The sequence below is a fragment of the Notolepis coatsorum genome (assembly GCF_963971535.1).
Source record: "Notolepis coatsorum genome assembly, chromosome: 16".
NCBI classification, from domain to species: Eukaryota; Metazoa; Chordata; class Actinopteri; order Aulopiformes; family Paralepididae; genus Notolepis; species Notolepis coatsorum.
This window is the reverse complement of record NC_140180.1, coordinates 62,645,693-62,789,871: the sequence shown is the minus strand read 5'-3', so window position 1 is coordinate 62,789,871 and position 144,179 is coordinate 62,645,693. Positions and strand designations below refer to the sequence as shown.

At 44.5% G+C, this 144,179-nt stretch overlaps 2 protein-coding genes across 3 annotated transcripts; one reads left to right on the top strand and one right to left on the bottom strand.

Annotated features, from left to right (window-relative positions):
• Positions 1-51,574: 51,574 nt before the first annotated feature.
• On the top strand, positions 51,575-115,921 carry tm9sf5 (transmembrane 9 superfamily protein member 5). 2 transcript variants are annotated; one of them, XM_084332275.1, is made up of 18 exons: positions 51,575-51,868; positions 57,700-57,767; positions 57,883-57,976; positions 58,729-58,856; positions 69,248-69,377; positions 77,068-77,195; positions 82,809-82,923; positions 85,889-85,968; positions 86,310-86,415; positions 86,759-86,809; positions 88,339-88,471; positions 89,245-89,364; positions 91,721-91,778; positions 91,965-92,124; positions 93,721-93,872; positions 107,973-108,084; positions 112,373-112,544; positions 115,398-115,921. In XM_084332275.1, exons 1-18 carry the CDS (start codon positions 51,734-51,736, stop codon positions 115,463-115,465), a joined length of 2,010 nt encoding a protein of 669 aa, XP_084188401.1. In that variant the 5' UTR covers positions 51,575-51,733; the 3' UTR covers positions 115,466-115,921. The 2 variants fall into 2 exon arrangements, with proteins under 2 accessions (XP_084188401.1, XP_084188402.1); XM_084332276.1 differs by lacking the exon at positions 86,759-86,809.
• Positions 115,922-120,439: 4,518 nt separating this feature from the next.
• On the bottom strand, positions 120,440-121,750 carry gpr101 (G protein-coupled receptor 101; the record flags this gene model as incomplete). Its single annotated transcript, XM_084331854.1, has 1 exon — positions 120,440-121,750. One exon carries the CDS (start codon positions 121,748-121,750, stop codon positions 120,440-120,442), a length of 1,311 nt encoding a protein of 436 aa, XP_084187980.1.
• Between the last annotated feature and the right edge of the window lie 22,429 nt (positions 121,751-144,179).

The window sequence follows — 144,179 nt, the reverse complement described above, 5'->3', positions numbered from 1 at the left end:
GAATCTTTGGGGACATGAACTTCACAAAACTGTTGTGTTACCTTGACGATCTCCTGGTCTTCGCGTCGTCAGAAGATGAGGCCCTGTCTAGGCTCCACACCGTGTTTCAGAGGTTGAGGGAGAACAACTTGAAACTGGCTCCCAAGAAGTGTCACCTGCTGCAGCAGGAGGTTAGGTTCTTGGGCCATGTGGTCGGTGGTGGGGGCGTGTCTGTTGATCCCTCCAAGGTGGAGGTTATCTCCAACATGACAGTACAAGATCTCATGGAGGTTGATGGGTGCACACCCTCTGTCCGTAGGATCAAGTCTTTTCTCGGGATGGTATTCTATTACCAGCATTTCCTCCCAAACTGCTCTGCTGTTGCGAAGCCATTGTTCGCCCTTACGGCTGGACAAAAGAGGAAGGGGAGGTCCCCTAAGGACAAGAAACCACCTGGCAGCTTTCGTAGGCTCACCCCTGCCGACTGGACAGCGGTCTGTGGGGAAGCTTTCGACAGGCTGAAAACAATGTTACTGGAGTGTGTCGTGCTCGCCCACCCAGATTTTGAGGAGCCTTTTGTCCTCTCAGTTGATGCGTCATTGGACGGACTTGGCGCTGTGCTGTCGCAGGTACCTCGAGGTGAGTCTAAGGCCAGGCCTGTCACTTTTGCAAGCAAGACCCTCAGTGCTTCACAGCGTAAGTATCCAGCGTATAGACTGGAGTTCATGGCCTTGAAATGGAGCATATGCGAGAAATTCAGCCATTGGCTGAAGGGTCAGAGATTCACAGTTTGGACAGACAATAACCCGTTTGTAGTGGCCGCTTGTCGCTCCCCAGTGAATTGACAAGCGTCCACGGTGCACCCGCTATTACTGGCTCCTACTCAGTCCCAAAGTTGTGATGTTGAATGAATTGAATGTCCAAAGTTGCCGCCGGTTCGGTTTACAGGTTTATTGTTGTCCAAAGGTGAATGATGGTGAATGAAGGGTTAAATCAGAACAGTTGTCAAGTGCTCAGATGAAACAGTGAAACAGCAGTGAAACAGCAGTGAAACAGCAGTGAAACAAGTAGAAAATTGTATCCTAACACAGGTGCACACGATTCCATTGATCACCTTGGCTATTTATAGGGCTGTAATGGGTGGTGAGCCCTCTAGTGTCCAAACATAAATAAGACAGTTTAAAACAGTGCATTGATCTAATATATAATATATAGATAATAATAATAATACTAATAATAATAATCTATAACAAGAACACTCATTGGCCTTTACACCGGCCCCTAATTGTGTCTACACAATTACAAAACAAAACATGGTCGGTGAGTGTTCATTATAGCCTGCAATCCTCAATAATAATCAATCCCAAATCATAGTTCTAAACACGAAGAAGCTTGACTGGGGCTCTGGTTTCCGCTTGTTGTCCCTGAGCATGGGAAGAACAAATTAATTAGTAATTCGAATAACAGTCAAGGAAACTCAATGATATTCAAATTTTTTTTGTTTTTGTTTTAACAAACAGAGCCATATAGCTCCGATAGGCTTATAGCCAATGTATATTCAAAGTTCAACAGAGCCCTATGGCTCTGATAGGCATACAGCCAATGTCCACTGGTTGTGAGACTCCATCGGGGTCGTCAGGACTTTCTGCGGTAAGTCGGTCGGGAGGTTTCAGCCATTCTTCCCTGCAGGTTTCCTTTACGCCGTCGTCTTTTGTAGTTTCTCCTTTTGGAAACTGGCATATCCAAAAGTGTTTGGCCATCACCGGCCCCGGTAACACCATGGGCTTCCATGGGCTTCACTTGACAAGCTTCTTCAGGCAGTTGCTCCTCCACCGGCTCGTCATCTCCTCCAACACTCCCGTCCTCAGCAGGTCCTTGCAGAGCAGAGCCACGTCTCGGGAGATGCACCTCCATGCTGCCGTCCCTCTCCTCCTCATGACGGTGCCGCCCGGTCAGCCCTCCTGGACTGGCTGAGACTGCTGCTGTCCTGCTTCTGAGAGCTCTCGTTTTAAACACTGGAGGTTCAGTAGTGGCCCTGTTGTGTGCATCTTCCTTATGTGCATCTTCCTCCTCCTCTGCCTCACTCTCTGAGGAGCTGCAGCCGCACACATCTGGTTTCCCAGTACATTCCTCATCTGTGGAGTCATCTGATTCCTCTCTCTCATCATCCTCCTCATCCTCGTCTTCATCAGGTGCACATGTAGCAGAGTCAATGGTTGGTTTTGGTGGTGCTGTTTCAGGTTCTTCCTGCATCTCCCCCACAGCTGCCACACTGTACCTCTCCCTCTCGGTGTCTGACACAGTAATTTCCTCTGTCACTGCTTCTTCCTCTCTGCCTTCGTCGTCACCGTCCTCCTCTTTGTTGACGTCATCGATGCCGTCCTCTTCTTCCTCATCGACGCCGTCCTCCTCACCACCATCATCTGGTTCATTCGGAGGAAGTCTTTGGGTAGGACCCATCAGGTCGCCCTCCACCATCCACTCCTTGGAGGGAAAATGAGGCGCGCTCGCTTTGTCGTCCTCTTCTTCCTCATCATCGACGTCATCCTCTTTGTCTTTATTCTGAGGAACCCTCTGGGAAGGATCCAGCAGGTGGTTCTTAATCATCCACTCGCTGGAGGGGACATGAATGGGGGTCGACTCATCCTCCTCATCATCATCATCATCTTCCTCCTCAATCAGGCCATGTTTCCTCAACCACTCCCTGGAGGGAACATGAAAGGGAATCGAATAGTCATCCTCTTCCTCATTATTGTCCTCTTCCTTATTATCCTCACCTTCATCATCGACGTCATCATCGACGCCGTCCTTTATCATCCACTCCCTGGAGGGGACATAAATGGGGATCGACTCGTCATCGTCGTCCCCATCTTCATCGTCGTCCTCACCTTTGGACTCCGACCCCAACTTTGGCTTAAAGGGGAGTTTAAGTATTTTGTACCTGCACTCCTTGGAGGTGAAATCATCACAGTGATTAATACACACATTTTCAGCGTTATTAATATGATATTCATCTGCCAATTCCTTGCTGCGCCTCTCAGTCAAGATTTGATTATACTGTTGATTTTGTTCCTCTAAACTTGACAATGTTCTTATTTTTGCAGCTATGGCTTCGATGTTAGTTTGCAGCTCAAGCTCCTCTTGTAAGGCCCTTATAGCTGCTTGCTGCTTCTCAAGCTCTTGCCTTTTCTTTAAATTGGCAAGGGCAGTCTCATATTCCAAATCTCTTTGTTTCCCAAGCTCTTGCTTTTTCTTTAAATTGGCAATGCGTAGGTTTAAGCGTGCCTTTTCAGCCTCTATTAGCATACATTTGCGGGTTTGCCTCTTGCTCATCCTGGCTTCAGATATTGTTATTATCCTTTTTATTTTTTATTTATCCTTATTGTAGTTTGAATGTTGCATTCACTTGGTGTGTGGCGTCAGAGCCTTCAAAGAGGGTTTAAGTTTCTTCCTGTTTATGAATGCAGTAATGTAGCTTTAGTTTGCCGCACATATACAATGTCCAAGAGAACCACTGCTGTATCGGAATTAAATCAGTCCATTGCGCCATTTAGTTTCCACACGTCGAGAGTGACTGACAACATTAATTGCAATGGTTCTCCAAATATTACGGCGTCCAATACGTCCATAATCCACAGCATCACCATTAATCAATTTGTCAGTCTACGTTATAATACTCAACAGCGTAACAAGTAGCGAGTCACGTTTTCATAAATACACCAGAGTCCAAACAATTCCACTACACAGTAGGCAGTTACAGCTCCTTCACAAATCCTTTATCCAGATCTTCATTAGGTAATCCCCACAGAAGTTTCCAATCTTCTTACCTCTTCCATTCGTGAGGAAAGTTGTCCTATACTTTACTCACGTCCTTTTTTCGTGAGGAGTTTTCCAGCTTTGTACTCACTTTACTCACGTCCTTCTTCCATTAGGTAATTTTCTACTTTGTAGTGGCCGCTTGTCGCTCCCCAGTGAATTGACAAGCGTCCACGGTGCACCCGCTATTACTGGCTCCTACTCGGTCCCAAAGTTGTGATGTTGAATGAATTGAATGTCCAAAGTTGCCGCCGGTTCGGTTTACAGGTTTATTGTTGTCCAAAGGTGAATGATGGTGAATGAAGGGTTAAATCAGAACAGTTGTCAAGTGCTCAGATGAAACAGTGAAACAGCAGTGAAACAGCAGTGAAACAGGTAGAAAATTGTATCCTAACACAGGTGCACACGATTCCATTGATCACCTTGGCTATTTATAGGGCTGTAATGGGTGGTGAGCCCTCTAGTGTCCAAACATAAATAAGACAGTTTAAAACAGTGCATTGATCTAATATATAATATATAGATAATAATAATAATACTAATAATAATAATCTATAACAAGAACACTCATTGGCCTTTACACCGTTGACTTATCTGCTTACGAAGCCAAAGCTCGACGCATGTGAGATTCGCTGGGTGTCTAAACTTGCGTCTTTTGACTTTGATCTCAAACACCTGCCAGGGAAGAAGAATGTGGTGGCGGACGCTTTGAGTCGTGACCCGTTCGCTAAGCATGTTAGTCAGAGGTTATTGAGGGAGCCGTACCCGGCTCTTGTGCAGGAAGCGGGGGCAGTTGAGGGGGACTCTGTGCAAGATGTTTTTAGGACCAGTTGTCTGTCCCAGACGGTGAGTAGCTCACTACTCGGGATGGCTTGTGGGACAGAGGAGATCAGAGCCCTTTGTCAGTCTAAATGTGATTGGATTGGGGCTGCTGAGTCCAGAGCGCTGGGTTTGGTTCAGAACATCCAACATCTGTCCGAGGGTCAGGATGTTTTACCGATGTTTTCAGTTGAGGAGCTCCGGTTGAGTCAGGAACGGGACACTTGCATCTCTAGGGTGCTACCCTTTGTCGCTGTTCGGAAGCGACCATCTAGACGGGAGAGGCACGGCGCTGACCAGAAGGTTCTCAGACTGTTGAAACAGTGGGACAAATTGGAGGTCCATGATGGTGTCCTGTACCGCGTGACGAGGGACCAAGTGTCCAAGCAGAGGAGTCTGAAGGACAAGGCATTGTCTGGCATCCATGATCTGGCGGGTCATCAGGGCCAGGATCGCACTCTCTCTTGCCAGGCAACGTTTTTATTGGCCAGATATGGAGAGGGATGTCAGAGCATATGTCAAGTGTTGTCAAAGATGTGTGTATGGGAAGTCCCCGGAGCCTGCTGCTCGTGCGCCCCTTGAAAGTATCAAGAGCTCCGCGCCGATGCAGTTAGTGTGTATGGATTTCTGGTCCGCTGAGGACAGCAATCAGCGGTCAGTGGACGTGTTGGTGGTGACTGACCATTTCACCAAGTTGGCGCACGCGTTCCCATGCGCTAATCAGACGGCGAAACAAGTTGCCAGGAAGCTCTGGGACAACGTGTTTTGTGTGTACAGGTTCCCTGAGAGAATACACGCAGATCAAGGTGCCAATTTTGAGAGCAATTTGATTGCTGAGCTCCTCAGGTTGGCGGGAGTGGCCAAATCCCACACAACGGCCTATCACCCCATGGGTAACGGTGGGACAGAGCGCTTTAATCGCACTCTGGGGAACATGCTCCGCTCTCTCCCGCTTCGGAAGAAGCACCAGTGGCCGCAGCAGGTCCAGACACTCACGTTTGCGTACAATGCCACTGTTCATGAGACTACGGGTTACGCGCCTTTCTTTTTGATGTTTGGCCGCGTCCCTAGACTACCAGTGGATGTCATGTTCAGGCAGGTCCTGAATGACCCTGGAGTTGTAGATTACGATTCCTATGCTGGCTCCCTGCTTTCGTGTCTGAAGAGTGCCATGGAGATCGCTCAGAAGCACTCCACCGTTGAGCAACAGCACCAGACCTGACAGTACAACAAGCGTGTCAAGGGTACTTACCTGTCTGTGGGGGATCGGGTTCTGGTAGCAAATCAGGGAGAGCGGGGAAAACGGAAGTTGGCTGACAAATGGGAGGATGGAGTGTATACAGTTGTTGGTGTCAACCCCAGTATCCATGTCTATAAGATTCAGGATGTAGGGGGGCGCACAAGGGTAGTGCACAGGAACCATTTGCTGGAGGTCAACTTCTTGCCTTTTCCTGAGCTAGAGCAGGGGGAGGACGCCAGTGAGATTGGTCAGGCGTTTGATGACGGAGAGTCCGATGAGGGGGACTGTGATAGTAGTGACGGTATGGATCCTGTATCTGGAGTTTGGTCTGAGGGCGGTGTTGCACATGACCTGACCGACTCTGTGGAGGTAGAGGGGCCTGTGGTCTCGTCACTTACAGACTCTTTTGACTCTGTGTTGGCTGTGACAGATGGGTTAGGTCAGGTTAGCCCAGTAGCCAGTCCTGCAGGGGCCACTGCTCAATGTACACCTGACACACAGGCACAGCACACAGAGGTTTCTCACTCACCTGACATAGTTGTCATAGCTCACACCGATTCAGAGGCTTCTCACTCACCTGACATAGTTGTCACAGCTCACACTGATTCAGATGTAGGGGCTTCGCACGCACCTGACATGGGTGTTGCGGTTCCCACTGATTTACACTCTCACGTAGGGAGTGATGGTCGGGTTAGGACACGTACAGGGAGAGTAGTGAGATCAGTGAACAGGTTGATAGAATCTATGGTTCAGATGCCATTTCTGAGAGGGGTGACGGGTTGAGTTGTGGTGGAGGTTAGGGTTCACCAAAGCCAGTTTTTTTCTTTTGTATTGCTGGGTTGAGTAGGTGTCTATCAGACAGCTTTGAGGGCCATGAGTTGTGTGGCGTATCAGGCATCATATTGATCTAAGGGAATTTTGAGATCTGATCAATTTTTTTATTCTCTGAACCTCTTTTGGGGGTGACTTTTGAGTCGAATGGGGGACTAGGTCCTTTTTCTCTGGTGCCAGGTCTAGGTTAGTGGTAGACTACCTATATATTTTTTTTCTCTTTTTATTTCTCTCTTGCTCTGCTGACACAGGATGTTGGTGAAATTTCAGGAGGGGTGAATGTAACAAGTGTCAATTGAACATTGTTTATTATTACTATTAAGGTTTGAAATGTCACCAAATCCTGTTTACAAATGTCTACAAGTGGTTACTATTGTTTATTATTTTATTAAGGATTGAAATGTTACCAAATCCTGTTTACAATTGTTTACAAGTGGTTATTATTATTTATTATTTCTGTATACCAAAGACACTTTTATATGAACAGTCACTTTAAGAGTTCACGGTCAAGAGCTGTGCTTCCGGTTCAGTAGGCCAGTTCATTGTATAGCGAGTACCTTTCTAGTCACTTCGCGCGAGGCGCTCAATCTGAGAGGTACGTTTTTGACTCCCATGTTGTAAATATTCAGATAATGAATTCTATGTTAGTAATTGAGTAATGTTGACTCAGTATTGTTGTTACAAATGTTTGGGTCAATTCTATGCACAATTGAATGCTTTGTCGGTGAAATTTGCCGTCAAATGCAGTTAGTCATTATTATTATTTGTCGACAGATTGACTGTCGGGGACTGGAACGAATGTAATGCCTTCTTTTGTGGTATTTTTGCCATTCATTGTGTACAGGTATGTGTTATTCTCAATTGTTTCTTTTATGTATTCACTTTGCACACTTTATACCTTTTATATTCAATGCAATTCATGCTATGCTAAGTATTGTGTTGAAACGTGGCTAGGCCACGTTCATGTAGTGACGTCACTAGTCACTTCGCGCGAGGCGCTCAATCTGAGAGATTGACTGTCGGGGACTGGAACGAATGTAATGCCTTCTTTTGTGGTATTTTTGCCATTCATTGTGTACAGGTGCAGCAGAAATAAATGTGCCAAAGTAGAATCGTCTCCTCCTTTCCTTGGCGTATGAAGTCCCCAGAACACAATGCAGGGACCACGTGGGTTAGCCAGACCTACACACAGACCATCCGTTACATATATATTGGGGGAGATGACCGCATCTAACGGTGCCAGGTCAGAGAGGTCGAACTGTGCAGGAGACGGTGGTGGAAGCAGGAGACGGTGGTTCGGAGGCAGTGTGAGCAGCACACTGCCAGCGAGCGGGGTGTTGACATTCCGATCAAGAACATCAACAAGATAACGGCGGCCACAGGAGACAGAGAGCAGAGTTATGGGGGGGTTTGACAGTAATGAAACGTTTTAATGTGTTTAAAGGTTAAAGCTGTTGTCATGGCAGCGGCACATGACAACCAGAAGAGGGGCGGGCCGTCGTTGCTATGACGGAGGTCCTATAAATCTAACAGTGTTTCCGGGTGTAAGGCAGACTGAGACTAAGAACGACTGAGAAACAAACCATCAGTGACTTGGAAGCGATTCCCCCTTCCCCTCCCCTCGCAGGGAGAGGAGGGGAGGACTGACGTGGCACGACCACAACGACAGGCTTCTGGAATAACCACCAGGATGCGAGGATCCCCGAGCGGGGTTAAAGGAGAGATCATTAGAAATAGACTTTTCAAGGACAATACAATGTGATACCATCTGAGCTGAGACTTTCTGGAATAAACAACGCTTTTCCTTGTAAGGTAGTACGCTGTCAAGTGTCGAATTCTTATGCTGCGGATTGCACTAAGGGGGAATGATAAGGATTGTACAGCCAATATATGAGACGTCGGAGAGATAAAATTACACAACGCAGAGTCAGTGGATGGAAATGAGAACACAAGCCGAACAGACGTAGATGTGATACTGGCTGATTGATCAGAATCTAACAGTTGGTGCCGTGACCCGGATTTGCAAAAGATAAGAACAACGGAAACAGACTTTTAAATGCGGTGACGAGTGAACAACAGCCATCATGGACTCGAGCCAAGCCGGCAAGCGAGGCCAGCCAACCATGGGAGAGAGTCGTTTCGAGCGGTCATGAGGAGCGAGCAAACAGTGGCTGGAGAAAGAATGTGAGTTCACTTGCACGCACGTGGTTGTTTGATCTTTTAAGCCAAATAAAAACAAACAATAGTGCATCCGTAAACACGCCAGCTGTAATAATATGATGAAGACAAACAGAGATATGAATGAGTGATCTGGCGGGAGGGAGTGATGTGTATTACAGAGAGAGGCAGAGCTGCACAGTTTTGTTTTGGGAGAGTCGCAGCGGCAGGGAGGTGTTATCTGAGAGGGAACCAAAACAGCCATAGATGACGAAAGAAAGCAAAATAGGGCAGAAGGAGCCATAAATGCGAGATGAGGAGAGGGGGGGGGGACGCTGAAATCAGACGACATTTTTTTATGGCGGGACTGTTGTCATGACAGGAGGAAAGCCGAAAGGAGATTTAACAGTGTGTATTATGTCCGATCAGGCAAGAGTATTAGTCTGAGATAGCGTCCCCTGATATGGATAGGAAAGAGAGAAAAACAGCGATGTTTGTAGGCCTTGGAAGGAAGGGCAGCGGTCGTTTGTTTGAGAGAGTAGCCATTTGCACCGAGACAATATAGCCGTGAGCTCCACGAGGAGATAAGAACAGGAACAAGAACCAGAGAGCCACGTCAGCTAGAGGACTCTAGACTGAGTTTGGCCGCCATCTAGGGGGGGCAGTGGGATAATGCAGGCACATTTTTGAATATAGGTCTCTATTACCATCTAGTGGCAGAGTGGGTGAGTGACTCCAGAGTGAGTACAAAAGGGTGCTATTATTATAGTAATACAGTATTAACTCTTTAATTAAATTAAACTCTTCTAACTGGAATCACTAGTATTACTAGTGATTCCAGTTAGAAGAGTTTAATTTAATTAAAGAGTTTAATTTGTTCAAATTACCAACTGTTTGTGTGTATACACGGTGGTGTATGTGAGAACTTTGTAAAGGAACTCAAAGGGTAGAATAGAACAACAGACCGCTCCAGAGCAACGGACCGCTCCGTGTAGAATAGAGCGACGCACAGCTCCAGAGCAACGGACTGCTCCGTGTTTAGGGTAGAGTAACGCACAGCTCCAGGGCGACGGAACTGCCCCGTGTTAGGGTAGAGCAACGTACAGCTCCAGGGCGACGGAACTGCCCCTTGTAGGGTAGAGCAATGGACAGCTCCAGGGCGACGAGACTGCCCCATGTAGGCTAGAGCAACGGACAGCTCCAGGGCGACGAAACTGCCCCGTTTAGGAGAGAGCGACGGACAGCTCTGTGGTTGTTAAGAGCGACGGACTGCTCTGTTGTATGTTAGAGCGATGCTCTGTTGTATGTTATTATTATAATAATAATATAGATATACAGGTTAATTAAATAGAGTTTAATTATACAATGGATTAGATAAGAACTTCGGGATGAGGTGCAGTTTAATTAAATAGGTTAATTATGAAATAAGAGGGAGTTTAATCTCCAGTTGCACCTTCTCACACCTGATAAATAGACAGAGTCTTCAGAAGACACAGTCACCAGACAGAACTGGCGCGCGCTGGGGGCCAATCGTGGGACGAAGAGATAGGGCGACGGAAGTGGGAATCGGTTAGCTGCTGGTGTCACGACGGAGGACGACGAACAGGGAACCGCCCTGTAGGACAGATATGGGTGTTGAGAAGGTGGTAGACTAATAGATAACAATAGCGCCATGGGCTGTAGGACACTCACACCGTCCAACAGTCTGAAAGGGCGTGGCCATGGCAGGGGCTTGCAGAGGAAAAATATATAGAGAACTGGAGATGACAGTGGGGAACGAGCTGCAGGCCCAAAGCCATGGTAGACTAATAGAAAACACAAGGGTCGAGTTTACAGAAAACTGCTGGCGTGGTGTTTCTGCTTTCAGAGTCTGGAGATGACCGACAGCGGTGGAGACGACCCTCATCCAAGATGACCGACAGGGGGCGGAGACGGCCAACGGGGCGGAGTCCAGCGGTCGCAGGCGGTGTTGCCCAGGGGAGAACGAGGCGGACATCGGAGGGGGCTTCCCTGCGGAGACGCTGTTTCGAGGCGGTTTGAAACAACAGAGCGTGTATTGAATGAATCATGGACAAACAGGGACTTCCTTTCAGAGTCAATCAGGAGATCGAGAGACAAGACAACAGCGAGAAGTCCTATGTTCATTGGTAATAATTTACAGAAGTAAGAGATAGGTTGAAAACCTTATTGAGGAGTAATATATAGATATATGAGAGCTCGGGACCACAAAGAAAAGAGGGTTTTTCTAGCAGAAGAGACAATTCCCAGAGGGGAAGATGGACATTTCAATGGGTGGGGGAAAAAAACAATAAAACAACGAGATAGAATTATTGGGAGCAGACAACGGGGCCCTAATTGTTATGAGTCGTTGGATGTTGTTGGTTTTGGTGGTCTGTTTCGGTTCCCTTTGTGCACGAAGGGGGGCGCAAACAGACATCAGACAGCAAGATCACTGGGTTGACCGTGGGCCGTCTTCATTTCTTGTGCACGAGAGATGAGGTTGGTTTGCTTCAACCACAGTCTATTTTTGATGTTATTAATTAAAAAACCAAATAATGATTTATGATTCTGAACGGTTGATAAGAATCAAGGGGGGAATGAAAGAAATCAGTGGTTTTTCAATGTATGTGATGTATATATTGGGGGAGATGACCGCATCTAACGGTGCCAGGTCAGAGAGGTCGAACTGTGCATGGTTTAGGTGACGGTGGTGGAAGCAGGAGAGGGTGGTTCGGAGGCAGTGTGAGCAGCACACTGCCAGCGAGCGGGGTGTTGACATTCCGATCAAGAACATCAACAAGATAACGGCGGTCACAGGAGACAGAGAGCAGAGTTATGGGGGGGGGTTTGACAGTAATGAAACGTTTTAATGTGTTTAAAGGTTAAAGCTGTTGTCATGGCAGCGGCACATGACAACCAGAAGAGGGGCGGGCCATTGCTATGACGGAGGTCCTATAAATCTAACAGTGTTTCCGGGTGTAAGGCAGACTGAGACTAAGAACGACTGAGAAACGAACCATCAGAGACTTGGAAGCGATTCCCCCTTCCCCTGCCCTCGCGGGGAGAGGAGGGGAGGACTGACGTGGTATGACCACAACGACAGGCTTCTGGAATAACCACCAGGCCGCGAGGATCCCCGAGCGGGGTTAAAGGAGAGATCATTAGAAATAGACTTTTCAAGGACAATACAATGTGATACCATCTGAGCTGAGGCTTTCTGTTTATGGAATAAACAACGCTTTTCCTTGTAAGGTAGTACGCTGTCAAGTGTCGAATTCTTATGGAGGTGGTGAACACTTATGCTGCGGATTGCACTAACGGGGAATGATAAGGATTGTACAGCCAGTATATGAGACGTCGGATAGATAAAATTACACAACGCAGAGTCAGTGGATGGAAATGAGAACACAAGCCGAACAGACGTAGACGTGATACTGGCTGATTGATCAGAATCTAACAATATGTTGTTAACTTTAAAAGTTATGCTGTTTTCTTTTTCTTATTTTTAAGGTTTTGGTTCAGGATAGGTGTAATAAAGGGTTAAAAATAAACCCCATGGGACATTATTCCAACCTGTTACCTGTCAGAATCTTAAAATAGACACTTCAAGGATTAATAAAAAACAGGCAGTGAAATAAAATCCACCCTATGCAGGTGGACCTATGTTTCCATTCTAGACTATAGTGGCTGTTCTGTATAGTTTAATATAAGCATAATACTGCTCTTCTAATTTAAGGCTCACAATGCCCTGTAACCATGAAATAGTATAGGCATATTATACATTTCCTGAATCCTTATGGTCCTGAGTGTTGTAGATTTAGTATTTTGTGTCCCTGTTGCTCCTAGATGACACAAGGCTAAAAGATAGTATATCATTTAGGTGAAAATCGTGTAAAAATGTGTGTTGTTGACTGCTCAAAGAGCTCCAGTGACCTCTATTTTGGTCAGAAAGATTCACATCTTAGCTTGAATGAAAGATTACATAGTCCCCTTTAAAATGATACCAAACACAATATTGTGAAACATTGACAGATGTCCTCTACGTGAGTCTAAAGCAGGATATGCACCAGCATCTGAAATGCGATTTCCTGAGGGGGTGGGTATACTTCATGACTTGATAATTATGATAAAGCTACCACTCTGGAAGGGCTATCATACAAAAATATCATCTACAGACATAGATATTTGAAAAAATTATATGTAAGTTTATTCACCCTGAGTGGCACCGATATCTGGTCTGGCCCATGGACTACCTGCCAGCTGAGGAGCTCTGATGACCTGTGCTGTTGTCTGCACGCCTACTGTATATAAAAGTGACAAATCCAACTGAAATGGTGCTGATGCCGCATGCATCGCTGATGAAAGATATCCTGAATGGCTGTGAATCTGTTGCCAGTGATGTACTGTGCCTCATCCACTTCTCTCTGTGGTGATTTGCGTCTGTGTGCATAACAGTTCCTGTACCAGGCCGTGATGCAGCCCATCAGCAAGTTCTCGATGGTGCACCTGTAGAAGCTTTGGAGGATGCTGACATTAATGCCAAACCTCCTCAGTCTCCTCAGGAAATAGTGCCGCTGGTGAGCCTTCTTGATGTGCACACAGAGGAACTTGAAGCTCTCAACCTCACCAATGTAGATGAGGAGGTGTCCGCCTCCCTGCTGTCTCCTGTAAGTCCACGATAATCTCTTTAGTTTTACTGACATTGAGAGAGAGGTTGTTGTCCTGGCACCAGTTGGTAAGTGTCCTCACCTCTTCTCTGTAGGCCGTCTGATCGTTGTCTGTGATGAGGCCCAGGATGGTTGTGTCATCAACGAGCTTAAAGGCCCACTTGCATGTTGTATTTTTGTTCAATAAACAATGTGACTAGGCCAACGGTGACTTTCATGAAGAGGGGGGGGGGGGGGGAATTATCGAAATTGACCCAGTTTTAGCGTTTTTATCAAACATTTTGTCGACCCAACCACAACCACCATGCACGTGGATATTTTAATCCATGGTTCATAACGTGCGTGTGTCATCTTAATGATGACGTCACACCAGGTAAGGGGCAGCAGGGGGCGCTGAGAATCACAGGCAGGTAGTGGCAGGAAGCAGAGCCTTCTTGTTACTACTGTTACGATACCTCCACCAGGCCAGGAGAGGGCGCTCTCCACCTGAGAGAGGCGAGTCATATGTAGAGGCTGTAGAAGGAGACGGAAGGATATGCATTGTATGCTAGTAGCTGGACTTGATGCGAGTGTTCAATAAAGTACTCAACTGAATACCATCAGTGTCATACTTGATAGCGAACACCAAACATGGTGTCAGAAGCCAGAACCATGCCAAGAGGACAAGTAAGACAAGGATAAAGATGAAAAAAAGAAATTAAAAATACGTCGAACGATAACCTAACCAGTAGCCGCACGAACAGCTAACTTGCTAAGGTAACGACACGGACAGCTAAGTGGCTAACATGACGACGTACAACATCCCAGTTCCAGAACCAATGGACATGAAAGGAGACGTCTACAATAACTGGACGTTTTTTCGCGCACAATGTGAAAACTATGAAATAGCCACGGGACGAGATAAAAAGGAAATGAAGATACGAGTGGCTACTCTACTAACTATTATGGGTAAAGAATGCCATCAGCTACAACGACACCTGCACATGCAAGATGAAGACAGGGCTGACGTAGTGAAAATACTACAGGCATTACAGGCACATTTTGAACCAAACAGGAATGTAATATATGAACGATTTCTGTTTAATGACTGTAAACAAAGCCAATGTGAAACGTCAGACCAATATGTAGCCAAATTGAGGAAGCTAGCAGACACATGTGAATTTAATGCACTAAAAGAAGAGCTCATTCGAGACAGGATAGTCATGGGCACCAAAGATTCCAGTGCACAAGCACGAATGCTGAGAGAACCAAAACTCACACTAATGAAAGCAATAGACACATGTAGATCCAGTGAACAGACACAAATCCAAATTAAGAAAATAGGAGGAGAACAGGAGGCTGTACATTACGCTTCCCGGGGACGCAGCTTTGAATCAAGCTATACCTCACAAGGACGTCAGTCAGAACCACGTACCCAGAAGACGTATAGGCAACCCAATACTTACAGTGACACCAAACACAGACCACAAAAAGACTCTCTCTGCCACTACTGTGGATCAATGCATGAGAAGGCCAAATGCCCAGCATATGGGGTCACCTGTAAAGCATGTGGCAAACGGAATCACTTTGCCCGAGTGTGTAAGAAGGACCAACACAAACCTCAACTACACATGATAGACAAAGAGGGAGACTCGGATGAACAATCAGAGGAAATGTGGTATATCTCTCAAGTGAACTCACTGGAAAACGCTACAAACAAATGGTTCATTAATCTCAAACTAACAGCACAGACGGATAAACCATTGAGTTATGATCCCAGCGAGACTCTGAAGTGTCAGCTTGACACAGGGTCTACAGTCAATGTAATGGGCTTCACTGACCTACAACGCATCCTACAGGACGGGAACCCGAACCTACTACACAGCGAAGCCACACTGAAGCTATATGATGGCACACTGATAAAGCCCAGAGGAGAATATGAACTCAAAGCGGATCACAAAGGGACGATATACAACCTCAGATTTCAGATAATGGATACAGAGCAGACCCCACTGCTCTCAGCGGAAACCTGCATGAGACTGAACCTGATCAATGTGAATCATAAACATGTAATTCACAGTGTTGACATCCAGAGCCAGCCGAACACAGATAATCCCCAGACAGCAGAAGAGATTATTTCTAAATATGAAGATGTCTTTGAGGGGCTTGGCTGTCTACCAGGAGAGTTACACCTGGAAATAGACCCCAAAGTGCAGCCAGTACAACAACTGCCACGACGGACGCCTATTCCAATAAGAGAGAGGGTAATCAAAGCCATAAGAGCAATGGAACAGGGAGCCATCATAACCAAGGTCACAGAGCCGACGCCATGGATCAGCAACATGGTGGTCACAGAGAAGAAGGACAAACTACGCATATGCCTTGACCCAGGTGCACTAAACAAGGCTTTGTTGAGGTCACATTACCAGATGCCCACGGTAGAAGAAGTGTTACCAGACATAGCAAATGCAAAAATATTTTCAGTGCTGGACGCCAAAGATGGATACTGGCAGGTGAAGTTAGATGAAGCAAGCAGTCATCTAACCACATTCTGGACTCCCGAAGGACGATACAGATGGCTGAGGATGCCTTTTGGTATAAAACCAGCAGCAGAAGAATATCAAAGGAGGCAGCATGAAATATTGGTGGGCCTAAAGGGGGTGAGTGTGATAGCAGATGACATTTTGGTGTACGGATGTGGAAACACCAATGAAGAAGCGATGGCTGACCACGACGGAAATCTCAGAGCCCTGCTGCAGAGAGCCAGAGAGTCCAACTTGAAACTCAACAAGAAGAAACTCAGGCTGAAGCTTCCCAGCGTGACATACATGGGTCATCGTCTCACGGCTAGGGATGCCCCCCGGACCCCGGTTTTGAACGGGAACCGGTACTATATTAGAAAATACCGGAGTATTTATAAGCTCCGACGTCCTCGGTACTGCTATTGATACTCTAGAGAAATTATTATTATTATTATTATTATTATTATTATTTAAAAGTTGCGAACGATCCTCTCTCTGTCTCTGCACGAGAAGCGAGCCGCAGCCAGCGAGTCAATTATTACACACACTCCTCGCAAGTCGCTCGCTAGTGCTACACATAGACATACGGGTACTACATACGGGTACTCCTTAATGAAAGTGCTAGCGCTGCACACAGACAGCAGCTCTGCATGCACTGAGTCGTGATCATGGCGGATAGAGCGAAGCGTTCTAAAGTATGGATATACTTTACAAGGGTCAATGCCGACAATGCACGTTGCCACAAGTGCAACAAAACATTTGCCAGTAAGGGTGGCAATACGAGCAACCTATCAAAACATTTGTTGGCAAAACATGATATTAGCGTGCAGAAATGCGCCGTATTCGACTGCCTTGCGCGCAGTGGTCCATCTGCATCCACGTCCACTGCAGCCGGTAAGCAAAGATACGGAGTTTCCTAGGCTAATAACGAATTATTACAAATAGGCGAATAAACAAAATAATTGTTTAGCTACAAATACTACAATCTAAAAACTTTTTATAGATCGTCAAGCTGAGGCGTCAGCCACCAATGTGTCCCAGGCCAGTGAGCCCAGGGCCACCACACATCCTCCCTCTACCTCCCTCCACCACCCAAAGTCCTTTCTCCCTAGCAGCTAGAGGAAGGATGACAGAGGATAGGGTGAACGAGTGTCACAGTTCTGTTAGCCTTTTGCATTTGTTGTTTATTATAAAAAGTCTATAATTCAGAGTCAGACACATTTAAAACATTGTTGCTGCTGTTGCTGAAGAAATTATATTCATTTATTATATTTATTTATAAAGTTATATAAAAGAACATTGCTGCTGCTGTTGCTGAAGAAATTATATTTATTTATAATACTTATTTATAAAGTATTAAGTTGTATAAATAATAAAGCAATGTCGATTCTGTTCTTAATTAATTGTCTTTTTTTTTTGCAAAAAAAATTATCAAAAAGAACCGATAAGAGTATCGATAAAGTACCGAACCGTTAAGCAGTATCGATAAGAGTAGTAGTATCGATAAAATCCTAACGATACCCATCCCTACTCACGGCAGAAGGTTTATGTCCAGATCCGGAGAAAATCACTGCCATCCAGAACATGCAGACGCCGACAGATGTCAAGTCACTCCAACGGCTGTTGGGGTTTATTAACTATCTGTCAAGGTTCCTACCTAGTCTATCAGACGTATGCGAACCACTGCGACGACTGACCGATAAAGACATAGAATGGACATGGTTACCGAAACATGACGCAGCACTAGAGAACATAAAACACTTGGTCACACACCACCCAGTACTCAAATACTACGATCTCAAGGAAGAGGTCACCCTCCAGTGTGACGCCAGCGAGACAGGCCTAGGAGCAGTCCACCTACAACATGGACAACCTGTAGCATTCACCTCCAGGACGCTGACGCCCACAGAACAAAGGTATGCACAGATAGAGAAGGAATGCCTAGCCATTGTGTTCGCGTGCGACAAGTTCGACCAGTACATACATGGCAGAGACTATATCACAATACACACTGATCACAAACCACTGGAAATTATCTTTAAAAAGTCTTTACTTTCAGCACCCAAGAGGCTACAGAGGATGCTGCTCAGACTACAGAGATACCAACTACAGGTGATATACAAACAAGGCAAAGACCTACATGTGGCCGACTTCCTATCCAGGGCGCCACTACCCAACACGGTGCACACAGAGATGCAGACACCAACCACGATCTACGCCATGGGCCTCACTACGAAGGAAATAGAACACGTAGAGCACGCAAGTAACATCAACATCTACACACAGACGCTGAAAACCATCAGAACTCAGTCAGCACAAGACCCAGTGTTTCAAACACTACAAGCGAGAGTCATCAAGGGATGGCCAGAGTACAAACAGGACGTAGGCCACTTACTACATCCATTCTGGACCTACAAAGAGGAACTCATGGTCGAAAATGGACTTATTTTTAAAGGGGACAGAGTACTCATTCCTACAGTGTTACACCCCATGTTCTTATCAAAGATTCACACAGGCCACTCAGGCGTAGAAGCCAGCCTCAGGAAAGCCAGAGAGACCGTCTTCTGGCCAGGCATAACGAACGACGTAAAGAACTTTGTCAATGACTGCTCCACATGCAACGCAGTCCAACGAAGACAACAAAGGGAAACACTGATTCAACAACCAATCCCTCACATCCCATGGTCAAAGGTGGGAATGGACTTGCTCACAGTCAACAAGTCCACATACCTCATCATGGTGGATTACTACTCAGATTACTGGGAACTAGACGAGCTGGCAGACTACACATCATCTACCGTTATGGAATGCTGCAAAAAGCACTTCAGCAGACATGGAATCCCTCACATTGTGTTCACGGACAATGGGCCTCCGTTTTCAGGAATAGACTTTCAATGTTTTGCGCAGGAATGGGATTTCAGCCACAAGACATCATCACCCTACCACAGTCAGAGCAACGGCAAAGCAGAGGCGGCAGTGAAAATAGCAAAGACTCTGCTGAAGAAGACCATCCTGGATGGAGAAGACCCATGGAAAGCCATCCTGGCATGGAGGAACACTCCAACAGAGGGTCTAGGGAGCTCTCCAGTGCAGAGACTCATGTCCAGGAGGACACGGACACTCCTGCCCACCAGGGACACGCAGATGAAGCCCACCGTGGTGAGGAATGTCATTGAACGGAAGCAAGCCAAAACAGTGACAATGAAACGCCAATATGACACACAAGCACGGGACATGCCTGTGATCATCCAAGGACAAACTGTGAGAGTCCTGCTTCACCCCAAAGACCCAGACAGTAGATGGTCACTCGGAACATGCATCGATCAACACAGTGACCGCTCTTACATCGTTCTGGTAAAGGGAAGGAAATACCGCCGGAACCGAAAGGACATCCGGCCAGTGACAGAAAAGATCCCTATATCCCCTGGGGAAGAACTAATCGACGGGGATACAGAGACTGATACAGACACACCAGAGAATAGAGAACCACAGGTCGCAAGGGGGGAGTCAGAATATCACCAAGACACCCAAACCCCAAAACACACTAGAACCAGATCCAACATTCAGAGACCTGTGAGATACTCAAAAGACTATGTAACATAAAGAGAGAACAAAGACAAGAGGCGAGAGCGTTGAACAATGTTATTACAATGTTAAGAGTTTTCATCAAAATGTGAGTGATGTATAAGTTCAAGGTTAAGGGCATATGAAGTTATCATAACCCAGTAGTACACTTTGGAGTTAAGCTAAGTGACACAGATGTGGGTAGTCTAAAAGACACATTTATGCTTTCAATTTGTTATGTAAAGAGAGATGTTACGATACCTCCACCAGGCCAGGAGAGGGCGCTCTCCACCTGAGAGAGGCGAGTCATATGTAGAGGCTGTAGAAGGAGACGGAAGGATATGCATTGTATGCTAGTAGCTGGACTTGATGCGAGTGTTCAATAAAGTACTCAACTGAATACCATCAGTGTCATACTTGATAGCGAACACCAAACAACTACTAGCCGAGGATCTAGTATCTGTTTCACCTAACACTAGTGCTCTGTGATCATAGCCATTTACCACTATTTGTAAAAGCCACAACCACGTTACCATATTTGTAATAATGTAAATCATTGTGTCGTTGTACATATTGTGTATATAATGTTAGTAGCTAAGTTAGCTAGCTTGGTAGCCAGCATTCTCGAAACTCCTAATGTAGCTAAGGGGCTACACAACCCTGACTGTATTTAAATGTTAGATTAGACCACTACTAAAGATATTAATTAGCCAGACATTAAAGGTACACAAAATGGCGGACACTCCATTAACTGCGAGGGGACAGTGATACAAGTTCAATAATCACTTTAATATTAATAGCAAACCATACATAGCATATGAACACAGATCTCCGGTTACTACTATACTATAATATCAATGCCACAATGTCCGAGGTGAGTATAATTCCTATACTACGGGTACCCAACCGTTGGAGCTCTGAATGGAGTGAGAAGAAGCGAGCAGCACGGGCAGGGGTGCAGTGCTGGGCATACGCGGTCAAACGACGTTTGGGCTTCGTCACTGAGGCCGAAGTGCGCGCATCCTATTATTATGCAAAGTCTAGGTGGTAAGTGCCGGCGCGACGACACAAAAATGACTCGTCGCCGGCACTTATCACCTAGACTTTGCATAATAATAGGATACCGACAACCAAATACAAGCCCTGTAGGTGGGGGGTTGCTTGATCTCTCGACTGGAAGGATGAGACAAGGTGTATCATCTGTTCTGTGCGCAACCGAGGGAACATGTATGCGCGTGCACTTCGCCCATATTACGACTGCACCCCAGAGCACGGGGAAAGCAAGATGGCGGGTGGAGACGGTAATTCTCTGGAGCTCGACATTGTACATGGGTACCATAGTGGTGTAGTGTATCTTGTAGACCAGACCCATTGCAAGTTGCTGTACTCTGTCGTCTACTCTAAGCCATCCTAGGTTGTCAAATCCTAGGAGTGCCTGCTCGGCATTGAGAGCTGGATGGGGAGTAACTTCCTCCAGTTATATGCAAAAAAAACGGAGGTGCTGATCATAGCAGCTGAAAAGACTGCAGCTAGAGTGGCCACTCACTTGGGGTCCCTTAAAGACAACATACGTCCCCACCTGAGAAACCTGGGTGTTGTCTTCGACCAGGCCATGAACCTAGACAAACATGTCAAAACACTCATGTCGGAAATTAACGTCAGACTTTAGGGGGGGGGACTGTACATTGGAGGTGGTTGGGTGGGGGGGTTGGGTAGGAGTGGGGGGGGGGGGTTGGGTAGGAGGGGTGGGTGGGGGACACTGTACAACTGTACAAACAAAACTGTACATTGGAATATTGACAAGACCATACTTGGTAATTTACTGTACATTGGAGGGGGTTGTGTTCGGACATTTACAGGGGCCAGTTTCGAATTGCAGTCTCCCTTAGGTGTTTTTTGAGAGTGTTTTTGAAAGTGGGTAGTGATTCACATTCCTTTACAGCTTTGGGTAGGGCGTTCCACATTGATGTGGCATAATTGCGAAACGTGTTTAGTCCCTTGTTTGAGCCGAATCTGGGTTTAACATGATTTGTGGAGCTCCCTCTGGTGTTGTGATCGTGGTATTCACTGACCTTTGGGAAGTATTTTGACATGTACATGGGTACCTTGGTCGTGTAGTGTATCTTGTAGACCAGGCCCATTGCAAGTTGCTGTACTCTGTCGTCTACTCTAAGCCATCCTAGGTTGTCAAAGTGGGCAGGGGTGAGGTGGGTTCTAGGAGTAAGGTCAAGCAGTAGTCTGACCAGTTTGTTTTGAGATGTTTGTAATTTTGTTTTTAGCGCCTTTGAAGTGCTTTGGTACCATGAGGTGCAAGCATAGTCGTAGTACCCTTGAATGAGTGCTCCTGCCAGAGTCTTCAGGGTATTCTTGTTTACCAGTGAGGAGATCCGGTACAAGAATCGAGTTCATTGGTTGACTTTTTTTATTACATTGGATGCCATTTTGTCACAGGAAAGATTTGCCTCTAGGATGGAACCCAGGTAGGTAATATCTTCTTTCCACTGTAACTGAGAAGCCGTCGGTCTTGCTGAGTTTGTTATTTGAACCGAAGAGAATGGACTCTGTTTTGCGCATGTGTTCTGAGCTGAGGGTTTTTTCAACCTGTAACTTGTTCTTGTCAGAGACCAGCAGGGCTGAGTCGTCCGCAAACAGGAACAAGTTGCAGTCACAAGCTGACGACATGTCATTTGCATAAATTAGGAACAGTAGCGGACAGTAGGTACATCGAGAATCAGGCATGAGACCCATTAGATTCAATCGTCTGGGAGTTAGATAAGTCCTGTGAACATAATTTAGGTGTATTTGTTGATGGTCTGGATTGCGAGAAGATAGACAAATATTTTACCAAATCCCAATCAAAATCAATATCAAGGTACGTCCCTTCTCCAAATCACGTCCAGGGGGAGGTCCTTATGAGAGGACACAAGTAAATGATGATAGAAAGCAGAGACAAACCCCTCGATGTACCCTTGTCATAAAATAAGACTATATATATTATATTTCTGTAACTCTGCGTAGAGTTGTGGGGGAGGGGGGAGGTGAAGGGGTGTGTAACAATAGGATTGTTCTATTTAAGTGCTGTTGCACGTAGGACTCTTTTAGAGGTGACACAGAGGGTTCACTTAGGGTGGAACCAAGCTTATGTTGTAACCATAACAACTGTGAATAAAGTACAAGTAAGCAAGTCTGCTTTAACCCTTAATTGTGTACAGTTGGGACACAGACAGAACACATTGAAACATGGTGACAGCTGGGTACAGATCGGGAAAGTAATTTGCGCGGTAGCTGGAGAAGTAAAGAGTTGAGCTGGCGAGCTGTGGCTAACACGGACTTCGGGGAGAAAACTCTTACTAGCTATTGGCGATGGAAGGGCTAAATGCGCTGAGACCTCCTGGTCTACTACTTTTGGACTCCAGCAACTTGGCGAAGGCATGGAAAAGTTGGAAGGAGGAGTTCACATTGTATACAGACCTTACCATGCCCGACGCCGAAGAGACAACAAAAGTCAAGCTATTTAAATATCTCGTCGGAGAAAAGGGCAGAGAACTATGGTCAACTCTGCCGAGTCCGTCGGCGAAGACAACAGTGACAACTATCATCAAGCAGTTTGACGAGTACTGCAATCCAAAGGTAAATGAAACAGTGGAAAGATACAGATTCTTTATCAGGAACCAAGGATTGGATGAAAACGTGGACAGCTATGTAACAGACTTAAGAATGCTTGCTAGTAGTTGCAACTTTGAGGACATTAGAGATTCCCTGATCAGAGATCGAATTGTATGTGGTACAAATAGCTCAGAACGGAGAGAGAGACTGCTCAGGGAGGATAGGCTGACTCTGGAAACATGCCTAAAAATATGTAGAGCGTATGAGCTGTCAAGGTCTAATAGCAGGACACTGCAACAAGGGCAGGCAGTGGAAGAGGTACATGCGCTAAAACAGTCAGAAGAGTGGAAAAAAGACAGCGAGGTTGTTAGGGATTTGCCTATCCCTCGTGAATTCTTAATTGATTTGCCAGTGGACCAGTCGGCCAAAAGACGAAGCGGAAGACAGAGTATTTCTCAAACGGAGCTTTTATTCATCAGAGGAGAAGACAGTTACCCCGCGCGGGCACATCACCAGAAGAAGGAGGAGAAGGAGGCAGAATGTAACTGAGGGGTACAATTCCCTGACTGTATTGATAAGTATGGTATCATTAAACCACTACCGCTTTATGTACTTTAACTACTGGCCATACAGTACACGATATCTAAATATGATGAACACTTTCCACAATGAAATCGGTTCCAGTCAAAGGTAATAATCAAATATTTAATGGAGCAAAAGGTACATAGAATATTTATCTTACATTTATCATTTGAATGCACTTGTAAGGCAAATGAGTACTCGTAGGCAAATCAACACTGAATGTCCAATCTCTGGTTACGCAGGAAGCAAGTATACAACCTGGCTCTTAGGGAATTATATCTATGGTACACTTAATGATATAGCGGGATATTCTGGAGGGGGTCCTCCCGGTTGTAAGCCGGTAGGGGGGGTAGGAGAGCCGTCGGTAGTAGACCGTCTGGTCAACGATATCTATGGAGACTTCAAGTACAGAAGACAGTGCAATAGACTCTTGATCCGTAGATGAATACACCTTGGTTCTCTTGTAGGCTGTAGCTCCACAATGAAGAAGAAGCTAGGCGACCTCAGTCTCTCTGAGCGCCGACTCAACTTGACTCCTCTCTGGGGTAAATCCAACACTCACAGGCGTCGGCGATTATCCGCTCCACAAATCACAGTACCAAAGCAAATATATATTCCAGCCGCATAGGGCTCAGCAGTCGTCGGGTAGGTAATCCAGTGTACATGTCCCTCGGTCCTCGCCTAGATCTCCTCGGATGAAAGCGCCATGTGGTCGGCCCAACCTGGATAAGACTCTAGATAACACGAGGAAGCGTTGGAGATGCTGGTCACTTTAGAACTCTAACCGCACGATGCACCATACACGATAGACTATTATTACTTGATAGAAATACGTCGCACTCGACGGTACAGTGCCAAACTCTGACAATTCAGTTATTAATTCGCACAAGGTCTCAATGCTATTCTAAGGCCAAACAGGCCATACTTCACCGCACGTCGTATCGTGGGTGAGGCTTCACGTTCTGTTACTAAGTTGGGAAGAAGGGTAAGGGACTTCTACATTTACTTGCGCCATATTTATATGCACGGTGAACAAATAGTGCCACTCTCATTTCGGTAGCCGTATCCCTGAGCGGAGCCGGGGCTAGTACGGACATGTCTCGTCGGTACCTTTGAACTTGACGCCAGGGGCTGGTCCCCTGGCGCCTGGTCCTTTGTCCAATAAGAGAATGAACTATTATGGGCTATAGTAGGCTAAAGGGATATTCCGTGCATATGTACAAGGAATATACAAGGGATATCAAACGACATACAAATACTATTCAATATATATCCATAAATAAATATATATATTCGGTTTAATCTGATCCTTCGTAACACAGAATGTCCATATTACATGTCATTTTATACACTCTTGAGAAAGGGGAGGGGGGTGTGTGTGTATGTCTCTGTGTGTGTATGTATGGGTGTTTGTGTGGTGTGTGCTTGTGTGTGTGTGTGTGTGTGTGCTTGGTCAGAAGAAGGGGGGCTAATTGGTTCCAGATGTACTCAGGGAGCCCCTATTCTCGAGAATAACATCTCCATAACTCAAAGGGGCGTGACAGCTTGTGCGCGTGTGTACGTGAGTGTGTGTGCGTGTGCACGTGAGTGTGTGTGCGTGTGCGCGTGCATGTGTGTGTGTGTGTGCACGTGAGATGTACAGGGGGCCCTGTGTAGAAGGAGCCTTCAGCCAGAGGTCATCAGGTCACGCCACATGCAGGGGGAGAGAGACACAGAGAGCAGGGTGCAGCCTAAGCACAGATATACGATATTACCAGGCATCAATGAACTAAATCTATCAAGGTTGACTGCATGTTTTGTGGGAAAACACATGAGAGGAACAAGAAGAAATGCCCAGCTTTTGGGAAAAAGTGTAAAAAGTGTGAGAGAGAAAATCGCTTTGCGGCTAAATGCAAGTCAAAACAGGAGAGCAGCAAGAAAACTAGGAAAGTGCATGCAGTAGCAGAACAGCACAGTGATAGTGATTCTTATGAGGAAGACCTCTGCTGCATAACAGAAGTAAATAGAGAGGATGAAAATGTTAATCAGTTAAAAGACAGCCACAGGCAGGGCCAACAGCTTTTTGCAGGGATGATGTTGGGGGAAACGCTAGTTAACTTCCAAATAGACTGTGGGGCCACCTGTAATGTCATCCCTATACATTTGTTAAACCCTGACACACAGCTAGAACACACTGAGAAAGTGCTGGTGATGTACAATAAGACTAGGGTGATTCCTCTGGGTACATGTAAGGTTAGGATCAGAAACCCCAGAAACAACAAGCGTTACAGGCTAGAGTTTCAGGTGGTAGACCAGAGTAGCAGAATCCCTTTACTGGGCAGGAAAGACAGTGAGGCTATGAAGTTGATAAAGGTACAGTATGAAAATATCCTAGCTATAGACAGCATAGTGAGGAAAGAGCAGAGTCCAGTGACAGGGGGAGAAAGTGACAGACAGTCGCCAGACAGTCACATGACAAGGGACAGAATAAATGCTGAGTTTGGGGATGTGTTCACCGGAGATGGATGCATGGAGGGGGAGTATAAAATAGAGATAGATGACAGAGTGCCGCCAGTGAAACTGCCAAAGCGCAGAGTGCCTGTAGCGATGATCATACCGATACAGGAGGAACTCAAGGATCTGGAGAGAAGAAGGATTATCACACCAGTGGAACGCAGCACTGACTGGATCAGCAGCATGATCTCATTAAGGAAGCCGAATGGGAAACTAAGGCTGTGCATAGACCCGAAACCTCTGAATCGGGCACTAAAGAGAAGTCACTATCCACTCCCGACTATAGATGACATCCTGCCGGAGATGTCAAAGGCAAAAGTATTCACAGTCTGCGACGTGAAGCACGGTTTCTGGCACGTCAAGCTAGAAGAGGAGTCAAGCTACCTGACCACATTCGCCACTCCATTTGGTCGCTACCGTTGGCTCCGGATGCCGATGGGAATAAGCCCAGCACCGGAAGTGTTCCAAAGAAAGCTCATGCAGGCCCTAGAGGGCCTACCAGGAGTCTACGTCATAGCAGATGATATGTTAATCACAGGGGAAGGAGCAACGCAGGAGGAGGCAGAAAAGGACCACGACAAGAAACTCCGAGGCTTTCTAACCAGATGCAGGGAGCGCAACATCAAGCTGAACGCGGATAAGTTCAAGCTTCGACAAAAAGAGGTGCCCTACATCTGCTCACGGCTAAGGGGCTGAGAATTGACCCGGAGAAAGTACGGGCGGTCAGAGAGATGCCGAAGCCAACAGATGTAAAAGGAGTACAAAGACTGGTTGGGATGGTCAACTACCTGGCGAAGTTCTTTGACCACCTGTCAGATGACTGCGAGATTCTTAGACAACTCACACGGAAGGAAAACATGTGGGAATGGGCAGATGTCCAAGAGGAAGCGTTTCAAAGGCTGAAAGACAAGATAGCCAAAGCACCAGTCCTACAGTATTACAACAGAGAAGAGGAGTTGACGCTACAATGTGATGCGTCCGACACAGGACTGGGGGCCGCCCTGACACAGAAAGGTAAGCCTGTAGCATTTAGTAGTAGGGCGCTCACGCCAACTGAAAAGGGCTATGCCCAAATAGAGAGAGTGTTTAGCCATAGTGTTTGGTATGGAAAAGTTCCATCAATATACATACAGTATGGTAGACCGGTGACCGTGCAAAGCGACCACAAGCCTCTAGAAAATATCCACTGCAAGCCACTGCTTAGTGCACCGAAGACAGGCCCGGACAGGCCATCGGGAGCACCGGGAGTTTTCCTGGTGGCCTGGCCTGCACAGATAAAAAAAAAAAATTATATAAAAAAAAAAAATTATAATTTTTTTTTTAATAGAATTTTTTTTTTTAAATCTGTCTCTCGTCTTTCGTTTTTTTTTTTATATAATTTTTATTTTTTAATCTGTCTTTCGTCTTTCGTCTTGTTTACATCAGGGTCCCCCATTTTCAATTCATCGTAACATATATGACATACAGATAGACAGTACTGCTACATCTATACATTTATGACATACCAGATTTGCAAATACAGTACTGTTTGTGATACGAAAAGAGTCCAGAAAAGAAGTATATACATTTGACGTAGAAACTGTACATTGGAAGAGGTTGGGTAGGTGGGGGGGGGGTACTGTACATTGGAGGTGGGTGGGGGGGGAGGTTGGGTAGGAGGGGTGGGTGGGGGACACTGTACAACTGTACAAGCAACACTGTACATTGGGATATTGACAAGACCATACTTGGTCATTTTTACTGTACATTGGAGGGGGTTGTGAGGGACTCGGGAGAGATACAGTAGAGCGAAAGTCAATTAACGTTGATGTCAAGATGGACAGTGGAATAAAGAGAAAGGGTGGAGGAGAGAGGGATAAAACAAAGAAAAAGAAAGGCCCTTACAGGAGAGAGTGGTTAACTGTATTATAATAGTAAATAGAAAAATATGTTGTGCTCTTGCTTTTTTCTTTTTGAAGGTGGAGAGAGTAGCATTGCTAGTGCCACAACAGTTTTATTTGAGGTACATAACAGTACATTGTACTAAGCAATTGTTGGCTCATTAGTTTGTGATTCACCAGAATTCACCAGAATGCAGGAAATTAAGTCTTTGTAACAAAAAAAATCCTGGTGGGGGACCCCCAGACCCCCCGCTTAAAAAGTGGCCTGATTGGGGCTATATTTCGCGCTATATCTCCCGGTATGAATTATTTCCCCAGTCCGGCCCTGACCGAAGAGATTACAAAGGATGCTACTCAGACTGCAGCACTATGATATTAGTGTGACATATGTACCAGGAAGGGATATGTTGCTTGCAGACACGTTGAGTAGAGCATACTTACCAGAGAGCACTAAGGGAGACAGTGAGACAGAGGTAGAGACGGTAAACATGGTTAGCTATTTACCCATCTCAGCAGAGAGGCAGAGCGCTATCAGAGCTGCAACAAAGGATGACCTAAAGTTACAGAGTGTGGCAAATAGAATACTGTCAGGGTGGCCCAAGAGGAAAAGAGACTTGCCAAGTGACATCAGGCACTACTATTCGTTCCAGGAGGAAATGAGTTTCCAGGACGGCATCGTTTTCCGAGGAGAAAGAGCCGTGATACCAGATGCACTCAGGGGCATAGACGCCTGCGCATAAGAGCACGCGATGCAGCTGCTCTATGACTATTGAACATGGGGGGGCAAACATCTGATTTTGCTCCCCCACTTTTTGATCATATGAAAAATATGATATACCCCCCCCTCCCATATATAAATCGAACCATAACTACGTAATTTCAATCAAATTAATAATACGCAATGACACTTAATAGCAAGTTTTTAAGTTTCCAAAGATTGTGTGACCCCCCACTTTAATGGTTTGATCCAGTGCCCACGGGCCACGGTTCGTCGGCATGACGTATACGACATGTTGGGGGAGGCGGCTTTTTCGAAAGCCCTTGAAAAATTCAGGCTGGATATTGGATAACATTGTGACTCGTGAGGATTATTCTTCGGCGTTTACATCAAAATGGAGCAAATCATCACGTAAGTCGAACACTGTGACTGTATACTAAATGCGCAAACAGATTGAAACTGAATATTTCTCGTATGGTGAGCCTCTGCGCTGCACCGAGTGAATCCAGAGATACAGGATGGTGCGCAGGCGCTGTGATCACCCAATGGCGGAAATAATGCCGCTTTGAGCAGTTTATAAAAAAATATTAAAAATATTTATTAGCAACGCCGAGCTTTCAAACCATCCCGTATCTCTGTGCGAACCCCTCGTGCAACTGTGAGCACCTTTGTAATGTCTCTGTGATACTTGTATAACGAACGGTTCGGCCAGAACCAGTCCTTCATGGTAAATCTAGGTTGGTTTCCCATTGAGGAGCAAGTGACTGTGGATTCACTCTGTGCAGCACAGTCACGAAAGAGGACCCTGATGTAAACAAGACAAACGTCTTTCTCTGGTCTGCATCCCCTTAACAATTGTGTGTATTGAGCCGTACTGTATTGTACCCATTCTGCAATCTGTTAAATAAAGTTTTCATTCATTCAGCCGCCGCGCTCACTGGGGCTATTGATAGCGTCAATTAGTTGTTGTTGTTGTTGTTGGTGCTGCGGATGTGAACGGGGCTGGAGGGGCTTTGGGAGGATGGGAAAGTTATTATTATTATTATTATTATAATAGTAATTGGCTATCATACGTGCCTAGCTAGCGTTAGCTAAAAGAGCCCTCGCAGTGAAGTTATTATTATTATAGCTATCATACTGCAATATAAACTGAGTTTTATAGTGAAAAGAGCAGCTTTATTTTGGTCAAGATTGAAGGCTCTATATTGCAGGAAATTGTACATACAGGTGTTCATTAAATGTAAAAAAAAAAAAAAAAAAAAAAAGAATAAAAAATAAAATTGCACCCCCACTTTCAACTATAACTAGGCGGCCATGCTCAGGGGTGACATCACGTACAGGATCCACTCCTCGCATCTGGGAGTAGAAGGATGTCTGAGGCGAGCGAGGGAGTGTGTATACTGGCATGGGATGAACGAGGAGCTAAAGACCTTCATCGCTAAATGTGGTATATGCAGGTCAGTGGACCTAAGGCAACAGAGGGAGACACTACACCCACATGACATGGCCAGCAGACCCTGGGCCAAGGTAGGGACAGACCTTTTCTCGTTCCACAACAAAGACTACCTGATCACTGTAGACTACTTCTCTAACTTTTGGGAGGTTGACTATCTGTCTGACACTAAGAGCAACACAGTAATCAGAAAACTCATGGCCCACTTTGCCAGGCAAGGGATACCTGATGTCGTTATGTCTGATAACGGGCCACAGTATGCATCACAAGAGTTTCAACACTTCAGTCAGAAGTGGGGTTTTGAACACAGGACATCTTCGCCGGGATACCCACAGAGTAACGGGAAGGCGGAGTCGGCGGTAAAGACAGCCAAGGGCCTGATGCTGAAGGCTGCAGCGGCGAGAGAGGATCCGTACCTGGCTATGTTGGACCATCGTAACACACCGAGCCAGGGCCTCAACACAAGTCCAGCACAGAGACTCCTAAGCAGGAGGACCAGAACCCTGCTTCCTACAAAAGACACTCTGCTGGAGCCAGAGGTAACGGACAATGACCAGGGACTGAAACGCAACAGACAGAGACAGGAAAAATACTACAATCGCACAGCAAAGGACATGGACACTCTGAAAAGAGGAGACAGTGTGAGAGTACAGCCTGGTGACACACACAGGACTTGGAGAGTGGCAAAGGTGATCCAACCAGTGAGCCACAGATCATATGAGGTGGAGTTAGAGTCGGGAGGTGTTCCGAGAAGAAATCGTCGCCACCTCAGACACGATCACACCACTATAGACACACCAGGTACAATCACACCTGCGTCACCACCAGTGACTGAGAAGGCCGGCCCGCCAGTCAACCCGGTAGGGAGCCAAGGTACGGTCACTACCAGGTCTGGTCGACAGGTTGTCAGGCCTCAATACCTGAAGGACTATACTTCGTGATTAGAGAATGGACTGGAGAGAGAGAAAAAAAGGGGGAAAAAACGAGTGAAATGGGTTATGTGTGCACAATCATGTTTTGAGCGGTTGAGTGTGGAGGGGTACTAATGAGTCATTTACACAGTGTTGTTGTTTGGATCTGGTGTAAGTAAGTAGAACACAGGTTAAGTAGCTGTAAGTTAAATATCGAGATCGTGTATATATCTGTACTTGGAAAAAGAAAAAGAAAGATGTAACAATAGGATTGTTCTATTTAAGTGCTGTTGCACGTAGGACTCTTTTAGAGGTGACACCGAGGGTTCACTTAGGGTGGAACGAAGCTTATGTTGTAACCATAACAACTGTGAATAAAGTACAAGTAAGCAAGTCTGCTTTAACCCTTCATTGTGTACAGTCGAGACACAGACAGAACACATTGAAACAGGGTGGTCCCCCCCCCCCCCCCCCCCCCTTCGTAGATTAAAAAAATTAAATCAGTTGTGCAAATCAATTTTGGTGAGTTGTTTCTATACAATTCACTTATAACAAGTCATAACGCCGCGCAAGTCTCGGAACGAGAGAGAGAGAGAGAGAGAGAGAGAGAGAGAGAGAGAGAGAGAGAGAGAGAGAGAGAGAGAGAGAGAGAGAGAGAGAGAGAGATATCGCGCTATTTATTATAATGTATAAAACAACAGCCTAGAGGCTTTTAAATACGAGGTCATAGACAGATATTTCACAGACACCAAGCAATGCTGTTGCATTTCATGGCAATCACACAGACCATCGTTCACAGTTTCACACCAAACATGGAGGGGAGGGTGCTATTGAGCACACCTGACAACATGGCTGTTGTTATGCAAAGACAGCTGTGGTCAGTGCACACAGAAATGCGACTCGTCCCGCCTCGCCGGGTGCTCACCTGGCTACCTTTCTTTGCATGACAATGGCTCAGTCAGGTCGTCAGAGACCTGAGCTCAGAGATGGAACAAGCAGCCGTTTTCCGTGTGGTCTTAGTGCCGCATCGCGTCACGTTTATTATCGTGTAACATTGTTTTGGACGGTAAAAACGTGCAGGGGACAATAACTGCCTTCTGAAAACATGCAGGGGACATGTCTCCTGTGCCCCCCCCCCCCATAATTACGCCCCTGCTCTGTGGACTGTGGCCTGGATTTCTTCTCCTGATCATTGGGGAGCTGTCCTGCTGTGCTGGCTGATGTCTGTTTCCACCTGCCATGTCCTGCTCTGCTGCTGTAGCTGAGGTCTGCTTTCACCTGCTCTGCTGTGCTGCTGTAGCTGAGGTCTGCTTCCACCTGCTCTGCTGTGCTGCTGTAGCTGAGGTCTGCTTCCACTTGCTCTGCTGTGCTGCTGTAGCTGAGGTCTGCTTCCACCTGCTCTGCTGTAGCTGAGGTCTGCTTCCACCTGCTTTACTGTACGGCTGTAGCTGAGGTCTGCTTCCACCTGCTCTACTGTACGGCTGTAGCTGAGGCCTGCTTCCACCTGCCCTGCCCTACGCTGCTGTGCTGCTGTAGCTGAGGCCTGCTTCCACCTGCTTTACTGTACGGCTGTAGCTGAGGTCTGCTTCCACCTGCTCTACTGTACGGCTGTAGCTGAGGCCTGCTTCCACCTGCCCTGCCCTACGCTGCTGTGCTGCTGTAGCTGAGGTCTGCTTCCACCTGCTTTACTGTACGGCTGTAGCTGAGGTCTGCTTCCACCTGTTCTACTGTACGGCTGTAGCTGAGGCCTGCTTCCACTTGCCCTGCCCTACGCTGCTGTGCTGCTGTAGCTGAGGCCTGCTTCCATCTGCCCTGCCCTACTCTGCTGCTCTGCTGTAGATTGACTCTTACTAGTCATGCTGCTTGCGAGTATGACTTACTACCATAGTGTCTTTGTTCATCGTCACGTCACTTCCGACTGAGAGAACATTGTGCGCGTTTGGCTGCCGCTTCTCATCAGAGTTTGTTTGTTTTTGTTTGTGTCTACATGTTGAAGTCCATGTACTGTGTCTGTCCGTGTACTATAATTCAATGTCTGTAAAGTGCTTTGAGATACCTTATGTAAGGCGCTATATAAAATAAATGTATTATTATTATTATATTGATCCTTGTGGAACACCTTTTATAATTGATGAAACTAAAAGATAAACGGTTTGTTCATGTTTCAGGTCCCACCAGATGTACTAAATGTTAGGCTTCCTATTCTTGGTCTTCATCATTCTGCTTATCACCTCCGCTGAGGCCACAATCCTGCTTTGCTACTTCCACCTTTGTGCAGAGGTAGGACCAGGTTCTTATAATAATGACGTCCACACATTAGCTTTTATTTATAGCAAACATTTTGCATCTTGCATAGTCCTTTAAAAAAAAATTATTATCTTTTCCCCCCTCCTTTTTCCTCCGTTTTTCTCCCATCCCAATGTTAGTCGTTATGCCAATTCCCAATCCCCTTCCTGGTCGCTGCTCACCTACCCCCTACAGTCGGTCTGGGAGAGTGGAGGCTATCACATGCTTCCTCCGACACATGTGTAGCCAATCAACCGCTTATTTTCACCTGGCAGCGCGGACTCTCACTGAGAGGGTGTAACGTGTGGAAGGATCACACTACCCCCCTTAGATCCTTTTCCTCACTGAGCAGGCGCCCTGACCGAACTGTAGGAGTCGCTGTTTTACAATGACCAGGACCCACCCACCGGCTTTCCCACCCTCTAACACTGCCAATTGTGTTAGTACGACGGCCGGCCAAGCCGGAAGCAACGCAGAGAGCTGGGCTCGATACCAGTATATCCTGCGTTGGTGGCGAGCGCCTTGCCCACTGCGCCACCCGGCCGCCCCGCATATAGTCCTTTTAAGTAATTGGCCATTTGTCTAGTGTCGTGGAAATATTATCATGTTATTATAGATCTGCGTTGAGATATCATTTTATCTTTGTACAGCTTGACTGGTTCAATATGACCAGCTAGTATAATGAGCTCAGACACTGGCAGACACTACTGTCCCTTTAATGTGGGGAGAGGATGACTTTTGACCTAATCTTTTTCTCTCCTAGCAAGGTTGTTTAGCATTCCAGTTAAGAACATAACAAACAACACCGCCTAGCCAAGGATGGTTCTCCTTTGGGCAGACTTTGTTTACCTGGCTGGGTGTCTAGTGGACATCATTTCAATTGTGTATTAATGTACGTCTGACCAGAGCTCTTTGTCATTTTATGGTCAGACGCTTGTGTGTGAACATTGTTGTCTCTGATTGTAAACTGTCCTTTTCTGATGTGGCCACAGAGGAAATAATTAAACTATGCTTTCTATTTTTTAATAACTCGACTCAGAATGATTTATACAATGGCTCATCTTTTGTCCTTTAATATTTTCCATAACAAATGGCGACGAGAGATGTTTTTTTTTTTAAACTGATGGGTGTTGAGGTCGGCCGCCAAACGGACTCTGCAGAGAAGGTGAATCCTGGGATTCCAGGGGAGAGCTGCCCTGTCTCGACCTCCTCCATGCACTGGGAGGGGAGAGTACCGCTGCGCCGTCCGCTTGGTTGCTGCCTCTGGCATGGACCTTATCCTTGTGGACGCGTGTGAGGGACACTCTGTGAGCTGTTGAAATTATGATTTCTGTTTAAAGCATGTTTGTTTTTTTAAATAAAAAATTAGAGGTCTAAACTAGAATGAGGATTAGAGCTATTTGTTTTGTGTATTACTATGTGCTCTGCAGTGGTTATTTTTTCATTGTATTTGTGTATTATTGTTGTGTGCTTGGTAGACTGGCAATGGTTTTTTCTATAGTTTCTCAATCTTGGTACGTCCTGAAAGTATTAGGCGAGGATTAGACTTGTGCCCTATAGACGGGGTGCAGGGGTTACCACGAGTATAATAAAGATGTTTTGAGTTCAAGTCTGCATCCCGAAGAAGAGGGGTGGGTTTTTTTTGGGCTTCAAAATTATATATATAGCGCTAGTTTCGCTCTGCAGGCTTTGAGGCATTCCTTTTCACAAAGGAGCAGGATGAGGGACTGTGCTGTGGAATTGTACAATCGCTTTGGAATTAGCAGAGGGAGACAGCTGTGTTAAGGGTGATCCTGAGAGAGGATTTTTTTTTTTGGGTTTTTTTAAAAGGTCCTTTGGAACGCTGTGAATGGGTGATCCTGCCGAAAAAGGAACAAGAGACAGTATGTTTCACAGGGGTTGATTATTTTAATTATCTTACCTGGTCAATCTCGAGTGTTTTCTAAGGAAAACTAGGGTATGAGGGTACTTCATGGGGTTCATGGACAAGGAAGGCACTGCTCTAAGGGTTAATTCCATTTTTTTTCTGTACTAAGGGTTTTTTTTTCTCACAAGGAGGCGGGAATGAGGGACTATGCGTTGGGAGAATTTACCTGTGTTTTTCAGACCTACCGTCATTTGCCATTCAGTCTCTATTTTACCTGTTCAGTACTCATATGGTTAGTAGCTGCTAGCAACAGTGATCATCTAACTTCATGTGACCTGCAGTCATCATTGTGACCTGTTTGCCGACGAGACTCTAAGAGACAGCTGTTTTTTGTTGTTGTGACTTAGGAAACGACGCTGCTCGTTGGAGCTGAGTTGAAGGTATAGAATGACCTGACTTCAGGCCAGGAGTCGACCCTTTCTACCATTTTAGTGTGTAAACAGAAAAGGGGTAAATATGAGAAAAAGAGTTCTGTCTATTGTTATTAGTGTGTAAACAGATAAGGGGAAAATATGAGAAAAAGGTTTTTTTATTACACTATATTACTCACTACAGCATATTTTTCTTTTTCTTTCTCTCTCTCTCTCTCTCTCTCTTTCTCTCTCTCTCTTTTGTGGTTTCTCGGTTGACAGGGAGTGTCTTCTTCCGTCTCCTGCTGGTCCAAATGCCCGCCGCTGCCCGAGAAGAGGGGAAGCTTTAACTGCGGATGCTGGACGCAGCTAGGACACTGCCAACAGCTGACCACTGAGGAGGCTGAGGCCCACTGCTGCTCCAGAACCAGGAGGCAGGTGCTGGCCCAGCTGACCAGCTGTCCACTGAGGAGGCTGAGGCCCACTGCTCTAGAACAAGGGGGCAGGTGCTGGCCCAGCTGACCTCCTACCAGCTTGCTCCACTCTGCAGCTACCAGCTAACACCATCAGACACTGCCAACAGCTGACCCATCACTGGCTGAAGATAAAGAACTAAGAGACAGTTAGACCTGCCAGCCTGCCTGTTTCATCAGTGGAACGAACCGAGGACCTGAGTGAGGGAGCCAGCAGACGATGGTGTTGGGATCGGAGGGAGGAGGAGAGAGAGACCCTATCCACTCCGAGATTCTTCAAATGATTAGGAGGCAAGTTTGAACCGCACACTACAGACATTACATTACAGTATCATCTCAAAAATATTAGGTAGATGTTTTTGCAAATTGTATTGAGGTTGTTGGAATGTTTGTTTTGTGTTGGTCTATGGGTGAGATTTTGTCTCATTTGTGGTAGATTCTGGAACATAGATCTCATGATCAAATTAATGTGTAGAAACACTTGGCCCTCAAACAATAGTTCATAGATTGTGTGTGTGTTTACAGAGACTGATTGACATTGTGGCCACACAGAGGTCGATTTACATATAAAGTGAGTGGTACAGGAATCCGAGGGCCATCTGCTAGGCCAAGGAAGAGTTTAAGACAATGGGCTCTGTAGATCGGAACAAAGGACCAAAAGGTCACGTAAACATGTTATCTCGCTGGAGTCTCCTGTGACACACACACACACACACACACACACACACACACACACACACACACACACACACACACACACACACACACACACACACACACACACACACACACACACACACACACACACAGACACACACAGACACACACACACAGACACACACACACACACACACACACACATAGACACACACACACACACATTCACACAATCTGATCACACAAACACACACACATACACACACAACTTAGTTTTAGATGTAAAATATAATTAGAAGTGTTTACATTGGGATAATAATTCTGAAGTCATACTAAAACTGTATAAAATATTGATGTAAGCTAACAGAATGATTAGACTTGGTAGCAATTTATTGAAAGTCAGCCGACTTTGTGGTAAAGAAGATTAGTTTCACTTAAGGTGAAACTAGTCCTAAAAATAACAGAATGTGTACAAGTAATGTGTTTAAGTATGATATATCTGTGTTTATGTAATCAATATATCTTGAGGTTCATCAATCAAAGTATTAAAAATACAGGGAAACTATTCTCTGGGTTTAAACTAAGAAGAGGGTTGGCCTATTAAGCCAAACCCCTATTTTCAAATTCAAGCTTAGCAGGCCTGGGATTGGAGGAAAGAATTTGATGATGTCATTTCTGATGACATCACAAGAGACTGCAGGTCTTGGCTATAAGATCTGGATGTGGTGAGGGGGAGAGGACTCTGGAAAACCCAACCGACACGAGAACACCTCGAACCAACCATCTCATCCACAGTCAAGGCAGCAGGTCGGCAGAAGAACAAAGGAACTTTTTGGAGGGAAAACGGACTGCTTTGTTATCAGCAGAGAACAAAGACCATCAACAATTTATCAACTATCATTCTCTTTACTGTTATATTAGTCTGGTTGTGTTCAATTACGGCATAGTGTTTTTGATCACAACTATAGCATTCTTATTGTAATTTGTATACAACTCTTAACTTTGATTAAACAGCTGTTGTTAACTACCTTTTCCTCCTAATTCCTTCTGCCTGCACCGCTGAGAAGATAGAAGTAATTCCCAAAGCTTTAGAGATATTGAAACAACGCAGAGTACTAAGCACCCGGTTCTGAACAGAGCAGAACCGTAACAGCTTGGGAATCCACTTCATTTGGTGTCGTCACCCGTGAACAGCGGCGGCCCAGGACGTGAATCATTTTTTTTCCTTCACTCATCGACCTCTTCAGCGGACAACGGGGACACAGCGGCGGGACCTTCGTTCCTTGGGACAGAGGTGAGTGTTGTAGGAGAATGGGCGGTTCTGTTCGAACTACAAGGGGTTGGGATAAGCTATTGCTTCAGGTAGAATTATGTGAAGTAATTACAAGACCTCATATTGTTGTGATATGATGATGTATTAGGATTCACGCCTATCTAGTTGCGGGACAGGTTATAAGCGTCGTATTGCGACTGACTGCAGGTTTTTCTGGCCAGGGAACCACGGTGGTCTTTGGCGTACGATAGGGTGGCGCTTCCTGAGTAAATACTAGAACCCTAAAAGGTATTCTCGGGAAATGGGGCGCGGTAATGAGTGATAATTTGAGTGTTCTGAATGGAAAGAGAGCTGTGTCCGATGAGCATTATGACCCTGCTTATAGTCACAGATACGCGGGACGTGGGGCCGTGAGGGACTGGACGGTATGGGCATAAATGCGTCGGGCTCAATGTACAGTATGTAGTGAGCTCTGTTACTATTGAGAACATGCAAATCAGGTGTGGTAAGCTTGAGTGGGAACCTTCGTGACCGGGGAAATGGCGTGTGAAGTTACAGGGGTATAGATACGTGGTTTTTGATAGAAGCGGGGTGTGTTCGTGCTTGAAGGGCCCAATAGGGATGGTTTACTGTCTATTCGCGTGATAGTCTGGACGTGTCCTGCAGGAACCATCCGGCCGAATTAAACGAAGGTGCGTGTTCGTGGTTAGAGCCGTGCCAAGAAGACTCTGTGGTCTTGTTTGACTTCAAGCAGAACAGGCATGTTAGTTAACTGCGTTACGCTGTAACAATGAATAAGTGCTTAATAAAACAATTCGGTCGAGATGACTGATAAGTACTTAGTGGGAATTTAACAAAAGCTATGGTAAGCTTAAACATGCAGTATGAAAGTGTGTGCGATTACGTTTGGTCTAGTGTTTATTAGTCGCGCTGCTGTGCGACGTTCGAGAGACGATAATGTGCGTGAATGCTGATTTTGTATTTTTTATTTGTAGTTAGGAAGCGTGTATGAATGAATGGTTGGCGAATGGCTATGGTTAGGAATGATTGGTGGGACGTGTGAGAGTATAGTTGTGTTATTATGTAATTTAAGTCACCGGTTAGCCGTGGGGAAATGTAATGAAAACGCCGGTTTTTCGGGGCCCGTGGAACGCAGCAGCAGTTAGCTGCTGTATTAGCCTCTGAGGCGACCGGAGGATGCGGCGGACAAATAGACATAGGTTCAAATGTATAAGGTCGATCGATAGTGTCTTGAGATTACGGGGATGTGTTAGGCACTTAAAAGTTTTCATATTCGTGGCGGATAAAATAGTTGTATAATGTTTTAGGTGAATGGGATAGTATGTTGCGGGGACCCGACCCGGAAGTCGTTCTGAGCTTGCCGGTGGTGACGACAGGGGGTCAAACTAGTGTTTTGCGGCGGCCTAAAGGCTGTTATGTTTTTGTATTTCTATTTAGATCACTACACTGGCGTTTTGAGGGGATTGGGGTTCTGTTGTGGGGAATGTGGTGTTATATTAACATTGCGAGGAGACGGCCCGCGCGGCGAAACGGGTCGATGGGTCGTTGGGGAACGTTGTTATGGGATCATGGGTGAAGCTGAGCTAATGCTACCTAGCCGCGCTAACGGCTAAAGCGGTCGCCGGTTGTGACGTCATAAGGGTGCGCGGCCTGCGACGTGGCTAACGAAGCTAAGCTAACTGTGCTGACGTCATGGCATGACGGGGTTCTCGGGATGTCTCGCGAGGGGGCGTCCATTTTAGTAGGGGCGCCGGCGTCCATCTTGGGAGGGGCACCAAGCGTCCATTGTTAAGGGGAAGGTGGAGTTTATTTGGGAATACGGTAGGGGGCAGAAGAGGACAGGATGAGTATTTTTTGGGTTCTGCTCACAGAACGTTTTCATTAGGGGGTTAGTGTGCTGGTAAAGTGAGGTTGGATTGCTGTGTTTTAATCTGGTGGTGGATTGTGGGGCCTTGACCCCCCCTCCCCCTCACTCTCTCTCTCTCACCCCCTCCCTCTCTTTCTCTTTCGCCCCCCCCCCCCCCCCCTCCCTTTCTTTCCTTCTCTCACCCCTCTCCCCCCTCTCTCACTCTCTTTCCTTCTCTCACCCACCCCCCTCTCCCTCTCTCTCTTTCCTTCTCTCACCCCCCCCTTCTCTCTCTCTCTCACCCCCTCTCTTTCTCTTTAACCCCCCCTCTCTTTCTTTCCCTCTCTCACCTCCCCTCCCTCTCTCTCTCTTTCTCTTTCACCCCCCCTCTCTTTCTTTCCTTCTCTCACCCTCCTCCCTCCCTCTCCCTTTCGCCTCCCCCCTCTCTCCCTCTCCCTCTCCCTCTCACCTCCCCTCCCTCTCTCTTTCTTTCCTTCTTTCACCCTCCTCCCTCCCTCTCCCTTTCGCCTCCCCCCTCTCTCCCTCTCCCTCTCCCTCTCACCTTCCCTCCCTCTCTCTCTCTTTCACCCCCCCCCTCTCTTTCTTTCCTTCTCTCACCCTCCTCCCTCCCTCTCCCTTTCGCCTCCCCCCTCTCTCCCTCTCCCTCTCACCTCCCCTCCCTCTCTCTCTCTTTCTCTTTCGCCCCCCCCCTCTCTTTCTTTCCTTCTCTCACCCTCCTCCCTCCCTCTCCCTTTCGCCCCCCCCCCTCTCTCCCTCTCCCTCTCCCTCTCACCTCCCCTCCCTCTCTCTCTCTTTCTCTTTCACCCCCCCCTCTCTTTCTTTCCCTCTCACCTCTCCTCCCTCCCTTTCACCCCCCCCCTCTCTTTCTTTCCCTCTCACCTCTCCTCCCTCCCTCTCCCTTTCGCCTCCCCCCTCTCTCCCTCTCCCTCTCACCTCCCCTCCCTCTCTCTCTCTCTCTCTTACCCCCCCCCCCTCTCACTCCCTCCCCCTCACTCCCCTCATGGGTATGGACACAGACTATGTTATGATGTGGTGTGGAATGGACGAGGGCTCTTGTTCCCACACCGCCTCTCTTCCATATATTTTTTTCCCCCCTCGGCCCCCCCGAAACGCTCTCTCTTTCTCTCCTAGTTTGGGCCTGTATATAGATATGTTGTTTTTGTATGGGTTTCAAACGCGGTGTAGTGCTAGGGTTATGGTTTATTGCTGTTTACTGTAGGGTTCAAAGGCAGTTGGTTGAGTTTGGGACTTATTTAGTGTATGTTGTTGTTCCATATTCAGTTTTATTGTTATTTTTAGGGAATTTCTAGTGCTGGTAGTGGTATTGGCTGGCGTTAGGGCTACGCTTTGGTCGACAGGGCGCTCGTACTTCTTTCCTTGTATTTGGACGAGCTCCGGCTGGGAAGGCGGGGGCTCCGTGTCAGTATTTTTTGTGTGTGGCGTTCATGTTGGTGGGCCGTAAGTCGGAGCATATTTACTCTGCTCGGCTGCGCCTGCGATGGGGGTGTGGGTAGACAGTTCGTCGTAGCTCACTGTCTGCCTCCACGCTTTGACGGGGATGCGCTATGTGTGCGACTCGTCGATGCTCGCTACCACACTGCGCACATTTTTCATTTTAACGGGGGTACGGGGACTGCTAGACGTCGTGGCGGGGGTGGGCTCGCTGTCTGCCACCGTGCATTAACGGGGATGCGCTATGCGTGCACTCGTCGAAGGCTCGCTGCCACACTACGTGCATTGGGTTATATTGTGTATGGGTTTTTGGGTGACTGTGGTTACGGTGGTTGAATGGTGTCGGAGGTGCTGTATGTGTGTGGCGGTGGTTGTGAGTGGAATGAGTTTTGGATATCCTTGAGTAGGGAGCCCGGGGTGTCACGCTCCAGGATTGCAAGCTGGAGGGGGACGCCGTGGGCTACAAGTTAGGTTGACCAGTGGGATGTCATTGGTCGGCAGGGATTTCAATGTGGGGATGGTGTCGGCGCCTGTGGTTATGAACGGGTTGTGTGACACTGTTCTAAATGCACGGGGACTTCAGTGACATAAGACGCTGAAAATTGATTTCTGTTCTCGTGAGAAGCGCGTTTTTAACACCTAAGGGGTTAGGTGTTACGGGGGAAATATAGTAACTGTGTGAGAGATTATGAATGGAAAATATGTATGTTACTGATATGTATAATGTAATATGAGCGGAATACATACTAGGCTTTCACGGACAGAAATAAATAGAGTTACACATACACATAGTCATTTGCAAAGAACAATTAGAGTAAAAGTGAGATTATTCACCTAGATTACCATGTCCAATACAGATGTTTAGAAATGATAGGCTGTAAATATCAAATTTCTGATTGACCAACAGAAGGAGGAGGCTGATGCAAAATAAGTTCCCCGGAGTTGTATTAAGGAGGATCATGACAACAGGATTGAGAGTTCTGGTTTTCCAATGGAGACAACTGAAAAACGATTAAGGCTGTGTTGTTGATAATTCAAACGAAAATTGCACAAATGCTCTCAAGTGATTTTAGTATAGGAGATGCCCGACATTCCATGCTTAAAGATAAATGATGGATTGTTAACGGGAAATGCCACTGATAATTAAGTGTATGCTTTTTCTTCTCTCTTCACAGCTGCTCCAGGGCGGACAGGCCAGTGCTGACAATTTCGAACTCCAGACAGGGAAATCAAAGGGACTGTTGAAAGTCGGGGTATAGTATCACACAGCGAGTTATCAATTCCTGTTTGCACCAATATACCAGTGTGAGTGAAATTAACTCAAGTTTGGTAAAAATAGTTTGAATACAGAGAAACTTGCTTTCTAAACGGTGGAATCTGAGTATATGAGAGTACGTGTGAATGAGTAATATAGAGCGGATTCACTAACTTTGATAGGAGCAATTAAAAGAAAAAATAAGATAACAAAAACAAGAGTTGACAATTAGTCTATTTCATTTACCCATAAGAATAAAAAATAGAAGTAATATAAAAATGGCCAACGGTGGTCAGGCCAATGGTAGGAGAAAGCCGAGAACCTCTGCAGACATTTCCCAGATAGATTTTACCAGTGATGATATTTTGATTGACTGGAATGTGATCGACTCCCCGCTGGTGTCCAGTGTGACGGAGGGACTGGAAATAATGTCTTTAACCCCGTCACAGGGAGTCGTTGCAGCGAGCGACCCAGAGACAACTGTATTACCCGAGTCGATCCACGCTGAAGTGTCCGTTGCAGGTGACTGCCAGTTAACCAAGAGACAAAGAAAGCAACAGAGGAGAGCGATGTTGTTGCAGCAGTCCCAGGGAGTTGACGCTGGCCGTACGGAGACCGACAACAGGTATGGGATACTACATGAACAGTTTCTACAGCCCACCTGTGTCTCGTGCCCAGGTTTTCTCCACCCCCACCATCAGTACCAAACTGAGGGATGTGGCCCGATGACTAGGAGTCAGTCAGCAAGGGCCAGGGTGGAGGAAGAGGGGAAGACGTGCCTCCCTCTAGAACAACAGCTAGCCGAGGCTAGACAGGTAGTGGAATACCTCCAAGGCCTAATCCAGTCCACACAGCCCGGAGGGGAGACAGGTTCCAATGGAGAACCAGATGGCCAGAGACGGGCCCAGTTGGGACCACAAGGGGGTCCTGCGTCAGAACAACAACAAAGGTCGAGAGGGGCAATCGGGTGGCAACCACGAGGAAGAGGTGGAGGCAGAGGCAGGAATCCGAATGGCTACGCGGTGCGGCGGATGGAGTGTGGGACGTGTGGGACTCTCGGACACCTTTCTCGGGACTGTGCAGAGTGGGACCATCTATCCACAACAGGAGGCCCTCGATGGGGGAACAGAGGAGGTGGGCGTGGGCAAAACCAAGGTCTGTATCAAGTACAGTGTCCACAGCCCGCAAGCTCCCCCTGTCCAGGACCCCCGCAGCACCAAAGCCAAGATGAGAGGCGGAGCCCAGCAATGGGGAGTCAAGCCGCCAGCACTGAGATGGGGGAAAAGGCGGCGCCCTATAGACAACAGGGCGTGTTTGTACAGAAACAGGTGGCGGGCCCCTCCCAACAACCCTCTCAAGGAACTGTGACTGAACCAAATAGGTACGTGGCTTTCTCCTCCGAACAGGCTCCAGGGAACCATGGCGATGATGGCATACCGCCAGGACATGTTCTGGGCCCGATGACCCCAGGGTCGTCCGGTCACAGGCGGCTGACCCACCGGGTCCCACAACCCGGGGGAGACAGCCAGTGTTGTTGGATCTGTGGCGTGAAAGGTCATTTTCAAAGGTCATGTCTGCAGAGGCCACCGGCAGAATAAAAATATATACAACTGATTAGGGTACAGATGGAATAGGTTGAATAAAAAAATATATGCTCCGGGTTAGAATAAAAATAGAATAAAAATAAATAAATAGAGGGGTTAGGTGATTAGATTATGAATGGAAGTTACTAAAAACGGATGTATGAGCGCTGACAAATGCATGAACTAATCAGACTAACAAGAAAATCTAATTATGTTAAACAGTTAATATTGACACGGCGGAAGCGAGTGGTCAGTAAATTATCCATGCTTGGTCAATATTCAGATTGGTCAAAGGGTGGAGTGCATGATTAGGAGATTAAAAAGACCCATAGTGGTTTATAGTATTGATAGATTATTAACAGTTATGAGCAATAGATATAGGTGTTTATTTACTTTTATTTTTACTTCTCTATTCATTTGATTTCCCTTTTTTGTTTCTTAGTTAATACAGGGGTGCATAAGCCTCTAGATGATAGGTTAAAAATTAGTTGAAAAGAAAAAAGAAAAAGCTCACAAGTTTGGATTATTTTTTCATTTATTTGGTTTGGCAAGGTTTTTTCTTTGTATGTTTTGTTTTCTGTTTCCTTTCTTTCTATATATTTTTTCTTAGGGTACCTGGCAAGCTGGGAGTGATCTCGACACATCGGGACTGGGTAGTATATGTCTGTAAAATGGACTGGGAACAAAGTGAAGGGACATGAGCTAGTTCATGGATTTTTGTTCTCCGCCCATTGAATACCCGGTTTTAGGGGCTGGGGGTGTGTCGTGATTGGTGAAAGTGTTGGGAAGCATGATTCTCTGTACATTAATGAAGCTCAATAGGTTTGGTCGCTATTGGCCAAATTAGTCTTTGTGTAGAGTGTGAACATGTGCAATTGATGATTGGCTTGTGGGGGACTCCGTGGGCTTGATGAAGGCTGGCGGAGAGTGTGGAAGATGTGTGTTTAAGGCGGACTGTGATTTGTTGCCATACACACAGGATTACTGGGAGAGTGGATGTGTCAGTGCTGACCGTCCGGTCCGGGGTGCAGCTGTCCAAAGGACGAAGGTAACGATGTTTGAATGTGTATTCCACATCGAAGGGTGGTAGGAGTATACTGTTTTGACAGCATAATATAATGAGAGCCATGTGAATTTTTCAGAATTTTGAAAATTAATGATCTAGAAGCCAAATATATAGATAAATGATTTGGAAAAGAAAGTTGTCAAAGCTCAGACCAGTAAAGAGAGTCTGAGGGAGGAAAAGTATGGATTCTCAATCAATTGTTGTGGTAGAAGTGACCTGCACTGTCCCCCGAAGCGATATATATTCACTGCAGGATACGCATGGGAGATTGGGGAGTCAGCAGTCATCAGAGTGTGGTACAAGGAAGACAAGGACTCCATCGGTACTGTTGATCCAGGACACTGGCTAGTGTCTACCTAGCGGTTCCATGGGGAACCACAACACTGCGGAGAACCAGGAGACGCCTACCTCTCGGGCCGGGAGAGTTTCGGCCAACGCAGTGACCGAGTCTTGAGGCTTCAGAGGGAAACGACAGGCAACCAACGAGGAGACAGGCGGCTAGGCCTCAGCAACAACTCTGGCTGTCAACAGACGCAAGGCCTCAACCATTGACCAGGGGGTCAACAAGCGAAAGGGTGGAGCTGCTATCGCCCCTATAAACGACCAGGCGGAGGGGGAGAGAAGCGAACCTCTTCCACTAATCCAAAGGTCAACGGGGGTCGAGCAGCCAGCGACGACCTCCCCACCGCTGTGACAGCAATAGAAAAATACAGCAGGGGGTTCTACCCCCTAATAGAGGTCAACACGAGTCAAGAGGTTCTCGACAGAAGATGGGGTGGGATAGGAAAGGCAATTTGCTTTCTAAATTCCACCTCCCAGAATGGGGGGTCGCACCATTCAGCAGTCGTGAACTGCACCAGCTCTGAGCAATAAAGAGGAGGCCGGGTCAAATCTAGAAAACATGGACCCCCCTCCTCACTGCTCCAAGTCAGAATTTGACAACTCACAGTTGAAACCAATGGAAATTGATCTTGGTACGAGAACAGGTTGTTAAAGACTGTACACGGGATCACAAAAACTGAAACTGCTAATTTGAATTTTAGGATCTGAGTGTGGCAAACCATATGTATTTTATCCTAGTATGATTTAAAATGTCTTAAGTATTATCTAGATAGTAGTGTGTAGAAATTGATATCTATGTTTGACATATTAAGGATAGATAAACTATCCGAGTGTTGAAATGTGGTAGATTCTGGAACATAGATCTCATGATCAAATTAATGTGTAGAAACACTTGGCCCTCAAACAATAGTTCATAGATTGTGTGTGTGTTTACAGAGACTGATTGACATTGTGGCCACACAGAGGTCGATTTACATATAAAGTGAGTGGTACAGGAATCCGAGGGCCATCTGCTAGGCCAAGGAAGAGTTTAAGACAATGGGCTCTGTAGATCGGAACAAAGGACCAAAAGGTCACGTAAACATGTTATCTCGCTGGAGTCTCCTGTGACACACACACACACACACACACACACACACACACACACACACACACACACACAGACACACACAGACACACACACACAGACACACACACACACACACACACACACACACATAGACACACACACACACACATTCACACAATCTGATCACACAAACACACACACATACACACACAACTTAGTTTTAGATGTAAAATATAATTAGAAGTGTTTACATTGGGATAATAATTCTGAAGTCATACTAAAACTGTATAAAATATTGATGTAAGCTAACAGAATGATTAGACTTGGTAGCAATTTATTGAAAGTCAGCCGACTTTGTGGTAAAGAAGATTAGTTTCACTTAAGGTGAAACTAGTCCTAAAAATAACAGAATGTGTACAAGTAATGTGTTTAAGTATGATATATCTGTGTTTATGTAATCAATATATCTTGAGGTTCATCAATCAAAGTATTAAAAATACAGGGAAACTATTCTCTGGGTTTAAACTAAGAAGAGGGTTGGCCTATTAAGCCAAACCCCTATTTTCAAATTCAAGCTTAGCAGGCCTGGGATTGGAGGAAAGAATTTGATGATGTCATTTCTGATGACATCACAAGAGACTGCAGGTCTTGGCTATAAGATCTGGATGTGGTGAGGGGGAGAGGACTCTGGAAAACCCAACCGACACGAGAACACCTCGAACCAACCATCTCATCCACAGTCAAGGCAGCAGGTCGGCAGAAGAACAAAGGAACTTTTTGGAGGGAAAACGGACTGCTTTGTTATCAGCAGAGAACAAAGACCATCAACAATTTATCAACTATCATTCTCTTTACTGTTATATTAGTCTGGTTGTGTTCAATTACGGCATAGTGTTTTTGATCACAACTATAGCATTCTTATTGTAATTTGTATACAACTCTTAACTTTGATTAAACAGCTGTTGTTAACTACCTTTTCCTCCTAATTCCTTCTGCCTGCACCGCTGAGAAGATAGAAGTAATTCCCAAAGCTTTAGAGATATTGAAACAACGCAGAGTACTAAGCACCCGGTTCTGAACAGAGCAGAACCGTAACAGCTTGGGAATCCACTTCACATTCTTTTTAAAGTGTTTTTCCTGCAGTTGTCTCATAAGAGAACATTTATTAATGTGTAGTCATTCAAACTCAATTTGGTTCAACCAGGAAACGTCCATACTATTGAGATGTGAATCCTGATACAGTCTAATTGTTAAGCAAACCTTAAAAATTCTTAATACAGTAGGTAATTTAAAAAAAAGAAAAAATAATTTCTCTCTCACCCTGGCGTTTGCAAGGGAACGCTCCATTCCAAGCTGATTCCAAACACTGTCTCATAGCAGATAAACTGTGTAGTCAAGTGTTTTCAAGGTTGTTTTGTTTTTGCTATCTCTCTGCTCTGAGGTAGTGTAGCAGCCTTGAGCCTTTTGTTATTGTTCTGCAAGATACTCTCCTGGGTTTTGTTGTGATTCTTTCCAGCTTGGTGATTGGAGAAATCTGTATTCTGCATCTCGACCGCGCAGAGCCTGGACGCGTGAATATTAAAGGCAACCAACTTGTGTTCAGCTTTTCTCTGATTGGCCACGACCCCACGCCGCTAGCCCGCCCCCTTTTGCCGCGAGCACAAGCGCAGGAACCTTCAAGTTCCCTGGTGCAAAATAAATCTGGTAGTTGGTTTATGACGTTAATTAATAATAAACACTGTTAGGACTCTTAAAGGGGAACTATTTTACTATTTCTTTCACTATTTGGGCACTTTTACACAATTCCTGTGAGTCTATGGAACACCTCTGTAATATATATATTTTTTTTATTCATTGTTTTGTATTTCTAATCAAGTCCTCAAAAACAGCATTTTTCTACCTCAAGATTTCGAGCTGTTTTGAGCCTGGGACGCAGGGCGGCTCCTAAACCACTGCGGAGCGTCGTCTTCGCCTGAACATTAACATGCAGCAGTGACTATATGATATCACATATAGGCACATTTTCAAACGACTCAGTTCAGTGAGGGTGAATATTGTGAGAGGAGAATTGGAAGAATGCGCCAATATGAGAATTTTGAGACATAGATCATATTAATATAAGTTCACATAGCTAGGAAACAATGCTAAACACTCAAAAAGGCCATTTATAAGATAGTTCCCCTTTAATAATAAACACTGTTAGGACTATCTGACTCTTAATAATAAACACTTGTTAGGACTATCTGACTCTTACTAATAAACACTGTTATAGGACTATAAACACTGTGCGGACTATCTGACTCTTAATAATAAACACGCAGCCGCTGCTGCTGCTGGAGCTGAACCGAGTCAAGCCGCGGGCGGCACACGGAAGCCGGGGACAAACCACTGCGTCGCCCCGCTGGCGCTTCAGCAGCCTCCACGGGCGAAATAACATATACCGTTACAGCGTACAGTTCCACACTGATGTACAGTGACACCCAGCAGAGTTTCTAGTTACAGTAGTGACGCGTGAATCGATAGTCCTAACAGCGTGAATATTAAAGGCAACCAACTTGTGTTCAGCTTTTCGTTCAGCGTTTCTTGCGGCAAGAGAGACAAGAGAGACAAGAGAGACGCTGCAGTCGCGGCAGAGAGCCGCGCATGCGCATGAGGCTCCCCCAGGTGCTCTTGAGAGGAGGAGGTCCTTGTGTTTGAGACAGCCATATTAGACACATAGCCATAATTTAAGATATAGTTTATGCATTCGCAAAATATGAGAGCGCTTGTCATTGAAGGGCTTCCTACAACGGAGGAACGGCCGCTGCTGCTGCTGGAGCTGAACCGAGTCAAGCCGCGGGCGGCACACGGAAGCCGGGGAAAAAACAACCGCGTCGCCCCGTTGGCTCTTCAGCAAGGAGCCTCCACAGCTCCAGTTAACCTAATTTATACCGTAATGAATCATTAAAAAATATACCGTTAACTGGAATATGTTGTTTCTTTACACATATGTTGGATTATGTAATTGGGTTTTCATGACAAAACAATAAAAATCGCTACTTTACATCAGGGTGAACGCTGAACCGAGTCAAGCCGCGGGCGGCGCACGGAAGCCGGTGAATGAACAACCGCGTCGCCCCGCTGGCTCTTCAGCAAGGAGCCTCCACAGCTCCAGTTAACCTAATTTATACCGCAATGAATCATTAAAAAATATACCGTTAACTGGAATATGTTGTTTCTTTACACATATGTTGGATTATGTAATTGGGTTGTCATGACAAAACAATAAAAATCGCTACTTTACATCAGGGTGAACGTTGTTACACTGCCACCACCCACTTCAATGACAGAGCTCTCATATTTGCGAATGCATAAACTATATCTTAAATTATGGCTATGTGTCTAATATGGCTGTCGCGAAGTCATTGATAAGCGACAGCCATATTAGACACATAGCCATAATTTAAGACATAGTTTATGCATTCGCAAAATATGAGAGCTCTGTCATTGAAGGGCTTCGTTCTACAACGGAGGAACGGCCGCTGCTGCTGGAGCTGGACCGAGTAGAGCCGGCGGCGGTGCACGGAAGCCGGCGACAAACCACCGCATCGCCCCGCTGACGTTAAAAACGCGAAATAACGTTACTGATGTACAGTGACACCCAGAGTTTCTAGTTACAGTAGTGACGCGTGACTCGAGATAGTCCTAACACTGTAACAGTGTTTATTATTAAGAGTCAGATAGTCCTAACAGTGTTTATAGTCCTAACACAGTGTTTATTAGTAAGAGTCAGATAGTCCTAACACTAGTGTTTATTATTAAGAGTCAGATAGTCGTAACAGTGTTTATTATTGCGAGTCCTAACAGTGTTTATTATTTCATAACTGTATGGGCTTTGTTTATACATGTACAGTGACGAGTGAATCTACCGTTGGTTGTTAAAAACGCGAAACATAATAATCAGTCAGCAGCGCTCCACTGCTACCGCAGCCCAACACAACAGTGTTTATTATTTCATAACTGTATGGGCTTTGTTTATACATGTACAGTGACGAGTGAATCTACCGTTGGTTGTTAAAAACGCGAAACATAATAATCAGTCAGCAGCGCTCCACTGCTACCGCAGCCCAACACAACAGTGTTTATTATTTCATAACTGTATGGGCTTTGTTTATACATGTACAGTGACGAGTGAATCTACCGTTGGTTGTTAAAAACGCGAAACATAATAATCAGTCAGCAGCGCTCCACTGCTACCGCAGCCCAACACAACAGTGTTTATTATTTCATAACTGTATGGGCTTTGTTTATACATGTACAGTGACGAGTGAATCTACCGTTGGTTGTTAAAAACGCGAAACATAATAATCAGTCAGCAGCGCTCCACTGCTACCGCAGCCCAACACAAGTGCGTTGGAACAGCAGCCCAATACTACACAAGTTGGTTGCCCGCGCTGCCGCGCTTGCTCTTTGGATTTCATTTGGGACGTGGGACGGCTGCGCTTGCCTGCGCGTGGGGGCGGGGGGGGGGCGCGGCCAATCAGAGAAAAGCCGAACACAAGTTGGTTGCCTTTAATATTCACGCGTCCAGCCTGGCTCTGCGGCTCTGCAGATACCCCCTACTCGGGTCAGAGGGGATTGGCCTGCATTCTAGGGTTTGGTCAGTAGGGCTGCGCCATCCTAGGAAAAAAAATAAACTTGCTTCCGGGAATCATTGGTGCTCCACCGGTCTCTCTGGTGTGTCACGTGTGTGACGAGCAGCCAGTCAGCAGCAGCAGCGTATCAAGTGGAACAACCGGAGGAACTGGCTGGTTGGCAAGCTAGCGAAGCCCGTAGAAACCCTTCTTTTACCCGTGTGTATAAGAGGAAACTGCTATTCGACTGCGGAGCAGAGACTTACTGCCAACCACGACAAAATGAAGAGACGGATATACTCGTATTTTGTTGTGGTTTTCTTATTCATTGGATTCAGGTCGTGTTGTGCTTTTTACCTTCCGGGTTTAGCCCCGGTGAGTTTCTGTGAGGAAGGAGGCGGCGGTGATGACTGCCAGGTAAGATAACTAACGTTTAATGTCAAACACTGAGCCACGTTGATAGGCGTCTTGTGGGTTATTATGTTCTTTGTACAGCTATCGCGGAATCGTCGTATGGTTTTTGAACTTCCTAATGTGAATAACGCCGTCTCCTTAAGCCAGGCCTCGACTAATGGCTGGGTCGCGAGCACTTAATGCGAATATGTCTACCTACATACAGTACGTTTATTGTCACCGTCGTTTAATAACGTTACCGATTGTCTGCTCGTCCTCAATCTGGCTTCAAGTAGCTATAATGGGGTATTTTGTATAGAGACATGAACCTAATGCCATGGGGTTCCACCTACCCAACTTCCTCCAATGTAAAGTTTCTACGTCAAATGTATATACTGTAGTGACTACAGTATTGGTTCGTGTTCATCTTCTGACTATGTTGTGTAGTGGGAGGGAACTAATGATCTGGCACCGGGCGCCAGAGGGGACATCTATTTAGGTTGCACGGGTTGTTATTCATTCATGGCTGTGCTGGGATTCATGTACTGGTGTTCTTGTTGACTGACGTGGCTTTGTACATTAAACAAGCATTACGTTACCTCCGTTTATTCCTCTTTCCTCCGGGCACTACACTGGTGACCCTGACGTGGATTATTGTTACGGCGGATTGTGTACAATAATCAGCGACGAACATTCTTTCAAAATGTCCGGACGAGGAAGACGTTCTGGCCATCGGCAGCCATCACCGTCCCCTGTCAGGGAAGCGCAGGGTGCGCGCGCGCCCACGATCAAACTACCTGAGTTCTGGGAGGCGGCTCCGGCTGCATGGTTTGCTATTGTGGAGGCAAACTTCAACAAGAGCAACGTGGATGACGACGACGACCGGTACAACCACACGGTGGCAGTGTTGGGCAGCTCCACCGCAGCTCGAGTGGTGGGTTTTTTGTCTGATCCCCCGGCGACGAACAAATATGAGCGCCTCAAGACCCTACTGCTAGATACATTTGAACTGTCCGCTGCAGAGAGGGTGCGCCGCTTATTTTCTATGTCGGAATTGGGAGACGAGAGACCTTCTGCCCGCATGGAGAGGATGCTGAATCTGCTGGGGAGAGAAGACCCCATGATCCTCTTTACGGAGCTGTTCATGCGCACGCTGCCGGCACAAGTGAGGATGGCACTGGCCAACACCGACATCGTGGGCCCCCGCGCCCTGGCCAGGGAGGCGGACCGTTTCGTTTTGGCCATGCCTCAGCGGTCCACCGACCTGCTCGCTCCCGCGACCGCCCCGCCACCGGACCGTCGCAGGAGAGCGAGGGATGACGCCAGGCCTTCTGGTCAGCACGGTAACGCAGCGGGCCATTGCTTCTTCCATGCCACGTTTGGCGCCAAGGCCAGACGGTGCCGCTCACCCTGCACCTTCGGACCTACGGGAAACGGCGGGGCCGGCGCTCAGTAGTGGCCCTGAGCGCTGGCGTAACCAACAGGCTGCTCTTCATCCGAGACACCGCCTCTGGTCGCAGTTTCCTTTGCGACACGGGTGCCCAGTGGAGCATCATTCCGGCAGAGAGGTCGGATGTGGCAAAAGAAGAGCGCGGTCCGCAGTTGGCGGGCGCGGACGGCACGCCCATCCGCTCTTACGGCACAAGGGCGGTGGACGTATGCTTCGGAGGACAATGTTTTTCGTGGGATTTTGTCGTTGCGGCTGTCACGTTCCCCCTCCTTGGCGCGGATTTTCTGTGCGCCCACAACCTGCTGGTGGACGTGGGGAACAAGCGCCTGGTCAACTCGCAGACTTTCGCTTCCTTTGCATGTACGCAGGGGGAGGCCATCTACGGCGGGTGGTCCAATACACTCGCCGAAAGTGACCAGTACCTTCGGCTGCTCGCTGAGTTCCCCGACCTGGGCAAGCCCACTTTTTCCTCGCCCACGGTGAAACACGGGGTGGAGCACCACATTGAGACCAGTGGGCCGCCCCTCTACGCCAGGGCCAGACGCCTCAACCCGGAGAAGCTGGCCGTCGCCAGGGCGGAGTTTGCGCACATGGAGCGGGTGGGCATCGTTCGGCGCTCAAACAGCCCTTGGGCGTCTCCCCTGCACATCGTTCCTAAGTCAGACGGTGGGTGGCGCCCATGTGGGGACTACCGCCGCCTCAACGACGCGTCCAAGCCTGACCGCTACCCGGTCCCGCATGTCCAGGACTTTGCGGCGAACCTGGCAGGCAATCGCTTTTTCTCGAAAGTGGACCTGGTACGGGGGTACCATCAGGTGCCGGTGCACCCCGAGGACGTCCCCAAGACGGCCGTCGTCACGCCCTTTGGGCTTTTCGAGTTCTTGCGAATGCCGTTCGGCCTGAAGAACGCGGCGCAGACCTTCCAACGCCTCATGCACTCGGTGCTCCGGGACCTGCCATTCCTCTTCGTCTACTTGGACGACATCCTCGTAGCGAGCGCCACTGAGGAGGAGCACCTGTCCCACCTCCGAACCCTGTTCTCACGGCTCAGCCAGCACGGGCTGATCATCAACCCGGCGAAGTGTGAGTTCGGGCGGGGCGCCATCGACTTCCTCGGGCACCGGGTCTCCGCAGAGGGGGTGACCCCCCTCCCCTCGAAGGTGGAAGCTGTCGCCGCGTTTCCGCGCCCCCGCACAGTCAGCGAGCTCAAGGGGTTCATCGGGATGGTGACTTTTTATTATCGTTTCCTCCGCCACATCGCTCACATCCTGCGGCCTCTGTACGACGCCCAGAAGGGCAAGACGATGAAGCAGCCGGTGGACTGGACGGCGGAGCGGGTCAAGGCTTTTCAAGACACCAAGGAGGCCCTGGCCCGTGCGGCCATGTTGGCCCACCCCTCGCCCTCGGCGCCCACCGCTCTCACCACGGACGCCTCTGATTTTGCTGTGGGAGCGGTGTACGAGCAGTGGGTTGGGGACGCCTGGCAGCCGCTTGCCTTCTTCAGCCGCCAGCTGTCGCCCAGGGAACAGAGGTACAGCACGTTCGACAGGGAGCTCCTCGGGCTGTGGCTTGCTGTCAGGCACTTCCGTTTCATGCTGGAGGGACGCGAGTTTACGGCCTACGTGGACCATAAGCCGCTCACGCACGCCATGTCCAAGGCGGCGGAGCCGTGGTCCGACCGCCAGCAGCGCCAGCTCGCCTACGTGTCCGAGTTCACCACGGACATCCAGCACGTTGCTGGGAAGTCCAACCAGGTGGCAGATTGTCTCTCCAGAGCGGTGGTCGGTGCGGTGCAGCTGGGTTTGGACTACGTCAGCATGGCTGCGGACCAGGCCGCCGATCCTGCCGTCCAAGCTCTCAGGTCGTCGGACACTGGACTGCGCCTGGAGGAGGTGGTGTTCGGTGACGCGGGGGCTACGCTCTTGTGCGACGTCTCCATGGGTCATCCACGGCCGGTGGTCCCCGCCAACTGGAGGCGCCCTGTCTTCGAGGCCATACACAGCTTGTCTCACCCTGGCAGGAAGCCGTCCTCGCGACTGGTGTCGGAGAAATTTGTGTGGCAGGGGCTCAAGAGGGATGTGAGAGCCTGGGTCGACACGTGCACCGCCTGCCAGCGCGCCAAGGTGCATCGGCACATCAAGGCCCCCCTGGAACAGTTCTCTGTGCCCGAGCGGCGGTTCGACCATGTCAACGTGGACCTGGTGGGACCGTTGCCCCCCTCGCACGGATACAACTACCTTTTTACCATGGTGGACAGGACGACTCGCTGGCCGGAGGCGGTCCCACTCTCCTCAACGACGGCCCCCGACCTGGCCCGGGCATTCATCTCGGTGTGGGTCTCCCGCTACGGCACCCCGGCTGATCTCTCCTCTGACCGTGGCTCACAGTTCACTTCGGAACTGTGGGCGGCGGTGGCGGAGAGTCTGGGGGTCAAGCTCCACCGTACGACCGCCTACCATCCGCAGGCAAATGGGCTCTGCGAGCGTTTTCATCGCTCCATGAAGGCCGCCCTTCGAGCCAGCCTCACGGACGGCGACTGGCTGGACAAGCTCCCGTGGGTCATGCTGGGGCTCAGGACGGCGCCAAAGGAGGACCTCCAGTCGTCGTCGGCCGAGCTGGTTTTTGGACAACCGCTACGGGTCCCCGGTGACTTTATTCCCAGGTCGACAGAGCCCTGGTCTGCCGCTGCTCAGCGCGCCTCGCTGCTGGACAGCGCCAGGACTTTCGTCCCGGTCCCGACTACGCAGCATGGGGTCCCTACGTCGAGGGTGCCCCCGGAGCTGCACTCGGCGAGGTTCGTGTTCATCCGTCACGATGGCCACAGGACTCCGCTACGCCCTCCTTACGACGGACCCTTCCGCGTCATCGAGGCCAGGGCCAAGAACTTTGTGGTCGACGTGGGGGGTAGGCCTGAGTGTGTTTCCGTGGATCGCCTCAAGCCGGCACACTTGGACCTTGAACTGCCCCTGGACTTGGCCCTGCCGCCGCGCAGGGGCCGGCCCCCGGTCCTGCCTCCCCTGCCACGCCGGGGCCATTCCCCCCTGCGACCCCTCGGACCCCCCGCCGCTCGTGAGCGTCTGGTCACTGACCCCCATCCTGCTCGGCAGGAGGATGTGACGGACGTTGTCACACCCCCTCCCGCACCTCCTGACGTTACCTACAGTCGTAGGGGCCGGGCCATACGCCCTCCTCACCGTGAGGATTTCGTATATTGAGGTGAACACTGGGGGGGCTGGTGTAGTGACTACAGTATTGGTTCGTGTTCATCTTCTGACTATGTTGTGTAGTGGGAGGGAACTAATGATCTGGCACCGGGCGCCAGAGGGGACATCTATTTAGGTTGCACGGGTTGTTATTCATTCATGGCTGTGCTGGGATTCATGTACTGGTGTTCTTGTTGACTGACGTGGCTTTGTACATTAAACAAGCATTACGTTACCTCCGTTTATTCCTCTTTCCTCCGGGCACTACAATACACTCAAAATTTCTGGACACTTTTTGTATCACAAACAGTACTGTATTTGCAAATCTGGTATGTCATAAATGTATAGATGTAGCAGTACTGTCTATCTGTATGTTGTGTATGTCATATATGTTATGATGAATTGAAAATGGGGGACCCTGATGTAAACAAGACGAAAGTCTTTCTCTGGTCTGCATCCCCTTAACAATTGTATGTATTGAACTGTTCTGCAATCTGTTAATAAACTTTTTTAATCAATCAATCAGAGTTAGCCTCTGTGTGCTAACGGTACGCAGATCATGTCAGTGTGAGTAGACACAGTGACTTCAGTTTGACATTAATCCTGGAGCTATTCAGTCGTGGGGCAGGTAGGAAGCAACACAGAAACTCAACCATGTTGTTCAACATGTATTTGTAACATTACACAGAGTGAGCTCTAATTTCTGGTTAGCGTTCTAAGAAGGGAAAAAATCTCAACAAACATTTAGATTAACCAATATATACAGTCACGTTACCGTATAATAACACGACTATTGCTACTACTAATAATAACGTTATTAACCTGCTGGCCAATGCGAAAAGATTCTTCACCCAGAAGACCATGGTATACCACACCACTTGTATAACCTATCCTCAATATGGAGAGTACAGAGAGCAGCAATAAACAAACAAAAACGCATACAATTTATGTAGAAGATGTTTTTGATGCAATGTGGATGTTTTTGATGCAAACAATTATGCAGGTGGACACTACAGAGCATTTAATTTGTTTCCTGGAGTTGATCTCCTTGCCATCTTGATGCTGCCCATCCGGTTAAAACTCTTATTCAATGTACGAGGCTTTTGGTTGCAAACTACCAGCCAGGCCACCAAGGCAGCTACTGTTGTTTACCAGGTGAAGACTGATACACAATGATACCCATTTTTTAATTTTTTTTACAGACCCTCATCCAGTTGTTTGTAAATCGCTTGGACTCAGTGGAATCAGTGTTGCCATATGAGTATGATGTGTAAGTAACATTAACCTCTTGACGTCTATTGCATATCTCGCCTGAATACATTTAGTCACTGTCAACCTGATTAACATTTTGTGTAGACCTAATTGTTGTCAATTTGTTGTTAAAGCTTCGACTTTTGCAAAGATGCCCAAGAGAAGAGGCCCTCTGAAAACCTTGGACAGGTGCTGTTTGGTGAAAGAATTGAGACTTCGCCGTACAAGGTAAGAATGCCACTGTCAGTATGTCCTATCTAAGCTGAAGATTTCAATTTCATTGATCGCTGGGATAATGGGGTGGCTCAGGAGGTAGAGCAGTCGCCTGGTACTTGGAAGGTTCCCAGTTCAATTCCGGCTCCTTCTGGCAGTGTGTCGAAGTGTGCTTGAGCAAGACACTTAATAATAATAATAACTTTATTTGTATAGCACTTTTCATACAGAGGTTGCAGTTCACTTAACCCCTAACTGATGGGTGAACGTGAGGTATAGCAGCTCTATATACTGTAAATGCAGTCCATTTACCATAATCTCTTTCCGATTTTGTTCATTCATTAAGTTAAATTTTTATTTAACCAAGTAAGACCTATGTTTAGATGAGGTTTAAAACCTCTCCCAGAGAGGGGTAGCAGCACATATAGAGGAAGACAACAAACAAAACCTCTTTCACAATCCAGTCAGAGAGAGAGAGAGACCACACACACAAGAATGACAACAGCACACAGGAGAGAAAGATGGACAGACAGAGAAACGGAGACCAGGCAGAAACTCAGTCAAAGCATCAATTTACATTTTCCCCAGCCCTACCTACAGCTTAATGCATCAACATTTACATTTTCCCCAGCTCTACCTACAGCTTAATGCATCAACATTTACATTTTCCCCAGCCCTACCTACAGCTTAATGCATTGACATTTACCCCAGCCCTACCTACAGCTTAATGCCACGTGGCGCTTGCTCTCTTCTTCCTTTTCTTCTAGTTCAACTTCAAAGAGAACGTGAAGTGTAAGCCAGTTTGCACAAAGTCCTACAAGAAGGGCACTCAGGAGGATGCTACCAAACTGGATTTCCTCAAGAGAGGAATGCAGCTGAACTACCAACACCACTGGTGAGCACCGCCCTCTCCATTCATTGTGATAGTATGTGTGGACCATTATTTTGTTTGAATATTAAAGACTGATTCAATTACTGAGGATAATGCTACGAAACCGAGCACCACTTTATACGTGGAAGACAGTTTGCACAAAGTCCTACAAGAAGGGCAATCAGGATAATGCTACGAAGCTGGCTTTCCTCAAAAGAGGAATGCAGCTGAAATACCAACACCACTGGTGAGCACCACCCTCTCCATACAAAGAAAGTGAAAGACTGATTACATTGTACTGTACTTGTGCTGTATAATGACAATATATTGGAATTTAAATAATAGGGCTGGGTATCGCCACTGACTTCCCAAAATGATTAGATTCCGATTCACAAGGTCCTGATTCATGAGGGGATACTCCCTTGCATGCACCATCGACCAGGCCTGAGGGTTTTCAGAGAGTGGAACAGGTTTTGCTTCCCTGTATCTTTTCACTTCTTCTTTTGCCTTGTCAACCAGAGATTTCTGTGGCTTTGGGGCATCAATCATCCATTTCAACAGGAGGACCAAGGGGCGTTGTTGTCTTCCTTCTGCACAGCCTCCTCATCCTCAGCTCCATCACCATCAGATTCTTGCTGTTGGAAAGATGAAAATATTCAGGAATAAACTTAATTGGAAAATCAATGTATATTCAAATACTGTAGTATACAGGAACAATAAGTATTTCTATATGTCTACAACTTACATTAGATACCTCTGCTTGCTCCAGACCAGCAGCTTCAGTCATCAGTCTAGCGAATGTGTCGTCACGGACCTCATCAGATAAGAAGGGTAGAGCCTTGAAGCGAGGATCTAATGCTGATGTTACATACAGCTTGTCTTTCAGGGTCACATATAGGGGTGTAACGATTCAACCTCACAACGATTCGATTATGATTCTCCAGGCAACGATTCAATGCATCATGAAATCTCTTCATTTGACCACGATTCGATTCGATAAATTTTCTATCAGTTAATTCCCCAAAAAATTTTGAATACACAAATGTGGCTGGGGGAACTGATTCACTCGGCATGAATGGACTATAGGTCAATAAAAACATTACACACACAAAAAAAACATAATTTATTCCCCTGATTAATTTAGATTATAATCGATTCTAACATATTCAAATCGATGCATTGAATCGAACACATTAGAATCGATGCATTTCGATTAATCGATGCATCGTTACACCCCTAGTCACATATCTTAATCATATCATATATTTTTTTTTGTATCCACTTTTTCTCCTTATTTTTCTATTTTTCTCCCATCCCAATTTCGTATTGCCAATTCTCCCCTCCCCTGTCTTGAACGTTGCTAGACTATGCCTCCCACTGGTCGGCTGTAGTGAGGATAGAAGCCTTGCATCACGTGTCCCCTCTGGTACACGAGGAGGCAGCCTGTCTCATCTTTTCACCAGACAGCGCGGACTCTGTGGCGAGGAGTAACGCGTGGGAGGCTCACGCTGCCCCCGATACTTCCTGTCTCTGCTGTGCAGGCGTCACCCAACCGACCTGTAGGAGTCGCTGTCCACAACGTCCAATCCCCACCCATCGACTTCTACCCGCTACCTCTGTCAATTGAGATGGTATGATGACTGGCCCAAGCCGCAGGCAATGCTGACACCGGGATTCGAGACCGGAGTCTCTTGCATTGGTGACAATCGCAATCTCCGCTACGCCACCCAGCCGCCCCATCATATCATATCTTAAAACACTTTTATATCATTACATTACACATGCATGCATACAGTTACACACACAGGCATGCACAGACTGATTGACTCACACACACACACTCACACTCACACTCACACTCACACACACTCACTTCGTTTCATAACGCACACACACACTCAGATATTTTCTGTCTTAGTGGCCCTCAAATGATCTGATATGGCCATAGTTGTGCAAGGTTCTAACAAAATGTGCTTTTAGCAGAGCAGCAGTTATCTTCAGTCTTAATTAATTAATAATGCCATACTATAACCAACAACCATATCATGCTCAATTTATGAATAAAGCTGTCTTATATAAAATGCACTTTCATTTAAATTTAAATTATCTCAGGGCTTCCGGTTTAGCGTTAGAATGGAGTAAGTCGAATGTGACACAGCTGCTCACCCGTTATTTTATTTTTTTCGTTTTAAAAACATATTTATAAACCATTAATGCGTTTAAAACTTGACGCATATATCAACTGAGATTATCAACTAACTATATTGACCAAAATAATCGAGATGCCAAACACAAGGAAAGACACAACGAGACCAAAAACAGTCGCAGAGGATCCGCCTAAGGAGGCAGGATTCGTGCGGCAAATAGCAGAAAATATAGACGTGACAGTGGCCGCTTCAAGTTCAACCCCTTCAAATACCTCCGCGGACACCGAATATATCATCCGGTGAATGGAGAAAATGGAGATTACAATAACCCAAAAAGTAGATGCTATTAAAGAATCTATCGAAGGCAAAATAGAAGCGCTAAGAGCGGACGCCGATGCACATATTAAACGCACAGAGGCTCTGGAAACGGGTATGGAAGTCCACCAAAATTTTTTCGTTCGAATCTACAAAGAAGTAGATGATATCAACGTTAACCTAACTGCTGAGATGAAGGGGAAACTACAAAGAACTCAATACGGAGCTCAGCGATATAACGATGGAGCTTAAGCGAATCAATGAAGAACAGAAAGCCAAAATATTCGAGATGGAATATCAAAAACGCAAGCTGAATATTCGTATAGTCGGTCTGGACGAGTCGGTGAGCTGCGCACACCCTGAAGAGTTTGCCACAGAATTACAGAAAATCTTGGGAACAGAGATCCTTCCTAAAGTACCAGAGGTGGAACAGTGCTACAGATTGGGGACCCGATCCAATGACAATAACGCTAAGCCCAGAGTGATATTGGTTATCATGCGCCAAGTCAGAATAAAATAAATGATTATTCGTGAAACTCGCAGGATGAAAGGCAATCTGAAATACAAGGATATACCAATACACTGCTTTGAAGATTATTGTCGTGAGGTAGTGGACCTGCGTGCCAAGTTCAAGACGGTGATGTCTCAACTCTATCTGGAGAAATACAGACCCCTATTAATATACCCTGCAATACTTCGCATCGTCGATAAACAAGGAGCAAGGGTTTTCCTCAACTCGCCTGAAGATGCAGCCAAATACATGTCTGCACAACACGCAGGATAGTGTATAATCCTCTTTGCGCCGCCCCTGTGCCTCAAATAGATCTGCTATCAACTCTATCTTTAATCTTTCAAAATGTTCAGTTGCTATCGCTATTAGCTCTATCTTTAATCTTTCAAAATGTACAGTTGCTATTGCATGCACTCATCTGTGTTTCACCACACGCATGAGTGCATGCTTACCAACTGTCCGTCTGCAACACTATTATCACCAACATCTAAGAAGGGAGATCCCCCTTGAATGGCCCTTCTAAGGTTTCTCTCCTCCACACTGCCTGTGGAGCTTTTTTCCCTATTGTTAGGTTTTAGTGAGTTTTTCCTTACCTTCGCGTGGGGTATGTCTGGGAGTGCTTGCATTCTTTCTTTTATTTGCATTCATCTAAAAATGTTTGGACCTTATGGTGTTCTTGTTCTGTTCTTGACTTATTGTTATGTTTTCTTCTTGACTTGTTTAAAGAAGACCTGTACGGCCCATGGGGACATTAACGTGTGTTGTCGGGCCCTATAAATAAATTTGATTTGATTTGATAAATGGCCTTTTAATCTCTGTTATGCATGGACACCATATAGTATAAACTTTAATGAACCGATGATTTGGGACAGAGAGACCTACGAGCTCAGAGTTATTGAATGCTTTCCCCGTCGGGATTCTATTATTGCGGACATATTGGATTCAAAATTGGAACACTCCAGAACATACTGGAACATTCGAACACTGTAAAAACGACATATTGGAATAATCTAGAACATCTAAAGCATTCTTTGATATAGGGAACATTCTGGAATAACAGCAATACGTGGCCAGACATTCTACCAGAAGCCCTTCGGGGGAATAATCAACAGCATCTAGCTGCAGAACCACAGAAACATCATAGCAGCGGCAGGCTGGAATAACATTCTACACAACGGATCATCGCCCACCCCTGGCCAGGGGAAATGCTGCATATACGTATTTAAAAACTGCTTTTTATTAACTGGAAATAATTCCACTACTTCTCCAATTTATACTTTAGATGTTTAAGCATAGCAAAGCTCTTTTAAGATCTAAGTTAATGTTCTCTTCCTTTTACTTGTTTTTTTTTCATCTGTTTCTCTGATTTATTGAGGCTCTCTCTTCAGTTCAATACCTCCATATTATTCATGGGTTACTATAAATTACACAAGTTCATATAAAATGTAAGTGATTAGGGCATGATAATTGAAGCTTATTTTTGGTCTTTATTTTTATTTGTATCTTATTTAAATTTGTATTTAACGGGAAAGTGGCCAAGCCACAGTCGACATTCTACTTATGGTAGAATTTAGAGTGTTAGATCCTATGGTATACATAGGAATGTTAAGGATAATTGGATCATTCTGGGATATCCGGTGGTGCAAGGGAGGGAGTCATACGCAAAGGTTGTGTTCATGGAACACAATCATGTACGACTCTCGGTGGGAGGGGAGGGAAGGGGATTTTTATTTGTATATATGTATGTTTTTAAGCTTGGCTCTCAACGGGACCTCACTAGTTGGATGTATATCTATTATTGCCTCGCACTCCAGAAGCATTACCAAAAACTACACTACAACATGTATAGATTATGGCTAGTTTGAATATAATGATATGGAACACCGGGGGAATAAATAACCAACTCAAACGCAAAAGCGTGCTCACACTGATGAAAAAAGAACATGTGGACATTGCTCTGCTAAGCGAAACGCACATTCTAGAGAAAGACATAGATAAATTAGCGGACAACACATATCATAATATTAGTCACTCTTCTATTGGTACGAGAACTCGGGGTGTAGCCATAGTCGTTAAACGTAAGTTGAATATTGTATTAAAGGGAGTATGGTCTGATGTAGAAGGTCGGATAACTATAGCTAAGATTGTACATAAGAACAGGAAAATAGCGTTGGTAGCGGTATACGCCCCAAATTTGTACGAAGAGGATTTCTTCACTACACTAACCAATGCAATGTTAGACATTCCCGATTACTCATTTATAATAGGTGTGGATTTTAATGCCATCTGGAACCCAAGGATGGACAAATCTTACCTTGCCTTTTCCAGCGAACAAAAGAATTCATCTAAGGCATTAAAGGATTGGTCGAAGATTACAGGTGTAAATGATTTATGGAGATTACTTAATCCCACAACCCGAAAGTACTCTTGTCGATCTGCGAGACATAATACATTATCCAGAATAGATTATGTCTTTGCATCACGGAGACTATTTGATAATTATGAAGTGGAAATGATACCCAACGCACTATCAGATCACTGTTATTTACTCCTTAAAGGAACATTTGGTATACTATCCTCCCGAGCCCCAAGATGGCGATTTAACTCGATGCTGCTTAATAACAAGGAATTCATTACACAACTCAAAGAAGCTCTTATAGTATTCCAACGGGAGAATGCAAACTCTGTGCAAGACCCCAGAATATTATGGATGTCGGTAAAGGGAATGATCAAAGATTTCACGGATAGCTTTTCCTCAAATGCGCAAGAATCGATGCACAAAACTGGCTGAGCTGGAAACGCTTTACTCAACGTTATTTAATTCTCTAAAATACAACAACTCAACTCGACTAGAGAATCAAGTTAACGTACTAAAAATAGAGATCAATGCCATATACAGACAACAATCGGAAATACAAATACGCAGCACAAGACAACAGCAGTACTCCCAAGGTTCTAAACCTAGTCACCTATTAGCCATGCGATTAAGAATTAATGCAAAATTTGCAGATATAACTACCATTAGAGCACAACAAGTACTTGAAACAGACCCTGTAAAAATAAACGATACATTCAAAGAATTCTACTCCGACTTATATAAATCAGAAACGACCTTCGATCAAAACAAAATGGACACATATCTTAATCAAATTATTCTCCCTAAACTTTCAGAGGATGACGCTAAACAGTTAGAAACACCGATCACACTAGAGGAACTCAAGAAGGCCATATCCGAAATGCAAAGTGGTAAGGCTCCTGGAAGAGACGGTATCCCATCAGAAATGTACCTTTCTTGTTGGGACATAATTGGACCCTTATTACTAAATATGATCTTATACTCAGTCAAGGAGGGGAACTTCCATAAGAATGACAATATTGCACTCATAACAGTCCTCCTTAAAAAAGACAAAGACCCCAACGAGTGCGGTAGTTATAGACCTTTAAGCCTCCTCGGAACCGATATCAAACTGTACTCTAAGGTATTAGCCATCAGATTACAAAAGCATATGACGTCTTTAGTTCACCCGGACCAAACTGGCTTCATAAGAGGCCGCCTGATCACTGATAACATAAGACGAATACTGCACGTACTAGATGCCGACAAGGATGACACCATACCTAAGGCGATGCTGTCCCTGGATGCTATGAAAGCCTTTGACAGGCTGGAATGGTCGTATCTATGGGCAGTATTAGAAAGGATGGGGTTAGGAAAAGGATTCATTGATATGATTAAAGTATTATACAAAGACCCATCGGCCATGATTACAACAGGTACAATCATCTCCAAAATCTTTCCGGTATCACGCTCAGCCAGACAGGGTTGCCCTCTTAGTCCCGGACTATTCAATCTATCATTAGAGCCTTTAGCACAGTATATAAGACAATCCCAATCCATAGAACCAATCGTAATCAAGGGCACACAACATAAAATTAGTTTATATGCGGACGACGTAATATTGTTCATGCAAAACCCTAACACCACATTGCCTCATCTGCTCAAGTTGATTGAGAAATTTGGTGATTTATCGGGATTTAAGATAAATTGGCCGAAGTCGGCTTTCCTTCCACTTAACACCCCTGCAAAAAAAGATATAACCCTCCCAGGAGAGATACCGATGGTAAAACATTTTAGATGCTTGGGAGTGGAAATATTCCCCACCATAAGACAAACGGTGAAGCACAATTACACAAAAATCCAAAACAAAATCAAAGACGACCTTGATAGGTGGGCAAAACTTAAAAACACAGTACAAGCACGGATATCAATAGTTAAGATGGATGTACTACCTAGAATCAACTTCTTCAGTTCAATGCTACCGTTACCCCCTCCAGAGGGTTACTGGAAAAGATTACACTCCTCCACATACAAATTTATTTGGAATAACAAACCACCACGTATAAAAAGATCCACCGCACAGAGAAATAAAGCAGATGGTGGCATGGCATTTCCAGATTTTTTCCAATATTTTAAGGCGTACACATTAAGACCATTGACAACATGGTTTGACCCCCAAGCATTAGTATCATGGAGAAAATTAGAAGAAAACATAGTATCCCCACATAGACTGAAGGACATAGCATACACTAAACTACCAATCAAGCACTGTGAACGGAAATGTGGCCCCATAATTACTCATGCGATCCGGATATGACGTGAAACACAAAAAAAAAATCCTAACCCACATAAATGGCACAATCATACTCCCTTATTCAATAACAATGCACTCTTAATTGAAAAACGACCTATAAGATTCCCTATATGGGAAGAGCAAGGCATACACTCATTAGGGGATGTTTTTAACAAACAGGGTTTTTGTAGTTATAAAGAAATACGCAAAAAATTTAATCTCACCAAGTCCACATGGCTTTTTTTACATACAGTTACAGCTATGTTTGAAGTCTCACGGTGTTCCATTAGACATACCAATTGAACACCACAGATACCACAAATTATTCTATGAAAGAGAGACATCGAGAGGTTTTGTTTCAGATTTTTATCATCAATTACTAATGTCCTCTTATGAAACCCTCCAACTAGACTCTGCCTGGAGGAGGGATATACCAGACCTGGAAAATGACTTTTGATTGGCAAGGAGCCTGGGCAAATGTCCGACTTACATCAAGGAACCCGGACCATCAACAAATCAATCTTAACTATATTCACAGGACATACTTGACTCCTATAAGACTGTGCAGAATGGGTCTTAAACAAGACTCCAAATGCTCCCAATGTACAAATGGGGACGAAGGGACATTTATGCACATGTATTGGGACTGCCCACCAGTTAAGACATTCTGGAAAGATGTGACCCAACAATTATCAAAACTCGTATCTTGGAATATACCTGTACACCCCTCGGTATTACTATTGAATGATGTTTTTGAGTTTGCAGTAAATCCACAGCTAAAGAGATTGGTTTTATCGGGTATCACAGTAGCTAAAAAGCTGATCGCATCACGCTGGTTTCAACCGGAAAAAATGTGCCGGAAAGTTTGGTTTCTTACATACCTCGATGTGATTTATCAAGAAATATCTACAGCAAGAATTCTGGGTCTCAATGAATCCAAAATGTTAATGTGGTTAGAAGTGGTGGAGAGAATAAAAGCTAGCTTATAATGGTAGTGTCTGGTTAGGTGCGAGGGATAATGGAGGTACTACCCAAGGTGGGGTCCGGGAGGGGGGGGTTCGAGCTGGAGCATATGTGTGTAGGTTTTTAGATAACAGGTATTAGGGGTATATCTTATATAAGACAATTAACTAAAATGTGATTTCATTGGATGTGCTCTGACAATTAATGCTTGTATATCTTATCGTGTGTTGTCATGTTTGTTTATGTGTTTGTTTAAAAAATAATACAAAAATAAAATACAAAAAAAAAAATTATCTCAGGGGTACACAATGACCTTGACTTTGTGTATGGAGTAAAATTGTTGTGTGTCCCTGCATGACTGGTGGAGGCTGTGCAGCCATCAGCCACTATCGGAGCAGAGGTCCACTGATAACGATAGTTAGGGAGAGAGAGAAGAGAGATAATGATAGTTGTAGAGAGAGCGAGCTGATGGGAGGGAGATAACTGAGGAGAGAGAGAAGAGAGGTAATGATAGTTGTAGAGAGAGAAGAGAGGGCGAGCTATGGGGAGGGAGAGAACTGAGAGAGAGAAGATACTAGATAATGATAGTTGTAGAGAGAGAGAAGAGAGAGCGAACTGAGGGGAGGGAGAGAGAGAGAGAAGATAGATAATGATAGTTGTAGAGAGAGAAGAGAGCAAGCTGAGGGGAGGGAGAGAGAGAACTGAGGAGAGAGAGAAGACCACCCTCCTGCAGTGCTTCTGGTTCGGGGGCAGAGCGGCATGTGCCTGAACATGAACATGTACTCAGTATTTCCCCTAGGATTTTTTTCAGGGGGGGTGGTAGGCCCCCCAAAACTACTAGTGTTGTCGTGGGGCGCGTGTGTCACGGATACGTGGTGTCAAGTGTCATCATAGACGTGCGCAGTAAGGCGGTTGTTAGTGCATTTCTCTACACTGAGCTGAAATTAAACAATTGCACATAAATTAATTAAGGTAAATAAATATTAACTAAAAATATAATAAACAATATTAATAATATTTATTTACAACACATAAATTAACTTATTTACAATTATACATACAGTAGTGACAACACACATATGAACTATTTACAATACAGGGAGGCACATACAACACTCATAACTATTTACAACCAATGTCAGTGAGCGCACTCAAGTTGTTCGGAAATTATGAGGGCTCAGAGTGCACACTGGACACTCTGACCAAAGAGTCAGTTTATTAGAGCGGAGCAGATTTTCAGAGTGAATTTATTAACTCGCCTTAACTAGGGCCCTATGAAATCCGTTTTTATCTTTTCCTGTTTTCGCATATGAATTTTCCTATTTTCGGATTTCTCGCTTTTTAATTTAAATATCAGTTTAGTAGTTTAAATATCAACATTATCTGGCCATCCTCAGTATCAAACTTTCCAAAGACCAGAGTTGGGACGGACGGACACACGCACACACACACACAGGGAGAATGGCTTATATGAACTATCCAGTTAGGTTTTATAGTGTAACGTTTGGTTACTTGAAGGAGAGAGAGAGCGAGAGAAGAGACTGAGACTTGTTACGCCCGACACTAGTACGTCTCGGAGTTGTCTCGGAATGGATTTGGTAGCTTTTTTCTACGTCTCCGTAGACCGTGCCGCACCACAGTTTTAAAGTCTTAGTGAAGATTGATTTATATGAAAACCGATTTATGTTGAATTACATTTTTTTTTTTTATTATAATTTTTTCAGGAGGGGTGGGGGGTCCCTTTGGCGTGGCGGTGGTAGGGGAAATACTCTCTCCTAAAGCTAGAAATCAAAGAGTAGCCCAGAGTTGTGGCTACACTGATTTAGGTTTAACGAGGTGTCCTTGTTCCAGGATCATTGACAACATGCCAGTGACGTGGTGCTATGAGGTGGAGGACAACCAGAAGTACTGCAACCCCGGCTTCCCCATCGGCTGCCTGGTCACCCCAGACGGCAGGGCCAAAGACGCTTGTGTCATCAACGTGAGTAGAATGAGCCGTACAGATGAGTCATAGCAGGGTAAACACAGCTGCTATTTTTAATATCAATATTTGCTCTGCAGCAGTGTCAGTAGTAGCAGGGCACGAAATTAACTTTTTGACTCACCGGCCAGTGGCGGGTAGATGGGAAAAATCGACCCGCCAAGCATATTTCTTACCGGCATTTTTGTGTCACATATAAGAAAATGTCCATTATGCTTCATTAACAGGTTTCATATAGTAGTCATAGTGATACTAATTTAAGAGAATAAACATGTTCACTTACTCGCACATCCACTCGAAGTCCGTAAAGGGTCTTGCCTTCTTTCCAATGGCATGTACAGCCTGAAACAGCATCTTCATTTTTGTGCTGGTCTGATCTGACATGGCTGTTAGCCTAGCCACAGAGGGTCTTGAAAAGAGAGGCTCCGATGTAATCTGGGATGCAGCCAATGTGACACTGGCTCTGTTCATGGTCACGAATTGCTTCCAGCTTCATCGATTTACTCCCAATGACAAAAGTGTTGTTTCTGTTTTTTTACATACTTGCGGCACACCGAACAAGTCATCACTCCAGCCCCAGCATCATACTGGAGCCGGTCTCTTGAGACACCGCTAACGGCATCTCCAAATGTCCACTCCTCTCTAAACTTTATTTTATTCGGTGGTCCCGCTCTCGCTGCCACTTCTTCCCCCTTTTCGTGTGAGAAAGCCACGGTGAGTTCTCTTCTTACCGGCCGGCTTACTCCTTCAATATGGTTCCACATACTTATTTGTATCACATTTAACGTTAATACGCTAACGTTGGCTAATCGGCGGATAGCTAGGTGGGTGCAGAGTCATGACTCTGGGTGGACGTAACGTTAGCTCCCTACAGAGCAGAAGAAGAGTAGCGGATGTGATGTTGGTAAACAAGCCAACGAGATGACGCGCCATAAAAAAAGGCGACTGTCGTAAGACTAAAACACACAGCAGTTTTAATAATTTTACATGACTATTTGATTACCCGCCACATGGCAGACAGACCTCTCAGTCTCACTCGCCAAACCTAAAATCTGCCCGCCAATAGCGGGTGGCGGGCTCTAATTTCATGTCCTGGTAGTAGTATTCGATCTCAGACATATTGGCCGGCTAACACAGGGGATTATCATTAAATGGCGATAGTGGCCAATGGGCTGTGGCATTATACCACAGTGGTTGGCGTGAAACATCATAAAATAGTATGAATTGTCAGTACTGGCACACCTAAATCAAGTTTCAGGTTTCAAGTTTATTTGTCACCTTTAAAAGTACAGTGTACAGTCAATGCAATGAGATGCACTTTGCACTGGCACTCTCTCATCCATTAAAAACCTATACATAATAACATAAGCTGACCTGAGAATAACAACAACAACAACATACAATAAAAACAATAGCAGCATCTAATATATTTTCTTTAACAATTAAAAGAACAATAAGAACATACAATAAAAGCACAGATGAAAAATATTTAAGCGCTACTGTTCAGTATTCTGACCGCCTGGGGGTAAAAACTATCTCTGAGGCGGGTGTTCCGAGCTCTGATGCTCTTGTAGATGCTTCCCTGAGGGGAGATAAGAGAAAAGGCAGTGGGTGACTGCCCTGCTTTCTTCCTGCAGCGGGTGGTGTAGATCAGGGGTTCCCAAAGTTTTCAGACTGCGACCCCCGAAATAACGGTGTCAGAGAGCCGCGACCCCCACTATTATAGGAGGCATTTTTTTATTTTTTATTTTTTTTATTTTATTAAATAAAAATGGAAATGTGTGGTTGAAACATGCAAACGTTCAAATGCACACACACTAATAAGCATTGGAGGCTTTTAACCAGGGCCGGACTGGGGAAATCATTCAGGCCAGGAAATATAGTGCGAAATATAGCCCAAGTCAGAATTTTTTTGTTACAAAGACTTAATTTCCTGCATTCTGTTGCAGGCATTTTTTTTTATTTGTACCCTTTAACACTTTGAGTGCCACGAGGTGGCGCCAGAGTTAGCGCTTCAATGCCACCATCGGCGCCAATGTTACGCTTAATATCGCCTAATCTATGTTTTAAATTATGGCTATGTGTCTAATCTGCCCGTCGCTTATCAAAGAATCCTTTTCCAGTCAGTGCTGTCAAGGCAGATTGGTTTTTTATCGCTTCATTTCCGTTTGAGAGCATTTTGAAAAGCACCCGTTTTGAGGTAAAAAACTGTTAATTCTAGACCATTCTATGATAATCGTCTTTTACTGGAATATTCCAGAACGTTGATATTTGTCGGCCTATTTATGAATAGTTTTCATATAAACGCTAGATGATCAATATTATACGTGCACGCAAGCACATTCGAGCCGCGCACGGATAATCGGCGTGTTCATTTCCTCTTGGACCTTTACAGTGAAACCGAAAGAGCCCATTTCACAAAACAGCTTATATCTTCATCAAAATCTGTCTGATTATCCTAACACTGATAACATAGATTCCTTACCTGACATCAGATGGTATCCAACTGGTATATTCCAATTCCTGATCACCATTCGAAAAAATCGATAAGTGTATGGATCCAACGTGTGTACAGTGCAGTACATGATTCCGCAGGTCTCAGAGGCTCCAGAATGAACTGTGATAACCCCGGCTGCATCAGTGGACTGGAAAATGTGGAGTACAGGAGTTTTTTCCCCATCCATTTTCATTGATGCCATTCCAAAATCCCTTATGTCATCTGGGAGACGATAGGGGGCGCTTTTTTCCACATCTGATCGCCGGCGGCGCTCGGGTATACTAGGGTAGGCTCGCGTGATGCAATATAATTTCAGATCGCTAAAAAAAAAAGATCAGAGAAATCTCGTGAGTGGCTTTCAACATAACTATCGGAAACCCGAGATATCTCGTGAGTGGCAGTGAAAGTGTTAAATGCCAGTGTTTGTGATGGCATCACAAATCATTGTTAAAAAAACAGGCTAGCATATGTATGATTAGCAACAACACTGATTTTGATGGATTTTCAGTTTTTTTGTAATGTCAGATTGAAAAAAAATACTCACTCTTACCATAAGGGACTACATTGTCTTTGTCAAAAACACCATACAAATATTACTATATGTTGAAATACCACTTTTTCTTTCATAAATCTTTTATTCAACTTCAGCCCTGATCATAACACCACACATTCATTTTATAATTCTAACCCTTTAAATGCCAGTGTGTGTGATGACATATATTTGCAATATATCAAATGCAAAGTAGATTTTTCTCGGGGGGGGGGGGGGGGGGGGGGGTTATTACAGGCTAGCATGTGTCAATGATTAGCAACAACACTGATTTTGATGGATTTTTAGTTTTTTGTAAGGGTCCCGCCTCCACCAATCACATGCGGCTCCCTTTGTGTGTGTGTGTGAGAAAGAGAGAGAGAGAGAGATAGTGCTCCAACTTGTGTGAGTTGCAGTGATCTCCTGGTTGTTCCCCACCTAGGTTATCTAACTATTGCACCGCTGCAATTAGAAACACTGGCCTGGCCTGCTTCTAAGTTCAGTGGCCTGATTGCATAAAAAAGAAAACGTAAATTTTGGGGGATTTTTTGGGAACCACTGGTGTAGAATTGTAGATGACCTGTAACTAGGGGTGTGGAAATGTCTCGATTCTAAGATGCATCGCGATGCGGACGTGGACGATTCTGAATCGATGCAGTGACAGAAACAGAACATAATCGATTATTAAAATAAAATAAAGCTTTTATGTTCTTTTACAATGTAGCACTTTGAGATTTGCTCCACAACTATAAAATGCCCTACAAATCAAATATATTATTATTGTATTATTAAAGCTAGTGCTCTGGTCATGCATCCACTCAACTCATAGAAAATACAGCATCAGGCTATTCTAAAAGTATTGATACTAATACTGATACTAATAAAAAGAGTATTGAACCGTTTTTAACAGCTGGGTATCGAGATACCTTTCTAGTATCTGTATCATGCAACACTAGTAAATACATTTATTTTGACATTCTGATTTAACAACTTTCTAAATAAAAGTTAATTTATCTGACTGCTTGTATTAATTGATGAAAAAGTAGCCATGTGCAGTAATATACTGTAGATTATAAAATTGAGGATGTAATATATTATTATTATTATTATCGAGATGCATCGTAGAATCTAATCGAATCGTGGACAGCTGAATCGTAATCTAATCGTGAGGCCAGTGAAGATTCACAGCTCTACCTGTAACTGTAGTAATGGTGATCCTATGATTTTAGATGCTGTTCTCACTATCCTCGTCAGGTGTTTATGATCCTGAGCGGTGGTGTTGCCAAACCATACCAGTATGCATCCTGTTAACACATTTGGTGCCATTTGGATCCGTCTAATATCACTCTAGACGGCCAGCATTTCTAAACAGACTTGCATAGTTCGTGAGGCTGTTTGTAGAGCTAAATCTATACTTTATAGTATTGCTATCTGTCCATTCTCATTGTCAATTGACATCATAAACCGTCCCTTCAAAATGGCTTAAAGAAATATTCATCAATACGTTCTCATTTTATAGCGTTGTGAATATAAGCGTTATAAGGGATTTGGACTACAATATTTCCTGGAAGGCGAGATACAGGGCGCTAAGCTAATAACATTAAATCAAACAGCGTTTCGGCTATAGAGAAGCTAGAGCTAAAACGCAAAATGCATATGATCGATATGATGGTCTACCATGAATGCATGAAGGGGGGGGGACGTTGTTTCTGATTATTGATTACCAATAACGGCGTTAGCCTCAGTATCCACATTCGCTGATCGGGTGGATGGCCATCATAACAAGGCCTGATCAGCATGTAATTTACGTGCAAAAGATCTTACCGTGGGCCGGTTGGATCCCCCAAAGGATTTCCCAGTTATCGATCGCCATCTGGTAGATCGATATGTCCATTGGCTGATCATATATTCCTTTACCGCACACTGAAATCCGCGTCCCAAAGCGTATTCCGTGCTACAGGCTACAGGCATAGCTTCATGTTAGCAGAAAACGACATTGGAGATCCAGAAAAAACAAGACAACTTCTGCCACAGGGAACACTGCATTATCGAGATAGTGCCCCTAAGAGGATCTGGCCGGTAATGCACTTTTTCGAATTCAAAGAGTAGGGTACTTCTGCAGTGCTGCTCGTGACATTGAGTAGGATATTACAATGGAATAAAAGCCAAAACAACCTTGCCACGCACATGTCCGTGGTTGGCCCTCTAGCGGTGGATCCGAAACACCGACATCTCTGTGGTTGGCTGGGAAACGGTTAAGATGCTTTCTATTGTGGACTGGTAGAAATTGATGAGGGTTTTTGTTGACATACCATGCTTCTTGAGACACTTCAGAAAATACAGTCCCTGTTGTGCCTTTTTAATGACACAACTGATGTTCAGTGACCAGGAGAGCGTCTGCGATCTGGATGCCTATAAATATTTTCATTTTATTTATTTATGAAAACAGCTGACTGAGCAGTTTTGTTTATCCTAAAATCAATGATGAGCTCCTTTTTTAGTTTTCTCAAAATGTAGGGACAGAATGTTGTTGTAACACCATATGGATAGGTCCTTCACCTCATCCCTATATGCGAACTCATCGTTGTTTGTGATATGCCCAATTACTGTGGTATTGTCTGCAAATTTCATAATGCTGTTGGTATGATGTTTGGCCACACAGTCATATGTGTACAGACTGTAAAGTAGGGCTGGGCGATGCGGCCTCTAAATGATATCACAATATTTTTTTGGCTCTATCATGATACATGATATATATCGCAATATTTTGACATTTCCTCTAAACTTTCTAAAGCACTTAAAATGCTTGATTTAACCGGATACGGTCATGCAAATATGATGATTATAATAGTCCCTGCACCATATGTCTGCATTAAACCATGATAGATGCTTTCAAAAATAATTAAATGGAAAGTTTCTAAAAATTTAAAAGAGTAGTCTACTCACACACTAATACAGATTTTTTTTGAACATCCAAGACAATTTAGATAAAAACTCTTTGGTGCCTAAGACTTTTGCACAGTACTGTGTTTTCTATCCACTTTAGCCAAAAATACACAGACACATATATACTGTATGGATGAGGGTTTGTGCAAAACATCACGATGTCCACGATACGTTTAAAAAGTGTATTGTTAATGAACTGTACCTGATATTTATTTAATATCGTCATATTTCCCACCCCTACTGTAAAGTAAGGAACTGAGACAACAACCTTGTGGAGCACCGGTATTCAGAACTGTAGCTAGCTCAGTAGCTGTTTCCAACTCTTACTGTCTGGAGTCGGCCTGTCAGAAAGTCATATAGCCACCTGCAGATGGAATTGCAGAGGCCAATATAGATGGTATGATTGTATTAAAAGCACTGCTGTAGTCAATAAACAGCATTCTGACATGTGTTTTTGCACTCTAGATGTTTCAACACAGTATGTAGGGCCAATGATACAGCATCATCCACAGATCTATTTGGCTGATAAGCAAACTGTAGTGGGTCAATATTGACATATTATGGTTTATATATGTCTTAACCAGTTTCTCAAAGCATTTAATTATTACCGAGGTCAGGGCTACAGGTCTGTAATCATTCAAACAGGATGCAGGTGTTTTTTTTTGGGAACAAGCACGATCATGGATTTATTAAAACATGTAGGAATCATACAGAGAGACAGTGACGGGTTAAAAATGTCTGTAAAAACAGAGGTCAGCTGACTGTAACAGGATTTAAGAACATGGGATGGAATGCCATCCGGGCAATAGCTTTGCCTGCTTTGACAGATTTAAAAGTCAGGAGTCAAAATGAGGTCTGCAACAAATTATTCACGTATGCAGGGATTTACACAACCCTCTGTGGTAGCTATGACTGAATCATAGATTGTTTTATCCTTTTGTTGTAAATAATAGAATGTTTTATCTTTGTTACTTGCTATAGGAATGATTAGGTTTTAGCACAGTGTTATTGTATAGATTGAACACAGTACACTTTAGTTGATAGTGTGAAACATTCATTCATTTGATTTTGTTTCGTACATGGGGGTACAGTTCATCTTTGCACAATATCACCAACATCTTTTTTTTTTTAACATGATACACCCATGGCCGAAAAGGAGCAGGATGAAGAAAACATATGTTTCCTGCCCCCTTCCAAACTTCATATTTACACAACATAATGGTCAGCTCAAGTGCACCTTACAGCTTCATACCATATAATAATAATAATCATTACCATAATAATAATAATAATAATAATGATAATAGGACCATGAATAATCATAACAGTAATAATAATAATATTGCTAGATACCCAAATAAACAAACAAAAAAACAACCTGCGTCACAAGCCTCGGATGCATGGAAAAGAGAAAAAAAACATAAAATAAATAAAATCAGATAGAGAAATTTATACCTGCTGTTCATATGTTCTCATTGTTCTGTCTTTGAAAATATTTTTACAGTACTTCAACTCATTATAAAGATAATTCCAGAGTTTGACACATGGGAATAGCTTTTCTCTCTTTCCAGCTAAGCATATTTTAACAGTCCAGCAAAAAGGTTTTTAGTGTAAAAGTTTTCAGATCAACTGAATAATCTGTTAATCAGTTTGATTGACTAATGGTTTGGTATGACTCGCTGTACCTTGAGGAATCTGAAAGGAATATTTTTTTTCAGGCGGAGTTCAACAAGAAGAACACATTCTATGTCTTCAACCACGTGGACATCAAGATCACATACCACAGCAGTGCTGGTGAGGGCTGGAGAGGAGCTCGGCTGGTGGCTGCCACCCTGGAGCCCAAGAGGTAAAAGCAACCTGGTGGACAGGAAGGAGGAAACGAGTCAGCACTTCCATAATCATTCTGTGGACTCAAATGGGGCTTTTCCCATAGTGAAATCTGTGCTCCTGTTTTGTTTTTGCATTTTTCTACAAGCGTTTTCTAAATATGTTGAGCTTATTATCAGATTTGTTAATAGTGGCCAAGATAATGATGACTTGTGAATAGTTTGGATCTTTTTTGGGGAAGATGGAGATGAACTGGCTGAAGGAATCTGTCCAGCTGTATTTAATTTAGTAATAACCTAGAAAACACTCTAAAGGAACACGCCAACTTTTTGGGAAATTAGCTTATTTGCCATATACCCTGGAGGTAGACAAGCAGATACCCTTTCTTCTCTGGTTGTTCCACCCGTATAGGGATATATCATTGGGAAAATGGATTATCGGCTATTGTAACAATTCTGCCGCATGGAAATTGAAAAGCTTTCCATTTTTGCATTTTTGGTTGAAATACAATTTCGTGATTTTTCTTTTTTTTTCTTCTTTTTTTTTATGGTTAATTTGCGAATATTTTCATGTTGAGCTATAGATTGTGGATGAATAAGCACAGAAAGGTACACCATGCCAATGTTGATGCTTTATTTGTTTTAAACGAGGCGATTTAGAAATGGGCAATGGGGAAATGCATTGCGTTGGACAGAGGGTGGAACACAAAAAATGGCAATGACGTAACCACTACACCTCCCTATTGTCTCTCAACCAACACATCGGTTGAAAGCTAAAATGGCCGCTGTTTGATTGACACACCGCCTGACCTATTACATGCTTCCAATCTCGGGTTATAAAACCAAACGGCCAACGAGCGCCAGTTTCGAAAAAGTTACCATCTCCGGTTTCGCCCCTCAATGACCGGACAAATCACCACTGATGCTGAAAATTATTGCCTGTTTGTGTAGCCAATGACATTCTGAAAATAATGACATCTTACTTGAGTTAGTTTTCTGAGACTGAGAAGCGGTAAAAGCGTACTGTATGCAAGAGAATGAACGTGTTGTGCTGATATGTTGTTGTTGCTCCTCTGGGGGTTGAGAGTCTGTTTGTGTATGTGTGAGAAGGGGTGGGGGTGGTGTATGTGACAAGAGATAAGATAAGATATTCCTTTTAAGATATTCTTTTATTGATCCCCTTGGGGAAATTCAGGCATTCAGATTAGTGGGGGAATGGGAGAGGGGACTGAGGTAGTGTTGACTCCTCTGACTCCTTTTTGGAAAAATGCCTAAACATATCATTACATAAAGAAAGATGTGTAAAACACTCATTTTTTGTGATATTGTTATCGACTTTGGACATGTTCTAGGTAAGACTTCAGGCTATGGCCCCAGCAGTGTTTTCAGCTAATAACTATAGAGTAGATAGATCTGCAGGCATCTGTTTGTAAAATAATTCAGATGAAATTTTTAAAAACTTCTTTCATTGTGTTCAAACCTCTGTAACTCTATGACAAGAGCACTCAGAGTGATTCCTTTCAAAAGAGGCCAGACCTGTACATCTGCTACAAATGGTTCCCGAATAACGTCTAATTTACTTTCAGTATGCAATCGACAGGCGTTTTATGCTAAATGTGCAGGACTGTTAACACTTTCCGTGCCACTCACGAGATTTCTCGTGTTTTTTTTATAGGTGGTTGAAAGCCACTCACGAGATTTCTATTTTTTTTTTTTTTTTTTTTTTGCGATCTGAAAAATTATTGCATCACCCGAGCCTACCCGAGTATAGCCGAGCGGCGCCGGCGATCACTGTGGAAAAAAGCGCCCCCTGTCGTCTCCCAGATGACATAAGTGATTTTGGAATGGACTCAATGAAAATGAATGGGGAAAAAAATCCGGTACTCCACATTTTCCAGTTCACTGATCCAGCCGGGGTTACCACAGTTCATTCTGGAACCTCAGATCCCCGCTGATCATGGAGTTCTACAGTATCGCGTTGGATCCATACCAGCGTTTCCGTTAGCCGGTAATTACCGGTATTTGACCGGCAAAATCTGTTGAAGTCCGACATATTTACTCTCTCCGGTCTTAATGTCCGGTGAAAATAATTCCCTGAGTCTAAGCACAATTTGATTATTTGAATTGTATTAAAATAGGCTAAAATTAAATAGCCTATGCGATGAACGAAACGATCATTACATTTGTTTCCTCGTTGCTTCTAATAATGATAACGACGTCGTCAGCGAGAGCTTAGTGCTGGGTGTGCGAACTTTTGTGAAGCTGCAGAGCCAGAGCACTATCAGCACAATGCAGTATTCCAGCAGTACTCCAATTCAGCCATTTTCAGCCGATGTTGGGTGGGGGGCGCTGCTGTGCGGTTCCCAGAAAAGAGCCAATAACACTGAATCAGCTTCTCTGCAGCGCCATACTCTTTGCAAATAAGTCGTTGCGAGGTGGAGAGAGTCGTCACGCAAACCACGATAATGTTGCCGTCTCTCTGCTTTCTCAGTTCTTCGCTTGATATAATTAATACAAATGTCCAATATAACGGAATTCGTTAGCTCATAAAAATGTGATTATAACAGACTGCTGTTTAGTGTCGGACCGACTGCCCACATACGCGGTCTATTTTATTTCAAGTCAGCAGCAGCACGGAGTATCGAGGGACTTATTTTATTTGGAATATATTAATGACTGTATACGTGAAGTTGAACATTATGATATGTGTGACGTGTCTGATACAACGAGGTGAAGCGATGTCGACTCGAGATTCATTTGGGGGTGCGTGTGACAGAGCTGCTGCAGCGGGAGCCTGCGGGGCGGGAGCTTGATGCTGGTAGCGTATCGCACTAACTTGAGAGGCGAGAGATAGTAATTTGATTCTGCAAATCAATTTTTCATTCTTCGCTTGATGTAATTAATACACATGTCCAATTATAACGGAATTCGTTAGCTCATAAAAATGTGATTATAATAGACTGCTGTTTAAAACTCTGACCGGAATATCTCGAATATGTCCGGTGATAGAAATCTTGCAGGACACTCAGACCGGCACGAATATGTTCTAACGGAAACGCTGATCCATACACGTATAGATTTTTTCGAATGGTGATCAGGAATTGGAATATACCAGTTGGATACCATCTGATGTCAGGTAAGGACTCTATGTTATCAGTGTTAGGATAATCAGAGTAAGTTTGATGAAGTTATAAGCTGTTTTGTGAAATGTCTTCTTTCGGTTTCACTGTAAAGGTCTGTGAGGAAATCAACGGAGCGATTATCCGTGTGCGGCCGTAATGTGCTTGCGTGCACGTATAACATTGATCATCTAGCGTTTATTTGAAAACGATTCATAAAAAGGCAGACGAATATCAACGTTGTGGAATATTCCACTAAAAGACGATTTTCATAGAATGCTCCAGAATGAGCTGTTTTTTATATCAAAACGGGGGCTTTTCTAACTGCTCTGAAACGGAAACGACGCGATAAAAAAACAATCTGCCTTGACAGCACTGACTGGAAAATAGTCTTTGATAATGCGATGGGCAGATTAGACACATAGCCATAATTTAAAACATAGATTAGGCGATATTAACATTAACATTGGCGCCGATGGTGGCATTCAGCCGGTAAAAAGGAAAACCAGGCGTGGCGCTCAAAGTGTTAAGCTTCTTACCTGGTGAAATAAAGGCTAAACAAACAAACTGTGCACAATGATGCACAGTGAGAGAGACGTGTTATACTTCCATTTGCCCATTGCCCTATTTCCCCTTTGATATCACTATGTAAACAGAATGTCATGCAGAGTGGGTTTAGCTAGTCAAAATGAAAATGTTTTTTAACTTTTTTGTTTAGTTTAGTTTATTGCTATTTCTGTTTTTGCAATGGCTGTTTGGTTCATTAAGAGATTAGGTTTATATGAAGTTTACCAGTTACAGCAACTGAAATTAAGACTGGATGCACCAAAAATTCGGCCACCGAAAATTATCGGCCGAAAATGGTTAAAAAGCCACTTTTGGCTTTTGGCCGAAAGGGTTTTAGCACCGAAAATATATCACTGAATGTCAAAGAACAGGGTTACGTAACGTTCGTAACCTAAAGTTTGTTGTGATGACGTAATCAAAATGCGCAACGTGTAACGTGAGCAGCTTGGCAGCTCTTCCTGCGTTCTGCAGCCTGTGATAACTAACTCATCTTGGGAGTCGCGCTGTTTCTATGTAAACTCTGCGACAAACGCATCCAATAAATGCATCATTAACATGCTTTATATCCTCGCCATTACTATATGCCCGTCGTGGTTAAAACCTTTTGAACTAACGTTAGCGTTAAACTAGCTATGCTTCCATTCATCTTTGACCCGTCTCTCGTAAGCTACGTCATCCCCCGCTAAGAGTCATGGGAGATGTAAATACAACAGTCCTGTGTGTGTGTCTTTATGCAGATCTTTATGCAGTTTTAAAGCACCGTGGCTTTGTTCTGAATGCACTTTGTTGTAGTTGCACTTGACTTTAATGCACATTTTGTTGTATAGTTGTAAAGTTTTGCCATAACAATGTCTTTTGCCATAATCAGGTAGCTGAAAAAAAAGAAGAAATACATTATATATATATATTTATTTTATATGAATCATTTTCGGCCTTTCTGCATTCGGTTTTCGGCCAACTGTTTCCTATTTTCGGTATCGTTTTCGGCCAAGAATTTCCCATTCGGTGCATCCCTAAAAGAAATGTATGATTTGGAAATTAAGGTTATTTTCAATACAGCTCTTTGTTTTCACATGACCGCAATATGAGTTCTGTTTACTTAGCAACATCAATCCTGATTGGCTGTAATGATAATGTCTCCTGCTTCATCTTCCCTCCAGATTACGATTAATTGCAGCTGTTTGTTTATTTCTGTCCTAATCAGTTGATTTGCTGATTCTAAGGGATACATCATTAACTCCCTTTACTGCATTTCAACATTCTACCAGAAGAGGGCGAAACACTTGCCTTTTGCAGTGGCGTATTTATAGATTTGTATTATGCTACCATAATCATGATTGCATGATATTTATTTTTTTATGTGGCCCATCCCTAGTCTGAAATGTACATGTGTAAATGTGTATCCATCTTTTTTATTTTATTTTTTTGATCTTTTCCCCCCCTCCTTTTTCCTCCGATTTTCTCCCATCCCAATGTTAGTCGTTATGCCAATTCGCAATCCCCTTCCTGGTCGCTGCGCACTTACCCCCCACAGTCTGGGAGAGTGGAGGCTATCACGTGCTTCCTCCGACACACGTCTAGCCAATCAACCGCTTCTTTTCACCTGGCAGCGCGGACTCTCACTGAGAGCGTGTAACGTGTGGAAGGATCACACTACCGACCTTAGATCCTATCCGCGCTTAGCAGGCGCCCCGACCGAACTGTAGGAGTCGCTGTTTACAACGACCCGGACCCACCCCGCCAGCTTCTCCCACCCTCTAATACTGCCAATTGTATTATTGTGTGAACGGCCAGCCAAGCTGGTGACAACCCCGGAGCTGTGAGCTGGATTCGAACAGGCGAATCCAGCGTCTCCGGGGTTGGTGACGAACGCAATCTCCGCTACGCCACCTGACCGCCCCTGTGTATCCATCTTTTAATATTGTGTGTGTGTTTTGTGCCTGACAGTATCAATCAGAAGGATGAGAAGAATCCATCCTGTGAAGGAGGTAACCCTATGGAGGTCCCTGGGGAATTTGATGGAGATGTGTCCATAACCTACACCTACTCTGTGACCTTTGAGGTAAGAACCACAGAGTGACATGTCTATCATATGATCGTGACACACCATTAGGGATGCACATATTTTCCCTGACTATTTGGAGTCCTAGACATTAATTGCTGTGCGATACAGAGTACCAATCTATTGCTTTTACTAAACAGTAGACATGGACCATTCATTTCAGGTCATTGGACCAAATTATATAATCCATTTTCTTCATTAATAGATATATAGCATGCTTCTATGTGCTAAAATTCTGAATATTTAAGTCATTCTGCTTTGATTTCTGACATGTTACATGTGGCTTTTGGATTTAAGTAATTGTGAAAGTATGCCTCTGATGCCAGTACCCTGTTTTAACCTGGTATCTATTGGCCTACCTATCATTGGTATCGGTACATCCCTACAAAACGTGATAGAGATGGTAGTAATAGTAATAGAGATGGTAGTAATAGAGATGGTAGTAATAGTAATAGAGATGGTAGTAATAGAGATGGTAGTAATAGTAATAGAGATGGTAGTCGCCTTAACTCTCTCCTCCTTAAACAATTACTGCCGGGCGCCCTCGTGGCGCACCGCATAGTGCCTCGCACACCTCCCGCATGTCCTCCCCACATCTTCTCCCGTTCTCCCTCTCCTCTGTCGGTCTTGTATGGCCATAAAAAGGAAGCTGTAAAAATGCTAAAATAAATCTTCAACAAGTGCCCCCAAAATTGGCCATTTTAGGACTGCATACTTTTCTTGCAAACCAAAATACTATACTTTATACTTATACCACATGCATGAGCCTGGTCTCGTTTGAAAGATGACATTCTGAAGTTTCTGATACAATAAGGAAAACTCACCTTTAGTGCTAATGAAATAGAGTAACATAGGTCTGAACTTGAGTTGTAGAAAAACTTTTTTCTGTAGTAGTTAGTATTCCAGAAGTAGTATTTCCCCAGAATGGCTGGGAGGCTTAAAAAACTACAGAGATCCATAGCCTGAAGTCTTATGTAGTACATGTCCAAATTTCATAAAGATCCGTCCAGAAATGAGTGATTAGGAGTGATTTTGGTAAACTGTGTACAAAAGAAAACACAGTTTTCTCATAGACTTCAATTCATTCTGCGTTTTTTTCTCTTCCTGTTTTCGCTCGTGACTTTTCACCTAGATCCCTGATTCATACATCCCCAGGTGGGGTATCACTGGAAAGCCACACTCATTGGCTACAACCCTGTCCAATCATTTTCGAGATCGCCAAATGATTGACGGAACTAGAGCCCCAAGAGTCGGGAGTGGTATTTGCGCAATACCGTGTACTTTGCGCAAGCCTCAAATATCGGCATGTAACTCGAGAACCGCTGAACGGATTTTGTCACCTGAAAGGGATATCGACAGGCAACAAATGGGGCTTTAATTCGATATATATATTGTATTACAAAATATGCACACCCGAGCCACTAGTGGTCGCCAAAGTGCCGGTGGGCAAATCGTCCTCGAGGGCCCACGTGTGGGCCCTTGCAGCTTAAGAGGTTTTTAATTAAAATAATTACTGCTGAGTGCCCTTAACACTTTCAGCGCCAGCCATTACCCATATCCTTGTAGCTAACGTGCCAGGTTTCCATAGCCTACTTTCACTGTGCGTTACTATGTTTGGAGAGCTATATCTATATTCTATATTATAGCTATGGAGACAATACTATGGTCATTTGACAGTGACTTTCTTCCGTCGAACATGCAAAAAAGAGATAATATTTTCATGTATATGTTCGTGCGTTATCCCATGGTGAATATTGTATAGTTTAGGAGTGATCAAAAGCTGAGTTATAGGGCGCTACAGGAATTCTGCTATACGCGTTGGCGGTTCTCTCCTGGACACGCTACTATTTCCAAATCAAATGTATATAATGGGTATTATGTTTCATCATGAATGCATGAAAGGGGGGGTCGTTTTTTTATTCTTTGATCGCCAGTAACGGCATTCGTTTTGAACACCACACACTCTGATGAGCTGGATCGATATGAAATCATTGTAGGATCAAGGTGGAATTGACATCAGATAGTCCTTACCTTTGATTGGGGGTATTCCAAAAAGAATATTCCAATTTTCTGATCGCGATTTCCAGTATTGGTCCCCGACATAATCCGGCACATCACATGCATCGAGTGCATTGGGCGCGTTTCAATGTGATCGGGTGAACCGCTAGACTTGCCTGACCCAAAATACTGCGCCCGGAGGGAGTTAAATGTAACACCCGGTGTGAAAAAAGGTTTCAAAGGGTGGGCGATACTGCCACCTAGCAGGATGCGGCGGGTATTGCACTCTAGCGATTTCAGAATGATTCCCTATGCATGGTAACCCTGAGGTCCGTGTGCCTGAAATGAATAAAAAAATCGAATAAAAGAAATAACGATCCAAAAACATATATACGTTTATGGCGCTGAACGGTTGGCGAGCAAACACGTGTATATATACGTGGTTGGCCGTGAATGAGTTAAGCAAGACACTTTTGGTTATATTTTGGTATTTTGGATTTTCATCTCTAAAAGTAAACTTTTATAGTATTGGGTTATGGAATGTCAGTCACACATATTGAGGGTTGCTAGGCTTGCATGTAATCCTTAGGAAGTCATAGGTTCAGAGTGAATAGGACTCTAAAACTGCAAATAGTTTTACCTACTAGAATTTCCAAAACTCAAGTAATTATTTTATATTTGAAGAGTTATCTGGCTGTGTAATCTTGTTTCATGGGAGTGCGTGAGGGCCAGTGTATGTAACTATGGTGCAGGGCACTGGTGAAAAAGAGCACATGAGCCCAGTCAAACCTTCCATTGGTAATCATAGATTCAAATTAAATCACAAAAATACCTTTTAGGTCCAAGAGAGAAAGAGGGAGATGTTGAACATGTACAGAAATATCTTTTAGGTCCAAGAGAGAAAGAGGGAGATGTTGAACATGTACAGTGTGTGATGTTGCAGTAACTGATGTCCTCCCATTCACAGGAAAACAATGACATCAAATGGGCTTCTAGGTGGGATTACATCCTGGTCTCCATGCCTCACACCAACATCCAGTGGTTTAGGTATGTGGTGATTCCTGACGTGTAATTTTCCATGGAAACTGGTTTTGTTGTTGAGGCTCTATAGACCCAGAGCTTCAGTCAGTCAACCACTCACTGGTGGTTCATGGGCTTGGCGCTTTGTGTTCTCATCAGCTATGCTGTTTTATACCTTACAACCAGGAAATGACCAACTGTTTTAATTGTTCTTGTGAATATCTATGCATGAGAAAAAAAACATTCTGTGAATATGTTGGTTTACGGCTGTTGAATCAGTTTTGTATTCATAGGTGAAGTATCAAGTTTGATATTCAATGTTACAATGAGTGATTTGTCTCTTGACACTCTGACACTCCTTGTTTCAGTATCATGAACTCCTTGGTCATTGTCCTCTTCCTGTCTGGCATGGTGGCTATGATCATGCTGAGGACTCTGCACAAGGACATCGCCAGATATAACCAGGTGGACCAGGTAAATACACTGCTCATATCGTATTGTCCTGAATATAAGACCACCCTGATTATAAGACTGGGAATACACTTAACAGCCCTCATTGCTCATAACAAAAAGCCTACATATCGTATTGTCCTGAATATAAGACCACCCTGATTATAAGACAGGGAAGACACTTAACAGCCCTCATTGCATAAATGACTTATCTGAAGTAGCTACTTGCTACTATCTGTAACAGAAGGAGTATTGGTATAAATGAGTTATCTGAAGTAGCAGTTTTGGCAGCGAATAATTGCTATGTCATCTGCAGACCTTTGAAGCATCCAGAATTGTAAATAAAACATTTTGTAACATTTCACAGGGAGACTTGATAAAACTTCAACCATCCCCTGGAAAAACCTCTGTAATCTATGTAAGCTTGTTGATGGTATTTTCAACATTAACCTCTTGAGCCTGATGTGTCCGGTACCGGACCCAAAATGACATCACACCATAAATCCATCTCTACAGTCTGTATTTAATTAATGTTGCATATTTTTTTATGTAGCCAAGAGTAAAGACCCTAACACTGTCAAAACAGCAGTCAGTGTATATTTTCAGCAATATGTTTGTTTAGCAATAGGTTAAAGTGTTATTAGTGAAATATGAGTTTTGGAATTGTATTCAGAAACTAGCGAATATAGACTTTGTTTGTAGTCATATGAGGAGAGGAGACTCAGGGCTTTCAATGGGCGTTGGAATTTTGAAAAAACGACACTACCCAGCTCAAGCCAGCTCCTGTCAATCAAATGACTTGTGGATACAACATTTTATTTATCTTATTTTTCGGGATTATCTAACTGAACTGAACGTTTGGCATAAATTAGAGTTAGTGGGCATAAGTTTGTTTCTCTACCTTTCTGTGAACGCCTAGCAAAAAACGGCTTTGCAATCTGATGAAAAATGGCGGAGGAATCTACATAATAAAAACTGTACTTACAGTAGATTTCATTCACGGTTTCTGCTGCACGCCTGGTGATACTAAATCCATATTGAACTCTGCCATTGGAAAGAGGAGATTTGGCCCGATCCATAGATGTGCGACTTGGCTATAATAAGGTCATTTATAGGCCTGATATTCTATAATAATATTTCAACTTGCATGTGTCCGGATGGCAGAATTCAGTACTGTATCTACAAAGCTTTCTGTTTAATCATCTTCCCTTTATTCATTTGCTTAGATTTTATGATTTTATGTCTCAAGAAGGTGGTGTTTTTCATGTCTGGTCATTTTTACCGGTCACCGTAATATATATATATTTTTTTATAGAATTCATATTCTCCTTTGGTTCATTACATTTTACTCAAGCCTAGTAACATACACAATATTTCTGACACTGGGAATACATTCCCTGAGATCCATAGATGTCCCTAGATACTAAGAACATGCTAATGGCCTTTGTAGAAGTGGAGCAATCTTCCATTTACTTAGGTATGTATTTTTAGGCAGATTTTCAGAAAATAGGGCTAGGGCTCGGGAGGTTAACTGTATCAATGATTGAATATTAATCTGGTGATTGGTTGGATGATTTTGAGAACCTGCGCCTATATAAGGATCACAAGAAACCCAGTGGTAAAATATGATGTGAATAATTAATATTTTGCAATATAGGATAAGAAAATGCTCATATTTTGATTTGTTATTGTTATTTACACCATATTCAACAGTCCTTTAGTAAAGTAGAATTTTTACTCGGATCTCAATTATTCACACCATATTCTACTACAGCCCTTGGCAAGTAGTATTCTTACTCACATTTTCGCTTTGCTAGCAGGTGTGGGATTGCGAGATATTATCACTCACTTCCTGGTGAATGGCTGATCTATTACATAGTCATGTGCAAACAAACTGTCAATACCTTCCCTGACTGGTTGGCTGGGTGCTGCTCTCTGCCCTACCAGGAGGATGCCCAGGAGGAGTCTGGGTGGAAGCAGGTGCATGGCGATGTGTTCCGTCCCCCGAGGAAGGGCATGCTGCTCTCTGTGTTCCTGGGCCAGGGAACCCAGATCTTCATCATGACCTTCATCACCCTCTGTAAGGACTGCATTCCACACTGGTAGATCTCATTCAGGAGCCATACAAAAATAAATCCATTTGCATGACATTTAGGGGTTAGAATTGTCCGAGTATAAAAACAACGGACAGACAAGTTTTAACAGCGTAGGCGGCAGGCAATCAATGTAATGAAGCATGTAATGAAGACATCTCAACAGAAATAGAAAAAAACACAACAAAGTGCTAATCACGATTAGCATAGCTACCATCAGTTAATGTTCGCTACTGAATATTTCAGTTGGCTGTCATGATGTCATCTGAATACCATGCTGATGATTCCCTGCATTGTGTGGTTCCATAATGGCAGGTTTATAGAGCTGCTGTGACGTCAGGTGGGTCACGTGAGCAGTCCCACAATGCAACACAGCCTTCTAGCCATTACCCTCCGATCTTTAACGAATAACGTCAGTAGATGGATACTTTATTAATCCCCTTGGGGAAATTCAAGAAGATACTGCACCAACAACCAACTAGCACAGCTTTTAGCCGCTCGATGCGCACATTTATGTGTTTCCCCCTTCGTAATGCTTGAATATGTGTGGTCCATGCTCATACTATTGAAATGCTATGTGCAAGTGTTACCAAGGCAGGAGGGTAACTTTACAGCCGGCTGCGTTGCATTGTGGGACTCCTCACTGACGTCACCGCAGCTTTGTGAACCTCTGTAGAAGTTTAGTTATATCTTCTTGTAATGTAAACAGTATTTTGCAGTCTTGTGTTTTGTCTTAATGAGTGTTTGTCTTTCCCTGCAGTCCTGGCCTGTCTGGGTTTCCTGTCTCCTGCCAACCGAGGAGCTCTGATGACCTGCTCTGTGGTCCTCTGGGTTCTGCTGGGAACCCCCGCCGGATACGTGTCTGCACGCCTATATAAAAGTCAGTACCAACTCCAAAAGTCCAACTGAGATCAAAGCAGGAACAATTTTTCTTACAGACATTCAACAATGATCTTGTACCGGCGGTTCACAGGATCCCATGTTTCATAATTAATTATGTCCCTGGAAGTTGACCTTTTCAGAATAATTATGTTGCTAGGGGAACAGCCTTGGCCCCAGGTTATTTCCTGTCAGCTATTGTAAAAAATAATAATAAAAAAGGGCTAAACTGAAGGCTCTGGGGTTTCCTCAGAAGCAGGGGGTTCAGGGGGATTGTGTGGAGTGGGAGGAGTATGAGGTTCAGGGGGTTTGTGTGGAGTGGGAGGAGTATGAGGCTCAGGGGGTTTGTGTGGAGTGGGAGGAGTATGAGGTTCACAGGTTTGTGGAGTGGGAGGAGTATGAGGCTCAGGGGGTTTGTGTGGAGTGGGAGGAGTATGAGGTTCACAGGTTTGTGGAGTGGGAGGAGTATGAGGCTCAGGGGGTTTGTGTGGAGTGGGAGGAGTATGAGGTTCACAGGTTTGTGGAGTGGGAGGAGTATGAGGCTCAAGTTTCAAGTTTCTTTAATAGTTGTCATACAGAAGTACAGAATACTTTCATACAAAATGCTTCTTACTGTTACGCTCCAGAGACTGTGCTAGACAAGATAGTATCAAATAACATAGTATAGCATGTAATTTAGAAGTAGAAAATGAGGTCACAGTGTTCAGTATAGACATATGTACAATGTTCGATGCAGAATAGACGTAACTGAGTTACCAGTTCAGCTCAGGGGGTTTGTGTGGAGTGGGAGGAGTATGAGGTTCACAGGTTTGTGGAGTGGGAGGAGTATGAGGCTCAGGGGGTTTGTGTGGAGTGGGAGGAGTATGAGGCTCAGGCGGTTTGTGTGGAGTGGGAGGAGTATGAGGCTCAGGGGGTTTGTGTGGAGTGGGAGGAGTATGAGGTTCACAGGTTTGTGGAGTGGGAGGAGTATGAGGCTCAGGGGGTTTGTGTGGAGTGGGAGGAGTATGAGGCTCAGGGGGTTTGTGTGGAGTGGGAGGAGTATGAGGCTCAGGGGGTTTGTGTGGAGTGGGAGGAGTATGAGGTTCAGGGGGGTTTCAGCGGGAGGCTCCTCTGGAACAGGAGCTATAGGCTCCCAGCATATTTGCCTGGAATAGACCAGGGGTTCCCAAACTTTTCAGGCCGGGACCCAGAAAATAAGGTGTCAGAGAGGCGGCACATCGTCAGGCTTTTTTTTTTTTTTTGCCATGACCGATTTTTTAAGCCAAATATCACTTCAATCCTATTAAGTTAGTTCAAGTTAGTTATTCATTTATATGTGCTATTTATGATGGCTAACTTGTTGCAAAATAATAATGATAATAATAATAGCCTCATTAAAATACTATTGTTGCTTCGGTTGTTTTCAGCGTTTTATGTGCATAATCTGTTATTTAGTTTGAAATGTTCGTTGAAATAAGTAGATTTTTCGTTTTTGTTTATTTATTAAGTTAATATAAAACCATATAGTCACATTTTAGAATACAATAGAATAGAATTTTAGAATACAACTAGAAACACTGTCCTGGCCTGCTTCTAAGTTCAGTGGCCTGAAAAAATAAAAAATAATTTTTTTTTTTTAATCATCTCACGGCCCTCCCGTGGCTGCCCGCGGCCCACCTTTGGGTCGCGACCCCGACTTTGGGAACCACTGGTCAATAGACAACTGTGGTCCAGACAGGGCATCGGCAGGTTCAGTTCAATGGTGTTCATAGGGACTAGGTACCACTGCCGGGAATTGAACCCAGGTGTGTTTAATTTAAAATGTGCAATTCCTTTATATAAGCTGTATAAAATATAGGATGGTATGCCAAACAGTTTGACCAGATTTGGGGCATTGTCAAAAGGTGTCCTTGAGGATCGGTTCATCTTTAAGATATTGCTACTCTAAAAACGGGGAGAAAACAAACCGAGTGGTGTCTCATGCTGTACTGCAGGTGTAATGCAATTAACAGTGTAATGCCTGTATTTAGGAGGTATAGTGAAAATGAATTGCAAATTAAATTGCTGTTATTTCTTCTTGAATACATGAATACTGAAGTGAATAATGCCTTTCAAACTAAGGGTGTGCAAAACAAATCAAGAGTGTAGCAATAGCACACACAAAAAAATCCTTTCATTATAAATATTCTTTAAAATAAAATAAAAATGCATGTTCTTAATACCTAGATATTTTTTGAAGAATAATAGTCATATGAATCTTATTTCATTTGGACTTTAAAGCACATTTCATCATGGTACATCATGGAACTGTCAAAAGACAGGTCACATATTCTGGCTTGGCGTGATATTATGATGCATTTTCCTGTTTCTGCCCTCAGCTTTTGGTGGTGAAAAATGGAAGACAAACGTCCTGTTGACGGCCCTCCTGTGCCCGGGGTAGGTTCGCTTTTGTTTATTGTCTTGCTCACGTTGCGTTTCAAATATGTAACCATCATCCAACATATTATAGTTATTCATTACTAGCTGGGAGCAACTGGTATATTCTCTTATGTGACCAAGCTTTTGTCACTGTCTCGCCCCTGTATCCCCTTTCTCCCTTAACTGTGCCCCTCCTCCCTCCAGGATTGTGTTTGCAGACTTCTTCCTGATGAACCTGATCCTGTGGGTGGAAGGATCCTCTGCGGCTATCCCCTTTGGTACCCTGGTGGCCATCCTGGCTCTGTGGTTTGGCATCTCAGTGCCCCTCACCTTCATTGGTGCATACTTTGGCTTCAAGAAACCAGTGAGTTTGGTCTCCATGCTTCATCTGTCATGAAATACCCTGTGCTTCATTATGACTGTAGGGTAGGGATGTAATAGTCTGAAGTAGGACAGATACCATGGTATACAGTATTTCACTGTATTAACCCCCCCCCCCTCCTTTTAATTAAACTTATTTTGACTTACAATTACTTAATTTTTTTAAATAGTTTCTGTCGTATAGCAACTAAACGTGGGGAAAGGTCTTCAGTCTACTTGAATTAATGTTTTTTTATTGACCGCTGTGTGAGTAGTGAGTACGGCTGTCCCCGAAGCCTGATTTTGGGATTCGAACTTCGTCAGGGTTTTTCGAACGGACGTTCGAACCTTTGTTTTTAATAATCCTCAAACTAAATCCTCAATTTGAATAAAGTGATTAATCTGATTAAATTAGTATATATTTTTTTTATTAAATCAACTTTCCAGCCCCAGACCCAGCCCAGGGAGAAGCCCCAGCCCAACTAAATCAATTAAATCAACTTTCTTTAATGAATATAACTCATCAGTTTTTTTTAATACTATAATATTAGTGTAGCCTACCGTAATCTTTATCTGCAACTGTGAAGAAAAACCCCATTGGTTTAAACAGAATGAATAGAAAAAGAGAGAAATCTTTAATTTTTTTATAAAAAATTCAAATGTTGATTTAGAATTCGAATGCCAACATAACGAACGAAGGTTCGGACGTTCAGGCTCAGCCCTAGTAGTGAGATAACGTTAATGTTCCAGCACCCTGCAGTGCAACATCAGATGTCCCCAACAACACTGTGGTTGTTTGATACCATGGTTGTTTGATACCGTGGTTGTTTGACACTGTGGTTGTTTGATACGTGGTTGTTTGATACCGTGATTGTTTGATACCATGGTTGTTTGATACCATGGTTGTTTGATACCATGGTTGTTTGATACCATGGTTGTTTGATACCGTGGTTGTTTGATACCGTGGTTGTTTGATACCGTGGTTGTTTGACACCGTGGTTGTTTGACACTGTGGTTGTTTGACACTGTGGTTGTTTGACACTGTGGTTGTTTGACACTGGTTGTTTGATACCATGGTTGTTTGACACCATGGTTGTTTGACACCATGGTTATTTGACACCATAACACAGTACACTCTGGGCTACACAGCATTTATTTGTGTGCAAGGCTACTATTTGGACCATGCCTTTAATTACTTTTGCACAAAACTCAACTAGAAATAGATATAACGCCAAACTTTTACAAATCACCTAGAAAGCTGTGAAGTAGACACTGGAGTGAATGCTGAGTGCTTCAATATGCTGCTTTAGATTAACTGATTGGAAAGAAGATTCTACTTTTAATTGAAGTTTTATCATACTTTTTCATATCTGTCAATATTGCTAATAGCTGATATATGGTAAATGTTGCTTTATTTAGCTTCTGACTGAAACTTGCAGAAACCAGGGGCTTCAGTGCCGTTTATAAAAGTTTGAAAATGTGTTGAAATATTTACCTTTTTGAAATATGTTTGTAGCAGAGAGTTAATGTACAAAAGGTCTCTCTTCATCTCTGAGCACTGTTCCTGATTTTGATGTTTCTCTTTTGTGTTCTTTTGCAGGCAATAGAGCAGCCAGTGAGAACCAACCAGATCCCCCGTCAAATCCCAGAACAGTCGTTCTTCACCAAGCCCATCCCTGGCATCATCATGGGGGGCATCCTTCCCTTCGGCTGCATCTTTATCCAGCTCTTCTTCATCCTTAACAGCATCTGGTAAGATGATGATGATGATGATGAATGATTTTATTTCAGTCTTCTTTTACAAAGCATAGTAGTAGAATATATAAAAAAAAAAAAAAAAAGACCGAAAAGGTGTAGGCTGAAGCCGAGGCTTATAATTGCCTATGAATAGAATACATCCTCAAGTCTCTTCAAATCTTGTAAATGGTATACTTACTTAAGTCACTTATAAATGGAATACTTGCTCAAGTCACTTATAAATGGAATACTTAATCACGTCACATATAAATGGAATACTTGCTCAAGTGTAGCGTGGCTACATGAGTAGAGCTCCGGACTCATGATCGGAAGATAACCGGTTCGAGCCCCGGTCAAGGCTGCTGTCGGAAAGTGGTGGTGTTGTCCAGCAGGGGGCACTCTGTCCTCTGGACTTGTCAGTAACAATGCCCCTGTTACAGTGATAGGGACACCGTACAGCTGCGAGTGCCGTCCTTCGGATCAGACGCTAAACCTAGGTCCTGACTGAATTCGGTCGTTAAAGAACCTGGGACGCCTATCGTAAAGAGTAGGGGTTTCCCCGACGTTCCTGGCCAAATTCCCAATCAGGTCTCTGAAATCAAGGCCACCTAATCATCCCTTCCCCTTAATTGACTATCAATCCCTGTCTCCTGAGCCGTTCAGCCATTGTGTAGTGTGATGTGTGCCGAGTGCCCTTGTATGGTAGCCATTGAGCCTGCGTAGCCCAAGGTTGGGTGCTGCCAGTGGTGGTGAAGGAGGCAATTTCCACCCTACATTGTAAAGCGCTTTGAGTGTCTAGAAAAGCGCTATATAAATGCAATTAATTATTATTAAGTCACTTATAAATGGAATACTTAATCACGTCACTTATAAATGGAATACTTGCTCTAGTCACATAAATGGAATACTTGCTCTAGTCATATATGGAATACTTGCTCTAGTCACATATATATGGAATACTTTCTCTAGTCAGATATATATGGAATACTTGCTCTAGTCACATATATATGGAATACATTTACATTTAGTCATTTAGCTGACGCTTTTATCCAAAGCGACTTACAAGTTCTGTAGGACAAGACAGCAAGAAGGGTACAACTCTTATCAGCTGAGTAACAATGTTCATCAAAGTGTTGCGTGTTACAGTGTAGGTTAGTTTATTAGGACAGTGCATGACAGTAAGGTTAGTCAGGGTTAGATTTTTTATTTTTATTTTTTTTAATCATTTCAGATAATGGTTGAAGAAGTGAGTCTTTAGTCGACGGCGAAAGATTGGACGGGATTCGGCTGTCCTAACTGGGATGGGTAGTTCATTCCACCATTGTGGGGCAAGGACTGAGAATAGGTGGCTTCTCTTTGATGACCCTCCGGGAGCTTGGATAGGAGTAGGTCTGAGGCGGCCAGAAGATGCAGAGTGTAGGGGTCTTGAGGGTGTGTAGTTAGAGACCATTGACCGGAGGTAGGCGGGAGCGGTTCCCTTTGCCGCACGGTATGCTAGGTCGAGGGCCTTGAAGCGGATACGTGCAGCAATGGGGAGCCAGTGCAGGTCCCTAAAAGTGGGGTGACATGGGCTGACTTCGGTAGGTTTGAGATCAGGCGGGCCGCTGCGTTTTTAATGAGTTGAAGAGGCTTGGTGGCAGTGGCCGGGAGGCCAGCTAGCAGTGCGTTGCAGTAGTTGAGGCGGGAGATGACTGTTGATTGGACGAGAAGTTGGGTGGCTTCTTTTGTCAGGAAGGGGCGTATCCTTCTGACGTTGCTCAGGAGGAATCTGCAGGTTCTGGTTGTCGCTGCCATGTGAGCAGAGAAGTTCAACTGGTCGTCGAGGACAACACCAAGGTTCTTGGCGGTCGGGGACGCGGTCACAGCTGCATTCTCGACTGTGATGGAGAGGTCGGTCAGGGGGGAGGATTTGGCCGGCAGGTGGAGCAATTCTGTTTTGCTTGGGTTCAGTTTGAGGTGGTTGGTCGTCATCCAGGCGGAGATGTTGGACAGACATGCCGAGATCCGCTCAGAGACGTGGATATCTGAGGGAGGGAAGGAGAGGAAGAGTTGAGTATCATCGGCATAACGAAGATATGAGAAGCCATGAGACGTGATAATGTTACCCAGTGATTTAGTGTAGAGGGAGAAGAAAAGGGGTCCTAAGACCGAGCCCTGGGGGACACCCGTCCGCAGGGGGCGGGTGGCCGACAGAGTCCCTCTCCATGACACTTGGTAGGAGCGGTCGTTGAGGTATGATGTCAGCGCAGATCCAGCCACTCCCATTCCTGCGAGGGCCGCGAGGAGGATCTGATGGTTGACTGTGTCGAAGGCTGCAGATAGATCTAGGAGAATCAGGACAGAGGAGAGGCCTTTCGCTTTTGCTAAGTGAAGTGCCTCTGTGACCGCAATGAGGGCCGTTTCTGTGGAGTGGCCAGTCCGGAAGCCAGACTGATTGGGGTCTAGGAGGTCATTCTATAAGAGATAAGCAGTAAGTTGGTTGGATACAGCACGTTCAAGTGTTTTAGAAAGAAAGGAGAGAAGAGAGACAGGACGATAGTTGCCTATGACGGTGGTTTTTTGATGAGGGGCGTGACTCTGGCTTGTTTTAGGGAGGTGGGGACCACCCCCGAGTTGAGTGAGGAGTTGATGGTTGCAGTTAGGAATGGGAGGATGTCCGGTGCTATGGTCTGGAGGAGTGGGGAGGGTAGCTGGTCCAGCTGGCATGTAGTCGGACGGTTCGACGTTACCAGTGTCAGGGTCTCGGCTTCTGTAATGGGAGAGAAAGATGACAGAGTGAAGGATGAGGTTCTGGATTCAGTGTTTGGAATGGGTGGGGGTTGGGAGAAGGAGCTGCGGATGTTCTCTACTTTTTCCTCAAAGAAGATCGCAAAGTCTTCGGCAGAAAAAGATGAGGGGGTGGGGGGGGGAGTGAGGAGGGAGGGGGTGGTAGCATGCAGTTTGCGAAGATTCTTGGCAGAGGCCTCGATCCTATGGTGAAAGAAAGAAGCTTTGGCATTAGTAATGGTTTTGGAGAATGTTAACAAGAGGTTGTGATATGTGTCGATGTCAGCAGTGAGGCGTGACTTTCTATACTTCCTCTCAGCCGCTCTCAGGACCTGTATTTGTTCTCTCACTGCATCCGTCAGCCATGGACTGGGTGGGGAACGGCGGGCAGGTTTCTCAACGAGGGGACAGAGCTTGTCGAAGGAGGTTGCAAGGGCTGAGAGGAGGGTGGAGGTTGCCATCTCTGTGGGGAGAGCAGAGAAGGTGTCACTCAAAGGTAGAGCGGTCAGCGGATATTATGTCAGAGGAGAGGGTGGAGGGGGATAGGGAGGGCAGGTTGCGTCTAAGTGAGACTGTTTGAGTTGGGGTGAAGACCTTTCGGTTAAGCATGAGAGTTAGTGAGAAGGATATGAAGGAATGGTCAGATACATGTAGGGGAGTTACCGTGGTGTTAATGATGCTGGAGTTACGGGAAAATATGAGATCCAAGGAGTTGCCTGCTTTGTGGGTGGGAGGCATGGCAGTGGGAGTCAGGTCAAATTGTTGTAGGAGGGAGACCACTGGGACCGACTGAGATGAGCCAGGCAGGTTGAAGTCGCCCAATAGAAGGAGAGGGGTACCATCTTCCGGTAAGGAGCTTAGAAGCATGTCCAGCTCATCTGTGAAGTGATCGAGGGGACCTGGAGGGCGATAGAGTGTAACAATGGTGAGATTGAAAGGATTAGAGACAGATACTGCATGATATTCGAGGGAGGAGAGTGACAGTTCTGGGAGTTGTGTTAGGTTTGTAGCCCATGAAGGAGATTTCATGAGGCCAGTGCCTCCACCCCGTCTGGAGGGTCGAGGTGAGTGAAGTTATAGTTTGTAGATAATGCTGCAGGTTTGGATGAGTTATTGGGGGTTATCCAGGTCTCGGTTGGAGCCAGGAGCTGCAGATTTTGACTATGGGCGTAGGCAGTAATGAAGTTGGCTTTCTTGACTGCTGATTGACAATTCCATAAGCCTCCCCGTCAGGGTTAGAAATTAACATTTTTTTTCAAGGGCTTTTTTTGCCCCCCTTAATTGCTTTTCGGGGGCTTTTTTTTGTATTTCGGGGGCACAATATTTTTATAATGAAAATTAACATAAAGATTATAAAACATTGTTGACACTTTTTTTTACAGTCTTCATCCCTATGTTTGATAACGTAATGTTAATGTCTCCATATATAGGGCTCTACGCTAACCTTTTTCCCAAGGAGCACATGTGCTCCTAAATAAAATGTTAATAAATAAAATCTAAATACAAATTTAGGAGCACACAGAAATTTAGGAGCACAGTGACAATTGTTCAAGTAACACACACACACGATGTGTGACATCATGGCTTGGTTTCATGTTTTGAGGTACGTACCTTCAATTATCTGTAAATAATACATACATACTCTATCTAAATAGATTAAATATTATTGTCCCTGAGGGCAAGTTGTGTTGTTTTCTTGATACATCTACAAATAGCAGACGAATAACCGGTTGCCTCTGGATCAATGAATGTCTAATATTGAATAATATTATTAGATATTTTATTTTTAACATCTCTAATTCCAACAGTCAAGAGGCTTGTTTCAAATTGATGAAAAACCCCACACACGCAACGTTTCTGAGTATAGGCTCTGGCCAGATCGATCAATGAAATACGTTGCGCGCTCAGCGCTGTGGAATGAAGGAAATGCGCATCGGGATCGGATTTGGATGTTATTCTTTGTAGTTGTGTTACAAATGGAACGGTCTTTCCCCGCCGAACACAAGTTACTTAACGTTACACGGGTCGCGCTATGCAGATGCTTAGCTTGCTAACGTTAAGATAGCAGTGTAATGCTTGATGAGAGCAGAGCGCTCTCTCTGTGTTCGCACCTCTCAAGTGCCTGGAAGCATCTCCCTGTAACACGCAGCGGGCCCCGCCTCCCTCCTCCTTGGAACAAACATTCCACCCAAAAACTGAATTTCAGTCCAGTTTCAATCTGAACTATTAACAGCGGAGCTGTTTTGTAATCTTCACAATCACTCGTCTGTCTCGCACTGCAAGTAAATGATTTTTCCGGTGTGCACACACACATATTATTAGGGGCAAATACGCACTGTAGAGCATATATATAATTATATATATAATTAGTAAACTGTCGGGGGCTTTTTTTGCCCCGCTTAACTAATTATCAAGGGCATTTGGTCAATTTTCGAGGGCATTTTGCCCCAAGCCCCCGTTAATTTCGAACCCTGCTCCCCGTACTGTGACCGGTGTATTAGTGGCTGTAGGAGGGTAGGAGAGATTAGCCGGGTTGCTAGCAAACTGGCGTGGATGGGTTGAATCTGTTCTGGAGGAGCAGATTGTGGATATAGGTATGAGGCACATTGTGGTGTCAAGAGTGGCAGGGAGAAGGTTGTAGGGAGGAAGCGAGATAGTGGGGAAATAGCAGAGTGGGAGGGAAATATACGATTATGGTGTACTTAGTACTGGGTGGATCGGTGGATCCCTCAACGGATAACTCCAGGAAAACTCCTCCTCTTTGTCCCGGAAAACTCCTCCTCTTTGTCCCTCTTCGTTTCTCGACGCTAAGCCAGCAAGTCTTTAAATCACTATCACTAATTACTGATGAGTGACACCTGCAGCAAAAGGCCACATGCACAAAGGCCACACCTCCAGTTTCTGTCAGCTGGGTGAAACTAATTACAAACAATTTCCACAACACAATTTAGTCACACAATTCAAAATGATACTTGCTCTAGTCACATATATATGGAATACTTGCTCTAGTCGCATAAATGGAATATTTGCTCTAGTCATATATATATGGAATACTTGCTCTAGTCAGATATATATGGAATACTTGCTCTAGTCACATAAATGGAATACTTGCTCTAGTCATATATATATGGAATACTTGCTCTAGTCAGATATATATGGAATACTTGCTCTAGTCACATATATATGGAATACTTGCTCTAGTCACATAAATGGAATACTTGCTCTAGTCATATATATATATGGAATACTTGCTCTAGTCAGATATATATGGAATACTTGCTCTAGTCAGATATATATGGAATACTTGCTCTAGTCATATATGGAATACTTGCTCTAGCCACATATATATGGAATACTTGCTCTAGTCATATAAATGGAATACTTGCTCTAGTCACATATATATGGAATACTTGCTCTAGTCACATATATATGGAATACTTGCTCTAGTCACATATATATGGAATACTTGCTCTAGTCATATAAATGGAATACTTGCTCTAGTCACATATATATGGAATACTTGCTCTAGTCACATATATATGGAATACTTGCTCTAGTCACATATATATGGAATACTTGCTCTAGTCACATAAAGGTTTCACCTTTCATCTGCCTCGAGCCTCAGTGTCCTGCATTCTGGTCCACTCCTGTATAGAATGTACGCTAACACACATTTTAATCAGTCCATACAGTACAAATCGGAATCAGAAAGGTCTTTATTGCAAAGTAGTTTTCACATACAAGGAATTGGATTTGGTTGTTTTTGGTGCGACATTGACGGACAGACAATTATGATGGAATAAAAATGAAAAGGTAGAATCAAATAAAATGGAATATAAACTAAATTAACATAGCACAATAGAATAGAATAGAATTATAAAAGTAAAATAGCAATAGGCCAGGGCTGTACAAATGTGCTTGATGAGCACACATACAAATACTGGAACTCACAAACTTTGATTGGATGGTTGCAGCAGAATGTGGTTGAATGTGGATTTTCCCAGGGCATTGTACTTATAATTATCACTCAGAAGGACCACAATCATCTCTTCTTGTTTAAAAGAGTCTAAGCCATTCTGAGGTTGTTACATTTGAATGATGCAGTTTAAAACGGGTATAGTTTTAAAGGTCCCATATTGTAGTCCTTTTCAACTAGTTAAATAGGTCTTTGAGGTCCACTAAACATGTCTTTAGATTATAATAATAATAATAATAATAATAATACTTCGTTTTATATAGCGCCTTTCAGAGGACCCAAGGTCGCTTTACATAAGGGGGGGGGGGGGGGGATAACAAGTCAACAAACATAGTGGACAGACACAACACATACATATAAAGTGAGAAAGTTAGGGGTTGAAGGCCAGGTTGAAGAGGTGGGTTTTGAGCAGTTTTTTAAATGAGTCCAGAGTTGGGGTGGTGCGGAGTTCTGCAGGGAGGGAGTTCCAGAGGGTGGGAGCTGCCACACTGAAAGCTCTGTCCCCGAATGTCCGCAGTCTGGTTCGGGGGATGGAGAGCTGACCAGTGTCCGTGGATCGCAGGGACCGTGACTGAGTGTAGGGGTGGAGGAGGTCAGTGAGGTACTGAGGTGCCAGGGCGTGAAGGGATTTGTAGGTGAGCAGGAGGGTTTTGTAGGTGATGCGGGATTTGATGGGGAGCCAGTGGAGCTGGATGAGGATGGGGGTGATGTGCTGCCAGGGTTTGGTGCGGGTTAGAACCCTGGCAGCTGAATTTTGAACATACTGGAGCCTGTCCAGGGTTTTGCTTGGGACCCCGGACAGGACCCCGTTGCAGTAGTCCAGGCGGGAGGTGACGAAGGCGTGGATGAGGGTCTCAGCTGTGGTGTCGGAAAGTGATGGTCGGAGTCTGGAAATGTTTATGCATTCTAGCAGCCTCTATACCCCTCTGTTTCAGTCCTGTTCTCAAGCCCTGTTTCTGTGTCTGTATATTAGATTAGATCAGAATCAGAAATGTCTTATACAAACCCAGAGTCTATCAGAGCTTCCTACGCTGAGCTATGGTATCCTTCGCGCACCTACCGCATAATACCTCCGGAAAACCGCAACAATGAGGCATTCACTGGTAGGGGGTAGGTGCACTGAAGTTACCATATAGCTCAGTGTAGGAAGGTCCGATCGACTGGGTTTATCCCTACGTGTTCAGGAGACTCGGGTGCATAAAAACCTCATCATGGTCATGTCTCTAGTACCCCCACAACCTGACCTACGAGTGAATCTATGAAGGGTAGCAAAATATGGCAGGAGACTTATTTTGCGAAGAGTCAGGTTTTTTAACAAAAGCACTCCATACCTTCAGGAGGTGATAACCACTAATAAGCTACAAAACCAAAAGGTCTATCATATCAAAACATAATCTAGGGATAATCTAATGTGGTCTGCCATTTCACATTTGAATTCTCTCTCTCTCTCAACATGACAATACACATCTAACAACAACATCCTACAACATACACTGTCTACACAGAAATCATCCATGAGTTAACACTGCTGCTCATCATCACACAACAATGCTAGCTGATGCATAATGTTTGCCAACTATAGAATTACAGCGTGCCTGCATGATGACTGTAATTTACTCATCATTAGTAGCAACATTTGTAAAACTGAAACTCATGTCTACAGTACAGACCCTGAAGTCGGGGTTGTGTAGTAGTGAGAACAGGCGGAGACAGAGATTGTGAAAATTATGACGCAGACCCACTCTCACTTCCACTCTCACTTTCTATGGCCATGACAATGACATGACAATGGAGCCAACAAGTAAACACTATATGCCTACAACGATGGGACTTATAATTGACCAGAACCAGGGTTCGAAATTAAGGGGGGCTTGAGGCAAAATGCCCTCGAAAATTTACCAAATGCCCTCAAATCAGTTAAGTGGGCAAGAAAAGCCCCAGACACTTTGCCCAGATGTTTAGCCCTTAGTATGCACTAGGGATGGGCATTTTAAAGAAAAATCCAGGTCGATTGATTTTTTTTAACTTATTTTTGTTCATTCACGTATATGTTTAACCCATTCTCTGCCACCACTTTGATCATCCTAAATCATCCTCTGCCAGCGCTATTTGTCTATGGAGATGTTCACCTTCTTTGCAGGGCTATAACTTTTTAAATTGTATTGCTAAATTGACATTACTATGGCCCATTCAACATCAATTATCTATCGTTCAGGATGTAGGAACGTTTATAACTTTTTCATTCACACATTCATACTAAAATACCGTCTAGAGTATAAATATGTTTTTATCGTTTTCTGCAGTATTTCATAGAATGTGAGATATAGGCATAAATGCATATATTAGATTATCAAATGCAGTTTGATACCGTCAACGTTATATAAAAAATGTCAACTGTACATGGTCCTAAACGTTATGACTTATCATCTGCGGGTGAACGGGGGGGGGGGGGGGGGGGTCGTTTATAATTCAATGACCGACGTTAAATGATTTATGTAGTATGGGTGATATATTGATCGGAGAAATCCGCCTTAACACGTGATTGGCGGATAATGGGTTAAGGAAACCAACAAACAGTTATAATCTTACACATACATGTGAACAAATATGTATATTTGTTTTTTCATAAGAATTTTTAATTTCGATTTTCTTTTAGATTTTTCTCATAGCTTTGAGTAATCGATTACTCACGCCCATCCCTAGTATACACACGCACAGTATAATATGCATGTAATAAATAGTTTGTTAATAAATTCTGTGTTACTTGAACAATTTTCACTCTGCTCCTAAATTTCTTTGTGTGCTCCTAAATCTTTATTTAGATTTTATTTATTGTGCTCCTTGGGAAAAAGGTTAGCGTAGAGCCCTATATATGGAGACATTAACATTACGTTATCAAACATAGGGACGAAGACTGTAAAAAAAAAAGTGTCTACAATGTTTTATAATCTTTATGTTAATTTTCATCATAAAAATCCGGTGCCCCCGAAATACAAAAAAAAGCCCCCGAAAATCAATATATTTTTTTTAAACCCTGGACCAGACTCATTTCACCACACAGCACAAATGCACACTAGCTGTGGGGCTTACAGTGATATGCTCGTCGTCAATCATCCTTATTGATCATCAACACTACTCAGATGTCCCTTTGTCCTAAACAGCCATGGAGCCATTGGATTCTTTCTGCTTCATAATGCCATTCCCAGGGTCTTTCTTGAGCAGTATTATATGTCCTTTGATAATCTCCAGCCTGTTGATTCTTCTGACTTTGGCTTGCAAATGTCTTACTCATTTGAGAAGCTCAGTAATATGACTTGTTTTTTTAATGTCTTAGGGCGTTTTCACACCTGGCTCGTTTGGAGCTGTTGATCTGAAACCTGGAGCGTTTCCCCCCTATTTCGGTTCAGTTGGGCATATATGAACACAGCAATCACATTCTGTTGCGGAACAAAACAAGCGGGCCGAGACCACCTAGAGAGGGTGATCTCGGCGCACTTCCAAACGAACCCGACGCGACTCGTACGCTGTGAGAATGCAATCGACTTAAGGCAAGACACGGCAGGTGAAAAAGACGTTTTTTTTTTTTTTTTTTCAATTTTGAGATTGTGCTATTTTGCTTCCATAACATGTCTTTTTTCAGACTATTGGAAAGGAAACGTTCAAATACACATTTAGATGTTTATTTTACTACACTTTGTCATGCTGCGCCTGTTGATTTTGCAGCATTCCGAATTCAGATCACCGGCATTATGAGGTACAGCTGTCTCGCGCTGAGAGCTTGTCACAAGCACCGAGATCTCATTGGGCTGGTGCATATTTCTGATAGCGTGATTGGTTCAGGTGCATCACATGCTCTGACATCCTGTTGTCAGCCGCGGGAGATTCATTCCGCGGGAGACCTGATCTGTCAAAATGCCGAAACAGCGAGTGAGGAAACTCAGCGTAAAGAGTTCCCATAAAAGACAACAACAATTGTTGGTAGCAAGAGGGTGTAAACAAAAAGAAACTTCTACTGGAGTAGAAGATGAAATGCCTTCACAAAGCGCATCGATGCGTAAGCTGTCAATTGGAAAGCAGGAGTGTTTAGACAGCGGGTAAACACCAAGCCTCGTCACACAGCAGTGGCTTATAGTTCATGTAGCCCGCTTGAATGAACTGATCGGCGTGTTGATATGTCCTAATTGCGCGGGGACAGGGCTTCAAATTATCATCGATCCGCAGAATCGGGGGTTCTGTAGCAGTTTGATAATTGAGTGCAGTCTGTGCGAAACAGATCAGTACCGCAAAAGTGTCTATACATCCAATTCCACACGTATCCACGACTGAACCAGGAACGATGTGGCGTTTGATGTGAATGTGCGCATGGTCCTCTTAGCGCACAAATTAGGTTTGGGGTATGCAGCCCTCAGAAAGATCAGCAAAGTGTTGGGTCTCTCTCTCTCTCTCTCTCCGCGGTCATCAGTAAAGTCAGGCTCGAGTCAGGGTTAGGGGGGACACACACACACCCCAAAATCTGACCAATGAGTGACAGTTTGCTCTCGCGTGCATTTGTTTTGGTCCGCTATTAACACAACCGTGTGAACACAAACGAACTAAAGGACAAGTGCAACATTGTATCATAATAGTCCCTGTGTCTCCCTGAATCGGAACAAAGCAAACGAACTACAGGTGTGAAAACACCCTTAATTACATTTCACCAGTTTTCCACGTGTTGTCTACTTCATGTTGATTACAGTAGGCTACTTCACGTACACTCAATTTATCTTCCCCATTGGCAGTTTAATATACAGGCATGCACTGTTAAAAATCAACAAGTACTCAAACTGAGGCACGCTTATGCCCAGTGTAGTTAAAGGTCTTGAGATATGCGTTTTCAGGAGAGCTACTATATACAAAATATTTTACTCTGCTCTAGATCGAAGACGTATAAGTCTCATGTGTTCACTTTATTTAACTTGTTTTAAAAAAGCGAATTAACCATTAAGAATATCTGATTAATTTAAAATGACTAACCTATGGCTAACCGGATATCCTTGCCCATCCCTAACATCAACATAACCCAAATCTAACAGGAAATCCTTTCCCTGCTAAGCATAGCAGATTCAGTTTCTGTACAAAAATCTATTTATTTGGTTTCAATAAATGAACCCAGTACATTTTACTGGGTTCAAACTGACACAAAATGTTGATTTATTCATTATGATCTGTTTGAAAATTAGAAATATAGGCCTCTCTCTTATACATGCCTCCTCCTAATAAAAGCCTGGTACCCGCTATAGTTTAAGCAAATACAAGCCCGGTCACTATTAGAGGAATTACGGTATGTAGAGTAGAGTATTGTAATCAATATCTCTGGCTCTAGAAAATGGCATGAACTTTGTTTTATGTGCATTCAGTACCAATTTGAGACTGATAAGTGTACCTTGAAGAGTATTAAAGGAACATTGCAAGTTTTCAACGGCTAGTTGTGCAGAATCTGAAACAATACAGAATTGTGTCATCCGCATATTGAAACCTTTATTTATACTCGGGTGAGCTCTGAGGTGAGGCCACCTCATTTGCAGAACTGCTGAGTGTACAACAAGATAAAACAACAAAACAATGTGCAGTGCAATCAGTTAAAAACAGTTACAACATGAATCATTTAGAAATGAAATCAGACATTTAAATTCCAGTCATTCCAGGACTTTGGGGCTGCATAAGAGAATTGAAATATTCCATTTACTGGAATATTCTAGAATACACAAAAACGTTGTCATTTTTCGGCCTATTTATGAATCGTTTTCAAATAAACGCTAGATTATCGATAATATATGTGTACTTATGCACGCTATAGAGGCGGGCTGAAAAATCGATTATCTTATTTCCTCATCAGCGATCACAGCCACACAGCCACACACACATAGGGCAAACGCTTATATCGCCGTGAAAACAGGTCTGATTATCCTAAGACTGGTAAAATGGATTCCTTACCTGAGATCAGATGTTATCCAAAAAGATTATTCCAATTCCTGATCGCCATTCCAAATATCGATCACGCTTATTGATTACAGTGTTGGTACTGTAAATACATAATCGTCGCTGTTCTGAGGGCCGGCGATCACTTGGTCTCTTCCGATGCCTTGACGGAAAAATTTAATGAGCAAACTAACCACTCCCCCTGCATCAATCTGAGCTGATGGGGTGCAGTTACACAGGGAGAGACGATAGGGGGCGGTATCTTCCCAATTGAGCTCAGAGAGACTCTGCAGCACTAACCTATAGGAATATAGATACCTTGGGATAAAAATGGACTCTAATCTTACATTTAAAAAAACAAATCAAATCGGTTGTAAACAATGCAAAGTTTCACTTATCAAACTTCCGTCACATCAGAAACTCTGTCAACAAAAGCAGCAGCACTGTATTTTAATGCCATTATTATGTCACACTTAACATACTGTCTGACTAGCTGGACACAAGCCTCCTGTACAACACTACGATCTGTACAGGTAGTTTACCATCAGGCTGTGAAAGTTCTGGACAGGAAAACAAACAGCCACCACCATTGTTATAGCATAGCAAACCAGAACCTACTGAGCTGGGACAATCTTGTCAAATTCAAAGATGCCTGCCTTACCTATAAAATCCTACATGGCTTGGCTCCTCCCCCCCTCTGTACTTTCATAAAACAGAAAGCATCTGCTGACAGATATACCAGGTCTGTAGTCAGAGGGGACTGTGTAGTCCCAAACAGGAGGTCTGCTTTTAGTCAGACAGCCTTTTCCGTGAGAGCAGCCCACACCTGGAACAGTCTGCCAACACGGCTCAGGGAGTATCAAAGTTACATTTCATTTAAAACTAACTTAAAATCATGGTTGAGAGATGGTCAAGTGTGCAACCATTTTAACTGAGGGGTTGTATTGTAATGTATTTTAATGTATTTATTTGTATGTATTTTAGTGTATTGTAACCTATACTGATTCCTACTGTGTTTTAATTATTGTACTATGTTTTAATTATTGTTGTGCTCATGTCACCTGCCCCAGAGACTACAGTTGAAAATTGGCCAACTTCGCTAAACTGGCATATTTACAGTCAAATGTTCCTTAATATACACTGTCTCTGTATTTTAAACCAATAAATACAAATACAAAACCCGAAGCTTGATTGATGAAATATGAATTAAATAAAAAAAATACGGCAAACAAGCGACATTTCGCATCGTCGGCACTCAATGGGGGGGTCTGATAAGACGACAATTGTCGTGGCTGGCACTCAAAGTGTTAAAGTGACCTTTCCATTTAATTTAAAGTGACATTTTGTTTAAAGCGATTGCAGCATGTGTGTTGTGTGTGTGTGTGTGTGTGACAGCCTGTTTGTTCATGTTTCAGGTCCCACCAGATGTACTACATGTTTGGCTTCCTGTTCCTGGTCTTCATCATTCTGCTCATCACCTGCTCTGAGGCCACAATCCTGCTTTGCTACTTCCACCTATGTGCAGAGGTAGGACCAGGTTCTTACAGTAATGACGTCCAAGCATTAGCTTTTGTTCACGGCAAACATTTCACATTTATAGTCCTTTTAAGTAATTGGATGTTTTTCTAGGTATTTAGCTCCATGTCAGAGGCTGTTGAACTTTCAGCATCACTTGATCATCATGATAATAACGTTATTGAATGCGTTTCCATACTTTATAGCAATTACCATTTTCCTTGTACAGTAATATCAAATAAATTATGTACTATAATGCATTTAATTTTGGATGCAATTATAATTTAACCTCTTAAACCCTAACCATATTTTCTGAAAATGTGCCTAAAAGTACATACCCAAGTAAATGGAAGATTGCTCCACTTCTACAAGGTCCATTTGCATGTTCTTTATTATCTAGGGACATCTATGGGCCTCAGGGAATGTATTCCCAGTGTCAGGAATAGTGTCTGTTACTATGCTTGAGTAAATTGTAATGAACCAAAGGAGAATATAAATTATTATTATTTATAATTTTTTCCATCTTTGACGGTGAATAACACCATGTTAACATTGACCAGACGTGAGCTCATTCAGCACCTTCTTGAGATCCAAGTGTACAAAAAATCTAAGCAAATTAATAAAGGGCAGATGATTTACAGGGGGTTTTGTAGATACAGTACTGAATTTTGCCATCCGGACACATGGCAAATTTTAAATATGAATATAGAATATCAGGCCTATAAATTACCTTATTATGGCCATGTCATACATCAATGGATCTGCCCAAATCTCCTCTTTCCAATGGCAGAGTTCAATCTGGATTTAGTACCACCAGGTAGGGGTGGACGGTATAAACGGTATACGGTATAAACGGTATTAATTTGCTCTACGGTATGGATTTTGACTATACCGTGTAACCGGTAGAGCAGCTCTAAAATAGCAATGACGTCATGTAACCACAGCGCGACTATTTCAATCGCATTTGCCCCTAAAAATAGATAGAATTAGTCATAGATAATAGATATGTGCAAACTGGAAAAAGTTATTTAGGAGGCTTTGCGCAGTGGGCGTGTCAACACGCAATTGTCATTTCATAATAAACACATATCACCGCGGCGCACAGCAAGTTTCAATTTCAGTTCCTGGCATTTTTAACCAGTGGAGAAAGGTAAGATATTTCCCTATCGTTTTTCTTATATGAATTATTCTACGTTAATAAAACATACCTGGTGATCAACTACAGTTTGCTGTAAACATTACGATATGTGTGTAGTGTTATGATAACGACGGCTGCAGCGGGAGCCGGGAGGACCATATAGATATCTATGGGGAGGACGGCTGCAGCAGTGGATTTGCGAATAGCATGCAGGTGCAGAGCCGCAGAGCCAGGGGCTCTTTCAGGTCTGGTCACAGGCCCGTCAAACAGCGCCCCCCCACCCAACGGCTGAATTGCCACCAGACCTGAAAGAGCCCCTGGCTCTGCGCCTCTGCAGCTACATATGCTTCTAGCAAAATCCAGCCCCGCTGTTTGCAATGGGAGCAGGAGTCTCGACTCGGGACTTATTTTATTTGGAATAAATGACTTTATACGCAAAAGTAGCCTAGTTTTAAGTTAAAATATTATAAATCTACATGCCTTGAGTATGTCATTCTTTATATAGCCTGCCTATCAGGCAAAAAAAAATATTCTAACAGAAACACTGATACCGTGATATATACCGTTACCGTCTATGCTTCAAATTATACCGTGATATAAATTTTAGACCATACCGTCCACCCCTACCACCAGGCACCCGTTACAGGGCAGCAAAGACCGCAAATGAAATATACTCTTAAGTACAGTTACTTTTTTATAATGTCCATAGCTCCACCATTTTTCATCAGATTGAGATGTGGTCTTTTTCTAGACGTTCACAGAAAGGTAAAGAAACAATCTACGTTCTATTTTATGGCAGTAATGTTCAGGTTTGTTCGACCTGTGAGATATAATCACGAAAATAGCGTGAAATGAATGTCGTACTGGTACCGGACTGCTCGGGCTTAAGGGGTTAGATTTATTTCACGTCACAAATAGATCAATACAGTCCGTATTAAGTGATGTTGCGTTTCTTTTTCAAATGTAGCCAAGAGTAAAGACCCTAACCATATCAAAACAGCAGTCAAAGTGTATATTTTCAGCACTACGTTTGTTTACTGATAAAGTGTTATTAGTGAAATATGAGCTTATAAAAATCTCTGCACATTGCACCGGAAAACGGACGATTTAGACACGACGACAGGAAGCCGCCATGAAATCGTTGTAGTCCTAAGAAAGAGGAGACCCAGGGCTTTCGATGGATGTCTAAGTTTCATAAAACTACACTACCCAGCTCACACCAGCCACATACAAATGTAGTCAATTTTTTTTTTTTATACAAATATTGACGTGAAAATCGCGTTTGTATCTCACGGGCCGAACAAACCTCAATGTTATTGCCATAAAACACAACGTATATTGTTTCTTTACCTTGTGGGGATATGATGGACCGGAGTTTTGCAATGTTTCTCAGATGGAAGAAATGGGTGCGGGTCAGAGCTTTTGATATGTTTGTCCAAATCCATAGCCTGTTAAAATGTAACCCCGAGGTTATATACAGTATATGCGTGTACATTAGTAACATGTGAAGTGTTCCGGATCTTCTTATCTCAAGTGTCTAAAAGGCCTGCTCTCTCGTGTGTTCAGGACTACCACTGGTTTCATTAGTAACAGGTAAAGTGTTGAGGATCTTCTTATCTCAAGTGTCTAAAAGGCCTTCTCTCTCGTGTGTTTAGGACTACCACTGGTTACATTAGTAACAGGTAAAGTGTTGAGGATCTTCTTATCTCAAGTGTCTAAAAGGCCTGCTCTCGTGTGTTCAGGACTACCACTGGTTACATTAGTAACAGGTAAAGTGTTGAGGATCTTCTTATCTCAAGTGTCTAAAAGGCCTGCTCTCTCGTGTGTTCAGGACTACCACTGGTTACATTAGTAACGGGTAAAGTGTTGAGGATCTTCTTATCTCAAGTGTCTAAAAGGCCTGCTCTCTCGTGTGTTTAGGACTACCACTGGTTACATTAGTAACAGGTAAAGTGTTGAGGATCTTCTTATCTCAAGTGTCTAAAGGCCTGCTCTCTCGTGTGTTCAGGACTACCACTGGTTACATTAGTAACAGGTAAAGTGTTGAGGATCTTCTTATCTCAAGTGTCTAAAAGGCCTGCTCTCTCGTGTGTTCAGGACTACCACTGGTTACATTAGTAACAGGTAAAGTGTTGAGGATCTTCTTATCTCAAGTGTCTAAAAGGCCTGCTCTCGTGTGTTCAGGACTACCACTGGTTACATTAGTAACAGGTAAAGTGTTGAGGATCTTCTTATCTCAAGTGTCTAAAAGGCCTGCTCTCTCGTGTGTTCAGGACTACCACTGGTTACATTAGTAACGGGTAAAGTGTTGAGGATCTTCTTATCTCAAGTGTCTAAAAGGCCTGCTCTCTCGTGTGTTCAGGACTACCACTGGTTACATTAGTAACAGGTAAAGTGTTGAGGATCTTCTTATCTCAAGTGTCTAAAAGGCCTGCTCTCTCGTGTGTTTAGGACTACCACTGGTTACATTAGTAACAGGTAAAGTGTTGAGGATCTTCTTATCTCAAGTGTCTAAAGGCCTGCTCTCTCGTGTGTTCAGGACTACCACTGGTTACATTAGTAACAGGTAAAGTGTTGAGGATCTTCTTATCTCAAGTGTCTAAAAGGCCTGCTCTCTCGTGTGTTCAGGACTACCACTGGTTACATTAGTAACGGGTAAAGTGTTGAGGATCTTCTTATCTCAAGTGTCTAAAAGGCCTGCTCTCTCGTGTGTTCAGGACTACCGCTGGTTACATTAGTAACAGGTAAAGTGTTGAGGATCTTCTTATCTCAAGTGTCTAAAAGGCCTGCTCTCTCGTGTGTTCAGGACTACCACTGGTTACATTAGTAACAGGTAAAGTGTTGAGGATCTTCTTATCTCAAGTGTCTAAAAGGCCTGCTCTCTCGTGTGTTCAGGACTACCACTGGTTACATTAGTAACAGGTAAAGTGTTGAGGATCTTCTTATCTCAAGTGTCTAAAAGGCCTGCTCTCTTGTGTGTTCAGGACTACCACTGGTTACATTAGTAACAGGTAAAGTGTTGAGGATCTTCTTATCTCAAGTGTCTAAAAGGCCTGCTCTCTCGTGTGTTCAGGACTACCACTGGTTACATTAGTAACAGGTAAAGTGTTGAGGATCTTCTTATCTCAAGTGTCTAAAAGGCCTGCTCTCTCGTGTGTTCAGGACTACCACTGGTGGTGGCGCTCCTTCCTGACCAGCGGCTTCACAGCGGTCTATCTGTTCGTCTATGGCGTCCATTACTTCTTCTCCAAGCTGCAGATTGTAGGAGCAGCCAGCACCATCCTCTACTTTGGCTACACCATGATTATGGTCCTCATCTTCTTCCTCTTCACAGGTCAGTACAAGAGTTCATTCATTCATTCAAACCTTTTATTTAAACTCGAATGGCAACTGAGGTTTCCCTCATTTACGAGCACGTTAAGTGTACATGCAGTGTTAAGCAACAAAAATAAAGGCAATCAATTAAAACATGTACAACTTGGTTGACAAAGGTTGGAGATCAAGGTTTTAAACTCTGCAACAGAGGGGAGAATCTCCAGCTTTAAGGACTGTTGGAGTTCATTCCATGAGCTAGAGGGGCATCATAGCAAAATGCAGATTTACCCTGTTCCGAGCAAACTCGAGGGACCTTAAGGACCAGCCAGTCACTAGAACGGGTTCCATAGGTACCAAAATTCCATTCCAATAATGATGTAGTATAAGGAGGTAGCTTACAAATACCTGTTTGTTGCACCTCTCCATCAGTGAGGACCAACCAACCTTCTCATAAAGGACACAGTGATGAGTGTTGTATCTATCATCAGTGATGAAATAGTGATTAAAGAGGCTACAACTGTCTAAAACTGTTAGAATCTCTTGCATATCTTTTTTTTATTTGAGATGTGCTGCCTTAATGGAGGACACATATTCCATGTAATGCTAGTATTCAATACAGCTCAACTAAATTATGAAAATAAAAATAGAATCTATGTTGTCTATTTTATTATTAAATTGTTCTGTATATATATATATATATATATATATATATTTATTTGTTTGTTTATAATTATAATTTTTAATATATATGCTGTATATATTTTTTTATATATCTGATTTTATGAATCGAGATCGGATTATGCAATTGAAGATCAATAAAAAAAATCGAACCCAGCTGTGTGTATGCTGCACAACAATGCCACGAACCCTCCCTTCTAGTCTCTGTGCTAGAACACTTAAAGATGAACAGAGCCCCCTCCATTCTCGTCTCCGTGCTAGAACACTTAAAGATGACTCAGGTTGACATGGTAACAGCACTCCCTGGCTCTGTCCAGTGTCACCAGCGCATCCACACAAATGAAACGGGGTGTAAAATAAGAGGGGATAGTGCAGACAACTTGGTATCAAGCAAACAGGAGCCAAGCAGCAGAAATCTACCTGTTGCGCAGACAGGAGATGGCGATTGATGTGAACTGTCCAGGACCAGGACCAAATATTGTTAGCCCAGAGACCTATGTTTTACACCACACAGCACTGTCAGACCATGTCTGAACATTGGGATAGAAACAGCATTGGCAAATTCTCCCTACTTGCCCACAGTTTTGATCTAAATTATCCTGATCCTGTCTCATTTCCTCCTTTTTTGTATATATTTTTTTAAGAATGATTAGAACTTAACTGTGGAGTGTTCTGTGCAGTTCCTATTGAGCTGATACACACCTCTCACACCCAGATGAATTAATCTTCTAGGATTTTTTTTTGACAAATTAAAATGTTATCTGACTTCTCCCCAGAGAGGGGCTCAGGAAAATTATGTGATTTTCACCCTGGCAAAGTGATGCGCTGGTACTTTGCAGGTTTGCATGGATTCATCTTGGTTGTATCCTGCCACCCACCCTCAAGAGAAATGTATCAGGCTTTTAGTGGATGAAAGTTGGTGGTGGTGCTGCAGCAACAGTGAGCTGGCTGTAAAATGTAGCACCTGGGTTATTTTTGGTTTCCGTGCTTCTGAAAGGCTCTGTGGTCTTTCATTGTATTTGTGTATCAGTTTTGTATTTGTGATACTATTTTATTTCTCGCCCCCATTTCCCTGAGCTGAGTGAGGCCTGCACAGATCTTTGTTCAAATGATCCCTTAGTGGAGGATGAAATACCCAGATGTTAAGCACATGGGTGTTTGAATTCGAATAAATTCAGATTACAATCTCCGGTGCTCAGCCAAAACTGCGGTAACTGAAAACTGGTACGTTTTACATCGTAACACACCTCTTTGAATGCAGCAACGATATGTCTCATGAACATTATATAAAAAGCAGCCATGATACAGTTGTTGCAGTTTTAAGCTACACTTGAAGAAACAACAGATCCACGCATCTCACCACCACTCGCCCCTCCCTCTGAGGCACTTAGCACCTACAACACTAACTACTTTCCTGGGGGAAACTCTGTGGTTTCTCTGCTACCGTTATGTCTGACTTTTACCTTTTGTAGTTATTTTTGTCTGTGGTTCCCATAGAGAAAAGCATTGCTGTTGATGGAGTGGGATAAAAACACAGCCATCTTACCTGAATAAACTATTCCTAAACCATCAATCTCCATAACAACCAGTATTGTTTCATCAGCAATAGAATGCTTGATTTTAAACTAAAACAATGAGATATTCATTCCAAACATTCGAAATGCACTGCTTGATTTAGACCTTTATAAGTATTTCCTTGAGCTATTTAGCTCTTTCTAGTTTAGGAGGAAGATACAGCTGGGAGATACAATTGGAAATATTTCCCTTCAACAGTTAATTTCCAGCTCTTTTCTCTCTCATAACTATTCATAAATCATCATTATCTTGGCCACTATTAGTAAATCCGATTACTAGGGACAAACCAAATAGTCTACTATTATGTTTACCTAAGAACGTAATGCTAAAAGGGTTATTTTGGCAAAAACTATACACCGTAGGTGGTTACAAATATCATGCAATACATTATAATGGTTAATGAAAGTTTTATGTATAATAGAAGTAAAAGCACCATACATGCTACTTTTATCATTTTATACTTCAATTCATGCATGTTTAGAACTGTACCAGGTAAGATGGCTGCCATATGGTTCCATCCCAGAATGGCAATTCATTATGACATGCATGATGACACATATCAAATGTTTTATATTATGGTGGTTTCCTAACATAACTCTGTCATCTCTTTCCTCCTCAGGTACCATTGGCTTCTTCGCCTGCTTCTGGTTTGTAAATAAAATCTACAGCGTAGTCAAGGTGGACTAGAGAACTTAGGGAAAGATTGACTCCTTGCTCTCCCAAGGAAACGGTCTGAATGGACACTGGATTGAAACCATCATTTATCTCAACAGACCTGGAGAGCAGAGCCCGTCCTCTTGTGTGGTTGATACCTATGTTGCTGACATTTTTTTCATTTTCTGCTTTCACTGTTGACAAATATCTTTTTGCTTTGATTTTGAGTGGCACCCTGATGATCAGGGTGTGTTCCAAAGATCTGGCTGTCGCAGTGGGCAGCTGGTTTTGGGACTTTAAATAGGAGAAGCTTTTATTTTCCCTTTTCTAATGGAAAGAAATACTTTATTTTGCTTTTATATTCCCATATACCGAAATGTTATATTTGTGACTTTTTTCACCACCTCTGCTGTCATGATGAAATATATATGTTGATACTTAAAAGAATGTCCCCGTTATGGAACTGTCATTAAAGAAGTGATGTTTTTATTGTTTGTTTCATTATCATTATTTTATTTTAATTGTTTGTACAAGGTGAAGAAAGGGGCAATAGATTCTTAACCATCAATGGCCTGTATTATAGTTATTTCAGAAATGATATACAAATATATCTGTAAACATGATATTGTTATGATCACATACATGTCCATTCTCTCTTTTGGTTTACACACAAAAGAGTAAACTTTGTTATGAAGCACATCTGTATCATAGAAAGTTAGGCTTCTTCTATGTTGTAAATGTGAATTGAGCTTGTGTCTCACAATGCTGTTCATTTGGCCACAGGCGAGATTCTCCCTTAGTTGATCAGAAATGGAGACACTGATTTTGCAGATGAAGTACATACATTTATGCACCCTTTTAGATGTAATCAAGTGTTTTACTGGACTGTAACTACATACAATACTGCTGCTTTTTCCATCTAGCAGTGTGGAGTCATCACCCAAGGTGATAACCTTTTTACAAATAATAAATGCATTTAATTAATTGGAAATGGACATTTCTTTTTTTTTTGCTCAAGCTATTCGTCTGAAACTAACTTACCCATTTTACATCAATAGGAGACATCTCTTAAACACTTCACATATATCAACAGAGAATTTCAAATATTTAATCTTGGAATATAACATTTATTCACTTTAATGAACTGATCAGACAACTTTTGATGTTCAATGATGAGGGATTAAAAAAAGCACAATAGAAATCACAAAAATATCTTTTTCTTTTCAATTTCTTTGCACTTATATTACATTCTCATTGTTTTCACCTTTATTTCACTATAATATGTACTGTATTCAACAAAGAAAAGCACAATACTTCACAATGACTTCTAATATGATACATGTCTTCCTATTACACTTTGATTGTCAACAATGTCTTTCTGGTAAATAAACGTAACGCTCAAATCAATCCCTTCACACATCAACAACACTCTTTTAATTGTGTATCTTGTTTTTTTGTTAGTCTCTTAAAGGAAAACTCCAACATTTTGGGAAATTAGCTTATTTAACATCTTCCCTGGAGTTAGACAAGAAGATACATACCTTTTTTGTCTCTGTACGTGCATTTAGCTTTGGGAACAGTCGCTCCGTTAGCGTAGCTTAGCTTCATCACTGGAAGTGGGGGGGGGGGCCGGAGCCGGAGCCTGACGTTCCCTACAGGGTCTTACAGTCACCAAATACAACTCCAAAACGTTCCTGTAAACATGTTGTGACCTGTGTATTCACCACGTGGAGAAATAAAAAATAATTGAATTAGACAATTACGTTTTATAAGCAAATATACTCTGAACTATTTTTTGCCTAACCACTCGAGTCTCTGGGCGCAGTCAGTGGCTTCAATGTGAAGCCGTGTTTGTTGATATTCTCATTCCTTCAAAGGATCCGAACCGATTGAAGTTTATGGATACCATGACTTAAAATCCTGTTACCTTGACGATTAAAAGCCTCCCTAATTTAGAAAACAGTAATCCAATGGCTGGTATTGATAATATAATACTAACTACTGCACGCTCGGAGCTAACCGGAGCTAACACAGAACAGGATGGTAAAGCAAATATAATGACTTCCTTTCTGGGGTTTTCAAAATAAAAGTGCAACGTTTATAGCAGCGGAAAACGTTTATTTTGTACATTATCTAACGTTAACACGAACCTAAACTAACGTTACAACTAACCTAAAGTTAGTTTAGGTTCGTGTTAACGTTAGATAATGTACAAAATAAATGTTTTCCGCTGCTATAAACGTCGCACTTTTATTTTGAAAACCCCAGAAAGGAAGTCATTATATTTGCTTTACCATCCTGTTCTGTGTTAGCTCCGGTTAGCTCCGAGCGTGCAGTAGTTAGTATTATATTATCAATACCAGCCATTGGATTACTGTTTTCTAAATTAGGGAGGCTTTTAATCGTCAAGGTAAGGATTTTAAGTCATGGTATCCATAAACTTCAATCGGTTCGGATCCTTTGAAGGAATGAGAATATCAACAAACACGGCTTCACGTTGAAGCCACTGACTGCGCCCAGAGACTCGAGTGGTTAGGCAAAAAATAGTTCAGAGTATATTTGCTTATAAAACGTAATTGTCTAATTCAATTATTTTTTATTTCTCCATGTGGTGAATACACAGGTCACAACATGTTTACAGGAACGTTTTGGAGTTGTATTTGGTGACTGTAAGACCCTGTAGGGAACTTCAGGCTCCGGCCCCCCCCCACTTCCAGTGATGAAGCTAAGCTACGCTAACGGAGCGACTGTTCCCAAAGCTAAATGCACGCACAGAGACAAAAAAGGTATGTATCTTCTTGTCTAACTCCAGGGAAGATGTTAAATAAGCTAATTTCCCAAAATGTTGGAGTTTTCCTTTAACCAGTTTCAGATGTGAGAGAATTTTGAGAACGGAACATTCTAATGATGTAACCATGGCTGCTACGGGCCATTGCAAGTGATTAATTTCTACAATTCCAAGGGAACATTTGAGAACAAACCTGAACCCAAAAAGGGTTAAGGACCCTCTCTCCAAGGGCCACAGATAACACTTGGTACATCCTGGTGGCTCAGCCTGCTATTGCACACGCTGCTTTTGCTAATGCATACTGCATTTCTCGACTTTCTTTTTTCGTAGCCGCAGTTTGCGAAGACGCTCTCTGATTGGCTAGCCCGTGTACAGCGAAGACCCTCTGATTGGTTTAGCTCCGAAGGGCTCTGAGATAGAAATGACCGCCTTGTACATATATATTCTCTGCTTCAAAGTGGTTATGCTTTGGCCCTCTTTCGAAGTGGGTTATGCTTAGAGTTATGGTTAGGGCTAACCCTAGCATAACTCTAAGCATAACCCACTTCGAAAGAGGGCCAAAGCATAACTACTTCGAAGCAGAGAATATATATGTACAAGGCGGAAGAGCCCTTCGGAGCTAAACCAATCGGAGAGGGTCTTCGCTGTACGCGGGCTAGCCAATCAGAGAGCGTCTTCGCAAACTGCGGCTATGAAAAAAAATCACGCCTCCCTCCCGTCTCTAAATCTCGAAAATGGATGAGCTTTGAGGTACTATAAACAAGCGTCTGACTTGGACAAAGTGTTAGTGGTCAGAGACATAGCATAACACAACATTTATGTATCCTCACACTGGCTTCAAGCAATAGGGTTTAAGAGGTATCTAAAGAAAGTCATCTTTACATGTGTGTTCAGTTGGTCATCACGGCATAGACACAGATTTTTAACAAGATACTCTGCCATGCAGTACACGGTACACTACTGTTGCCACCTGTTCAATGTCTGGTTGTCGTCACCTTCTCTCCATGCACCGCATGTTAGATGATGTGCAAAATGAATACCGATATTGTGCGTCTTCATAGAAAGGCTGGCATTGCTAAGGTAGAGGATGTTCAGTGAATGTGGGCCCTGGCGTGGTCAGGTGAAGGGGTGTATTTTGCACCCCGGCTGAACTTATAAGGCAAACCTTTGGGCATTCCGCTCAGGCGGCTGAAGTAGCCTACTTTCTAATGTAGGGGAAAGGTACAAGTCACAGTGATTCACAGCACGGCGCGTTCATCCAAAAGGCCTTTTGAAATGGAACCAAGCAAACGGTTAACGGGGGAAACTGCAAAAAATAAGTGCTCAAAGAAGTTTCAAGAAAATGTACAGGCTCTACGTGCTTCTATGCGACAACACCCTGAGTTCTTTAGTTGCAGAGGCCTTTCACTTGCACAAACCACGAATAGGGAATCCTTAGCCCTCAAGCTGAATCCATGGGAATACTGAATAGTAAGAGGGGAGACGGCCATACAAATACTAATCATTACAGCAGGAATAAATCTAGTAACTGAGCCAAACTCAAAATAGCATTAACTATTTTGTTCCATAAATCTCAATTATTGCACAGAGTGGTGGGCAGGATTTATAATAGATTAGTCATTAGAATACCCCTCTTAGATTAGTTTGTCTTGGTCCCTTAAAACTTGAATCCACATTTAAATGCCCATTGCAAGCTACTGGAGTAGTCAAATACAACAATGGCCTGGCTATTCAAAATAGTAATACGGATTAGTATAGATAAATAAAAATCATGAACTTTTTTAGAGTTGTTTTGACACAGATTTGACTAGTTGACAAATCACACAGACACACACACACCAAGTATTCATGTAGAGAACTATAAAGAAAACCTTTTTTTGTTCTCATAGAATTGACCTCATGAAAGTTGGCAACAATACATGCACCCATTGTTTAGGGCAATAGTAGCCATTTCTTCTACATTCATGATGTAAAACCAGATGGACCAGCAAGTCTATTTTCTATTAATCTCAACTCTAGTCCATTAGACAATATTTTAATGGCAGATTAACACAATCTTGATGGTATATAGTTGATATTACCACTCCTAAAAATCAAGTCAAAATGAGCAACCCTGTGGTCAAAAAGGCATGTTTCTTTAAGTACAACCATGCTGAATAACATGGTCTTCAATGGAGAGGAAATAACAAGCAAATGAGCCTTTATATCCCAAAGCTTTACTAGCTGTGGACAGTGAGCTCTCTCTCAGAACTGAGGCTGACCGAGGTCATCTCCTTGCGGCTGTCCCTGGACCTCCTCTCCAAGGTAGGAGAGGAGGAGGTGGTGCCCTCCTCCCAGGTGCGCAGGGGGAAGACCCGTGCCGCCAGGCGGGGGTGTGCGGCAGAGCGTCCGTCGGTGGCAGTGATGCAGCTCTCCACAGCGGAGCTCTGGTTGGGCTGGCCCTGTCTACACCCACACAGCAGAGCCAGGAACTCCTTCCTCACGCTGCGGTGCATGTAGCCGTAGATGTAGGGATGGAGGCAGCACTGCAGGAAAAACAGCACCAGAGCGAGAGAGGACATCCAGGGGGGCACTTGGGCACTGGAGCGCATAGAGACCGTGTTTAGTATGCAGTACGGCCCCATGCTCACGATGTATGAGGCCATGATCACAAACACCACCCGCACCGCCTTGCAGTGGTAGTGGAAACGTCTGTGCTTGACCCTGACGGGGTACCCACCCGTGGACAAGGGGCCATCGGACGAGAGAGCCTGTGGGGGATGCCCCTGGGGACTGCTGGGATACGGTGCCTGGGATTCCTGCAGGCGGCGCTGGGAGTGGGTCTGGATGGGGTGCACCATTGCGTTCTGCCTCCGAGCGGCCCTGAACACCATCCAGTAACATCCCAGCATGATGAGCACGGGCAGCCAGAAGGAAAAGGTGCACACCACTGCGGAGTAGGACAAGCTGGACGACCACACCACAGAGCACACGTTCTGACGACGGTCAAAGTTGATGGCCCCCCAGCCGTAGAGCGGCGGTGTGCTCTGGAGCAAGCTGAGCACCCAGGTACAGATGATCAGGTTGGTACCCAGGTGAGGGGTCATGCGGGTGGGATAAGACAGAGGGTGGATGATGGCCAGGTAGCGATCCACGGACACCACTATAATGGTGTTGACACCTGCAAAGGCGAAAAGGTGCATGAGCACCACAAGGGCCTGGCACAGCCGAGCATCCAGGGGCCACACGTCTGGCACGGTAGCGGCGATGGCAAAGGGCATGACCAGCACAGTCTGCAGTAGGTCCGCCAAGAGCAGGTTGAGCACAAAGCGGTTGGCCACGTGGAGCAGCTGAGGCTTCCTCTGGAACACCAGCAGAACTACCACATTCCCAAACAGAGATACGCACACAATCAGAGATATCAGCACCATCTTCACCACACTGTTGGCCACCCAGGACCAGCCTGGACCGCCGCTGAAGCCTGGCGAGCCAGGGTCCCATGGAACGCCACTGGAGTTGTTGCCCACACCAGGCGCCTGAGAGCTGGCCATGGTACGTCCGGCACGGGAAGCGAGTGCATGTGTGGCTTCAGCTTCGGACCGCTCTGCAATCTCCACTGGACGTCTCCAAGCTCCGTTTTACACGTCTGTCTCGTCTCATCTTGTAGGAAAGAATGGCATGAGAGAAAAACAAGACTCAGACATATACAGTATGGTTGCTGTTAAATGTGACAGGCCCACAAGCTCTAGTAGCTGGCTAAGAACCGATTAAATAATTCACACGAATACACGTACATTACCATATATTATCATGGTTCATTAAATACTGTTGTGGCATATTCCGAATGAGAAAACAAGTTTAACATTCATTCTTAGCATTGTGTGTGAATGGAGATCTGTGCCTTGCTAATTCACATCAACACTGATTAGCCTAATTGTCATCACTAATTGATCAATACATATTTCACCCATAGTAAAGGCATAATTCCTAATGTAAATGTAGCATAAACAAAAATAATTATGGAATACCGTCAATTCAATATGACTATGCGACAATACATGAAAGGCATCGCCTCCTAAACGTTATTGTTCATTCCTGGATATGTAGGTTACAGTACATTCAGTCTCCATCGATTGCTATGATTGCCAAAGCAATAAGAAGCGCTATGTAATCTAATCAAACAGTGTGTCTCTGGCAATTACCTCGAAATGGCCACGTCCTTTGTTCAGAATTAAGCTTTCTTTTGCTTCTGTCAAGTGTTACAGCTGTTTTGGTTTATGCTTCTTTCAGCAGCCGGTCGCTCGGTCCCGCTCTGATGCTGTTCGCTTTTCATTGCTTCGGCGCGCTCCCATTTTAGCCATCGTTATGTTGTCAATGGCAGTCCCTTCACGGCTCAACTGGCACACGCTTTAATGTCTTCACCCAGCGGGGGTCTCTCATTTGGAGAAGCATCATTTCTATTCACTACCCATTTTGAATTTCACGAGAGATCAAACATTTATTATATAACTATGATTCGCTGCGTCGGCTACTTGGTGACTGGGGATCTTGTCTCCGATGTGTCATGAAACAGACGACACCTGCGCCATCTATAATAAATAATATAGCCCCCTATCTTTTCGAATGGAGACGTTTTAAAGGGGCACTTCACAGTAAAAAAAAATAAAATAAAAAAAACGCTGATTTATTTTGTACATCTCGTATATGGGTCATTCCTGAATCCTGACTATTGGTGACTTTCCCGCCCTCATGCAGGATATAACTCGATCTCTTAATGATGAAAGGCTTTTATTATAGATTGAGGTCCTCTTTATAACGTTATTAACACACAAAAATACATACATAAATATATGCCTGGCTGACTACTCTCCTTGCCTTTTCCCGAAACGTATGAGGAGGACCTGAAGCCCGTGTGTGACCCCTTGCCTGTTGGACTGCCTTGCTCCTGCCTACTCCCTCTTATTACCTGACTATACCTGCCCCACACACGCTCCCTGGACTGTGCGAGTTACCCGCTATATTATCGACCCCTGCCCAGTGCCTGTCTGACTACGCTGCCTGCCCCACACGCTCCCTGGACTGTACGAGATTCTCCCCATGTCACTCGACCCCTGCCTGGTTACCTGACTACTCTGTTATTAAATATACCCATGCTAATTTTTAACAAGACCTGTCTGCCTAGTCTCTTTGTCTGCATATTGGGTTCAATATACGCCTAGCCCTCTGTGACATTATTATCCTATAGTTCAAGTTAAAATCTCTCTAATTATAGATATATATAAATGGATAAATTAATGTTATTTATTATTTGTATTGAATTTACTGTGTCCCCAAAATTGCGTTCCACCCTGTTAGTTTGTGGTTTTTAGCCTTCTGAACAAAAGAGAACTACAATTCCCATGAACCAACATTCAGGAAGATTCCTGGAAGTGGAATCACTCATTTGGTGGAAAATTCAAAGAAGCAAAGTGAGGTGAGCACCAACGATCTGTTGCTTTTTATTGCAAGTTTATGGTGTTAGGCTGTATGTCCTAAATTTCCACCCTGTTAGGCAAAATTATGAGGAAAGTCAACCACAAAAAAAAGGTAAAACATGTTTGATATACTAAAGTATTGTTTAAGTCTGGAGAGCTAGCTAGCTAGGTTTTCTGTTTCACAGAGCAACGGCTAATTTGGTTGAAAATGTTCCACCCTGTTAGGTTCCCCCTGTTAGGTATATAAACCTAACAGGGTGGAACATCTATTACAAAATGTAAGGAAATACATATAAATGCTGATACATATCCAATTGTCATGTAAACTGTATTTTACCAAAATTATGTATACAATGTAACACGTTATTATAATTATTTTAATGAATTGGTTATAAAGCATTATTTGGCTTTATACCTCTGTCTTGCCGCATCACACCTGTGATCATGTATCAATTGATCACCCTCTGAATGAATGAATGAATGAAAACTTTATTTAACAGATTGCAGAATGGGTACAGTACAGCTCAATACACACAATTGTTAAGGGAATGCAGACCAGAGAAAGACTTTCGTCTTGTTTACATCAGGGTCCCCCATTTTCAATTCATCATAACATATATGACATACAGATAGACAGTACTGTTATATCTAGACATTTATGACATACCAGATCTAGAAATAATAATTAATATATAATAATTGTAACTGAGGGGTACAATTCCCTGACTGTATTACTAGATATGATACTTACTACCACTACCTTTGTACTTAATATTCGGCCACCCAGTACACGGCATAAATATATTATCATGAACACTCTCACGTAGATGAAACGGATCCAACACAAATGTACGAATTAGAAACAAGTCTTTATTGCCTACACAGCGATGGTGTGTAGACTAAACACTTAATCACTTAATTACATTTATGAATTGAAATAGTATGCACTTTTATGGCAAGGAGTATTCGTCGGTATATCAATAGATAATGTCCAATCTCTGAAGGCGCAGGTGGTAAATATACGACCTGGAATAGTTAAGGAATAACAGCAATGATACTTTAATGATTATAGGCTGGATACACTAGAGGGGGTTAATCCGGTCGATTGTAAGCCGACAGGAGTAGGAGGGGGGGGGGGGGGTAGAATCCAGCTGCCTCGTCCGGCCAAGGGTATCCCAGGAGAACCCACTGTAGTGCCGTTCAATGCGCCGGCGATCCTTGGACCACAGATGAAAGCAGGTGGACTCTTTGTGGGCCGGCTCTCTCCGGTCCACGGGGGAGAGATGTGGAGAGACCTCGTCTTGCAGAGCGTCTCCTCACCTTGTGTCCTCTCCAGGGGGGGGGGTTCCAACACACGGTAGTGTCGGGGGTCTTTATCCATAGAATAATCAAAGTATCCAAAGCATAATCCGTGCCTGGGAAGGCGGGCTGTCGTCGGTAGAATAATCCGGTATACAGGTCCACTCGCTCGTCGGCTCTGGGGCTCCTCGGGTGCAGCTTCACATAGGGTCAACCACCCTGGGTAAGCAGCCAGTTCTCTGCCCGAAACGATGGGGTACTGACTACGGTAGTATTCTCACCGCACGAAGCACTATATATTAACAGACTATTATTAGCTTAATAGACTACGTCCAACTCGACGATATAGTGCCAAATATGACTATTCAAATATTAATATACACGATGTCTCAATACCGATGGTAGGCGAACTTGGCCTTACTCCCACACGTGGCATCGCGGGGAGGCTTTACGTCTGTGACTCTATTGGAGGGTAAGAAACTGGACTGAAAAGAAAGTCCTACTTTAGTAGCGCAGTATATATACGCACTATGAACAAATAGTCCCATTAGTGGTGCGGTAGCCAAATTCCTACGCGGAACTAGGACTTGTTCGTACATGTCGAGCGGTACGTTTGAACTGGGTCTGAGGGGTATGGCAGCCTGGCACCAAGGTCTCGACCAATAGTAGAATGGAGACTATTATGGGATGTTCAGTAGGCTAGAATGGATATTCAATGCATATTGTACAAGGAATATACAAGGGATATCAGGGAATATTAGAGAATATACAAATACAATTAAATATATATATATAAATAAATATATATATTCGGTTTAATCTGGCCCTTCACAACAGCCACCCCCTGAATAGGTCCCAGACCTAATCAGTTAAACGGAGACAGATTAATCGCGTTGTCTATTTACACATAAGGGTTTGCTGTAGGGGTCAGTCAACTTCACAAAGTCATAGGGTTGTAGGGTCATGGTCATCATCGATTGTGTCTGGGAGTCGAGGCAGTTCTATGAGCCTTGCCACGGGACGGGTGTAAGTGCGACCCTGGACGAGCACTTCAGCTGCTCGGACCTTGCCGTCGGCACCGGTGATCACTTTGCTTACGCGGCCGGCCGGCCACATAGCTCTGGGCAGTGATTGATCAATAATCATGACGACTGTTCCTTCTGTCAAATTGTCTCTCTCCTTTACCCACTTCTGGCGGGTCTGTAGAGACGGTAGGTAGTGCAGTAGGAAACTGCTCCTGGCGTGATGTACATCCTCATCGTATTTCTTTATAATCAGCTCTGTGACCTTGTGTCGGCTGTTCAATACGATCGGGTATTTAATGTCATCCGGTAGATTGGGGGCTCTGCGTAGGCGACCACCCACTCTGATGAGGGTGTGAGCGTCGCTCTCGGGGGCCAGGTGAATTAATCTGCTGTCGGATGGGACGGGCTTTCCTCCCTGTAGACAGGCCAATTCATCCGGGAACGAGTCTCTCTGGGCTCGCTGCAGTAGAAGCAATTCTGCTTCCTCGTAGTTAGCTGCTGACATATCAGCGGGGGACTTGCACTCCGGGTGGTACCGCAGGAATGTTCTTTGTTGTGCACTCTCTATGGACGTGCAATCGTTTATGTTAGGGTCGGTGGAGGCTACGGTGCTCAATCCACAGAACACAGACTTCTTAATTTCCACCTCCTCTGGACTGGCTTCCCTCGGGATAGGCATGGGCCACTGTCCTTCCGGGAGTCTTAGGAATGCGGGGCCGTCACTGTAGACATTGCGACGGGTGAGGTCATCCAGGGGCATCCCCCGGGTGATGACGTCAGCTGGGTTCTGTTTTGTATCAACGTAGCGCCACTCTGTTTCTCCGGTTAACTCTTCGGTTAAGTCTTGAATCTCGGTGACTCTGACTCCCACGAAGACTTTGTACTTGCATGAGTCCGATTTGATCCAGGCGAGTACCGTCGTGGAATCTGACCACAGGATTGTTCTAGACACCGGTATGGTGAGCTCACGTTGGATGAGCGTGGCTAGGTGCGCTCCGGCTAGGGCTGCGCAGAGCTCTAGACGTGGGATAGATTGTTGCTTGCGTGGGGCTACTCTCGAGCGGGCGAGGACAAATGCTGTGTAGATCTCTCCCCCTTGGTCTTGGGCCCGCAAGTAGGCTACTGATCCGTATGCGACCTCTGAGGCGTCACTGAAGACGTGCAAGTCCATTTTACATGTCTCTGGCCTCACCGTGGGTGGGAAGTAGCTTCGGCGCATATTAACGCCTGGGAGTGAGTGGAGCTACATCTCCCACTCTCTCCAGGTGGATGCAAGGTGTGCGGGAATGGGGTCGTCCCAGCCCTGGTCCTTGTCCCACAATGCTCGTACAATCATTTTTGCCCTGGTGGTGTACGGTAGAATACATCCTAGCGGGTCATATTGTCGGGCGAGTGTTGTGTACACACTCCGTCTGGTGGTCGGCGCCGCCGCCGGCCTTCCCTGCTCCGTAGTCAGGGGCTTGTGTCTGTAGTGAAGCGAATCTGTTTTGAATCGCCACACCAATCCCAGGGTCATCTCCTGGGCTTCTCCCGGGATTGTAGCCATCCAGGTCTCGCTGCTGGCTGCCTTGTCCTCGGAGGAGAGGCTGCGCAGTACTTGCGGATCGCTGCTGGCCCACTGCCTGAGATCAAAGCCGCCTTTGATCAATGAGGCGCGGAGTTTAATCAGGAGAGCCTCGGCTTCTTCCTGGGTTGAAAGGCTTTGTAGACAGTTGTCTACGTAGAAGCTGTTCTTTACGCTGTGTCGGACCTCTTCGTCCGCTGCTGGGTCCTCTGCTACATGTTTCTGTAGTGCAAATGTCGCACAGCAGGGGCTGCACGTCGTTCCGAAGGGGAGGACTTCCCATTGGTAGATGGCTGGGTGCTCATCTCCTGGCTTCTCTCTCCATAGGAACCGTAACAGGGGCTTGTCCGCCTCTACTAATCTCACCTGCAGGAACATTCCTTTAATGTCCCCGCTGATGGCCACCTTTTCCTGGCGGAAGCGGAGTAGAACGCCGAGTAGGGAGGGGCCGAGTGTGGGACCGGGCAGTAACTCTTTATTCAGATTTTGGGATCCGATCTGGTAGCTGCAGTTAAATACTATGCGGTCTTTACCGTTGTGATGGACCTTGTGGTGGGGCACGTACCACGATTCAGTGGTCTGGTCAGCCTCTTTAATGTCCATCTTTGTGACGTGTCCCGCTGTGATGAGCTTCTCAATCTCAGCGCGGTATACACTCTCTTGGGCGGGGTTCTTGGCTAAGCGCCGCTCCGTGTTCAGCAGGTACCGTTCTATGGCGTCTGTCTTGGCGTGGAAAGTAGGCATTCCTTCTCGCCGCAGGAGTGGCGTGGCGTATCTCAACACGCCGTTGACCGGGACTCTCTTGGTCCCTGTCTCGAGGAGGTGAATGGCGTAAATGTCATCTTTAGAGCGAATGTCTTTCTTTCCATTCTTAAAGGGCATTTGTTCCAAGCTCCATAGCCGCTCTACGTGTTGCAGGAGTGCGGTTTCTCCCTCTGTGACTCGGGAGTGGAGACATCTAGTGGCTGTACTTCGGTTGAGAGATTTGGCGAGCGGGCCTTGGAGAGTCCATCCCAAACGGGTCTCGACTGCTGCAGGACAGCCTCGGGGTCCGGTATGAACCCGGTCTATCGGGACAATGAGGTCTGCATGGTCGGAGCCTATCAACAGGGTCGGCATAGCATTGTCTATGAGCGGGATCGGTAACTTGCGCAGATGTGCATATTTCTCCATCAGCTTGGCGACGGGGTATGTGTACCGCGACAGTCCTATTTCTTGGCTGGTGAAAGCGTCTGCAATCTGGTACCGTCGCTCAGGCTGGCCGCTTGCTGCGATAGAGAATGAGACATTCTCGCCCTTTATCGTCTTCAAATCTCGTCTTATTGTCCGAATTGTCATTTGGGTTTCGCTTCCCCGCAGCCCTAGCTGGGCCGCAGCGGAGGCGAGCAGCAGGGTCTTCTCTGACCCGTCATCGAGGACGGCGTAAGTGTCCAGGACTTTATTCTGGTAGCTTAGTGTCACACGCACTACTTTTAGGAGTACTCGGGTTCCACTGCTGCTGGCGGGATCGATGTACATGACGCTCGCTTTGCGGCTGGATGGTGCAGGTGAAGGGCGCCGTCTGTTACTGTCGTGAAGTATGTCCAGATGGGCTCCATCGCACTTGGTGCACCTTTTCTTTAAGCGGCATTCGGCTGCCATGTGTGAGCGCGCACAGCGAAAACAGCGCTTGTTGGACTTTATCCATTGACTTGCTTCCTCCGCGTTCAGCTTGGGGAAGGAGTCACATTGCGCTAGCCAGTGTTCTTTCTCACAGTAGGGGCACACTATCTTCCACTTCTCCGTTCTGGAGGGGGTACTGTGGCTCCTGCTGCTCGGTACTGACTCCGATTGGTGCATCACAGTCACCGATCTTCTTCCATCATTTAGTCGTCTGGTTCCTTCTCTGGAGCCAGGGGTGCTCCGTCCGAATGTATCTAGCCGTAGGCTGCTGACTTCTCTCGCCAGGAAGTCTGCTAGATCGAGGAGGTTCGGTTCGGGGCCATTCGGGTCTCTGTGGTCCCTCTGCCGCCTAAAGCGCTCCTGACGAGCGGGCGGCAGCTTCTCCAGGATCCTTTCCACATTTGAGTTGGCGTAAAGTTCATACTTCCCCTTCTCTCTTTGCGCTCCCAACATCCCTACCAGGGACTGCACTCTGATGGACAGGTCGTCCAGTGCTCGATTGTCTATTGCTGGGGGTAAGCGGTCGATGTGTCGGATCTCCTGGATCACGTAATCCCATATGCGCCCATACCTCTGGTCCAATGCTACCAGCGCTGCTGTGTATGGGGTGGTGGAAGTCGCGTAGGCGAGCGCTATATTATGTGCGCGGGGCACCTTTAAGTGCTGCAGTAGGATGGCGTATTTGTGGCGTTCATCCAATACATCCACCAACATGGTCTCCAGACACATGCGGAGTTCTGTATACTGGGCCCGGTTCTCTTGGGTGAAGTCGGGTACCATAGGCGTGCCAATGTATGACGCTGACTGTGGATACATCGGCGAGCGTTGGGGGAGAGGCCTCCTAGGCGAGTCTCCTCCCGCTCCTTGGTATGGGCTGGTACCGGCAGTGTACCATGGCCCGCTTGTCCAGGTGCTGTTCCTCGGTGCGGGTCGTGCGTCGTGCTCACCCGTGTATAGAGTCGGGGGTCTGTAGCGCAGCTCCGCGGGAGTATAGCCTGGGCTGTACCGGACCTCCTGGTCCGGTAGAGTACTGTGCTGTCTTCGGGCGCGGTTCTCCTCCTCTTCCTCTTCGTCTTCAGTTAGGTCATCCAGTGCTTGTAGTCTCTGGTTTAGCCTCTCCACAGGATATGCTGCTCCTTCCCGGTTGCTAGGTCTCGCTTGGACCGGTGGGGGGAGGTGGTCTGTGGGGGGTATAGACCTCGTCTGTTGGTCAAGTTCAGGGTTGTTTACTCGGCTAGGGGATGCCGCCCTGGAGGTGTGTCTAGACGAGTTCCTGGAGCCTCTGGCGGAGGGAGAGGGTGTTGTCCGTCTGATCAGCTGTTCTATTAGTTGCGCTTGCTGTCTGTCGCGCTCTGCGTCCCGTAGAGCACCAGCAGCTGCTCGCTGGCTGTCTGCTCGGTCTCGGGCCACATTCTCTTCCATCTGAATGCGTCTTATTTCCAGGCGTATGTGCTCTTCTTCGCTCCGTTGCTGTATCTGCAATCGATCGCGTTCACCCTGGAGTCTATCGCGTTCAGTAGAGGCTTTCAGGCTGACGAGGAATGCCTGCTGTAGGGTCCTCTCTGCCTCGCTGGGAGAAGGCGGTTGTATAGGGGAGCCTTCCCTCGGGGTACTCCTTGCGGAGCCTTGGAGCTCTATCTCCACGGTGCTCTCCCCGTCTTCTTCCGTGCCGAGTTCTCTCTCGGTAGCGTTGTATTCCTCCCGGGACTCATCGGGGACTACTTCTTCAGTACTGGCGGGGTGTGAAGTCATGTCTGGTTCCCACTGGTCCCCACCGTGAACTTGGTCAGTTACATTAGAGCCCGTAGGGGCCTCTATGGTCGGGGTAGTCTGGGCGTTGGGGTTAGACATACTTTTACTTTCTAGTTTTACCGCGTTTACTGTTAGTAGAAGACTAGGTTGTTGACTGACAGCGTAAGCCTCTAAGTACTGAGGGAGCCGTCGTTCGCGCTGCGGGCGTTGGTTAGGAGGATCGTTTCGTGGAGTGTTCATAATAGGCCATTTCAATATTAATAACACTATATTAATATTACACTAATTACCATCCGGCTCGAAGGACCAATTGTAACTGAGGGGTACAATTCCCTGACTGTATTACTAGATATGATACTTACTACCACTACCTTTGTACTTAATATTCGGCCACCCAGTACACGGCATAAATATATTATCATGAACACTCTCACGTAGATGAAACGGATCCAACACAAATGTACGAATTAGAAACAAGTCTTTATTGCCTACACAGCGATGGTGTGTAGACTAAACACTTAATCACTTAATTACATTTATGAATTGAAATAGTATGCACTTTTATGGCAAGGAGTATTCGTCGGTATATCAATAGATAATGTCCAATCTCTGAAGGCGCAGGTGGTAAATATACGACCTGGAATAGTTAAGGAATAACAGCAATGATACTTTAATGATTATAGGCTGGATACACTAGAGGGGGTTAATCCGGTCGATTGTAAGCCGACAGGAGTAGGAGGGGGGGGGGGGTAGAATCCAGCTGCCTCGTCCGGCCAAGGGTATCCCAGGAGAACCCACTGTAGTGCCGTTCAATGCGCCGGCGATCCTTGGACCACAGATGAAAGCAGGTGGACTCTTTGTGGGCCGGCTCTCTCCGGTCCACGGGGGAGAGATGTGGAGAGACCTCGTCTTGCAGAGCGTCTCCTCACCTTGTGTCCTCTCCAGGGGGGGGGGTTCCAACACACGGTAGTGTCGGGGGTCTTTATCCATAGAATAATCAAAGTATCCAAAGCATAATCCGTGCCTGGGAAGGCGGGCTGTCGTCGGTAGAATAATCCGGTATACAGGTCCACTCGCTCGTCGGCTCTGGGGCTCCTCGGGTGCAGCTTCACATAGGGTCAACCACCCTGGGTAAGCAGCCAGTTCTCTGCCCGAAACGATGGGGTACTGACTACGGTAGTATTCTCACCGCACGAAGCACTATATATTAACAGACTATTATTAGCTTAATAGACTACGTCCAACTCGACGATATAGTGCCATATATGACTATTCAAATATTAATATACACGATGTCTCAATACCGATGGTAGGCGAACTTGGCCTTACTCCCACACGTGGCATCGCGGGGAGGCTTTACGTCTGTGACTCTATTGGAGGGTAAGAAACTGGACTGAAAAGAAAGTCCTACTTTAGTAGCGCAGTATATATACGCACTATGAACAAATAGTCCCATTAGTGGTGCGGTAGCCAAATTCCTACGCGGAACTAGGACTTGTTCGTACATGTCGAGCGGTACGTTTGAACTGGGTCTGAGGGGTATGGCAGCCTGGCACCAAGGTCTCGACCAATAGTAGAATGGAGACTATTATGGGATGTTCAGTAGGCTAGAATGGATATTCAATGCATATTGTACAAGGAATATACAAGGGATATCAGGGAATATTAGAGAATATACAAATACAATTAAATATATATATATAAATAAATATATATATTCGGTTTAATCTGGCCCTTCACAACAATAATAATAATAATTGTGTGTATTGAGCTGTACTGTACTGTACCCATTCTGCAATCTGTTCATTAAAGTTTTCAATCAATCAATTCAATCATATACAGTACTGTTAAATGTGTGACATACAAGATATGCAAATATGGTTAGAGTTACATAGATGGAGAGACTAATGAACTGGTTAGAGTTACATAGATGAGAGATTAATGAACTGGTTAGAGTTACATAGATGAGATATTAATGAACTGTTAGAGTTACATAGGTGAGACTAGTGAACTGGTTAGAGTTACATAGATGAGATTAATGAACTGGTGATGAGTACCAGTCTTCTCCTCAGACATAAAATCAGTTTTTCACATTAGGATCTAACATCCCAACAGGCCACCTTGTTTATGGTTCAGAACATCCCACTCCACTGACACATGCCTTCTCTATTTAAACGACCACATCAAACAAGAGGTGGACGCGGGCAAATACTGCGGCATGGTCATGCTGGACCTACAAAAGGCCTTCGACACTGTCAATCACACCATTCTGATTGACAAGCTAAAAGCAATTGGTTTTGATAGTCTATCAGTGAGCTGGATGCAATCCTACCTGGAGGGGAGAGAGCAGCAGATGGTGGAGGTAAATGGTACCCTATCCCCCCCCCTCACAGTAAGCTGTGGTGTTCCACAAGGAAGCATACTAGGTCCACTACTGTTCCTAATTTATGCAAATGACATGTCGTCAGCTTGTGACTGCAACTTGTTCCTGTTTGCGGACGACTCAGCCCTGCTGGTCTCTGACAAGAACAAGTTACAGGTTGAAAAAACCCTCAGCTCAGAACTAGGCAAAATCTGCATATGGCTCGCTGATAACAAACTATCATTACACATGGGCAAAACAGAGTCCATTCTCTTCGGTTCAAATAACAAACTCAGCAAGACCGACGGCTTCTCAGTTACAGTGGGTGACAATATTGTCACAAGGAAAGAAGATATTACCTACCTGGGTTCCATCCTAGAGGCAAATCTTTCATGTGACAAAATGGCATCCAATGTAATAAAAAAAGTCAACCAACAAACTCGATTCTTGTACCGGATCTCCTCACTGGTAAACAAGAATACCATGAAGACTCTGGCAGGAGCACTCATTCAAGGGTACTACGACTATGCTTGCACCTCATGGTACCAAAGCACCTCAAAGGCGCTAAAAACAAAATTACAAACATCTCAAAACAAACTGGTCAGACTACTGCTTGACCTTACTCCTAGAACCCACCTCACCCCTGCCCACTTTGACAACCTAGGATGGCTTAGAGTAGACGACAGAGTACAGCAACTTGCAATGGGCCTGGTCTACAAGATACACTACACGACCAAGGTACCCATGTACATGTCAAAATACTTCCCAAAGGTCAGTGAATACCACGATCACAACACCAGAGGGAGCTCCACAAATCATGTTAAACCCAGATTTGGCTCAAACAAGGGACTAAACACGTTTCGCAATTATGCCACATCAATGTGGAACGCCCTACCCAAAGCTGTAAAGGAATGTGAATCACCCACTTTCAAAAACACTCTCAAAAAACACCTACGGGAGACTGCAATTCGAAACTGGCCCCTGTAAATGTCCTAACACAACCCCCTCCAATGTACAGTAAATTACCAAGTATGGTCTTGTCAATATTCCAATGTACAGTTTTGTTTGTATAGTTGTACAGTGTCCCCCACCCACCCCTCCTACCCAACACCCCCCCCCCCACTCCTACCCAACCCCCCCCCCCCCCCCCCCCCCCCCCCACCTCCAATGTACCTACCCAATCCAATGTACAGTTTCTACGCCAAATGTATATACTTTTTTTTTCTGGACTCTTTTTGTATCACAAACAGTACTGTATTTGCAAATCTGGTATGTCATAAATGTATAGATGTAGTAGTACTGTCTATCTGTATGTCATGTATGTCATATATGTTACGCGATGAATTGAAAATGGGGGACCCTGATGTAAACAAGACGAAAGTCTTTCTCTTGTAAGATCCTGATCAAACTGGCCAGTATCACGTCTTCGTCTGTTTGGCCCTCCATCCAATTCCTCTGCGTTGTGTCATTTTAATGGTCCTGACGTCTCTCCGACACTGGCTGATAAGATCCTTATCTCCCCCGTTAGTGCAATCCATAAACCATACTAATTCTCCACCTCCGTAAGAATTTGCTATAAACAGAACCTCATAATCAGATGTTATCAGATGTTATCAAATTGTATCGTCCTTGAAGAGTCTATTCTAATGATCTTTCGGTGTGTTCGTCTATCGTCCTTTTGTTATTCAGTCCAATAGTGTTCAGGCCTGGTCTTTAGCCTAACCCTCCTTGCGTTAGCCGGAGCTAATGATGATGTGGCATTCTCCCCCCCCCCCCTCTTCTCTGTGATGAGAGGAGAGAGTGTCCTCTGTGTGATCTCAGTCCTACTCGCTCTTGGTCAGATTCTAGTCTGCCTTACACCCGGAAACACCGTTCGACTTATAGATGTTCGTCGTCGCAACGACGGCCCCGCCTTCTGGTTGTCATGCGACGTGTTGTCATGACAACTGCGTTAATAACCTTTACACACATTAAACGTTTCATTCACTGTTGCATTAAGATGAACCTCTCTCCCTCCTGCTCTGGGAGACACTCGCTCTTATCTCAGATGTTCTTACAAGGAATGTCAACAAACATTCTCTCGCTGGCAGTGTGCCTCACAACAACCACCCTGCTCTACTGAACCACCGTCTCCTGCTTCCACCGTCCGCATGCACTTCGACCTCTCTGACCCGGCACCGTTTTAGCTGTGGTCACTCCCCCCAATCTATACATCACATACATTGAAAAAGCACCCCAAATCCTTCATTCCCCCCTTTGATTCTTAATCAACCTTCAGAATCAACAGACTACTTGGTTTTTCAATTAATTATACACAAAAATAGACTCATAACAATTAGGGCCCCGCCGTCTGCTGTTTTTCCTTTTGTTTTCCATTACCCGCATCACACCCAAACCAGAAAGGATAAAAAACGGTCATGGAGGAGAGAATATGCATATGTTTGTCTCAAGGCTCTGTACCATTATTACTATCTAAAATGTAATAATTGTGGAATATTACTGTAATGAGCTGTATGTGTATGATCCAAGCGTCCTATGATCCTCATAGGAGCATAACAGAAAAAAGCATTCCATGTGAAGGTATTCTGTATCTTTGCATGTCAACTAATAAAGAAACTTGAGAAACTTGAAACTTGAGAGAGAGAGAGACAGAGAAAAACACAGATTGCAACTTTTCAGACGACACACCTAAAACCCTTCGGCCCCCCTATTAGGTACCCCACGTCCAAATCAGAGCGCTCCCTTCCCTCTCTTACAGTACACCTCCCATCTTGGGCCGGTCCCGTCTTCTAGGGCAAGGGCCCCTTTCAGTGACGGCTCCTTTCCTGAGCTGGTCCCCCTCCCAGGGCGCGGTCCCCTAGGCAAAAATGTCTCCCCTGGTCTGCTACTGCTCAGTGTCTCTGGCTGTCCTCTCCACATCTGCTCCTCCACCGCCGCCGTCTCCTCTCTCTCGTCGAGGAAGATCTGTGTCCCAGGCGGTGCCTGGCCCCTGGGGCTTCCTCCTCCTCCAGTCTGTCTCCTGGTCGTCTCCACCGCTGTTGAAAGCAGAAACACAACACCGGCAGTCGTCTGTACATTCGACTTCCCTTGTTTTGCTATTAGTCTACCACCTTCTCCACACCTATTATCTATCTTACAGGGCGGTTCCCTGTTTGTTGTCTTCCGGCGTGACACTTGCAGTTTCCGATACCCACTCCGCGCAACTCTTCATCCCAGTTTGACCCCCAGCGCGCGCCAGTTCTTCTGGTGACGTGTCTTCTGAAGACCCTGCCTATCTATTAGGTGTGAGAAGGCCCCACTGGAATTCAACCTCCCTCTTTATTCCCTAATTAACCCATTCAAATAACTGCACCATCTTTCTGTGCAATTCTTATTTAATCCATTGTATAATTAAACTCTATATCTAATATTATCATTATAATAATAATCCACTCTCTGTGCTCAGTAGATTCACTATTGAATCACTCCCCCACTCCGCCACTAGATGGTAGTACAGGCCTATATCTAAATATTCCCCTATGGGTAATGAAAACTCCCCAGCACTACCCCCTCTCCGCCACTAGGTGGCGACCTACTCCTCCTCTATGGTGGTTTAGTTGACGTGTCACTTCCTGGTTCTTTATCTGTTGTTAACTCCTCGTGGCTCCTTTGCGGCCATCTTGACTCGGTGCAAATGGCTACTCTCTCAACAAACGGCCGCTGCCCTTCCTTCTAAAAACACAGCTGTTTTTCCTCTCGTTCCTATCCATTATCAGGGGACGCTTTCTCAGACTAATACTCTTGCCTGATCGGACATAATACACACTGGTACAATCTCCTTTCGACTTTCCTTCTGTTATGAAAACAGTCCCGCCATTAACAATTTTTCGATCTGGTTCAAGTGTTCCCCCCCCCTTTCCTCATCTCGCATTTACCCTCCTTAAACCAAAACTGTGCAGCCTGCCTCGTTTGCTTTTCATTCTCTGTAGATAACACCCTCGATTTTCACCATGGCTCTCTGCTCATATTATTACAGCTGGCTTCTTATTTACGGATGCACTATCTGTTCGTTTTTATTTGGCTTAAAAGATCAAAACAACCATATGTGCACAGTGAACTCACATCTTCCTCCTAAGTGCTGTTTCTCCTACAGCGCTGGTCCGCCTCATGACGGCTCGACTCGCCGCTCTCTCCCAGGGCTGGCCGGCCTTGCTCGATCATGATTCTCCCACACACACGATGACTGTTGTCCACTGTCGTCCCATTGAAAAGGTCTTTTTCCGTTGTTCTTATCTCTCGGCAACCAACTGTCCCCGTTGTTTTAATCTCTTGCAAATCCGGCTGTCATCGGCACCAACTGTAAGATCCTGATCAAACTGGCCAGTATCACGTCTTCGTCTGTTTGGCCCTCCATCCAATTCCTCTGCGTTGTGTCATTTGAATGGTCCTGACGTCTCTCCGACACTGGCTGATAAGATCCTTATCTCCCCCGTTAGTGCAATCCATAAACCATACTAATTCTCCACCTCCGTAAGAATTCGACACTTCGACACCGTGAAATACCTTATGAGGAAAAGCGTTGTTTTATTGCTATAAACAGAACCTCATAATCAGATGTTATCAGATGTTATCAAATTGTATCGTCCTTGAAGAGTCTATTCTAATGATCTTCGGTGTGTTCGTCTATCGTCCTTTTGTTATTCAGTCCAATAGTGTTCAGGCCTGGTCTTTAGCCTAACCCTCCTCGCGTTAGCCGGAGCTAATGATGATGTGGCATTCCCCCCCCCCCCCCCCCCCTCCTCTCTGTGATGAGAGGAGAGAGTGTCCTCTGTGTGATCTCAGTCCTACTCGCTCTTGGTCAGATTCTAGTCTGCCTTACACCCGGAAACACCGTTCGACTTATAGATGTTCGTCGTCGCAACGACGGCCCCGCCTTCTGGTTGTCATGCGACGTGTTGTCATGACAACTGCGTTAATAACCTTTACACACATTAAACGTTTTGTAAAGGCCGAACGAGTGTTTTTTGTTATTGATTATTATTATTATTATTATTATTATTATTATTATTATTATTATTATTATTATTATTATTTATTATTATTATTATTATTATTATTATTATTATTATTATTATTATTATTATTATTATTATTATTATTATTATTATTATTATTATTATTATTATTATTGTTGTTATTATTTCCAATGGAAGGATATGATTTATGGGAATGTTATGATTATCTGTATAGCAATTGAATGTTCTCAGTTGTATTGTGGTGGTTCACGTGACAGGTGAATCGCCACGGCACAGCTGATGGCATAAATAGGTAAATGGGGATCAGCTGTGGGCTGTAGCCGACGGGGAAAGCATATAATTTTCTTACCGCTTCGGGAACGTTTTAGATTAGTCTTATTTAGGAAACACTTTAAGCAATTAGACCAGGTTATAGGACGCTTAGGATCGCTTTGATCACCTCTCCCATGTAACCTACCTTTTCTAATTAAATCGGATCACCACATCGGTGTCTGATAACGGAGCTTAATGTGTGGAAGACTATTATTTGGACGTTGAGCGCGTATGGATTCACTCCCCGTCTATACCAGGAAGCGGACACAGGCATGTTGCCGCTACATTAAGTAAGAAAATTGCTTTTATTGAAGCCAGGCGAGCTTCAATAAAGTGAAAGAGGACTCGCGCAGATATTGATGCGACCCAAGGCAGAGGCGCACGTCAATAAGGACAACTGACGAGGAGGACTCGCAAGAGGACTGACAAGGATCCAGCATTGTTGAGAGAGACAATCACCGATCATCGATCAGCAGGAAGGAATCGATCAACCACCACCACACAGTGAATGATCACAGCCCGAGGACATCGCTGCCTGTGATCAGCAGGAAAGATCGATCAACGAAAGCATCACAGCCAAGAGGGGAGGACCCTCCCTCCCGGCTCGAGGACATCAAATGGAACGTGCGTGAGTAGAATGTATGAATGGAATAGACACTACTGCGTACGTGGCGCGCGCAAACGGCGCTGTGGAATATAAGATAATTATAAAGCTGTCTTAAGAACTGGTGGATAAATATAGACAAGATGTCAGATATTGAAACGGATAACATGGATATGACACAAGCGGAAATTGAGCTGAAACAATTAATGGCATCACGTAAAGCCAGGCTTGCAGCATGCACCCGCAAGAAAAATTAGATTATTCTGATGATGAAATCAAATGATGAACAAGGAGTAAGAACGGACATGGCATTGTTCAATAAGACACTCAGTGCTTTTAAGATAGCAATTGAGTCTGTACAGCCGTATTTACAGGATGACGATGATGATGAAACACAACGGTATAAACCAAGAATAGATGAATTCAATGCATTTATTAATGTGATGGAAAAATGGTTGATGGAAGGGAATAAGGAAAGGCAAACTCCAGCCCAAAGTCCAACTGGGTCTGTGATCCAAGAGTCTCCAGTAGAGACTCAAGATAAGCTGGAAAAGGACCTCCAGGCTACAATAGGCCCAGAGGATAGCATTTCCAGGGCCCCATCAAAATCATCAAAATCATCCAGATCATCAAAATCATCTGGTGGAAGCCATGCATCCAGGTTATCTGCCTCCCGTCTAAGGGCTAACACTGAGAGGGCCATCATCCAGGCAAAAGCCGCTGCACTTTCAGCCAGACAAGCCATGAGCCTAAAGGAAGCTGAATTAGAGGCTGAATTAAATCTAAAAAAGGCTAAAGTACAAGCTGAATTAAGTCTGCAGGAGGCTAAAGCCAGGGCTAAATTAAAGGCTGAGAAGGATAAACTTGACTTTGACACAGACATGGCTGTATCAGCGGCCAAACTCAAGATACTGGATGATTATGAGACATCATCACAAACCAACTCATCTAGAACCATGAGGTATCCATCACAAATTAACCAGCCACCCTCTCAAGAGGACGGATATGTGTACAAGATGCAACCTAGAGATGGTATGAATGAATATGTTGACCGAGCACATGCTCTAGACACCTCAGAAGGACTACCGATAATGCAATCACCGGTAGAATATGCATCCATAAATACTGTTCCAAAAACCCCTGTGCAAAGACAGCTCTTGGACCAGTATGCATGGGCGCACACACCACAACAACAACAGCAACAACAACAACATCAGCAACAGCAGCAGCAGCAACAGCAACAACAACAACAACAACAACAACAACAACAGCAACAACCACAACAGCATCAACAGCAACAGCAGCAGCAACAACAACAACAACAACAACAGCAACAACAACAACAGCAACAACAACAACAGCAACAACAACAACAACAGCAACAACCACAACAGCATCAGCAACAGCAACAACCACAACAGCATCAACAACAGCAACAACAACAACAGCAACAACAGCAACAACAACAACAGAGGCCTCCACAAGTAGTGAGACCCAAACAGCCATATGTACAGCCACTACCACCTGTACAGTATCGACCACTACCATATGTGCTACCTCAGCCACAACCTTGGCAACAACCACATGCACCATATCAGCATCAGAACCCTGTGCAGCTTCAGCTACAACCATCTGGAGCTACTGCAGGACAACAGGGTCAAACCCAAACAGACCAGGTTCTATCAAATGTCATGGCAAGGCAGAACGACATTGCAGATATACTTGTCACACAGCAGAATCTGGCGCTACTCCCAACCAGGGAGATTCCCATGTTTGACGGAGATCCTATGAACTTTAGGTCATTCATGCGAGCCTTCGAGTACGGCATAGAAAATAGAACCACCAGCGAGCAAGATAGACTCTACTTTTTAGAACAATACACCACAGGGCAACCTAAAGATCTTGTGAGGAGCTGCCTACACATGCATCCACAGGATGGATATGTGGAAGCCAAAAGACTACTTAAAGAGAATTTCTGTGATGAAATAAGAATAACAAATGCTTATATAAAGAAGGCCTTGGACTGGTCCAGCATCAAACCGGAGGATAGTCAAGCTTTGCGCGCCTACGCCCTCTACCTGAGAGGATGCAGTAATGCAATGCAGGAGCTTCACTACATGGATGAGCTGGACAATCCATCTAACCTACGACTGATCTTATCCAAGATACCCTTTAGGATCAGAGAAAGGTGGGGGTCAACGGCCTACGACATCCAGGAGCGCACTGGGCAAAGAGCCAAATTCAAGGATCTTGTGGCTTATCTGGAGAAACAAGCCAAAATCGCCTCCGACCCATTGTGGGGCAATATTCAGGATTACAGTCCTGACGGAGCTGCCCCAAGGTACCTCAAGACTGCAGCCTCTGTATGGCAAACAAGAGCAGGAACAGCGGCTGCACCGGTTAAAGAGAGAAGCAGCTTCGTCACGACAGTGACACCAGTCGCAAACATACCGTCAACCGTCGGTAATGTAGGATCCAAGGCAGATGGCTCTGTAGCTTTTAGAACTCCTTGCTTGTACTGTGCCGGCGATCACTCACTTGAAGCCTGCAGGAGGATAAGAGCTCAGAAACATCTGAACAAAATAGAGTTCTTAAAGGTGAAAGGACTTTGTTTCGGTTGTCTCACCAAGGGACATCTCAGTAGGCATTGTAGCCAGCGGATGAGGTGTCAGCATTGCCAGAAAGAACACCTGACTCTGCTACATATAGAAACAAACGACCAAGAAGGACAGGACGAGCAAAAAGGAACAGTCGGGTCAATGGAATGGAAATCACCTCAACAGGAGAGGACACCACCCCTGACCAAGAAGACTGTGGGTCGTGCTCTGGTGAGGCTTGGTGAACATAATGGGGCCGGTAAGGACTGTGCTTTACCCATCGTGCCAGTAAAGGTGAAACAGGCTGACGGAAGTGGGTATGTAACGACATATGCCTTCTTGGACCATGGCAGCTCGGCATCCTTTTGCACAGAGAGCCTCATGAGGAAGCTGAACGCTAAGGGCCGGAAAACATCAATTCTCCTTAAGACAATGGCACATGAAACATGTCCCAGCATATGAGATCTCAGGCCTGGAGGTAGGCAACATCAATGATGACACATTTATTGCACTGCCTACGCTATACACTCAACCAGCAATCCCAGTGTCAAAAGAAAACATCCTTACTCAAGACGAACTGAAGAAATGGCCCTACCTGAAGGATGTTCACATCACTTACATTGACTCAGATGTGGAGCTTCTGATTGGAGTCAATACTCCGAGAGCCATGGAGCCTCGGCAGATAGTGAACAGCCAGGATGACGGACCATATGCTGTAAGGTCACTCTTGGGATGGGCGGTCTATGGTCCACTGAACGTCAACGCGGTGGATGTGACAAGAAGATATGGTCCACTGAACGTCAACGTGGTGGATGTGACAAGAAGACCCAAAGCCATCACCAACAGTTTGATAAACTTAAAAGATGGTCAGTATAACTTGCCACTCTCCTTTCGGAAAGGAGATGTGATGACACGCAACAACAGACAGGTGGCGACACGAGCCATGCACCTGCAAAAGAAGAGGAAGGATGAAGGGTACCATGCAGAGTACAGACAGGTGGCAACACAACGAGCCATAAGCCTGCAAAGGAAAACAGGAAGATCTAAGAGCAGAGAGAAGACTGTAAGATCGAAGAGGAAAGGGGATGGAATATCTAAAACCACAGAGAATGTACCTCTTCAAGAACCAAGCCAAGATGGCTGTGTCTGGTACATACCCCATCACAGGGTGTATCACAAAAGAAAGAAAGAAAGTGGAAAGAACATGAGTGGTGTTTGATTCACATCGTCATTCCAAGGCACCACCATGGCAAACTCTGGAGTGAAGTGGATTATGGATCCACTTGATGATTTGTTATTTTGTGACGTGGAATGTTCTCAGTTGTATTGTGGTGATTCACGTGACAGGTGAATCTGCCACGGCACAGCTGATAACATAAATAGCCAAAAAGAACTTCGCCCCTGGTGACTTGGTGGTCATAGTGGACGACACAGCGCCCAGGAATTCCTGGCCGCTTGGACGGATCCTGGAAACCTTTCCGGATAACAAGGGCCTACTACTGGAGTCAAAGGAGGATTGCCAGCTGTAATGAACACTCGCCCGACCATATTTTGTAATTGTGTAGGCACAATTAGGGGCCGGTGTAAAGGCCGAACGAGTGTTTTTTGTTATTGATTATTATTATTATTATTATTATTATTATTATTATTATTATTATTATTAGTATTATTATTATTATTATTATTATTATTATTGTTGTTATTATTTCCAATGGAAGGATATGATTTATGGGAATGTTATGATTATCTGTATAGCAATTGAATGTTCTCAGTTGTATTGTGGTGGTTCACGTGACAGGTGAATCGCCACGGCACAGCTGATGGCATAAATAGGTAAATGGGGATCAGCTGTGGGCTGTAGCCGACGGGGAAAGCATATAATTTTCTTACCGCTTCGGGAACGTTTTAGATTAGTCTTATTTAGGAAACACTTTAAGCAATTAGACCAGGTTATAGGACGCTTAGGATCGCTTTGATCACCTCTCCCATGTAACCTACCTTTTCTAATTAAATCGGATCACCACATCGGTGTCTGATAACGGAGCTTAATGTGTGGAAGACTATTATTTGGACGTTGAGCGCGTATGGATTCACTCCCCGTCTATACCAGGAAGCGGACACAGGCATGTTGCCGCTACACGTTTCATTCACTGTTGCATTAAGATGAACCTCTCTCCCTCCTGCTCTGGGAGACACTCGCTCTTATCTCAGATGTTCTTACAAGGAATGTCAACAAACATTCTCTCGCTGGCAGTGTGCCTCACAACAATCACCCTGCTCTACTGAACCACTGTCTCCTGCTTCCACCGTCCGC

What these genes read in the sequence shown, in the direction of transcription:
- tm9sf5 (XM_084332275.1), top strand. Translation starts at nt 51,734, where the DNA reads ATGAAGAGACGGATATACTCGTATTTTGTTGTGGTTTTCTTATTCATT. An exon ending in ACCAACATCCAGTGGTTTAG is followed by an intron (nt 85,969 to 86,309) that starts GTATGTGGTGAT and finishes TCCTTGTTTCAG; the next exon opens with TATCATGAACTCCTTGGTCA. An exon ending in TTCATCCTTAACAGCATCTG is followed by an intron (nt 93,873 to 107,972) that starts GTAAGATGATGA and finishes TTCATGTTTCAG; the next exon opens with GTCCCACCAGATGTACTACA.